The sequence below is a fragment of the Polypterus senegalus genome, chromosome 7 (assembly GCF_016835505.1).
Source record: "Polypterus senegalus isolate Bchr_013 chromosome 7, ASM1683550v1, whole genome shotgun sequence".
Classification (NCBI taxonomy): Eukaryota; Metazoa; Chordata; class Cladistia; order Polypteriformes; family Polypteridae; genus Polypterus; species Polypterus senegalus.
In genome coordinates, this window is record NC_053160.1 from 153,200,145 (window position 1) to 153,344,323 (window position 144,179).

Here is a 144,179-nt window from a genome sequence, read left to right on the forward strand (position 1 = left end):
CTCACCACTGTCACACTTCCCTTGTACGTATCCTGTACAACTCTTACATACTTCTCTACCACTCCCGACTTCCTCATATAATACCACAGCTCCTCTCGAGGCACCCTGTCATATGCTTTCTCCAGGTCCACAAAGACGCAATGCAACTCCTTCTGGCCTTCTCTAAACTTCTCCATCAACATCCTCAGAGCAAACATTGCATCTGTGGTGCTCTTTCTTGGCATGAAACCATACTGCTGCTCACTAATCATCACCTCACTTCTTAACCTAGCTTCCACTTCTCTTTCCCATAACTTCATGCTGGGGCTCATCAATTTTATCCCCCTGTAGTTACTGCAGTCCTGCACATACCCCTTATTCTTAAAAATCAGTACCAGTACACTTCTTCTCCACTCCTCAGGCATCCTCTCACTTTCCAAGATTCCATTAAACAATCTGTTTAAAAACTCCACTGCCATCTCTCCTAAACACCTCCATGCTTCCATAGGTATGTCATCTGGACCAACTGCCTTTCCATTTTTCATCCTCTTCATAGCTGTCTTTACTTCCTCCTTGCTAATCCATTGCACTTCCTGATTCACTATCTCCACATCATCCAACCTCTTCTCTCTCTCATTCTCTTCATTCATCAGCCTCTCAAAGTACTCTTTCCATCTGCTCAACACACTCTCCTCGCTTGTGAGTACGTTTCCATCTTTATCCTTTATCACCCCAACCTGCTGCACATCTTTCCCAGCTTGGTTCCTCTGTCTAGCCAATCGGTACAGGTCCTTTTCTCACTCCTTAGTGTCCAACCTCTCATATAACTTATCATACACCTTTTCTTTAGCCTTCGCCACCTCTCTCTTCACCTTGCGCTCTATCTCCTTGTACTCTTGTCTTCTTTCTGCATCTCTCTGACTGTCCCACTTCTTCCTTGTCATCCTCTGTATACTCTCCTGTATTTCCTCATTCCACCACCAGGTTTCATTTTCCTTCTTCCTCTTTCCAGATGTCACGCCAAGCACCCTTCTTGCTGTTACCCTTACTACATCTGCTGTAGTTTCAGCTGTCTGGTAACTCTTCACTGCCACCCAGTGCCTGTCTCACCTCCTACCTATACTCAACCTTGCAGTCTTCCTTTTTCAATTTCCACCATTTGATCCTTGGCTCTGCCCTCACTCTCTTCCTCTTCTTGATCTCCAACATCATCCTACAGACCACCATCCTATGCTGCTTAACTACACTTTCCCCTGCCACCACTTTGCAGTCTTCAATCTCTTTCAGATCAACTCTTCTGCATAGGATGTAATCTACCTGTGTGCATCTTCCTCCACTCTTGTACATAACCCTATGTTCCTCCCTCTTCTTAAAATATGTATTCACCACAGCCATGTCGATCCTTTTGCAAAATCTACTATCCTCTGACCTTCCTCATTCCTCTCCTTGACACCATACCTACCCATCACCTCCTTGTCTCCATTGTTCCCTTCACCAACATGCCCATTGAAATCCGCTCCAATCACCACTTTCTGTTCCTTGGGTACACTGTTCATCATTTCATCCAACTCACTCCAAAAGTCTTCTTTCTCACCCATTGCACACCCAAATTGCGGTGCATATGCACTAACAACATTCATCATTACACCTCCAATTTCCAGCTTCATAATCATTACTCTGTCTTTTCACCTCCGAAACACTCTTGACATACTGTTCCTTCAGAATAACTCCTACCCCATTTCTACTCCCATCCACACCATGATAGAACAAGGGGATGCACAAACCAGTGTGTTTCTTCATGCCAGTCCCAAGCCCAGATATATGGGGAGGGTTACGTCAGAAAGGGCACCTGGTGTAAAATTTTGCCAAATCAATATGTGGACAACTCATTCAGAGCTAATAAAAAAAAAATTAATAGCACATCACATTCAAAACAGTAATAAGTAGAAATGCAAACAAATTATTATATATATATTTATGCAAATAAACTGAAAAGCTAAATAAATGCAATGAAAAATATAAAAACATAGCTAAAGTAAAAAAGGTGGAAAAGCACACAAAACTTACATAAAAAGGTGAAAAAACATGCAAAACACCTGAAAAGATAACAAAACTTTAAGATCAAAATAAATGTGCTGAAAAGTAAACCTCAAAAAGGTAAAACAACAAAAAGTAAAAATGCTAAAACGATGACAAATAAGGAAATTAAGGATATCCTGTTTTTTTGTCTTTTATAATGTTTTTCTTTATTGTTGTAATATTTCCACATATACTGTGTCTTTGTTTTGTTCTTTATTCTCGATTTTTTCCTGCCCCCATACCATAGCCTTCTCTAATTTGAACTCTCAGGTGCTCCATTAATTGCCACTTTTCCCAGGATTCCTATATATTTATAAGCCTCCTGCAGTTCCCAACATTTCACTGTGGTGTTAGTTCACTAGTTGTGTTAGAATTAGAATTAGAACAATCTAGACGAGAACAGGCCATTCAGCCCAACAAAGCTCGCCAGTCCTATCCACTTGCTTCCTCCAAGAAAACATCAAGTCGAGTTTTGAAAGTCCCTAACGTCTTACTGTCTACCACACTACTTGGTAACTTATTCCAAGTGTCTATCGTTCTTTGTGTAAAGAAAAACTTCCTAATGTTTGTGCGAAATTTACCCTTAACAAGTTTCCAACTGTGTCCCCGTGTTCTTGATGAGCTCATTTTAAAATACAAGTCTATATCCACTGTACTAATTCCCTTCATAATTTTAAACACTTCAATCATGTCACCTCTTAATCTTCTTTTGCTTAAACTGTAAAGGCTCAGCTCTTTTAATCTTTCCTCATAATTCAACCCCTGTAGACCTGGAATCAGCCTAGTCGCTCTTCTCTGGACCTTTTCTAGTGCTGCTATGTCCTTTTTGTAGCCTGGAGACCAAAACTGCACACAGTACTCAAGATGAGGCCTCACCAGTGCATTATAAAGGTTGAGCATAACCTCCTTGGACTTGTACTCCACAGATCGTGCTATATAACCTAACATTCTGTTAGCCTTCTTAATGGCTTCTGAACACTGTTTGGAAGTTGATAGCTTGGAGTCCACTATGACTCCTAAATCCTTCTCATAAGGTGTACTCTCGATTTTTCGACCGCCCATTGTGTATTCAAACCTAATATTTTTACTTCCTATGTGTAATACTTTACATTTACTGACATTAAATTTCATCTGCCACAAATCTGCCCAAGCCTGTATGCTATCCAAGTCCTTCTGTAATGATATAACGGATTCCAAATTATCTGCTAATCCACCTATCTTGGTATCATCTGCAAACTTAACCAGCTTGTTACTTATATTCCTATCTAAATCATTTATATATATTAAAAATAGCAGCGGCCCTAGCACTGACCCCTGTGAAACACCACTCTTAACATCGGCCAGTTCTGATGAGGTTCCTCGCACCATCACCCTCTGCTTCCTGTGTCTGAGCCAATTCTGCACCCATCTAAAAACATCACCCTGAATTCCCACTTCTTTTAACTTGATGCCCAACCTCTCATGTGGCACCTTATCAAATGCTTTCTGAAAGTCCAGATAAATAATATCATAAGCTCCACTTTGATCATATCCTTTTGTTGCCTCCTCATAGAATTCCAACATGTTAGTAAAACACAACCTCCCTCTTCTGAACCCATGCTGACTGTTCAGAATAACTCCTGTCCTTGTCATGTGTTGCTCAATCTTATCCTTAATAATTCCTTCCATTAATTTTCCTGTGTTCTATAGCTTTTTTGTGCTTCTCTTTTTTGGAGTAAGGATTGTGTTCTTTGAACCTTTTGAACTGTTAGATTTCTTGCCTTACAGTTTTGGTTTTTAGGATTTTGAGTTTTGTTGTTGGGCATGGATTTTGTGCTTGTTTTGTTCTACTTGTTTCAGAAAAAAAAAATGAAAGCATATAAAATGTAAAGCAAAGATTAAAAAATAAAACTAATTTCCTGACAAAAAGTGAAAATTACATACAGTAATTTGAAATTCTGAAGACACAAGGCAGAAGAAAACTCTGGATAGGGGATAAAAACATAAATATGAGAAACAATTCTAAGAAAAAAAAGTGTAGATTTGAAAACTACAAAAGAAATGATGCGATGTTAAAAATAATGTAAACATGCAAAAAATAGAAAAATGCACACAAAAGTGAACATACAAATAAAATGACATGCACCAAAAATAATGAACCTGTTAGTGATAAAAAAGTACATGGTTAACAGTGAAAATGCATATATAAAATGTAAAAAGAAACTATTGAAAAAAGACTTGATTCTTGAAAAATAATGTCTGTGAAAATAAATACTGGAAATGTAATCAAATTTATGAAAAGGCAAACAAAGTAAAATGAAAGCACAATAAAAAAGCAAAAAGTAAAATCTTTCACTTTCTATATGAGTATTTACACGATGAATTTGTATAATATAATTTGCAAAAGTAAGAATGCAAAAACAAAATTTAAAAGACAGAGTGCATATTCAAACTGTACTATATTGCGAATTAAGTTGTTATAAAACAGATAGTCAAGGTGATTATACCAATAGTAGGGGGAGCAAAAGAAGAGACATATTGTTAGCAACTGAGAGTAATTGTGAATGTCTTTTAAATGTGTATTAATAAATCAAAAGCATTTTCTGAGTTATTCACCTGCATCTGAAGCTTCCAGAGTGAACAAAGAATACCACATGGTGTCAGAAGTGGAGAGAGTTCATCCTGTAAAAAACTGCACAATCTTCTCAAGCTAAACCACAACTAGAGCTGCCTATTGTGAGATAAAGTGACCCTCAGAACTAACGACGGCCAACAGCACCAGCAGTAAGTTATTTTAGTTGCTTTTAAGTTCGCTTCAGTGAAATAGACCAGGTTAAACCTCTGCCATCGTTATTCCTAACAGGCAATGTTAGTGAAAACTGGCATAGATGGGAACGGAAATATAGACTGTACATGACCGTGGTGGAGATAAGTAAGAAGGCTAGAGATGTGTAAATCCCATTTTGTTGCTTACCTTAGGACAGGAAGCTCTGGAAGTTTACAATGCACTTGGAATAGCCAAGGCAGATCGAGAAATGACTATAATAGAGGCAATTTTGGAATCTTCAAACTATTGCACACCCAAGAAAAAATTGGTATTTGAAAGAGACCAGTTTTGGACTTACAACTTGCAAGAACCACTGCAAATAGACAGGTTTGTTACTGAACTCAGGCAACGGAGCAAAAACTGTGAATTTGGCCCCACTGAGAGTGATATGACAAGGGACAAAATTGCCTTCACAATTAAGCTTTAAAAAAAACCTGTTGACAGTTACAGAGCTTCAGAGATAGCCAGAGAGCAAATTAACATACTGACAAAAGTGCAGAAAGAAAATGAAGTGTACATGCTGACTCGGGTTCATAAAGCATAGGCACAGAGCAAACAGAAAATGTCTAAGAATGTGCCAGGTGATGTGCATAAAGACAAAAATGATAAACTTGTTTCATACAAAAGAGACAAAGGTGACTCAAAATTATGCAGCAGGTGTGGCAAAGAGCATGGTCCCGAAACATGTCCAGCATATGGTCTGAAGTGCAGAAACTGAACCATTATGCTAAAATGTGCAGGTCTAAAGCCAAACAGTCCGCTCAGACTGTGGATCCACTGTTTGTTGGAATCTTACAATGTTTCCATTTGAATGTGCTACAGACAGCTGAGAAAGGTGCTTGGCACAAGATCTTGTCAGTTCAGGTGGTTCCGATAAAATTTAAACTGGACACAGGTGCAGATGCCAATGTGATGTCATTAATGAATTTTAATAGACTCCTGGGGGACATACTCCTTGAACCTACCAAAACACCAAAAGTTCCATCCTGCTGGGTGTACCTGCCTGAGATGCAGTACTACTGGCAAAGAAACAGAATTAAAGTTCTTCATCACTAAGTAGTCTTTTGCTTTAGTCCTATGGAGAGAAGCATGTGAACAACTGAACCCAGTCAAACAGGCTGACAACGTACAAATGTCACCAGCAACCATACAAGAGTTAGTGAGCATGTACTGTATCCTGATGTGTTTCAAGGTCTGGGTGAATTCACTGGTGAACATCATATTCATATTGATCCAGAGGTGACACCAGTTATACACAGCTGTCAGAAAATTACATTTAAAATTATGGACAAAAAGTGAAAGAGCAAGTGCTAAGTTGAGTGGAAGAAAATGGAAAATGGGAGAGTCTTTTAGTTTAAACTGACAAATTTCTGCAAAGTTTTACATCAGTTTAAAAAAAAAAAAACAGTTATGAAAAGGTACACACAGACACGAACAAGATTTTCTGTTTTCAGTGGCACACATTGGTTTCCAAAAATACAGAAGGACGCTCGCCTTGTCATCTAAACAAAGATGCAGATTCACCTGTTTACACTGCCACTTTCCACATCTGTTAAGACAGATGGAAAACTGCTGCAAACCATTTGTCATCTCCATGTGAGGAATGCGTTTTTTTTTTTAAGTTTTGAAAATATTAAATGAAAAAAGTAACCCTTTATTCTTACTACTGTTGTCAATAATATTTAAATGTAACATTTTTTCCAACAAAGCACTATCTTGCTAACTCGAGTGCCATACTGGGTTCATTCCTGCCTCACACCTAGTGCTGCCAGAGTAGTGTGGCTCATGACACTAACATTGGATAAAACTGACTAAAAAAATGAGTGGATTGGTGCAAATTCTTTGCTAGATATTATTTTCACCACATTCCATTTGTCTAGCAGTTTAACCCAGATTGAAATAGTTGGTACACCATTAACGTTGATTTTTGATATCGCGTTTCACTGTTACTTTCACTGTGTTATGGTTGCTTTGGAGGTTTGATTTATTCATATTATTGCTTTGTGCATTTTTGCAGCAGTGATTTTTTCTTAATTTTATTATTACCTAATGTACACTGCTATTTTGTATATTTTTTTCATGGTGTCACAAAAGCGACACAAAATCATAAAGAACGTATATTGTTCCTAGGCTGCAAAAATGGTTTAAATTGATCAGAGATGTTCACAGATACGAGTCCAAAACAGAACTGCCTTCATAGTATCAAAGCTGGTGGCTTTATTGGCCAAGCATGGAAGTAACCTCATCAGTGGTACCGGTACCGGACATGACGTCATCAGTGGCATTTCCCGTGGATGGTCTGCAAAAGATAGAGAGAGACAGTCAGTGCACCTCGCCACCCCCTGGTCTGGGGTATAATTACTATCATTCTGGCCCTTTAGCTGTTTCCCAAATGCATGTGTGTGACAATGGCTACTACCGTATTGTTTACATTTATTGGGTTGTAGATACCACGTGACTCAAATTAGTCATGGGTGTGATGCCATGGGTCATTTCCAATATATGATGGTCATTTATTCTCTCGTCTTATGGTCTTCAAGACATTACTTGCCTTCTGTGTGGCCATCCTAACTGTGTCAGAACTAAATGCCTCTTAGAGACTTTATTCAGGTATCCAAGTTTTTAAACGTCATTAAACTGTATTCTATTTTTATTTTGTAGCCATTTCTTCAATCTTCATTACCAAGCCACACACTGGTGTCTGGGTTTTGAAATTTTCATAATAGTTATAACCCATTACAGAATTATTAGATTTGTTTTATGTATTGTTTATGACAGAATTATTTTGGTGACACCTTTGTTTTTTGCTTTGGTGTTGTCACAACTGTTATGTATTTATCCTTTTCTGTTTCTATGCCTTGTCACGCCTTGTCAGGAGGATGTTGTATGGACCAAGTGAAGGTAATTCCAAGCCAGGCCAGGGGGTGGCAGGGTGCACTAAACCTTCTCCTGTTATCTCTGCAGACCAACCCTGGGAAAACCTGTCTAACTCATCGTTGAAGACGTCAGTTCCCGTCCCAGCGTCCAGGCTGACGTCAGAAGAAGGTCACTTCCTGTCCTGTCAGTTAAAACTGCCATCTTCTCAAACCTCAGGCAGTTCATGTCTGGACTCCATTAAAGACACTTTTGTCTTAAAACAAACCCATTGCACCCAGGGATAATATACAGGTGGCTGCCGCAAACCTTTTTAAGTGTGTTGAGTCTGATCCTTTCACTGCCTGTTGCCATTCATTTGACTTTTGTTTGTCACCATGTTCTTCCTGTTTAGGATGATGGCATGAAGATGTTAGCATTTTAGCTTTGAGGACAGAGGTTAGAAACACGTGCTTATACAGCGCATTGCTGCATCCACCACATGACAAACCAACTCAGGATCCCTGATTAAGACCCGAATGCAGCCACACAATGGGTGACACCTCAGCACCTCACAAGTTCAGATGGAATGGAACAGTGTGAAGTTTTTTATGGTGGCAGGAGTGCCAATTCTGCCACCTACCCCCATGTTTTTCCCTACAGGATGGAGGGCCTACATACAGGGCTGGATGCAAATTAATGCCATACCTTTAACTTTAGCTTTGGATCTCTTAAAAAGTTTACTTTAGAAGGTGGAGAAATTAAAGTAAATTGGTGGAAAGTCTGGTTTGCAAAGGTTTTTTTTTTGTGGACAATGACTGTGGATTTCTGTTTCTAGTCTAATGTGTCGTTTCAGTGATCTTTCTGGTTTTTCTATAATTTCCCAGTTCTCAGGCTACAGTGTAGCCTGCTGCTTTTCAGCTGCTTGTTTTTATTTATTATTTATTTATATTTAGATAGATATATATCCTTTGTTTAAACCAACCTCAAAAAAAAAAAAATTAAACCAAGGTGAAGAGGACAAAAGACCTCGGGGGTATTCGTATGTGGATTATTCGTTTAGCCGGATGTAATTGTTGATGATTTGGCATGATCCTGGATCTGTCGGTTGTTCGAAACTCTTGCTGGATGTGTTGTCATAGCAGCACATCCAAATCCTCAAACCTGCTCCGAGCAGGTTTGTTCTATGTAAACAGGGATTAGCTCACACACTTAATCACTGTCCGTGCATGGAATTCATTCAGTCATGGCTTCGCTGTTCATGAATGAGCAACCAATTGGTTTTGCACGATTGGTAAGATCCTTTATTGCTCCCGGAGGAAATTCTTTTCGAAAGATACCGCTTTAGCTGGGGGGGAATATTGTACCTCAAAGATTTATTAGCACCTTATATTTGAAGTCAAACTAGGCGAAGTCACATTGTCAGAACCACACAGACAGTATGTATTGCTTTGAATTTTTTTGCAAGCGGCATTTTTTTATATACTGTAGGAGATGCGGAAAATCTATCTAAAAGTGCAGTTTGCCAGGCAATTCGTAAAGTTTATTTGGCTCTGAATTATTTCCTTTGGGTTTTTATAGTGTTTCTTGGACACCTGCGTGTGCAGGCAATAAAAGAGGCGCTTCATGCCATTGCAGGTAGGTAATACACAGGCAAAAACACCCACAGTTCCATAAAGAATCTCACAATCAGCCTAACATTCTCATTACCCAGGATTTCCAAATGTGATTGGGGCACATGGGACTGATCAGAGTGGAGTTTGATCAAACATTATTTGGAAAATGTACCTCTCCTTCTGATGAATAATCAGACACAGTGTCTTCATCAAATATTTGACCTTCGTCAATATCTCATTGGTCAGACACAAGTTCTAGGGATATGACATTCCCTGCAACTGACCCAACAAAAAAGAGGGCTATATGGAACATACCTATGGCACACATTGAGGACAAATATATGTAATAACCATCCTTTACCTGAAATGAAATGACGACTACATCCTGCCACTGGTTCTGAGGAGGAGCTCCCCCTGGAATGCCCTCAGAAACAGGGCGATGGGCATTTTTCTGGAGAGCCAACTCTTCTGCAGGAATTAGGTCTAGACCGCGTGGACCTCCACCTATTTTTTGCTTGTCTGCCTTCTTATTAGCTTTAAAATTAATGTTCTTTATATTATATATGATTCTTTATGTCAACAATTCTTTAAATAGTTATATACCAATATTTACCAGTTTGAAGTATATTCTTGTACTTCACTTTAACCTTTTCCAATGTTCCCTTTGTGCTCACATTTGATCTGGAATTATGACATATGAAGTAATAATTAATCTGACACATAGGAAATGAAATGCTGCATTCAGTAAGTACAATGCACACTACTTAGCGTTTAATTTGTCAGCCACTTTTTGCCATCTGTCTTTTCCGGTTTGGGCTGCTTTTTCAGTGTTACCCCCTGTGCATATTAACTCTTGAATTTCTTCATATCCTTGTGTGAAAAAATGTGCCAGTTCTTTTGTCATTTTGTTGCCGCCTATCAAAGATTTGCTGATCATGTTTTCTAGACTCAATATATATGGGCTTTAAATCAATGCGGTCATGCGCAATCATCTCAATCTACTACACGGCTGTGTTTGAAAAACCGACTTATCCCGGATGAGTTTCACCGGCATTAACTCATCCAAGATGAGGCATCTGATCTCGGATGATTTAAGCCAGCGTTTCTCAACCTTTAAGTATTTGTGACCCGAGTTTTCATAACAGTTTTAATCGCGCCCCCCCTAGCATTTTTTTGAAATGTAGATGCATATTTTATTATACCTACTTAACTTTTATCGACATTTATCTAACTCTTTATTTATTGTTCTAATATCAGAATGTAGTTTAAGCTAATTTGTTTTGGTTTCAACAGATTTTTTTTCACATTTTTGATTCTTGTTTTCTTTTTTTCACATCTTCGGAACCCACTAGGGGGGCTCATCCCACAGGTTGAGAACCACTGATTTAAGCGACGTACGGAAAATACCTCCGGTTGATTTTGTAGTTTTATTGTTACTTTTGTTGTTTTTTCATATGTTTTGTTGATTTTTCATATGTTTGATTGTATGTATTTTTTGTTAGTGTTATATTTATATATTATTTAGTGTTTACGTATTTTGTATTCAAGTTGTTTGAAACCATTTCTTGAGTTTTGTGGGTGGAACTACAAGAGATGGGGTCAACATGATGTCACAACTCTGGGACCATTCTTGACCCTCATATTGAGATTGATAAGATGGTCAGTAGACTGTCATTAGAGTTGGTGGAAAAAAGATCACAATTGTGAGCATTCTGTTGATGTTTTTAGCAAATTTCTGCTTTTGGATTGGGTCTTGCTTACTTGCATTGTTGTTTTTTTAAGTACATTCTTTTTTTTGCCTTATTTTGCCATTTTATTGTTTCAGTGGTTTATGCTATGCCACCTAGACTTCAGAACAGGTAATCCACCTGAAACTAAGCATGTTCAGGCCTGGCAAGTACTTGGGTGGGAGACCATCTAGGACAAGCTTGGGTTGCTATTAAAAGACACCATCAAGAGACGTTTACCCTGTGATCAGTGTGTAGATCCCAGTGTCTGCATCAGTGACAGAGACACTGTGGTGTACAAATGGTGCTGTCCTTCAGATGAGACATAAAACCAAAGTGTCCTTACTCTCTGTGGCCACAAAAGATTATGGTGTTTCCTGATGTCCTGGTTAAATTACCCACTCATTTTCACCCTCTAACCATCCCTGTTCCTTACTGGCTAACTATCTTTCTCAACCACTCACCACCTATTAGCTAAAGTGTGGTTAACATATTGGTTCATGAATAGCTGCCGTTGCATCATCTATGTGGATGCTACACATTAGTGGTGGTTAAAATAGTTCCCCAATACCTATGTAAAAAGCTTTAGTAGGCTAAATTAATTGTTAATTATAAATCATTGTATAGTGGAGAAATTTACAGTCTCCCCTTGAAAACTCTACAAACTTGCCTGATTATGTCAAAGTATTTTAGAATAGGTTTACAAAAGTCTTTATAAACAGTAGGTTTAGTTTAGGTTTAGAATAGGTTAGAAAAGCGCCATATACTGTAAATGTAATTATTATTATTCTCTCCATTAAAGGACATTCTTGTGCTTTTGGAACATTTAAAAGTAGTAGTTTTGAACTTTTAAAGCCAGTATTAAACTTACGCCTGGCTCTTAAGTTTGAGGTCTGGCTGCCTGGGGTGAGGCGTGTTTCTGAGCCTTACCAGTAAAATCCTGGTAAGGTTTTCATTTATTTTGTACTCTGTTTGCACATTTTTTTCTCAATTTTTGTGTTGATGGGTTGATGGGTTACAACAGGTTGAATCAGGCTTAAGGTACGAGCCAACTCAATGATGGACACCAACCTGTTGCATGACATGCACTCGGCCATCTGATTTGTATTGAATAGTGTGAACTTGGCCCGGACACAGACAGGCGGACATGTTGTCTTAAAATCACCACACGTTTATTCAACACAATATTTACAATAATATGGTCACAAAGACCCCAGTCCAATGGTCACACAGACCTTAGTCACGTGCACACACCCCAAACAGTCACAATCCTAGCCACAATGCCTTGCCTTCGGGCCGCCTCCACAGCTCCTCTTGCCTCGTCCTTCTTCCAACCGACTCTAGCCTCGAATGAATGGAGACGGCCCCTTTTATAGAGGACCCGGATGAGCCCCAGGTGTTCCTGGCATTCCTCCGTTGGCCACGCCCCAGCGTGGCGGAAGTGCCGGCTGTCCTCCCGGCTGCTCTCCGGGCGCCGTCATAAATCTTCCCCCCAGCACTTCCTGGTGTGGCGGAAGTGCTGGGGCAACAAGTCTCCAAGACATCGGGGGCCTCCTGGCAGTGACCACGGGCCCCTACAGGGAAAGGCTTCCATGCCCTTGACCCGTGGCCCCCAAAGCAACCCGAAGGCAAACCCCACGTGATCCAGGCAGGGCTCTGACCCTCTTCCGGTCCCTCCTGGCGTCCCGGCCGGGTCATGGCCCCTGGCATCCCTGACAATAGGTAAGCAGATTAATTACAAGGCAGAAAGATGAAAAAATGAATTACATGTTAAGAATATACAGATGTCAGAAATAAGACTTTGATGTTAAAAAATCTAATTGAATTGAAAAATATATTTTTGATAAGGTGTTGAAGAAGATAATTTCTAATCAGGCTTTAAGGAATTAGAGAATATGAATAAGGAGGAAATAGTGAGATCCTGGGTGTAGTAAAGTACAAAATAAGCAGGAGGATGTCAGTATAGTGTCCAAAAATCATTCTACATGGACAAAATCACATGTATTTAGAAACCAGAGGAAGATCAGTAACATCTGTTAACATTAATGATACCACCAATAAATTGAATATGGATAATAATTAAATTGTAAGCAAATTTAAATTAGTTGAATTAATTTAGGAAAACATTTCATTTTCACTGGCATAAATTGGATATTTTTCAGTCATTTAAATAATTTCAGTTCAAATTCACTAGTATAGATGTTCTTGCAGTTCCCCACCTCTCCCTTGCGACGTGTGGCTAGGTAGAGCTTGATTGTAAAAGAAACTGGTGTTTCTTCTTTCATACTTTATGGTAATGCACACAGGAAAGTAAATAAATGGATTTTTGCAAAACCCTCTTTAAAAAAAAGTAACCCTTGTATGTCTTGTGATTTGTGGTGCTGCACATAAGTAAACTACTGTTAGAAGTTAGGCCTTTCTTTTAGTGCTTTAGGAAGACAAGATTCCATTAAAATGATCTGCTCTATGAAGCTGAGATGTCTTTTGTACTTTGTTGTGCTACACACAGAAAGACTGTGATAACAAGTGAAAGCACAAAGACAAACAAAATGTTGTGGGACATGGCAAGACTGCCGTGAAGATTTTTACGTGTATATCTTTTTTTACTTAAACAGTGGCCATTCCCCAGAGAAAGGGACTGAATTGTGAATTGTTGATTTATACTGCCGTGTTATTATTTTATTTGAATTTCTGTAACTAATGGTGCTGATCATTGGCAGTTGACAAGAAAATTTCTTGATCATAGAACAGATATGCAAGTCATTTTGAAGGCTTAGTTGGAACTCATTTAATGTAGATTACCATAAGGATTACAAGAATAGGATAAGACCCACTGCACTAGATTGTGTTGTAATTCTTCACCGAAACAATCACACGCAAAAACAATGTCCCTGTAGTAATCACTACTTAACTCAGTTTCAGACTAAGTTCCATTTCTTTTGGCTGCCAGTTATTTCCTCTCCCCAGTTTTTATAATGATAATCAAGTTTTAACAGGCTGAAATGCACTCATTATTTCAGCATGTTCTGGGAGTTTTTTGACAACTTACTTAAAATTACTCAACATCTGTTTGCTATTCTTATGAATAAAGTATTGATACATATAAATGTACCTATTTATATTCACTTTTTAAAATTATTTTGCACACTATAAAGCAAAACAATAAATCACTGAACTGTGCTGAACTATAGTTATATATTTTTTTTCAATAATAGGGCATTCATAAAGATCATGAATGTATTTGCTAAAAATAAAGACAGGCTATGAACATAGAAATTTCTTAGTATTCTAATTGTATGGTCCAAACTATAGTCTTCTCTAATATAAATATATCTGTGCATGCTCCTAATAATCAACATAGCATTATCTTTCTGGTACTAATACACTGTTTGCTCTTACATAATATAATAATGACAGAGTCCAAGAGCTACAGAGGGCCAAAACCTCTCCAGCACTGGGGGCATACTGCACCCTAAACAGTGAGCCAGTCCATTGGTGGGCTCACTCATACACACACCCACACTCAAATGGGGCCTGTTTACAATTACCAATCAACCTAACATTCATATTTTGCGAATGTGGGAGGCAACAAAGCAACAAATTAGAAAAAATACAGCATGTTTATTTTATTTAGATTTTTCTATAAAATGTGCTGTTGTGAAAAGTCACAAATATGGTAGAAGGGGGTATAAGGTCTCCAAAATGCTCAAAAAAGCAGTCCAGGAGCCCAGAGGCACCCAGCACCCAACTGCTACCTGCAGGTTGCTGCCTACACAGGCCTAAAATGGGTAGCTGGGTTTAAAAGTTCAAAATACCCAAAATGCCTGTGAGAGACAGGGACCATGAAAACCTATGGTTTCAATGAGACAGGTCCACAAAGAAATCTTTATAAACTACAATACTCACAATCTCCTTCAAAAATTCAGTGGTCCACTGCTAAATTCCTCTCTCTGACAGAATATAAAGGCAGGTGGAGGACCCAGCAACAGTGCAGTCAGGGTGGGCCCACTTCCTGATGCTGCAGCCAGAAAGGTGGAGTGGCATTTAAAGAACTAGCGTATAAAGATTAAATTAAAGAACATAAATTACATAGAAATATGAAAAATAATCATTTAAAAATAAAATCTACAGTAAATTAGAAAAAGCCCCAGACTGTAACACAACATGTGGCCTGATGGCATTGCAGAAGTGCCATAGATTGCTGAGATCAGGGCTGACATTTAGACTGGAATGCAAGACTGTTCTTCCTGATGTTCTCAGGTGTATTCCCAAATTCAAAATATGCGTGATCAAGTGTACTTGCCTTGCTCTTGTTGCTGTTAGAACAGATACAGGGCTACTCAACTTAAACTTATGTAAGCAGACTTAATGTAAATGTGAACATTTTTTTTCTGCAAACCAAATGTAATACTGCATTCTAGTTATATAGTAAATTTAACCTATATACTGTAGATAGTGACATTCAGGAAATGGACAAGAAATACCCATGTTGCTATTTTTGATATAAGATTTGTCATCTAATTAAAAAAATGAGCAAGTTAATATTGGGCTCAGAAACCAGTTCTGGGCGAGGAGTCTAAGTATCTGGGCTTATGAGTGCCCTGATAAAAAACAAGATCCAGGCCTTTAATGATCTCTTAGGCACAACTATCAGCAGTGTGTCTTGCCTGCAGAGAGAGTGTCCATGTCTCCGGTGACTCTTCCTATGAAGTTAGTAGATGGATTGGAAGAGCATGTTTTCATGAGGTCACTGGAAAGGGGTTTGTGGTGCTCCTGATATCTATACAAAAGGACAAAGGTCCAAGTCTTTACAGTCCTGGGGCCTCATGTATAACGCCGCACTATAACATGGCGTAAGCACAAAAGCCGAAATGTGCTTACGCACAGAAAAATCCAGATGCAGGAATCTGTGCGTATCTCCAACTTCCACGCTTCTTCCGCTACATAAATCCTGATCAGCGTGAAAACTAACACTCGTGCACGCGAATTATGTAACGCCCCAAATCCTCCCAGAATTACGCCTATATGAATATGCAAATCAATATAAATCGCCCTTAAGCGCAGCCTTCTGTGAAAAGACAATGGGAAAAGCACGGGGAAAATATAAGAATTTCAGCGAATACCAAGTGGAGACAAAGGAAAACATACTATTTGTTCAAATAAGCCGTGGTATAATCAACAAAAGGAAGTTGATCGAGTGGCATAGCGTGTTGGAGAAACATGAAAGCTCACATCCACAAAATCGCACAGTGCCGGAAATAAAAAAGAAGTCACATATCAAAGTCGCCGTGAAAAGCCGAGTTGTAAGCCCACTGTCTGAGTGTCATATGAAAGCTTATTAGGGTACAGAGAAAAAGCCACACGGTGGGGAAAAAGCACAAATGTCCACTTCAATCTCGACATTTCCACTTTAATCACGTAGTTTATTTTGTCATTAAAGTAGAACATCATAAAATTCATCTTAAAATTGTTTAATTAACCAGTTTCTAAAATCACATCGTAATTAAAGTAGCACGTTAAATGCTTTGTTTTGTATTTGATTTTCTATGTGCTCTATGTGTGTGAATCACTACTTGCTTCTTAAACCGCTCTCTTCCTCCAACTGGACACAGAATCCATTACATTCGTGATATTACAGCTCTCTGAATAACTAAAATACTGAGATGTATACGTGATGTCATTTTCATGATGATAGGAGTTAAAGCACGTTATTAAACATGTTTCACTTCGATGAAATAATTTATTGCAGCAGTACTCAGGGCGGCTCTAAGCTTGTGGTGGCACTGGGCAGAGGAAGAATCGGTGGCTCCTTAGCCGCCAATGTCATGCACGGTGGATGGCCACGTATGTTGCAGACACTAGCCGCCTCGTGCTCATGACACAAGCATTTAACTTTTGCGAAATTTGTCGCTGCGTTTTTAGCTGTGTTGTTATTTTATCTTTCTGTTTTATATTCAATATATATTGGCGTAGCCGTCACTGCAGTCAGTGCTTTTCTTTCCCCAAGTAACTGATCGCCATACAATCAGCTCTGTAATAGACGTTAAGCCATCTGTAAGCTTAGCGCCGATTCTTCAAAACGTTTAAAGAACATTGAAATATCTTCATAGTACATGTTTAATTATTCTATCCTTAAAGACACTCCCAGTGAAGAATATAGATTATTTAAATGAAGTTAAAGTTTTATCTGTATAATTTAACAAACATATTTTGCTGCATTTCACCTTAAAAATGATATCGTCATCATATGTAAATACGCGCTTTATAAAGTGGTTCAGGTTGTGAGATATTATAACTATAGTGCAAGTTTACAGTGGGGTGATTGTACTTATAAGTACAAAAAGTTCTACAAGGAGCACTTGATTGGCTGCATTTAAAGTTCTTGGGATTAAACTGTTTTGAACCGCGAGGTCCGTACAGGAAAGGCTTTGAAACGTTTTGCTGTGGCAGAGACAGCGTGTGCTTAATGCCGTATACCGATAATTCTCTTTCCGATCAGCTGCTGCTGTGATTCACACTTGGATACAGTGATATAAATACTCCGAGTGGTGCAGTGAGAGAAATGTGGAAAATGATGATTCGCTGTGGCAACTCCTAACGGGAGGAGCTGAAAGAAGAAGAAGTAGGAGAAGTGAGAGCAACAACGCTAAAGCAGTTATGGTATTTGGAATACTATGGCTGTTCCCTGGACCATTATATTGTTACCAGTTAATTACAATCAGATGCATTACACTAATAAACAATATGCGGTTAGTTTCTGTGTATTTATAAAGCCGCATCATGAAAATAATGAGTAATCACACAAGAACAGTACCATTGCTTTGACGCTGGGTGCCGCCAGTCTGCAAAACTGAGCGGAGAACTTGCGTACGACAAGGCATGAGGTACCGTGGAAAAGTGCGTGGCTTTACGCCAAGTGTAGGTTTTATACATCGCGATTTGAACGTGGAAAAGTTCTTACGCAACATTTCTGTGCGTACGCACCGTTTATACATGAGGCCCCTGGTGCTTCTTGTCTTGCTATATGGTTGGGAGACATGGATGCTATTCAGTGACCTGAGATGAAGACTGGACTCTTTTGGTACTGTGTCTGTTCGGACAATCCTTGGGTATTTCTGGTTTGACTTTGTGTCAAATGAGCGGTTGCTCATGGAGTCCCGAATGAGGAATATTACCTGCATTATGAGGGAGCATCAGTTATGGTACTATGTCATGTGGAACGATTCCCTGAGGGTGAATTGTTGTTGAGGTCCCGAGTGACTGGACCAGGCCAAGGGGACACCCTTTTAACACCTGGCTGCAGAAGATAGATGGTCATTTCCAGAGGGTAGGACTGGTTGCCAACCAGGATCCCGAGCTGTTTCATTATGAGGTGGGTGCGGCAACACGCTGCATGAGTTCATGCTCCCCAACTGGAGTGGTTTTAATGAGATTTAGGGTGATGGAAGTAATGGAATGAGGTGCTTCTGTCTTGTGCTCAGGTGGTTTGCTGAGTCATCTTCTGGCTGTCCTAAGTTCTTGGTCATGTTAAAGATTTTTTTGCATTCTTATTCACCAAGGGTGTGGGGGCTAAAAATTCCTGGAATTGTTAATAAACCTTCATTATAAATCTTGCAGCTATTCCTGGTAGTCACCTTCAAAATGCTCCCTTTGAGATGCAATACACTATCCCAGCAATTCTCCCATTCCTATACTCGCCTTTTATTACCATGTCTATAGCCTCCTGCATTTTTTGCTTGATTTCTTTCACTTCAGTGTCAATTTTAATTTTGAGAACAAAAAGAAGTCACAATGATGTAAATCGGTTGAATATGGTGTGGGGTTGTGTGGGGGTTTGGGGGGCATGAAGCAACAACCACTTTGTATTTTGTCAGAACTCTCTGACTAGAAATGTGCAGGTTTGTTGTCATGGTGCAAATATTTTCTGTGTGCCACTGCTCCATTTTTTTTTTACTGATCCTTTACTGACTCCTGAGCAGTTTAATGTAATGTAGCTAATTAACTGTCCACAGAGAACAATATGAACAAGTCTGTCACTGTTGAAAAATGTGATCATTGTTTTCTTTTGAAAATCTGCTATGGTGGCTAAGAGAAAAGAAAAATCTGTGAAGCCAGAAATACACAGTTGATCAACTCGGCACAATGCCACTTGGTCGACTGATTTTTTCTCATAAAAACATGTAAAAATCATTGCATTTTTTTGCCTTGAAAAATGACATTTTTATTAAATCTCAACTTTCTACTGTAAAAACAGTAACAGTACAAAGTCAGAAGTGTAGAAAGTGTAATAATAATAATAATAACAAGGTAGATGTGCAAGTGACGAGAGTGTCACTTTCGGATTCCCAGAATCTCTTTCGGTTTTTACTGACTGTTTCAATTTCACTGCATGAAGATAGATTCACTTTGTCATCAATGATGATGAGAGGCATTTCTAATGAGACGTATCTACATTGTTGCCCAGGTAACACTTGGTCCTAACACTTATGCAAGACATGCATATACAGTTCCCTGAGAAACGCTCAGCACTAATGCTGTTGGCACATTTACATCTGAGTAAACCTCGGGTCTTACATGAGACGCATCTATACCATTGTCCGAGTGATACTCGAGACTAACTCTTTTTACAGCCCGAGTGATGCTTGGGTCTCACGCTGAAGAGGTTAACCAGACTTGTAGGCCCATGATATCTAGTGGCATATTTGATAACTATAACCTACACTTGTGCTATTAACTGATTCTGGGAATTTTTGGGTTGCATCTTGTATATCAAAAATAACAATATCAAGCTGAAACAGTAGTGTCAAACAAGCATCAAAGTATAGCTTTTCCTAAGATTTTCAGTTGTAGCTTTAATTTACATACTCTTAAGACAACCACAGCATGCTGTGTCGGTAACCAACAGTGAATGGACACTCTTAGAAATTCACTCATAGTGCTCTTTGTCTTGCTACAACGTCATTTAAATTCGTTTGATTTTATTGTAGTGAGTCACAGGTTAAAGGGGTGGGCTCTTGTGTCTGAGATAGTTAGAAGCCAATGAGTGCTCAGCTGGAAGTGTAATGCATATACAGTACATGCCCACAAAGAGTGGTAGCTGCAATGAAAGAATGAAAGTAAATGTTCTGGACTGTGCAAACAGAGGAGCGGCTTGTCAAACTCTGGTGCCCGCATGTGTCTTTCTGTTTTTAATAAAAAAAGGACGAGCCCCGATTGCATCTGAACTCAACATATCCTTGAAGCACTTTTTTAGTTACTAGTGTATTTTTTAACTTTGAAGCCCACCTTTAATTTTTCTAGCCTTTTTTCAGATGTGTGGGCCTAGACATTGCAATGCTCTGGTTTCTAAGAATTATGGAATCGTCTGGAAAATTTTATCAGATATTATTATTACAGTGAGAAGATGAATTCGAGAAAATTTCACACCAATTCTAGCAAGTATTATTCATACAGATTACTAGTAGTCTGTGAAACCTTTGGGCTACAGATGAAATAGAAGGGGACATCTTGATCAACCTGGAGTCTCATCTTTCATTCATCAAATAGAAACTGGCAAGTTACTGTTATGCGGTATTCATTTCATTTGATTTCATTTTCTTATGTGTTTTTACTTCTATGTAAATAGAAGTTTGATGATGGGATCAAAAACTCACTATTGAGTTAAGTACAGATACTGATTCTGTGATGTTTAAAACACCAAGAAAATTGATTTTAACATGGTGTTGGTACGTGTGTCTGTGGAACCCTATGTACAAAGATATGTACTGAAAAAAAGGCAGATCTTTTTCACAAAGGTTGCATAATTGTTTATCTTGCTAGTATTTGATTAGGCCTATTTGCTAAATTTTTGCATGAGCAGTTTATGAGATGCATAGTTTATTCAAATATATATGTACCAGTAACGGCGCATTGCACGATAACGTTCAGTGAATACACTTGACTTGAGCATTCATAGTTTTCATACTCTTTCTCTGTATGTTTAGCATTTGTTTGCTTGTCTTTTCTTCACCACTAGTGGCCCGCTTCTTCTCTTCTTTCACCTGCATCTTTTCACGTTAAAACTGATTAAGTCAGTGCTTGTGTTGCAATTACTTAGTAGGTTTTCCTTAATTTTTCACTTAAGCTGGCACTTAAGTCTTCAATCTGCCTCAAGAATGATTTGATAAGAAGAGGTAAGGAAAGTGACGGCAAAGGTGGTAGGGAATGAGAACGGTGCCCGTACACAAGTACCGCATGGCCGCCATGCTGGCCGCTGCTGAGAGTTGATTCTCCAATAAAATATAAATCAAAAGTGGAATAACCTTGGGGGTCAGTTATCACCCCAGAAGCAGATAGTAGACGTCACGTAGTGTATGTGTACCAAATTTCAGGTCAAAAGGTCAAACTGTTTGTGAGCTACAGGCGATTTAAAATCCTGGACAGACAAACGGGCAGCCACGGTAGCGTATTATATAAGAAGATGCACATGTGGAGGCAAACATACACACTGTCAAACTATAAAGCTTCTTTACTTAATTTAACCAATGTGTTTAGATTTTAAAATCAATATTGTTGAAGGTGTTCACTTGATTGCATTTCCTGTTCATTTTACTCTACATTTATTTGGGTATAAGTATTATACATATAACTCAATGTACAGTACTTGATTGCATATCAATGTACAGTAAAGTTGCTTGTATGGTATTACAAAATTTTCTGTTGTGTGAGTACCTGCATGATCACTAAAGTGAAATTTATATGAACACACTGTGTCCACCATTTCATATTGATTTTTTTATTGTTATTTTGGTGATGTCATCATGTTGTCATTTTCCAGGGGGCCACCATTTTAGAATTTTCTGGTCATTATAATGCTGTGTGCTTGCTAGGCACATGACTCACATCATGGAGGTGATGATTTAAAAATAACGACACATATCTCACTGCATCTAATCTTCACAATAAGAAATTAGAAGGATTTCTTTGTGAAAGACATCTCCAGCAATAGAAAAACTTCTGGAATGATTCTGCTTTTGATTTTGATTCTGGTTTGGACTTCTGGTTTGCTTTGCCTTTTTGTATGTATAATCATTATTGCTGCTATTGTATTGTCCTCAGCTTTGTTTTCTTACCATTGCTTTTGAAAATCCCTTGAGATCTGACCACAGTACTGATTTCTGACACTCATTTATGAAAGATTCAACTTGCTAGTCTTGCCAAATATTTTATGTTCTTAATTTCTAGTATACAGCTATGATTTTATATCTGATAAAAATCCATAGTGGTGCAGAGCTTCATGCACATTCAGGTTTTACTTACAAAATACTGTATAATAATGGAAAATGTCACTCTCAAATTGTTTACAATGCTAAGACGTCTAGAGAGAAATATATTTATACCCATATTACTTTTACTCAGGTATTCATTGGGAAATAAATTGTTCAAATTAGTAACACATTATGCAAAAACTGAAGGAATATTGTATCCCTGACATGCATGTTTTGATCTCAGAAATTCATTACTTTATAATAATTTATAAAAAAAAAATGACTCGTGGAAACAGATTAATGCTGCTGTCAACTTAGAAAAGGTTTACAAGATGTTCTTTGGTTACTGCCAATCATAAGAAGTTCAAGCCTCCTGGAGATGAATTGCTTTTGAACTCTTGTGGCTTTCACAGCTGACAATTACTTCATTTAAACTTTTATAGTGTGCATGTTTTGTACACCAATTATTTTTAACTAGAAGGATTTCCCTTAATGATCACAAGCTGTTAGAAAAAAATACATCTGCAAAATATCTTTCTAAAGTAATCTACTGCAACTGTGAAGTGCTTTAATGATAAGAAAAGAATAACTCAAAATACAAAAAATGCAAGTAATGCAAATTGCTTAATATGGACAAATGGAGCTACTTCAAGGTGTTTGTTTTTTTTTTAAATAGGGAAAGCTCAAAGTAATAGTCAAATACAGAATAAAACAAAGCCCTGATGTACTAGTTTGATGTCTGATATAGATGTTTTATTGCAAACACTGCTAATTGAGTTTTTCTGACCTTAAATATTACCCACAGCAATGGTACAACCTCAGACACTTGCTAAGGGAACATCTGACCTAATTTCACAAGGCCCTGGACTACTTGCTATTGCTGCACTGTATTTTAAGTCTTGGATCAAAGTTGGAAACTGCATACTTTTCTAATATAACAAGTCCTAACCATTAGCGTCTCTAATAAGACAACTAGTTTGATGTCTTAGAAAAATTGGAGATAATAATGTGACGCATAATAAGACTGAAAGCAACCCAACGCACTAACCTGTACACTTTGCATTATATTGACAGCATTCGGAAACCCGAAAACCTATGGCATAGGTGCATTCCCAAGTGGAAACCAAGATGTGATAGCCTTGCTTGACACAACTTTACTCTGTTTCTTCCTAATATTTCACCTTCACTAAACACCTTATGTTTCTGTTATTTTCTCTCTCAATAATTCTTACATTTCCTCTCTGGTTAATTAATCTTTGGTTCCTGGCAATAGCTGATTGAGTCTAGATTGAGGAGGAAATCTGAAAATAATCTTTAAACCTGACCCTGAGCTAGCTAATAGACTACTCCTTGAACTTAAGGGAAAGGGATAATATATAAAAGGCCAGTAGTTAACAAGAACAACAAGTTTTCACCTGCAAACGCCCCTTTTCAAAAAGAGAAACAATTGACGAAAAGTTACAGGCTCCTCCTGATTTTTTGTCAGTACAACCCTATCTGTCTCATGTTGGGCTTTATGGTTACTACTGCCCTGTAGCATCCTGGTTTGTCACTTCATAATAATCTTTCTACTATATTAAAATACCAATGTTCCTCCTTGAAACAAATGCAGTTCTATCTATCTATCTATCTATCTATCTATCTGTCATATTGTGTATTCATTATCTATCTATCTATCTATGTCCCAGGTGAATTCTTTATTGGGTATTCAGGTCTGGCAGTCACATGGGCATGTTGTTTTCATTGTGTTATATTTCTTTATCTTACTTCTAAACATTTTGGGAGGCTATATAAGTGTTATGCTGAGTGTTTCATGATCAGCTCTTCAATTTCATTTTTTCTTGCTCTTTTCACTTTTTTGTATATTTTATTTCTGTTTAGGGTTTGCTATCTGAAGTATTTATTTCTATTATTGGTTTTCTGGAACTCTCTTATTTTAAGGGTCCTAAAAATTTTGTTTCTCAAGGATGCCACCATTTTGTACACTACTGTTATAGACGTTTGGGATCATGCTCTACATGTCATTGGTTTCAAGGGTATAAATAGTATCTCCTTGGTATCTGCAATTGGATAACAAGCCTATCCTTGTTGGTATGTGCTTTAGTGTTTGATTTTCTGGTTTAATAGTATTGCTTTGTTCTCTGACTTTGACTTTTGGTTATGACTCAGTTTTGGTTAAATATCATATGTACTTTTGGTTAAAGAATCTCGGCTTGGCTTTTGGTAACGTTTCATCTTCTGGTCGAAGTGTTGCACTGGCAAAAACAGGTATGAATGTGCCATCACAATTAGTAATTTTCTCTGCCATAGAAGAAGGCCTGAAGTATTCTAAGCTATTTAGTTCATCTCGTTATTTTAGAAAGGAGGCCTCCATAATTTTGATATTTACCAGGTATCATTTTTTTTTATTAATTTTATTACAATCCATACATAACAATCAAGTTTTTATAAAAAGAATTATGTTAAGAACAGATCGATCCCCACCCCTGAGAGAGAGAGAGCAAGCCAAACGGTGTAAAATTTAAGGCTTGTAAACATACCTAAATTAATAAATTCTCTGTGCTTTATGAACTTATTTTAAAATATTACTGATTAGATCCTGCCATGTTTTGAAAAAGGTCTGTACAGATCCTCTAACTGAGTATTTGATTTTTCCAATTTCAAATAATATAACACATCAGTTTCCCACTGACTTAAAAGAGGAGAGTTTGGGTTCTTCCAGTTTATCAGAATAAGTCTGCGTGCCAACAGTGTAGTGAATGCAATCACAATTTGTTTGTCTTTCTCCACTTTAAGCCCCTCTGGAAGAACCCCAAACACAGCTGTTAATGGGTTAGGAGGGATTGTGAGTCCAAGGCTGTCTGAGAGGTAAGTAAAATTTTTTGTCCAGAATAATGTTAATTATTCAGGCATTATTATTATTATTATTATTATGCAGGCCCAGAACATGTGACCTAGTGAGGCTGGGACTTGGTTGCAACGTTCGCAGGTTGGATCATATCCTGGAAACATTTTGGAGAGTTTTAGTCGAGACAGATGTGCTTTTGGTAACGTTTCATCTTCTGGTCGAAGTGTTTTCTTCCCTGCTCTTGCACTGGCAAAAACAGGTATGAATGTGCCATCACAATTAGTAATTTTCTCTGCCATAGAAGAAGGCCTGAAGTATTCTAAGCTATTTAGTTCATCTCGTTATTTTAAAAAGGAGGCCTCCATAATTTTGACATTTACCAGGTATCATTTTATTATTTGCTTTTCTATGTCTTGTTTTGGTACTGTTTAATATGCTTTTCATGTGGTTTCCCTGTCCATTGATGTGTTGTTTAACTGTGCTCATTAGGAAATAGTTTAGCATAATCAGATACTTACATGTGCATACTTAGTGAGTTTAGTCATAATGTCTTTCTAGTTAGGTTTCACATAATTTTCCCTTTGGATTTCCTGCCTCTGCCTAAAATAACAAGGTTTAGCAAAACATTTTGTGTCTCCAGAATTTTATTTTTTTAAAAAACATTTTATGCCACAGGAATCACCCTAAATATATAGAGACTGCTGCTTCTTGGTACATGGGAATTCTTTATGCTCCTTACAATCAAATTTATTGACAACCAGTCAATCTTATATAGTGGCTAACACTTTTTAAATATATAAAATTGAAATATATTTAAGTATTCAGCGTAAAATGCATTAGACACACTTACCACTTAGAAAACAGAATGGAAACACTAAAAAATGCATATAACAATTTTATGTTTCAAATGAATGACTTCAACACCCAGTCAGGCATACTGACCCCTCCAGTGGAAACTTTTTATTTATGTGAGACGCAATTTGAAACTGTGGTAAAGGTCAGTAGGCTGCAATTACTGAAAAGGGAACATTATATTATCTGAACAGATTATATTGTACTGTTCCTAACTGTGACATGCAAAAATGCCCTTTCCGTTGACCATTTAGAAAATCCCTCAATGTTGCATAGCAGCATATACGGTAATAAGGCATTTTAATTAACAAATGTAACTAAAAGCTTATGTCTTAGTTTCTTAGATAGAAACATTTATGGTTGCTGGATGTCCTGAGTAATGCAAAGCTGAGTTCAGAGAGTTAAAGGCCAACTAAGAGGGCTATAGTAAGGTCCTTAGGCAATCTACCCATTTTCAAAACCTAAAGTTGAGGTTTACAGGGAACTGCACCCATGTTCAATCAATTTACTTGAAACGCATGCCTTTCAACTGTGGGAAGAAAGCCATGGCATTGGGCTTGAGCACGTTCCTCCTGCTGGGAATTAAACTGAAGTCTGAAAACATTAAAGTAATGAAACCATTTGCTGCCCCCATGATACTCCATTGAAAACATCAACTCTAAAATACAGTATTTCTTTTCACAGATATTGCAATTCTGCAATGGATTTGCATCAGCTTTGTACCCAATGCTACCAATATAAAGCAGGTTCTTTGCCACTTGATCACGACCTGGATTAAATAATAGATAGCTAGTGTAACCACAAGGGGGGCACCAGAGAGACCCAAACCACAGACCTAGCAGTACACCACATGTTAATAGTATAAAATAAAGAATATCTATTCCAAAACTACACCTTTACAGACCTCCTTCCAGCAATGTGCTACAAATTTCTAATAAATCAATATAATAAACAGACAAATTCTCCTTCCATCCTCCAGTTGAGTGTTGCCTCCCTTTTATGTTTCCGGTGCCACAACATATCCTCTGGGAAACACTTCTGGGTCATAAGAAAAGTAGGGAGGTGCCCTCCCTCCCGTGCCCTCCCTCCCCCAAAAGTGCCCTCTATCGATACATAGGGACCCCTACAGGGATGCACTTCTGCATTCCAATTTCCAAGCATGTCCCAATCAGACTCCCATAAGAGGACCACTGCCATCTAGCATATGGGGGATGGAACAATCCCCGATACCAGGCCATTGCTGGTCCATTCATTATTTCCTGCTGGCTGGACACAAAGTTATTGTTCTTGTCTGCCGGCCAATATGCGTTCCTTGCCGCTCTGACCTCCCATCCAAGTACATTTCACTGTCTCACACGGGATGCCCATTCTCATCTTAGAATAGATGGATAGATACTGTAAGTAAAGCAGCAATGAATTTAATTTTGCAGCTTGTTACAAACTGAAATATGCACACATATATTCACATACAGTATATTCATTTTCTTGACTCTGTACCTCTTTGCTGCGTTGTGCAGAGGTGGAACCTTTCCCAGCCAGAAGATTTATTATCATTGCAAAACAAAGATGCATGCAGTTTTTCAAAAAACTTGAAAGAGGGGTCATTTCCATTAGCATTCCATTTCTGCATCTATTTTGTTTAATTCTGATGAACAATCATAGAACTTGGGTGGCACAGTAGTAGAGTGTATAGCACCAATGCTTCACAGAGACAGCATCTTGTGTTTGAATTCCTTATTGCTGTCTGTGTGTACTTTGTAAGTTTTTCCTGGGTTGTTTCTGTGTGCTTCTGTTTTATTACTAAATCTAACGTTAGGATAGCCTCATTAGTGTTATGTTTATATTTAGATAAAGAGCCTAAAAACGTACAAGAAGAAAAAATTTATTATTTGTAACAGAAACATAAATACAGTAGTATTTAGTGAATGTCCTTCATGTGACATATTTTTAAACAGACACCAACACAGCCCAATGCTGCAATCAGGACAGTAGAAGTGTTTTCTTTTGGCACACTTTTCTAATGGTTTTTCTGTTGCTTGTGCATGAGAAGGTATAATGTCAGTGCCAGTCTTGCATGATCAATACATCTATTATGTTATTGTAGGCTTAGTGATTTCCAAATTCCCCCTCACACAAACATTGACAGTTGCTGCAACATGAATAGTGCTTCGGGGGCTAACAACTTGTTTGTCCTTTCACTTTATAGCAGTCATTTTGCTCTCTAGATACTGTACCAGGCTGCAGCTTTATACCACTTAAGTCTTCAGGGATATCAGTTGTACTGTTCTGTATATATCAGTTTCACTATCTTTGTCAATGTGTAATGACAAATTCACACTGTTATCTGTATTGTTTGGCTCAACTAATGGTTTATTTTTATCTTGTTCTAAAACTGGCTTGACAGCATTTCATTTACACATCATTGTATGTTTTGGTTTAAGACTACATACTAATATTGATGAGTTACCACAGAATGACAAAACACTTAGCTATTTTCATGTTTTTTTTTTCAGTGTGATTTTATTTTATCCACTAGATAGCAACAGTATATTGTCCCGAGCATTATTCGTGCTTAACACTTCACATCGGATCAGAACAGCTTAACCAGAGAGGCACTCAGTCTTAACCATTATACTGTATATACTTGTGGATAAGTTCTTCCACAAAAAAGTTGGGAGTTGATTATAACGTATCATTTCTGGTATTTTATAATGTCAGTCGTATAAGTCAAATGCAGAAAACACACACTATTGGTACAAGGAATTATGATATGCTAATGCCCACCTGAGAGATTAACCATGGGGCACACTGCCTTTTTTTTCTATGTGGGTGCGGCAGTGCACTGTATCGGCGTGTGCTCCTAACCTCTCTCTCGCTCACTCTCTAATGTGCCTACGTGACCACACAGTAATATGAGAACTATCCCGAAGCGACGTTTGCACTGTTTTGGGTTTTTTGTATCTCACACCCTCATATACCTTTATCGTAAGAGCATCCCTTATCTACGATGGAGCGTTCGATCAGAAGTAAACATGAAGCTGGTTTTAAATTAAACGTCTTTGAAGTAGCAAAAGAAATTGGTAACTACGCTGCTGCAACAAAATTCGATGTGCCTGAGAAACTGATGCGAGATTGGAGGAAGCAAGAAGATGTAAAAACAAAAAAATAAGTGTCGCATTTTTGAACGGGCATATAAGTCGGGGTTTGATTTTATGATCGATTATTTAGGTTTCAAGACTCGACTTGTATGTGAGTAAATACGGTAGATAAAATTCTGAGCTGAGAGATTTTCTGAATCAATACCAAGGATATTATTTCGTGATTCCAGGTGGTCTTCTGTTTGAGTGTAAATGAAGGGGTGTGCGTAAGAACCATTCAAAGGTCTGGTGCTCTTTCCACGGTTGTTTCCTGCTTTGCAATCTGTTCTCTGTCCTTTCACTTACACAACTTGAGACCTTATGTTATGTTATGCTATTTGAATGTAGGTTAACATCCCATTAAGGGGTGAATTCTTTGACCTACTTTGAGCTGCTAAATAATCAATAGCTCTGGCCTGCCACCTTGCATAGAACTAAACAGGCTACAAAAACAGAAAGGCAGATTGCTTCTTGTCGTATATAAAAGGAATCACAGATGAACATATACTGTAAACGGTTGGAGTGCCAAAGGACATCCCATTTAATGTCCATATTAAAACAAAAAAGAAGGAAATCAAAATCTGTAGCTCTGGCACTCATTGCTAGTCTTCACTAAACTCCACGAGGTTGTACCAAACGCGATCATGCTTGAATGGTGGCATGTTACACACTGAAGTGAAGTCTGGACTCAGCCAAGCCAAACCATACTTACCCTTCTGTTCTTTAACCACCCTTCCACTCAAGCTCCCCAGTTGACAGACAAAAACAGATAAATTAATCATAGATAAAGGTTCAGTAGGTGTAAAATGAATAAATTAGAATGAAATTAGATGAAATATTTAACACACACACCCCCGAATTCCCTAAATCTGAGGTGGATGCAAATATTTATGGGAAAGATAAACACCAAACGCACCCAATGTCCCTTGTCTTATCTATGAAACTACTGTATATAGACTACAAAACAAAAAACAGACATCCATATACACACAAAGTCCAATGAGAAAACACGGTAGCTGTGGAGATTGAGAAATGGAAGGAAGCAGGCAAAGTCCCAAATGTTATGTCCCAATTATTATTTTTTTATTATTTTTTTTCTCCAGCTTTTGGAGTTTTTTTTTTTTTTTGTTTTTTCTGTCTACCCTGGCCATCGGACCTTACTTATTCTATGTTAATTAATGTTGACATATGTTTATTTTTTATTGTGCCTTCTATTTTTCTATTCATTTTGTAAAGCAGTTTGAGCTACATTTTTTTTGTAGGAATATGTGCTATATAAATAAATGTTGATTGATTAAATGTTGAAATGGTGAAATGACAGCAAAACATAGTTCAAACAGAGCTATTCTGAAATATGAACCAAAACCCTATCTTTTAATATATTCGACCTGGAACTAACAGGAAACCCTCACCTCCAAAAAAGTCAAGTGCTGTGATCAGTGATATCCTTGCAGATGCAGTAGGGAAACTCTTTTTTAGGTATAATATAAGAAAGCGGTCATATAAACACAACACTTACAAACACTGAACAAACACAATTGAGATTTTGTGTAGCCCTACTACAAGGTATTCAATGCTCCTGGTTGGGGGAGGTCCATCCTCCTGAGAAGTTGGACCCAAAATGAACTGTGACTTCTGCATTGGTGGCGAGGCTTATGGCTTCATCCAGGGTGTTCTTTTTAGTCTAAAAGTCTACTACTGTGTCAGTTCACATTAACATAAAAGTAAAGCTAGTTATTCTGAAAGGGAAAGTACAAATAGAAAGAGTGCCTGAAATATGCTATTTTAGCCTATAGTTGTTACTCTTTTATGCACATACCTAGGGACAACCCCACTAGAACATTAGAACAATCTAGACAAGAACAGGCCATTCAGCCCAACAAAGCTCGACAGTCCTATCCACTTATTTCTTTCAAAAAACATCCAGTCAAGTTTTGAAAGTCCCTAACGTCTTACTGTCTACCATACTACTTTGTAGCTTACGTATTCTAAGTGTCTATCATTCTTTGTGTAAAGAAAAACTTCCTAATGTTTGTGCGAAATTAGCACTTAAGTTTCCAACTGTTCCCACATGTTCTTGATGAATTCATTTTAAAGTAACAGTCTCGATCCACTGTACTAATTCCCTTCATAATTTTAAACACTTCAATCATGTCACCTCTTAATCTTCTTTTGCTTAAACTGTATATGCTCATCTCTTTTAATCTTTCCTCATAATTCAACCCCTGTAGCCCTGGAATCAGCCTAGTCTCTCTTTTCTGGACCTTTTCTAGTGCTGCTATGTCCTTTTTGTTGCCTGGAGACCAAAACTGCACACAGTACTCCAGATGAAACCTCACCAGTGCATCATAAAGCTTGAGCTTAACTTCCTTGGACTTGTATTCCACACATTGTGCTATATAACCTAACATTCTGTTTGCCTTCTTAATTGCTTCTGAACACTGTCAGGAAGTCGATAGCTTAAAGTCCACTATGACTCCTAAATCCTTCTCATAAGGTGTACGTTCAATTTTCCGACCGCCCATTGTGTATTCAAACCAAACATTTTTACTTCCAATGTGTAACACTTTACATTTACTGACATTAAATTTCTTCTGCCACAAATCTGCCCAAGCCTGTATGCTATCCAAGTCCTTCTGTAATGATATAACAGATTCAAAATTATCTGCTAATCCACCTATATTAGTATCACCTGCAAACTTAACCAGCTTGTTACTTATATTCCTATCTAAATCATTTTATATATATTAAAAATAGCAGCGGCCCTAGCACTGACCCCTGTGGAACATCAGCCAATTCTGACAAGGTTCCTCGCACCATCACCCTCTGCTTCCTGTGTCTGAGCCAATTCTTCACCCATCTAAAAATATCACCCTGAACTCCCACTTCTTTTAGTTTGGTGCCCATCCTCTCATGTGGCACCTTATCAAATGCTTTCTGAAAGTCCAGATAAATAATATCATAAGCTCCACTTTGATCGTATCCTTTTGTTGCCATGTTAGAATTCCAACATGTTAGTAAAACACGACCTCCCTCTTCTGAACCCATGCTGACTGTTCAGAATAACTCCTGTCCTTGCCATGTGTTGCTCAATCTTATCCTTACTAATTCCTTCTGTTAATTTTCCTGTGATGCATGTTAAGCTTACTGGCCTATAGTTGCTTGGATCTGCCCTGTCACTCTTTTTATATAATTGGATGATATTTGCCATTTTTCTGTCCTTCAGAATCTCTCCAGTGCACAGTGACTTCCTAAAAATATGTGTCAAGGGTTTATATATGTACCCGCTAGCCTCCTTAAGAACACGAGGATAAATATTATCTGGTCCTAGTGATTTGTTTCTTGTATCCATAATGTGAAAAGACAGGCAAAAAAAAGGAAGCACATGAACTTAAAAAGGCAACTATAAGTCAGCCCCTAAAGAATTAGGAACCAAGAATGACAAGCTGTGGCCTCTGGTTTTCTCCTCCATCCCAAAGCTGTCTGTTAGTATAATTGCCTCCTATACACTGGTTATAATGGAGTGTACCATATGGTGGACTGGCATCCTATTCAAGGATGGATGCTTGCTTTGCATCCAATGTTAGTGGGGTGGCCTCAGGTTTCCTTGAGATGAAAAACAGGTCCAGAAAAAGTATGTCTGGACAAGATGTAGCTTTCTGCGTATGTGTCATTAGTCTGCTAAATGAAGTTAGTCTTTAAGTAAAGAGAGTGCTCATTAGCACTGCTTATTACATGAACTATTAATATAGCATGTCATGCTCTGCAAGCACAACCACATTAATTGCAAACATCAGCCCACACAGTAGTCTGTTCAAACCATCCAGGCTTCAATCTGAATCAGATTCCTCAAAATAAATTTAAAAGGTTTGGAAAAGGTGAGATTTGACCTCCTGCTGTAATGCTAATAGCACAACATTACACTCAGAAGGAAAGCTGACTGATTGAAATCTGTTTTTATGGTGTGAAATATTTATGTAGCTACGAGAAGTAGGAGCTCATTATTTGTTGATTGTTAAAATTACTTTAAATGCGGTATTTTTCGTTTGCTTTGGTCTTATTACATCTACAAAGCTGGTTTTCATTGTTTAGATATTTCTGGGATACTTTTTCAAAAAGCTTTTCCTTCATTTGCAGTTTGTAGAACTTTCTTAGCGCTCTTAACAACAAGGTTTATCAATCCATCCATATGTTTTCTGAACCCACATTTTCCATTCCAAGTTCTTAGTGAGCTGAACAATGGCAGCAACAAGTGCTAGGCAGGAGCCTAGTCCATTAATGAAAACACTCTCTCATACATATACCAGGTCAATAACAGAGTTGCCCACCCCAATGTAGGACAATGTACAGGGGTGATATGTAATGACTGCAATTGCCGACAACTGGGGGCCTTTAAATAATGGTGGAAAGGCTCTATGTGACCCTTACAAGAATAAAAAATTAGGAAGTTAAAAGTTAAAAAGCAAAGATGATGATCCTGAGGGACTTCTAGTTTATTAAGAATAGAACACCAGTGTGACAGGACAAATGGCCTTTTGTAATGTATAATGGAGTTCATGTCTACCGCTTTCAAAATATTCTGGGCCCCAGGACTGCAGGGCACCTAGTACCAATATAAAGAGCTCTAGGAGAACTTATCCAGGTGTTACAAAGGGCACTCCTAACCAACTGAAGTAATTATGGAGGTAACACATTGGACCTTAATGTCTGGAGGGGAGTTTGGCAGGATCTGCTACTAAAGGTTATAATAACTGAAGGCTGAGGATCTCCTATAAAGAGGTCTTATTGGCAGTGCTCACATGGAAATTATTTCACTTCACTTACAAGGGTTTAAAACATAAGAAACATAAGAAATCTGACAAACGAGAGGAGACAATTAAGTCTGTCAGGCTTGTTTGTTTAGCTAATAGCTAAGCTATCCCAATATCTCATTCTGATATTTCTTAAAGGATATAAAGATCTCTGCTTCAGCTACTGTACTTGACTTGGTAATTTGTTACAGATTTGTACAAAGAATTGCTTCCTGGCTTCAGTCTTAAATGCATTTCCCCTTAATTTCCACTGGCGCCCTCAAGTATGTGATTCCCCGTTAAGATGAAAGAATTCTTCTGGATGTACTTTAACAATGCCTTTGAGAATATTGAAGACCTGGAATAGGTCCCACACAGTCTCCTCTGCGCCAGACTAATGAGGTTTAATTCTATGAGTCTGTCAGAGGGTGACATATTCTTAAATCCTGGGATGCACCTGATTGTTCTCCTCTGGATAGCTTCAACTGCTGCTATGTCTTTCTTATAGTGAGGTAACTAGAACTGCGCACAATACTTCAGGTGCGGTCTAACTAGAGCATTATATACAGTAGTCTGAGCATAAGGTCTCTTCATGGATATTCAACATGATATAACCTAACATTTTATTTGCTTTCTAGTAGCTTCTGCACAAATGCTTAGATGATGAAAATGTTGTGTCAACACAAACCCCTAAATCCTTTTTGGATGTTGCTTTCTGTTGGACATTATGAGATGATAATGTCATATACGATATGACTTATAGCATGATTGATGTTCTTTTTTCCTCCACAAGTAGCACTTTTCTACATTACACAGCATTTTCCAGTGTTTGCCCAGTTCTGAAGTTTGTCCTCAGTGTTTGCTATTCCTCCAATTTTATTATCACCTGCGAATCTTGTTGAGGTTGGCCCAGAGAGCCAGCAGGGTTTTGCTGTCTTTTCTTTATTTTGTATTTGAGAGCTGATTTGGTAATAGTAAACACATTTTTTTAAAAGAAAATAAATCATCTTGTGACTTACAGTAGTGGAGGAAGGGAAAGTCAAATAGACCTTCTAATGTGTAGAAGAACTCATTTGAAAGAGATAAAGAATTGTAAGGTCATAAATGTGGAAAGTATGACAGTGCAACATAAAGTGGTGGTGATGGATTGGAAGATCAGAATCAGCAGGAGAATAAAACTAGAGCAAGCAGCACCAAGGATCAAATGCTTAAGAACAGGTTTATGGAGAAGATTTTAAATGAAGTGCGGTCATTTGATAGTGTGGAGAAATGGTGGGAGAAGAACAGCAAAGTTATATTAAGAACAGGTGAAGAGGTTTTGGGTAGGACAACAGGAAGGAGCCCACCTGGAGACCAACAGAAATGGCATGGGACAGAGAAGTGCACAATGTGATAAAGGATAAGAAGGAGGCAAGGAGGACATGGTACCAATCAGAGAGGAAGGAAGATAAAGAAATTAATAGGCAGTCAATCAAGGAGGTAAGGAGGGCAGTGGCAAGAGCCAAGGCACAAGCTTTGGAGGACTTGTATGAAAAACTGGAGACAAAAGAGGGATGGAGAATGATTCTGAGAACAGCAAAGGACTGGAACAATGATGGAAATGATTTTAGTCAGATAAAGCAGATGAAAGATGAGTAAGGTGCCATCTTGAGAGAGCACGATAAGATCAAGAATAGTTAGAAGAGATACTTTGAAAAGCTGTTGAAAGAAGAAAATCCAAAGGTCGTTTTTGGGGATGGTGTCCCTAATGAAGGCTAGTACCAAGAATAAGGAGGGAGAAAGTAAAGGAGGCATTGAAAAGAATGAAACATAGAAAGGCAACAGGACCAAATGAAATTCCAGCAGGAGTATCAAAGAGTTTAGGAAAAGAGAGGGTAAATGTATTGTGGGATCTAATGCAGAAGATCTATGAACAGGAAAGAATGCCAGAGGAGTGTAGGAACAGTGTGATTGTATCAATTTATAAGGAGAAGTGGACACTATGGAAGTACACAGCTGATGTCACACACAATGAAAATGTGGGAAGGATTATAGAAAGAAGGTTTAGGGAAGACACCACCATAGGCAAGCAGGAGTTTGTTTTTAAGCCTGGGAAAGGAACAACTGAAGCCGTCTTTGCATTGAGACAGCTTATAAAGAAGCATTGAGAAGATTAGAAAGGATATTTATTGATTTGGACAAGGGTTATGATAGAGTGCCACGTCAAGTGGTCTGGAGGTGCATGAGAGAGAAAGGAGTACCAGAGAAGTATGTGAAGACTGCCAAAGACATGTATGAGGGAGTGATGACTCAGGTTAACAGCAGTGTTGGGGTAACAGACAAGACCCCAGTTATATTAAGTCTGCATCAGGGATCTTCTTTAAGTCTTTACCTCTTTGATCTGGTTGTGGATGTGTTTAGTTATGGGATAAAAGACCAGACCCAATGTTGCATGCTTTTTGCTGATAACATTGTGTTGTGCAGCACCAGAAAAGAGGAAGTGGAGAAAAAATGGATCAATGGAGAAGGGTTTTGGAGGACATTGGATTGCTGATAAATATGAAGAAAATTGAACATTTGAGATTTAATGATGATCAGGATTCAGAAGTTAGCCTGCAGGGAGAGCTATTGAAAAGTGTGGATACATTCAAATATTTAGGATCAGTGGTAATCTGGGATAGAAAATTAGATGCAGAGATAACCCATAGAGTGCATTTTGGATGGAGCAATTAGAAGAAGGTATCAGGAGTCTTTTGTGTTTGAAGAATTAAGACAAATGTTAAAAGTAAGGTTTTTAATATAATGGTAAGACCAGCAATATGAATATATGAATATACGGGCAAAAGAATGAGGGGAATGGAAGTACAGGGGCAGAGAAAGTGAGACAGAACAAAGTGGAGGTGGATGAATTATAAAATTAAATAAGATCTGAATGAAAAGGGATTGACTGAGGAGGTGGTGTAGGACCAAGCTGTATTTAGAAGACTGCTTAGGCACATCGATTCCACATAGACATGGAAAAAGATGAAAAGGAAAAAGAAGAGCTCCATTTGGACATTCTTTTCCTTAACTCCTTTGTTAATAAAGATGACACTTTAATAACTTGGGTCTATTTGTCATTTATTCACCTTCTCTTTCATAGCAGACATTTGGAGAACAGGAAGACTCCACTCATATAGTGACTGGACTGCAAATTGAACCCAAGGCTCTGTAGCTGTGAGGCAGTAGAACTAAAAGTGCGATACATTACGTTCTATCATACAACATAGTAAGTTTTAATATTAGGAAAATATCGAATAAAGCTAAAATAAACAAAGACCGGTGAAGCAAGACATATCATCATATTAAATTCCACGCCCCTCAACTATGACTTAGACTGAGCTACTTTTGAAAATGGGTGGCCAGATGGATCTTTTCTTTTCAATGTATAAACTTAAATGTTCCTAAGGATTCTTTTCATCTGTTCATTTCAGATTAACAGAACCTTTTTGCTGTATTTGTAATCTTCCAGCAGTAAAAGTGATCTCCCAGATTAGACCTTCTAATTTATTGCACTTTTATGCCAGCACTAGGTTTACAGTATCTATTCATTGCCCAACCCGCTATATCCTAACTACAGGGTCACGGGGGTCTGCTGGAGCCAATCCCAGCCAACACAGGGTGCAAAGCAGGAAATAAACCCTGGGCAGGGTGCCAGCCCACCGCAGATTTACAAATATAAAACATTTAATAATTGAATGCATAAGTATAAACCCACCTGCAAGTCAGTATTTATTAGATGCAGCCATGACAGCCTTGAGTCTTTGTGCATGGGTTTCTATCAGCCTTTTCCCACATTCTTCTTTGCAAAACTGCTCATGGTCCATCAGGTTGCATGAGGATCACAAGTAAACAAAAATGTTGCATATGCCCATTTCCATGCTCACTTCTTGATGTATAATGTTGGCGTAAAGCCACGCACATTTCTATGGCAGCCCCTTACCTTTCTTCCTCACTTTTTTGCTCGGTTCTACAAACTGACGGTACTCAGCGTCAAAGTGCAACTGTTTCTGTGTTATTTCCCTTCTTTTTCATATTCGCATCCATGATGTGGGTTGTATCAAATACACCAAATTAATTGCATTATTTTATACAAATTGAAGGCACTTGATTGGAATCAGTCTGTAATAATATAATGATGCACAGAATTGCCAAACTATTCCAACTACCATGGCCACTTTAGCATTGTTAGAAGACATCGCAAATGGAAGAATCAAAAGAGAGTGCGTATTTAGAGATCATAGTGATTTCTTGGAACCTATCCTCTTAGAGCTGTGTGCTGAACTGGCGCCGGCTTTATAAAGGAAGACTTTGAGGAATTGTGCTCTAACTGTTCCTTTGCAAGTTCTGTCCACTTTTGGGTTTTTAGCCACTGAAGGTTTTCAACGTGAACTTGCTGACCGATCGGATATTTCTCAGTCATCACTGAGTCGCACCATGCCAGTTGTATGAGATGGTATTATCTGCTTGGCATCCAGATATATAAGATTTATGTACACTGTGGTTGAACAGGCAGACATTAAAGCACAATTTGCAGCAAGATCCAGTTTTCTAAATGTAATCAGAGTGGTTGATTGCACACACATTGCTATGAAGGCACCGTCACTGCATGCATGTGCTTATGTAAATAAAAAGCATTTCCACTGTATTAATGTGCGAATTATCTGTGATGCAAAAATAAATCTCATTAATGTTGTCATAAGATGCCTTGGCTCAACTCATGATTCATGCATCTGGAGAAATAATAATATTGAGAACAAACTTGAAAATGGTGTTGTGTGTGATGTCTGGCTTCTTGGTAAGAAAAGACATTTAATATTATTCTTTTGGTCAATTTCGTAAATTATCTGTATGATGTATAACATGATTACTTAAGTGACAGCAGGTACCCTCTGAAGATGTTATTTCTCACCCTGCTCGCCAACCCACTGACTGAACTACAGCAATGTTATAATGACCTCCATTTTCGGGCTCAGGCTGTGGTAGAATGTACTATTGGGCAGCTTAACTCTTTCAGGGCTGATGTCAACTTTTGTCAAAAGGAGGAGTAGATGATGGTACACTGTGACAAAACCAACTGTTACGTTTAGTTGGACTCTCGTTGCTAAAAAAAAAGTTAGCTTTATTGGTTTGACCAGGATTTCCTGCGCTCGTGTGAATAGCAAGGCACAAACAACAGCAAAAATGGCACTGACATCTTGCGAGAGAACAAAGTGAATGCATAAGAGCAAAGTACTGCATGGATGACATTTTGTCTGTTATCTCTGAACTGGACTATGACTTGTCGGACTCTGATTTTGATATAAGTGATGAATGAAAATGAATGTGAGGTTCCAGCTTCAGTTGATTGGCTCCCTGCTAATCATGGTGCTCAACAGTTTCATGTAGCTAATACGCCTACGGGAATGTTCACGAGGGAGGAGTGCCACTTAACTAGATAAGAGGTAGAAACCAGACTGCAATGCACTGCGACCATGATTGCTGCTGCTGCAGCCTCAACCACGTGAAGCCAGCTTGGCAGCAAGCCTGCTGCACATTCTCTTCAAACTGGCTGCCACAGCATGCAGTAACAGATGTTTTATGTTGATTTCTGTGTGAAACCATTGCTTTTCAGAAACTGTTTTTTGGAAAAAATATTCAGCCCTCAAAGAGTTAAGGGCTGTTGGCACTGCATGGATAAGACTTCTGGAGTGGTGCTCTATAGTCCACAGAAAGTGTGTCACATTGTGTGAGAATGTAGCGTGCTGCATAATGTGGCACACAATTGTCGTTTTCCCATACCTGATGAGATGTGGTCTGAAAAACCTGATCCTGACCCACCAACTGTTCAGCCAAATCGGACAGCATTAAAACTTCAATTGAATGTAATTATCAGAATGTGAACACAGGTAAGCAGATGCAGCATTTATTTTGTAAACCATTCATTTGATTTCTGCTCAATATTTCATAGTACTGCCTTTATATTCTGTAGCTCATTGGCTACATCTGTTACAACATCCACTAATGCATTTTGTGATTCCAGAACAGCAGCTGTAGCCAGATGGTTGCCCAGCGATTCCAGAGCAAAGGGTGCATGAGCAGCCAACACCTAACGATGTGCTTGGCACAGCAGCAGCACCATTATCCTCGTCTGGAGTCACGTCCCCAGCATGGGGATCAGCTTTTGTAATATTATCTGGAACAAAATAAACATTGATTAATACTGCTTCTGCTGCCTCCTTGTTTGTCTAATTAAACATTCAAATTACTTACACGAGTATAGATAATAGTAAGCAAAAAAAAAATAACTCACCTTCACTAGGGTGATGTCAGAATGTCCCTCACCAGCTGGTAGAATGCCGATTATAAGTGTCTCGTCAATTATTGAAGCAACTTGCTGCTCTAACAGTATGAGTCCCGGAGTTTCTCTACCTGCTCCAGTGATGTTGACACTCAGACGATGGGCTGTGACTCATCTTTCCATGGTGACTTTGATGTCTGACCACTTCTTGTTTATTTCGGGCACTGTGTGACTTTCTGAACATGAACTTTTAAAACTTTGCCACTCCATTATTTTCCATTTATTGCTTGTACCACTACTTATGCCACCAAGTACTGTAGTATGTTTTTCCTTGCCTGCACTTCACTTAGCAGGACCTCCATTTCATATGTGCTGAAGTTTTTTGTTTTTTTTCCACGTGCTTTGGCCATTGTCTTTTGACAAAACACCGAATGAAAGTGGCTATTTATATTGATTTGCATATTCAAATATGAAAAAATCTGGGTGGAGTTGGTGTGTGGCTGTAGGCACATGTACATGTATTAGATCTCACATTCTTTGGGATTTATTTGGGGAAATGTGTGGAACTTGGTGTATGCACAGTTTAATTCATCAGGCTTTATTTGTGTGTATGCACATTTCTGTTTTTGTCCATACACCATGTTTTAGTGTGAATTCTATGCACAGCGTTATACATGACCCCTCTGGACTCTGACTCGGCCACCCCAGGATTCTAATATTGATGTTTTTAAGCCATTCCTATATAGCTTTGGCTTTATGCTTGGAGTTGTTGTCCTGCTGGAAAACAAATCCTCTCCCAAGGTGCAGGTTTCTTGCAGACTGCATCAGGTTTCCCCTAGAATCCCCCTGTATTTTGCTCTGTTTATTTTGTGTTCTGCTCTCATAAGCCTTCCAATTCTAGCTGTAGAGAAGCATCTCCACTGCATGATGCAGTCACCACCATGCTTCACGATGGGGACAGTGTGTTTTTTGTTAATGTGCACTGTTCAAAATGAAATTTGGAATTGAGTCTGATTGCCAAAAAGCTCCATTTTGGTCTCATCTGACCTTCTTCAAGCTGACTGCAAAGTCTCCCATGTACCCTCTGATGAATTTTAACAGAGATGCTGTGTGTGTGGATTTTTTTTTTTGCCACTCACTTTTAAAGCTGCAACTGGCAAAGCACCTGGGCAACTGTTGTTGTCTGCAGTTTGTCCATTTTCAGTCACTGTAGCTTGTAATTACTTCTGAGTTCTCAAAGGTCTCTTGATAGCCTCCCTCAATAGTCTTCTTACATGGTCAGTCAGGTTTTGTGGACTGGCTGCTCTAGGCAGATTTACAGTTGCTTTCCATGTCTTAATGATTGATTTAACTGTACAAAAAGAGAGTTTGAGTAACCTATTCATTGAGCTGCTTGCAGTGTTCTTTTGTCTTCATTGCTTAGGTTAGTCCACCATACTTACTCACCACAAGTTGAACCATCCACATATTGGTGCATTTATACTACAATTTATTGGAACCTCCCAACAGACCAGAATCTCCATTGAACTATTCAGGTGACTGACGAGACCAGTGATGATTTAGGTGTGTCATATTTATGCAAACAGCTATTTTGTATTTTATATTATTTCATTAATTTAGACCACTTTGCAGTGATATGTTTTCATTTTAGCATTAAACTCTCTTCTTCAGTGTCAAAAAAAAACCAAAAAACAAATCCACAATGAGGTCAATACTTTTTATTAACACTGTAATATGATAAATACAACATGTGTCTTGTTTAAAAATAATTATACTTGTATGCAGTCCGACTTTATGCCTGTATAGCTTAATTTTATTCTTCTTATACAAAAAGAATATAATGGCTGGTGTGGTAGTTATTACTGCAGGAAACCTGGGTCCATATCCCAGCCTGGACACTGTTTGTGTTGAGCTTGCATGTTTTTTCCTTCTTTTCTTCGTACACCCTAAAGACAAACCTGCTTCCCCTCCAAAGCATATTCTTGCTTTGCACCTGGTGCTGCTAATATAGACTCTGGTCCTTAATAAGCCTTAATTATATCAAACAGATTTGAAATAAATGGAGAGACTGCCACATACAAGAATATAGAAAATTTCCTGTGGTGGAACGCTATCCTTTTACTTGGTACGGTCTGGCCCCTGTGACCCTGACCCTTTGATTTAGTGGGTTTAGAAGCTGGATGGATATATAAAATAAAATCCCAGTTACATCCAATAGGTTAATGTAGTCTCTAAACTTACAGAACTATTCTATGTAGCTTTTGCTGACACTCCAGCTATAAGTTAGTAGAGCAGAATGAGCCACTACTCTTGTTAGCCATTGACTATCTGTCCAGTACCACGTTTACACCTTCTTTCAAATCTTGCACTTTTCTCCATCTGTAGTCAACACTAAATTTCGCACTACAAAAGAAAATCCTAATCACACTGTCACTGTCAGCAGACTTGAGTAGCCAATTACCTCCCAAAGGTGGATACGCACTCAGTCTGCGTCATGGATGGCTGCAGCTGTTTCGGCCTAATTTAAATCTAGTACTGTGTTTGGAATATCAAAGTAATCGGTCTTGAAATTCATACATTATATGTCAATACAGCCTTTCTCTTCAAAATAAAATGTCTGTAATTACTTTTCTGGTTTATATACAAAACAGTCAGTTTTGACATTTAAGAAACTATAGGTGTAATGTATATGATTTTTTCAAAACTGATTTGTAGCAAGATATAATAAAAGGATACCATGTCTGACTGTTCAGAGATGTTCTGTTACTAAGGAAGCACAAGTTATGCTGCAATGACAAGCTTTAGACAAATGTTTCACTTGACATTTCCAGATGCATGATTCATTCCACCCATAAGAATAATCTGAACATTTACCTTGGTCTTTAGTGCTAGTTTACACTAAATCCTTTTTTCCCCAAGTGTTAGACTGTTTTTTCTCATAGAATGGATTACATTTTTCAGAAAGAAGGTTCAGCAATTTCATGGAATCGCTGTGAGATAAACACATTCAAGATTCTGACTTGTAAGTCATTTGTTTCCTAGGGTTAAACAAAAATTGCTGTTGACCTAGTGGCAGGTCTTTCTGTGAAGGGAGAGATTGTCAAAATGCTAGTGAATAGTAGGGCTACATCAACACTTCTCCTTCCACATTAGTGTTTTCAAATTGTTTACAAAAGTATCTTCTTTCATACTACAATGACCAAAAACGCATATAACTTAACCGTTTGCCTACACTGAGCATATGTCCATTTGCAGAAAGAAAATGAGAGGTACTCTCCTTAAATGGATGGTTATGCTGTCAGACAAAATCTTGGATCGATTGACTTTGCATTGTGAAGATCCACATATTACCGTTGATGAGTGTTTTCAAAGGTTTCCAATTCCATAGGGTACTGTGGACGAAAGGTGAAAATGGAGACCAATGTTTGCATTTGTAAATGAAAATGTAGCAGTGTGGACATAGCCTAAGAATAGCCTATGCTTCCAGGCCTAGGAAGAGACCCCATCAATGTGCTTCCTTAAATACAGATATGGGTCAGAAAACAATCTAAGTAATGGAGCCTGGCACCTCCTTGCTACTGTAAAATGATTTCATATGAAGGGTTGTGATAATGGTCTTACTTGTTTTATAAAACTACATTTACTAGAGATTTGTAACAGAGAGGTGCTACTATTCTGGTCAACTTCTAGGTGAACCTAGATTTGTAGACAATTTATTCATTAAATAAGCATTAGGGAGGGATAAAAACCAGAAGGACACAAGGTAGCAATACAGACAATGGAAACCAACAAATTCTGTACCTAGTCTGGGCCTACCTATAAAAATGTTAAACTGCTTCCACTTAATGAGGTGGTATGCCTACCTATCCCATATTAAATACTCCAATCTCTGCTCCTGCTCATTCCCATCAATCAAGCTCATGTTCCCGACTTTAAGATTTAGCTGTCATGAAAAATGTAATTTGTGCTGCTTCTTCTTCTTCTTCTTCTTTTGTCTGTAGTGATAGAGAGAGTCATAAATCATGTGTTACCCTAGCAAACCTTGATTCTCCCCTCCGTAAGTAAACGTTGCTGTGTGGCCTATGTAGTGACCGGCAAGGATGTCCTTCAACCCACTAACTCTACAAAGCTGGAGATCGCCATGAGATGATGCTAACTTGCTCCAAAAAGCACAAATTATTTAACATGCCAAGAAAAACAGAATGTGAAGTAAACAAAAGACAAGCAAGATGAGAAACAAGAAAACATTAACCTCCAGGAAAAACCACTATAAATAATGTCACAAGGATGACATAAAGCAGTTCCAAGAAACAAAATCACCTGCAGCAGAGCGACCGTTTTAAACATCAGCTGCCACTATGTCACATGTCAACACAAGCAAGCACTGTGGCACACTTCTTTATGCAAGAGTACCAAGCTGGCATACAAACATTGCAAAACAAAAAAGAAAAATGAAATTCCATCAACCACTGTGGCATCACAAACAAATAGTGGAGGCAGCAAATACTGATCAGCGCAAATAAAAAAAAATCAATAAAAGTAAAAAAAAAAAAATTCAGATCTGAAACTACACACTGACTCGCCTCTAACACCAAGCTCAGTGACAATTTGGGTTTGAGTAGACTTCAAATCTCACCCAGGGGTAGCTCTGGTAACTTCAAGGAATTACACATCCTAAAGTTTGTAACCAAATGACAAACAAAGATGAATATAAATCCTGTCTGAATTCTTAAACCATTCCTTATTAAATATGGTTATTTCTAGATTTCTGTCTGTGTTATTAAGGAGATAGAGTAGTACTTACCAGTACGTTACTCAACTGAAGAATGCATACCAAACAGTCAAGTAATTGTTTTACTCTAAATTGTACTTTTTTTCCCCCTAAATTTTAACCATAATTTTACCTCAAAAGTGTCCCTATGGGTTTTCTCTGGGAGTTTTGGTTTCCTTTCACTTTCCAAAGACTCGTAAATTAGGTGGACTGCCGATGCTAAATTGGTCCCTGATACTTGCGCGTGCTCACACTTTGATTGGCTGGGACCCTGTCCAGGTAATGTTTTGCTTTCCATCTTTGCTGGAATATTCTCCAGCTTCCCTGCTCTAGATAAGCAAATTTGAAAGATGGAACAAACCCCAATAATTCTCAGCTAACTCAGCAAATGAAGGAAAATAGAAAACAATAAAGATAAACCAAAGTATCTTGAAGCTGAAAACTTAATCTATGTATAGTCACATGCAAGTGTCTGGTGTGTGTTTTTATAGAGTCTACTTTTTATGGATACATAGGGAAAAGATTTGAATGCCACATGGAGGCTTACTTCTTATTCCCTTCTACCCTCAGCCTGCCTTTAGCCCAGCTTCTTGTGGTCCAGTTCCCATAACCCATCACACCAATGAAGACATCTGCTCAATTTACAGCTAACATAGATGACAGATTAGTTGTGATCAACAAAGCCTAAGCATCTTTAATTTTTCTACAAAATGCTATTATTTAATGGGTTGCTTGTGATGCCCCCAACCTTTCCTGTCGTACCTTTGTCTCATTTTGTTACCATAAATTTATATACACAATATATATATTTGTGAATTTCCCCTTGAGATTAATAAAGTATCTAACTATCTATCTATCTATCTATACAAATTCTGGAACGCACAATAGTTTAAAAGGTCATCACCATGCACTCCCAGATCATCTGAGATCAGGAGTGGATCTACCATTAGGGCATTCTGGGTGCCCGTGACAGCAAGAGGCCTTTTCATCAATCCACCACCATACCACCGATTAAATGATGTACACTCCAATTGCCAAAATGACCAAGGGGGACCGACCCACTGCTTGATGAAATGACCAAATCTTACCACACCCAACGCAAGAGTGAGAAATACTGCATAGCTTTAAACTACAGGGTGTCCTCACACTGCGTTAGTATGATCGAACCCTCTGTTAAGGAGCTAAGTTACCAAGGGTCTTAATCCAGGCTTATCTGAGACTGAATTGATTTACTATTATCTGTAGTTTACTTTGCTTTATTTTTGAGCTCTGGTATAAAGTCGACTTTTGGTTTCTGTTTTAGACTTTAGCAGAAGAGTGGACCTGTTCTTTGTTATGAATTTTTGTGCAGTCTCTCCCACTTCCTATTTAAGTAAATCTTTGTGCCTTGTCACTTTACAGTGATGGATGTCCTCATATTAAATTAAAATCTAATTATTATTAGACTGACATGGGCAGCACGGTGGCGCAGTGGGTAGCGCTGCTGCCTTACAGTTAGGAGACTCGGGTTTGCTTCCCTGCGTGGAGTTTGCATGTTCTCCCTGTGTCTGTGTGGGTTTCCTCCGGGTGCTCCGGTTTCCTCCCACAGTCCAAAGACATGCATTGGTGATTCTAAATTGTCCCTAGTGTGTGCTTGGTGTCTGGGTGTGAGTGTGTGTGAGTGTGTGTGTGTGTGTGCGCCCTGCGGTGGGCGGGGTTTGTTTCCTGCATTACGCCCTGTGTTGGCTGGGATTGGCTCCAGCAAACCCCCGTGACCCTGTAGTTAAGATATAGCGGGTTGGATAATGGATGGATGGATTAGACTGACACCTTTATCTATGTATAATAATTTGAAAGTTTAGGGAACACTGCAACTGTTTACGTGTATACATTTTACAGTCTGAACACTGGCAAGCTAAGTGACTCACTAAGGGTCATAGAATAAGTCAGGAGAAAAAAATAAAACTGCAGACTTGGGCTTTAATGTTTATTCCTTAACCACTACACCGCACTGTCTGCCTAGGCTTTGTGTCAAGAATGAAATAATATATTTGACAAGATCTTGCTGCATTAAATCCTGCTCTCCTTCAGCCTGGGAAACATACAACTCATTTAATGAAACAATCACCCTAAAGTACTTTACACAGCCAACATGAAAATGGATATGTGCTCCTCCAGTGCAGGTTGCTTTTACATCATCTTCTGACCTGACATAATTTAAATGAATTTCAGCCATGTAGGAGGTAAAAGCTCTGTTATCAAAACCCTTTTCATTTATTTTGAGAAAGAGCGTATGTGAGTGATAGACAAAACCAAACCAACTTAGATTACAAAAGTATTACTTCATGCCTTCTTTATCTCAGTTCCAGTTGCATCCATTGATTTACTCTGAGTTACACTGCAGCAAAATTGATTTAAAAGTCATTTAGTTTGTACCCTCAATGCAGTTTTGTTAAGGAAGGTCTGAAGTTAGTGAAATGTTGGCATAGTGGTTTGCTTCAGATTTAAATCTTGGCCTTGTCAGAGTAGAGGCCCCACATTCTCTTCATCTCTGGCAGGTGTTCTCTGGGTGACCCAGTTTACCTTTTATACACACATTGAACAGATGTGCAGGTTAGACCAAATGACATCTGTAAATTGTCCAAATGAAGATGTGCAGGCGTGGATGTGCCCAGAAGGGGACTGGACTCTCATCTAGGGATAATTCCAGCCATAAAGTCAACAGGGTTCCTGAAACATTTTAATGGAATAATCAAGTTTAGAAAATGAAAGAATCAATTGTTTTGAAAGTGATATTTAGATTAGCACTTGTGCCTAACGGCGTCAGGGACAGTAGGCCTTACTAGTCATTTTCTGTTTGGAGTTTCTATGATCTCCCCATGTTTCCCTTTTATCTGAGAATTATGAAATTCTCCCACTAACACTTGCATGCTATAGTGGGCTGATTGGCAACAAGAAACTGACCAGGTCCTATATACATGAGTGTAGCCTGAAATAAACTGGCATTAAATCCGTAGTTTCTTCCAGATTTTAACTGACCTTTTTAGGCCTTTAACTTCCCTTAGCCCTACACTGGATAAAAATGCATTTAGAAATGGGTAAATGAATTGTTTTCAAGATAATTATGGCAGCATCTGAATTAGACTAAAGAGGTTCAGCATTAGATGGAAGAATGTTAAATGTTAGGATTCATTTTAGGATTAATGTCTGGGTTGATCCATTCAAATATGTCCTGTAAGTCAGATAAAAAACAAAGAGCCCTTCTGTTTCATCCATGGTAGTGAACAGTGCACTGGCCTATACTGACTTTCTCAAATAGTTCAAAACCAGACAAAAGGTGCAGAAGGTGCACTGGTGAACGTTTTTCGATGGTTTCAGTCCCCAGTAGGACCTCACGTTTGTTGTTCTTTGTTGCTAACTAGTTTTGAGTAATAGAATGGAGTTAGTACTGCTTCTTTCTCACTACTCTTACTACCCATTTCATTTAAACACAGTTTTACAGTTACCTAATATTGTTCTGTATTGACAATTCTCATATATAAAAGGTGCAAAAAGATATCAAAAAAACAAATCCTGAGACTTGTCCTCAGTGATATCGATGATATATCATAATATTGAAAATTATTTGTGTTGATTTTTCCATCCAGCTCTAGCAGTTATGTTACCCTTATTGTTAAAATATACGCTGATGAGCCAAAACATTATGACCGTATGAAGTGAATGACATTGACTACCTTGTAACAATGGCACATGACAAGATCAGGGATGTATTAAACAATAAGCAGACATTCGGTACTCATAGTCACAGTACTCAATGCAGAACAAACAGTAATTTAAGTGTAAAGACCTGAGTGACTTTGATAAGGACCAAATTGGTATGGTCAAAGAACTGGGTCAGAGTATTTCCAAAATGGCATGGATTGTGGAGTGTGTGTACCAGCTGTGGTAAATACCTGCTGACAGAGGGCCAAGGAGGGAATAACATTGAACTGTGAAGAGGGTGTTGGATGGCCCAGACTGTCCTGTCTGGGGTGAACCAACAAAAAGGCTACTAAGGTACACATTACAGATAAGTTTAGTGATGATTACGGGAGTAAGGTGTTAAGACACAATGCACTGATCCCAACTGTTTATGGAACCACGTAGCTGCAGGCTAGTCAGAGTACACCATGGTAACCTCTGTCCACTACTAAAAGCATCTACAATAGGTATATGGGCATTGGAAATGGACCTTGGATCAATGAAAGAAGGCTGTCTGGTCCATTGAATCTCATTTTCTGTTGTATCATATTGATGACTGGCCAAGTGAGCATCATTTACCTGGCACCAGGATACACTGTAGAAAAAACACAAGCCAGTGAAGGGACTATTATGCTTTAAACATAAATGTTTTACTGGAAACTGCTGGGTCTTGGCATTCATGTGTACGCTAATTGATGCATATCACCTACCCAAACTTTGTTGCAGACCAGGTACACCCTTTCATAGCAACAATATTCTCCACTGGAAGTGGCATCTTTCAGCCCACTGCACAAACTGTTTAGGAATAGTTTGAATAACATGATGGAGGGTTCAAGGTATTTCCCGGGCCTCCAAAATCTCCAGGTCGCAACTCAATTAAACATTGTGAAAGTTCTCCGGGTGTGTCAGTCTCCCAACCCGACACAGACAGACGTATGAGACACACTTATAAAGTACACGTGATTTTGTTTTCTTTTCTTCCCTTGTGTGAAACGTCTTCCCCATCTCCCACAAGCACAACAACACAGTCCAAAGCACAAACCACTGCACAATACTTTCCTTCTCTTCTTTTCTCCTCCACTCCTCCTTGGCAAGTTTTGTCTTTCTCCTCCTGACTCTGGCTCCCTGAGTAGTGACTGCTGGCTCCTTTTATAAGCCGGAAATGCTCCAGGGAATCATTGACCTAATTCTGGCAGCACTTCCAGATGTGGCGTAAGAGCTGCTCTCCAAGGTTCAGCAGCAGCTGTAGCATCCTCTGGAAGTGCTCCCGAATCCCAACAGGGCTGTATCCAACTCCATCTCCCATGAAGCCCTGAGGGAGTCCGAGGCACCACTGCCACCCAGGGGGGCTGCCAACTAGCGTTCAGGGGAGGTAATGCTCTGTCCACACTTGCTCTCCTGGTCCTTCCAAGGAAGAGGAGTTTCAGCGCGGCAACGATCCTGGCTGTCTATGACAATATCTATGGGATGTATTAGAACTACAAGCCTAATCTGCTGTGGTTATACCTTACAACTTACAAGAGTATGAATCTGCTTCTAAAGTTCTGCTACCACATACCAAAGGACACCTTCAGAGGTCTATGCCTCAGTGGGTTTTAGCAGTTTAGGTAGCATATGGAGGAGCAACAGCATTTTAGGCAGTTGTTCATAATGTTTTGGCTCAGCAGTGTATACTTCTATGATAAATATGGTCTGAGATTTTCCAGGTAGAAAGATGGATGTTTTCAAGTAAGGTTGTGATACTCACTAATCATAGAGCCAGAGTGTGACTGTATGTCGCATGTCGATTAACACATACAAGTAAGAAATTAATTGTACTCTGTGTACTTGAAATAACCCAACAAAGCCATACATCTACAAACCTATGGTCTACATCCAAAGCAGGTGAACATTTTCAGTAGGAGTCATCCGGGTGTAGCTTGATGTCAACCAGCCAGTGAGTCAAGCATGTTGGCACCCTCATCCTGGGGTATTCTTCATGCTCATGTTTTGATTTTCAGGGAGTCATTCACATATCATTCATGTTGCTCTGTTTCAATTTGTTTCTTTAAAAATCAATATTGATTCAATTAACATGGTGTCAGGTCATAATTAACATAGCCTACTATATTACCCAAGCAATGCATCTGAATAAAAGACATCAATCTAATATCTAAGGAAGAAACGTGGAATTGCTTAAACATTAAGAAACAAAATAAAAACCTTCAAAGGTTTACACACAAATGACTGCAAAGGGGTTTAGTTAGAACTGCAACATTATATGAAAACTACAGTATAAGAAAAAATATTGAAGTGAAGACTGCTGTTTTTTAAAGTTAGAGGAGATAAAGAATAAAAAATAAAGCAAAAGTAATGTTTTATGACAGTACAATTAAGCAAGCAGGCATCGGGTAGAAAACTCAGGTACTGAATGAAATGAAATACATTCATTTTTATAAACTGACCTGACATGACTGAGACTGCAGTCACTCCAGGGGAATAATTAAAAGTGCATGCCCCACAGCGCTTGACTGGTGTGCTGTCTGCCCTAACCAGTTACTTAAATGATATGCACCATTGCTAGCCACCTACTCTGTAAGTAAGCACTGCTAAGGTAATGTTATAACTGTGCCCTATTTAGTGTAATGACTCAAGCTGCCTTCGGAGGAATGAGCAACACTTCATGAAACTTGGGCTGTACTGACATAGCAACAAAAAGTAAAAGCAGAAACGATACAAAAATAAATCTACAACTAGTTCTGAGCACAGACTGGCCTTACATCTCTTCCTGTCTGGACTCCTAGTTGATTAAACCTTTGCAACTACTGACCTCATCCAAACACTGCTCCCAGTCTTGGACAATGATTGTTTTCACATCTAGACCTTGGCAGCGATGGGTCTACTTGCAGTATTCATTTTTGATAGCAAATGAAAATGTGGAGTTCTGGAAAATGACTGAGTAGCCGGCAGCAGTATGCAGAACTGTCTTACTAACACATATGAAGCTGTATACATACAAGTGTATTCTCTTATCTATCAACTCGTACGTGTGTAAGGTGCAGGGTTTATTTTATGTTATAGTTTTTCTGACTTCTTTGGAAGACGCTTTACAATGTTTGCCTTGAATATGCAATATAACAGTGGATTCAGACCCCTACACTTTCCACATATTTTATTGTGTTGCAGATTTAATTTCAAAGGAATAAATTTGCCATTTTTGCTGTCTGCAATCAATTTACATTTTCAGAAATGTTTGCAAATTAATTAAAGATTAAAACTGAAATCTCCTGTTCATATATGTAGTCAGACTGTTTGCTTTGGTGCTTTAAGTTGTGGTCAGGTGCTGAATGTCAGGACAAAACACAAGCCATGAAGTTCAAGAAACTCGCTACAGACCTCTGTGATCAAACTGTGGTGAGACATAAATCAAGGCTATGGTATAAAACCATTAAGGAAACTGGAATTAATAATTGTGAAATGGAAGAAGTCTTCCTAGGGTTGGCCATCCAACCAGTAATCGAGCAAAAGTGGCCTTGGTCAAGGTGGTCACTGAAAACCCAATGGTCACTCTAACAGAGCTTCAGAAGTCTGCTATTAAGATGGTAGTAACTGTTGGAAGGATGGCCATTTCAGCAGCACTTCATCAGTCAGGCGTTTGCAGTAAAAGGGCTAAATGGAAGCCACTCTTGTGTAAAAGGTGATCATATCACTGACAGCATGAAGGAAGAGGTTCTCTGGTCTGATAATAAAAAAAAAAATGTCATTCTTTATGAAGACTTCCAAGCACTATGTCAGGCAAAGACCAGGCAGTGCTCTTCACCTGCCTAATACCATACCTGTGGTGAAGCATGGTGGTTGCAGCATCACACCATGGGGGCACTTCTCAGTGGCACGGACATGGAGACTGGTCAGAATTGTGGGAAGGACAAAGGCAGCCAAATAGTGAGAGGTTCTTAAAGCAAACCTTCTGTACAGTGCACACCACCTCAGACTGGGGTGACAGTTCACCTTTCAACACAACAATGACCCGAAGCATACGGCCAAGTCAATGCTTGAGTGTCCCAGCTACAGCAAAGACATAAACCCAATTAAAACATCTGTGAAGAGATCTGAACATGACAGTTAACAGTTGCTTCCCATTCAGTCTTAATGGAACTTGAGAGGATCTGCCAGGAAGAATGGGATAAAATGCTCAAATCCAGGTGCGCAAAGCTTGTAGAGACTTTCCCAAGAAGACTGTAAGCTGTAAGTACTGCCAAACTGGTTTCTACAAAGTACTGAAATAATGGTCTGAATATTTAAACTTTGTCAATTGGGGCTATTGAGTATAGACTGATAAGCAGAAAAAGGTGTATTTTTTGCCTTTGTCCGTTTGTATAAAAAAGTGCATTAACTCATTCAAACCTTTTCTGAATGGACTTTTTCCTTTATAGAGATGCGGGAAGGCTGAAAATGCAGGAAGAAAATATAGGTTGGGTGCCAGCCATTATGAGGCAGACTTATACAAAACACACACTCACTCATACTTGGCCAATTTAAAGTCAGCAATTAAACTAACAAGAATGTTTTTGAGATTGAACTATTACAAAACCCACACAGATAAAAGGAAAACATGCGTGTTCCAAAGATGGCGATCAGAATGTACTGTAAATCGAAATAAGATCACTCGTGCTATACTAAATAACTGTACCATCCAGCTGCTATATCTGTGGTAATGTACCAGCAACAAACAGATGGTTAAATGTTCTCAAAAACAGCTTGTGATTATGTATTGTAAAACTTTGATAAAGAATGTTAAAAATGCCTGGGGGGACTGGGCATTATTTACGGAAAACTGTATCTCAGAATAAAATAACAATAGAATAATCATGCATGCCTGGAGCACATAATCAGCATACAATGACTAACGTATCAACAAAAACCCTTAGGAAACAGTTTATATAATACTGAACCTAGCGGTTTACATCTGCAAGTAAATTAAGAAATTTCAAGTTGAGCTACTGATTAGTTGTATATGACAGCACAGCGTATCCTACTTCTATCACTTGCACCCAAAATTAATTCCTGGATTGACTGCCACCTATAAAGAGTTTGCAGTGACAGTGTGGTTGCTCTGGATATTCAGATAATCAGAGAATCCAACTTGGCCCAAGTCTGGCTGTGCCCTGAAATGCCTTGACTTTCTTTTTACAGCGGGAACAGATTCGAGCGTCCTGCAACGCTGTGTTAGACAGGTGGATTCAGAAAAGCTGCTGGACACTAAAACCAGGAGTGTAGCCTTCAAGGAAAATGTTTCCTTTGTTAAATCCGAAATTATATAACATTTACACAACGCTTTCTTAATCACGGGCGCCCATGCACTATCTGATCGAACACTTCGAAGTGGCGCAGCACGGGGTCGGTCCAAAGCCGCGCTCCACTTCTTGATGAGCCGTTCAAATAGATCGCACGCTAAGGTCTTGTAAGAGAAGCTTACCCTGTTGCCAGGTTGTCATTTATGAAGTGATACATTTTGAAAGAAGATATGCAAATATATTAAATGTGACTTTTTACAACTGGCGATATCGAAATCGGCCCTTCAGGGCGATAAGAAAATTGTGCAGTTTTTACTTAAAGCTATCAGTGTTGGCTGTAATTAATCACAAGACGGTGAGAGCAACAGGAGAAGTATATTACTAGTGTAACATAAAAGCCTACTTGCATGTCAGTCGGTTTACGTGGTCAGTTTTGTTTATTTTCATGTACGAGTAAATTCATAAACTGCGTTGTATGGAAAGTTATTTATGTTGTGTAACCTAATTTATTATTAAACATCGCGTAATAAAACCGAGAAAATCAGAAACACGGGTCCACGCTGGGCAGCACTTTGTCACGTGCTTCCCTTGCAGGCGCACGCGGGCCTCACATTGTTTACTGTTGTCATGGCAACGCGGTTTGGGCCATTGTTGAGATAGAGCATTAGAGTGAAACGCGCGGCCAACGTAGGCAGGGATCAAGAAAACGTACATATTTAGGAAGTTTTATTTTTGCATATTGGCGGATTTTTACGTTTTGAGTTGACACGTGTTACCTCAGAATGGCAAAATCGGCGTATGGAGGAAAAAGCTTGTTACATAACTGGGTAGAAGAGGTAAGATGATTTTCACTTGATTTCTCGTAAGACATAATTAAGTATAATAAAAGTACTTTATCTCTTTTAATTTATGTCTCGCCAAAACTAATTTTATACATGACAGCAATTTTTATCAGGGTGATTAGTAATTGATACATACTCTTTATGTCGAGGATTTTTTTTCCAGGAGAAATTTCCAAAGTTGAAAGATTCCAAAAGCTGTTGGCATTAGTTTTAGACAGATTCCTAAGCGAGTCTGCTTGATTAACTGATGTGCTTTAAAGTTGTTTGAAAACTAAAATACACCTTTCCTTAATAAATGGACAACGACAATGCGTAAGACTTCGTCCATCATGCACAGCCACTTTCCTCAGCCACCAGCACCTAAACCCGTGAGATTCAGGGACAGTTTTGTCCATTGGTTTTACGATTAATCAACAGATAATCATTCTGATAATTTGTATAAGTTGTTTATTTAGTATTATATCTTGTAGTCATTGGTGGTTGTTACTTTTTAATGCAAATCAGAATCTAATTGTACCATATGTACCTGACAAAAACAGCTTAAAGTCGAATGGGCATAGACACAGACACACACAGTATTCACAAGTTCAGAAAGTCTTGTATAGTTTAATTACCTGCTACACACATACACATTAAGATTCATCCATCCATGAACAAACCATCTTCCCCTAGTTCAGAGTTAGAGGTAGGCAGAATTTATCTTGGCAAGTCTCCATATAGGATGGGCACCAACCCCAGATGGAGTGTCAGGTCTTGACAGGGCACTGCCACCTAGTATATTTACCAGTTAATTAAATAATTGAAGTGTAAAGGAAACCAAAGTGCCAGGATGAGAACCCCACAGAGAAGAATTTGAAGACTTAAGCCCAGACCTCTTGAGCTTTTAGTCAATAGCACTGATAACCGTCCCACAGTGTCATCTCTTAAAAACCATGCTTTGGTATGTGATGAGTCAAGTAAAGCAATGCAATCAAATTAAAGTAATATTCTTAAACTTACTAACTAACCATCTTAAAATAACATTTTGAGGATCTCTACTTCATTAAGTCTTTTATTAAGTTTTTAGTTAACAGTATTTTTTTTATTAATTATCAGTAGTCATTTCATTAAAGCATCATATCAAAGATTGGTGCCCTCCTGCATTGCAGTTCTACCACATAAGAAGCTTACTGTGATCCTGAATAGAAGAAGCCAGTTATATGGAAGGATGGAAAAGTCATAGTAAAATGAAATGGTCCTTTTTTGTCAGAATTTGTATTTGCTCAATTACCAATTACATTACTGCAATAGTGACGATTCAGCAAAATGTCTGAGTTATGACCTGTACATTCAAAGTTTAGTGTAAAGAACAGCTTAATTACAGAGCAATTTTTATACTCTTTAATTGTTTTATATATGAAACAAAGTTTGCCATAAATTTTTCTAAATGTAAAGTCTGTACAAATAAATTATTACTTACTTAAAACAGCATAACATTCATAACACTTTTTAATACATACAGGGTCACAGGGAGCTGGTGTCTATTCTGAAGGCATGCGGTGCAAAGCTGGAACAGACCCAGAATGGGAAATTAGTCCATCTCAGGGCCCATTCTTGGACAAACTTGCAAATGGCCAGTTTAGAATTGCCAAATATGTACCTGTTTGGGAAGTGAGTGGAAAGCCCATGCAGAACATGTACACTCCGCACTTGAAATGACCAGGCCTGGCTCCTGCCGCTGCACCAGTATTCCTCCCTGCATACACTCTTAAAAACACTGGATCTAAAACAGCATTTTGCTGGGCGTAGCCCCATCGCTTGACAAAGAAACATTTACAGCAATTCTGGGCAGGGTTTTGTGCATGTGAAGTTCTGGGGACTTTGAAAAGATTCCTAAAATGCAGAGAACACAAAAATGTTTAGTAGGTTTCCTAGCATAATATTAACAGATTATGAAAACATGTTATATGCAACAAGATTCCTTTTAAAATCACAACCCCAGTGGTATTCCCCAAATCTAGTATAATTTAGTCATCGTTATTTATGAAACCTCAACCGGATCTAAATAAATAAAAATTCTTTCTGAAACCTTCATGTGGACAATGCTTTTGGGAACTAAAAATGGTTCCTCAATTCATTGTGGCATTGCTCTGAAAAACCACTTTGCCACTTTTACTTTTAAGAGCCTATGTGATAGATTCACCACGGGAAAAGCTCACCAAATGAAAATAGAATAAACCAAGTTTTTTCAAAATTTTCTGCCCTTGCTGGGAGAATTTTAATTCATAGTTTCTGTTGATGCAGAACTATCACAATCTTCCATGTCTGAACTATCCTCACAGTTCCAGTGGGGTTGGATGTGGAAACTTTACAAGGACTACATGTAGGCTTTGGATTTAAGTCCATGACACTGAAGCTACGAGGCAGCAGCACTACTCACTGTGCCACTTAAATTTCACTCACACAGCATTTCAATTAGAATATATTTGTTGTTCCTAATGAAACACGTTATTTCTAACAAATGTCAGTGGTGTCATTATGCCAAAATATTTATAATTTCGTACAGTTTGTGTCTGTAGAACAGAAGAGATCAGTACTTCATGCTTTTTCTCGAATTCTTTTCACCAATTTTATTGATAGAGTTGCTTAATCATGAGTACACACAGGTGCAAAACAGATCAGCTTAGCTGATTGGTCCTTTGTTATTTACATCTCATTGTTAAATATCAGCTAAGCCAATTACAGGCAATTAAAGACCCTGAATGAAGCCTTTTAAATCTAAAAGAAGCTATTAAGGCTGCTGAGTCTTAACAACCAAGTCAATTAAAGTAAAGACAAAAAAATTTTGATCCATTAGTACTAATAGCTGACTTCTAACTAAGAAATTAGCTTGAATGAAATCTGTAGTTACTGCAGCCTTCCAAGAACTGAGTGTGACACCCATGCATTAGCTTAATAAAATCAATATGATTTTTAATTTTCTTTTTTTTGTATTTTTTCCTTTTATTGTTATGAGTGCTCCCTGGTTGTCCAATTTCCCAATGCATGTTGGGTTGATTGGTAGCACTAGATTGGCCTGTTATAAGAGGCTGGACATGTGTGTGTCCTGCAATGAACTGGTGTCCAGGACAATGCAGATGGTGTTATCCTCTAGCTCTCCAATACTCAAGAAAAATCACCATTAGTCTAGCTCTCCTCAAACTGAAATACCATTTACAGACTTGACATGTCCCAAGTCTGATATCACATCACTTTTATATGCTTATGCTGCCAACATGTAACAGTACTTAATACCTAATATATGAATTTGTATGGCGTTTCACACTGAGCTCACTTGCAGTGCTTCTGACAAGACGTTTGCAATGCTGATCTTCTCATAATCAAATTTTATGATCTTTAGCTGTTACAATAACAGCAATTTCTCTTCTTAGTAGACAAGTGCTAGAAGAACTCATTTTAGTATTCTTACTTGCATGTCTGACCAATATGCAACACATTGTTACTCTCCAGCACCTTGATTAGATTATTCCTATATTCCTTAAAAAAGATGTGTCTGCAGTAAATTCATCATCATTGTCAGTTTGACAGCCATGTTTACTCAGGTTAATCAGTTACCCCTGAATTTTTTTTTGCTTTAATCACCACCATCCTGGATATCCTTTGGAGTGAGACCTATTCTTATTATATGTTACAGCCATGTCTTCTTCAGTCTCCCTCTGAGCTTCATTATCTCCACCTCCAACTTGGTTTACCTCTTCACTCAATCATTCTATACCTTTTACTTCACATGTCCAAAATCTGATTACTGTTTCTGTTCCTACTGCCCCCATACCAAGTCTTGCTTTCAATTCAGCATTCATCTTCCTCTCACCCCATGACTGTTATATTGCATCCAGAATTTCTGTACATTTTATTATGTTTGCGCTGGGTTCCCTCCCCTGACTGGTGGGTCAGATTCCTTTTTTGTGTCCTTTTTTGATTAATTTGTTTATGTTTATTTTGTTATTTATATGAATTATTTGCATTCTATGTTTTATTAGTTTGGTGTATTATTTAATTTCGATGTGTTTAGGCTTGTTCTATTACTTTCTGTGTGTTTTGTGGGTGTTTTCTCAAGGGGCAGGGTCACCTGTCCATCTCGTGAAAGGGGCTGCCCTCAGCCCTAGAAAGGCTGAGGGAACACATAGTTCATTGCAGTATGTTATATACTCTGGGCACTGGTGAGTTCGCTCTGATTATTGCTTGCAATTGCTGTCGACTCTCTGCATTTTTTGACGTCTTTTGCTCTGTTTCTTGACCTCTCTTTGGATTGCCTGTTATACTAAGGCAACTCCTCCTGGGCCTTTTATGCTCCTTTGAATTTTTGTGCAACAGAGCATTTTTGATGATAAATCTTTTATTCTATAAATATTCTTCATTTGCTCTTTTGTCATTGAAGCCGAAAGTTGACAGACCCTTCCTCTTGTGGGTTTTTTTTTGCAATAGTTTTTTGGGCCGCTATTTGAAGTTCTCAATATACAGTATATTATGTTCTAGCATTGTTTATAATTTAGTTTTTATATTTATATATATTTTCTGTTATGTTTGTAATTATGTTCTATCTTGTTAAATGTACTTCTATTTAGTGTGTTTTGCAGGTGGTTTCCCAAGAGGCAGGGCCACCCTGATGTCACTGCTGCTGAGATCACCTCCGTGGCTATATATTTAGCGTGAAAAGAGGCCCTAGCAGCTTTTAATTGAAGTTATCTAAGAGTATTCGAGTTTTGCCATTTTGTTTTTCTTTTGATGGTTGTTGAATATTTTTTTCCATTGTTTTTGGATTCCGTGGGGGGAATTCCTGTGGCAATAGGCAACACAACTTTAGAAAATAGCCTTGCCTAAAACCAAAACAAGATTGGCTTTGAAAACTGATGAGAAAATAAATAAATATCAGAATCTAATTCGCTGGACAAGAATATGACATTTGACTGATTTTAGTGGTGAAAGAAAAATGAAATACCAATGTCAATCATTCTTATCACTGTTTTTTCCAGGTTTGTGTCATTTTCTGCTTTCATCAGCCAATTCTCAATCCCATAGAGCATATTACTTTTCACATAGCTTTCACATAACTTTTTCCTTCAATGTCCATTAGAATTTCTTTGATGTATGTCCTCCCCTGGCAGTCACTGCTGTGTCACACCTTCATCGGCACTCAACATATCTCATATCTAAATAACAGAACTTCCCTACTTTTGTGAAAACAACTCCATTGGTATTTTCTAGATTTGTACTTACTACAATAGTCTTCTGCACTCTTCTCACACACTTTATTCAAACAAAGGCCACACTTGTTGCCTGTAGATTAGCCTTCACACCACTACATCATCTATTCACCATCTTATGACAATGCCTGTAGTGGAGTGAATTTCTTCCGATTCCATTACCACATAAGCCCTATGGCCATTCACCCACATTTTCTATGCATTGTGTGCCTTTCTTCATGTTCAACTATCGTGCCTTGTTTCCAAACCAACTTTCCATTTCAAAATCTTTTCTTTCAATTCTGTATCACATTTTGCTTCAATACAATATCATTGGTATAAAGGAGCTTCTCTTAATTATCACGAAAAGCAACAGACTCCCAAGAGCAGCCCCACCTTAACCTCAAATCTTCCACTATTGACATTTCTTGTTTTCTTATTGAGTACATTGACATCACCACAGACATTAACAACATTAACCATACATCTGCACCTGATGTATTCAGTGCTCACCTTGCAACTTGTGTTAGACACCCAGTCACGCGCCTTCTGTAGATCAACATAATGTTTTCCATTTGTCTGATGCTTTACCTGTATTCACTTGACAACAGAAATAAAGGAGAATGGAAAGACCTTTGAAATTTAATGGAGAGCAATTAATGGAATCTGTTTCCAAATGTACTTAGTTAAGATCTTTCTTCTGCATTTATTATTTTATAATATTACTGATATTATTCTAGCTCTGGTTATATATTCGGATTGTTTTTTCTTTTTTCACTTTTTTCTAACAGCAGCATTGATGTTTTTATTGTTGCAGTTGTGGTTTTTTTTGTAAAAGCTTTTTTAAAGTTTAAATCTTACTGCTTTAGAATTTTGCCATTTGTAGATTTTTTCTCAGCATAGTTCTTCTTCTGTTTTTTATTTATTTTTTAAGTTTCTTTGCTGTCAGCTCTAAAACTATTAGTTTGTTGTTTCAGTTGCACTATATGCCAATTTATGTTTTTGGTTTGCATGTTCAACATGATTAGGTTAGTTTTGTTAATGCCTTGATTGCTTGGCTGTAAATGTTTTTTGCAGTGTATATTCATTCTTATGTATTTGTTCTCTGACATATTTTTGTATACAGAGGGCAACAGCTTCTTTAGATAGTGAGGCATCCTCAAAGTCTCCATTAGAAGCCAAGGCGCATAAACATGGGCACAAGGGCATCATATCTGTAGATGTGACATCAAAATTTTCAAATGCCACAACTGTGAAAGAAGAATACACCCCTCCTAAAGGACAGCAAGTACGAATGATGGGTATGTACACATCATTTATTTATTTTATATTTATCAGCTTTCATGGTGAAACATTTTCAAAAGGAGTCAAGAATATAGCAAAGAAGAAAAGAATTCAAATATTGAGTATAAGTTAAAAAAATGAAAAGTACAATCAACAGCATTGATCAAATCAAAAAAGAGAAAAGAAATTTGGCATGTGGTATTGGCAAATTGTCTGAAAATATTTTTATATATTATGTACAGTCATATGAAAAAGTTTGGGAACCCCTCTCAGCCTGCATAATGATTTACTTTCAACAAAAAAGATAACAGTGGTATGTCTTTCATTTCCTAGTAACATCTGAGTACTGGGGTGTTTTCTGAACAAAGATTTTTAGTGAAGCAGTATTTAGTTGTATGAAATTAAATCAAATGTTAAAAACTGGATGTGCAACAATTTGGGTACCCTTGTAATTTTGCTGATTTGAATGCATGTAATTGCTCAATACTGATTACTTGCAATACCAAATTGGTTGGATTACTGTGACGATGTGGGTTCTGGCTCCACACTCCCATTGCTGTTGGAAGCACTTGAACCCAACACCGTCGATAATGAAACCGAGTGAGCTAGTCAATGGAGGCAATAATTGAGCATCTGAGCAAGGGGATGGTTGAAAGTACAAAAGTGCTTTTATTAAAAACAGTCAAAAAAAACAGGTGTTCAAATAAATAGTGCAGTTCAAAAGTTCTTCATTAAATAAATAATCCATAAAAAGAACGTGGAGGTTAAAACACTAGAAAAAACAATCCTTTAAAAACCAGAGGTTAAAATCTCCTCTAGGAAGCAGTCTTAAAAACAACAAATCCGGTGCATCGTTTATTAGCGTCTCACCTGCTTATCCCGTTTGGGCCAAGCAGCAGGCAAGACGCTCTCTGCAGCTGCCCTCCTCTACACTTTCGCGAGACTGGACACCTCCTGATCCCTGGCTCCAGTATGGCACTCATCCCAGTCCCCGAGACTTGATGTCCACCAATGACCAGGACGCACACATTGGGGACTCCACCACCAAGCCTCCCGACTTCCGCTGCCTTTCCACGGCTTCTCTGCGGCCTGTCGCTTTCACCTGATCACTCCCGCTACATGGTCGCTCAGCGGGAGCAACCTCAACTCAAGCGCCTGGGTGTCGGCCTAACACCCAGCTTCCTTGCAGCTGCCCATGAGCGCTCGATCGCGCTGTCTTTCCTGCACCGCATGCTTCCTCGCTCCCTGTAACCTCCGTCCTCTTTCCTTTCCTTTCCTTTTTCTCTCCGATCGTTTCTTACACCTCTTCACCCATCAAACGTTTCTTTTACACCCCCCCACAACCGACTCGTGCTTCTTTTTAAAATGTGAGGGGCCATTACAGCTGTAGCATTAGCCACGGGAGCAATCACGAATGTGGGCAGTTCCTCACCTGTGCACACGGTGAGAAACGCCCACATCGACGCGGCTCACTACAACGTCGCCCCCCTCACGAAGCCGCCTCGGGTGCGGTGATTATTTATTTAAAATGAATGGCCTTTTCTCAACGAGCTGTGGACCCATAACACCACAATTACCTGTTAAGCCTTGAACTTCATAGACAGTTGTACCCAATCAGAAATAGACTGCAGAGCTTCCCATGTACATATACAAAGTACAGCGACGGCAAAAGTACGACTTGTATTCTTTCTCTGATGTAGAACCGTCGTCATCATCTGAGTTCACCTCTGTTATAGCGCATCTTTATGTGAAAACAGCAGTGTCAGATTGGGGGTGGGATCGTGAACGTGAATGAGAGAATAAAACTGAATAAAAAAAACAAAGCTAACCTTTACAAGTATCATAAATTTATGCCAGCTGTTACAGACTCAAATCAAATGTATGTTTTTATTCTAAAATAGTAAGAATAAGAGCAGCTCACTTCTCAAAATGGACTCTGCTGGGGTCGAACCCGTGAAGTTTTGATTACCAGTCAACAGTTGATACCGTTGCGCCACCAAAGCAGTTGTATCGAAGGTGTGTGAATGTTGCACCCTAATGCAGGTTCTTTTTCTGCAGTTATATTCTTGAATAGAAGCGCATTTGTTCTATTATATTTGTACCTTTTGTGAAAGTGTTTATTTGATATTTGGACTTCAAACTTCACACATTATACACTTCATGTCTACATTTTGTCAAATACTACTAAAACATGAAAAACGTTTCTGTTTTAACAATGTGTTTACATAGATTGTTGTAGACACAAACACACACGAAATACATGTGTTCCAAATAACCATATAGTATTTATAAAAGGTGTCATTTTACTTGACTTCTCACTCTATACAACTCTAAGCAACTGACATGCAGGTAAACAGACTTGAACTGAGAAAACTGTGCGGCGGTGGGGGATGTGATAGCAAGCTGCTTGTTGCTTATCAACACATTTACAGGACAAAAAACGATGGTGGAGAAGTGTGAAGGGATTTAAGGTTGGACGAATCTACGAGTTTTTTCGTAGGCTTTGGTGATTCTAGTGTTAAGCCCAGGTCTGGCAGGCCAAGAAAAATACAGGAGCAGCATATGCGCAGGATTGTGAGAATGGTTACAGACAACCCACAGATCACCTCCAAAGACCTGCAAGAACATCTTGCTGCAGATGGTGTATCTGTACATCGTTCTACAATTCAGCGCAATTTGCACAAAGAACATCTGTATGGCAGGGGATGAGAAAGAAGCCCTTTCTGCACTCACGCCACAAATAGAGTTGCTTGTTGTATGCAAATGCTCATTTAGACAAGCCAGATTCATTTTGGAAGAAATTGCTTTGGACTGATGAGACAAAAATTGAGTTATTTGGTCATAACAAAAAGCGCTTTGCATGGCAGAAGAAGAACACAGCATTCCAAGAAAAACACCTGCTACCTACTGTCAAATTTGGTGGAGGTTCCATCATGCTGTGGGGCTGTGTGGCTAGTTCAGGGACTGGGGCCCTTGTTAAAGTCGAGGGTCGGATGACTTTAACTCAATATCAACTTCTTCAGGATAATGTTCAAGCATCAGTCACAAAGTTGAAGTTATGCAGGGGTTGGACAATGACCCAAAACACAGTTCGAAACTTACAAAGGCATTCATGCAGAGGGAGAAATACAATGTTCTGGAATGGCCGTCACAGTCCCCTGACTTGAATATCATCGAAAGTCTATGGGATGATTTGAAGCAGGCTGTCCATGCTCGGCAGTCATCACATTTAACTGAACTAGAGAGATACTGTATGGAAGAATGGTCAAAAATACCTCCATCCAGAGTCCAGACACTCGTCAAATGCTATAGGAGGTGTCTAGAGGCTGTGATATTTGCAAAAGGAGGCTCAACTAAGTATTGATGTAATATCTCTGTTGGGATGCCCAAATTTATGCACCTGTCTAATTTTGTTATGATGCATATTGCATATTTTCTGTTAATCCAATAAACTTAATGTCACTGCTGAAATACTACTGTTTCCATAAGGCATGTCATATATTAAAAAGAAGTTGCTACTTTGAAACCTCAGCCAATGATAAACAAAAATCCAAAGAATTAAGAGGGGTTCCCAAACTTTTTCATATGACTGTATACACTTTATTCTTCAGTATGCAATTAAACGCTATCAAACACTGAACATAGTTGGTTAATTGTAGGGTTGGCTGTAAATAACCATAGTTACTTGAATATTTTACATTCGCTCAAAAAACCTAATTAAGGGACTTTCATTTAAAAAAATCAAATTGATTTTAAAAGGTAGTGAGAAAGCAGAAAAATAAGATTCAAAATTCTTTGATACTATCGTCTTGGCTAAAGATAACAGTAAATGTGATTGGCCAAATAATGTAACTGTCAGCTCTAGACTTATACTGATTTCATAATCATAATCTAACTGTAAAAATCAACTATATCCTGTTCAGGACAGGAAAATTATGTTTATCTAAAATAGTGCTTCTTAACCCATGGGTTGTAGAAATGTTTATGATGGATCCACACATGATGGTATAGTAAAATAAGAAACTTTTTTTTAAATGTAAATTCTGTGGCGAGTAATATACCATCCTCTAATTACTGCAATTTTTTTTGTAGTACAGTAGTATGCCATCAGAGACAGTCTATGAACAATGCTGTTGATGTCTCACAGAGGCATCAGTGGTACAAAAATATAATCAGTATTACCACAACACCAACCTGTGAAACAGTCAAACTAAGATGACTGACAAGCAAAGACTCCTATAAAAATGGAGAGAGGAGAACAGTGACTGGGATTGTGGCACTGGTTTGAAATGTCAAAGCAGAGAGAACTGGCAAACCACAAGAAGGTGATTGTTTTCAGGGTTTTGTCAGTGAGGTGGGGGTATATACAGTGCCACAGAGGAGTTTTATGCTAATTGCTTTTTCGGTGGTCATCTATAACTGATTGATGCCTCATTGCATGTTCGTTCTTACAGCATACATTGAATACAAACTTGTAACAGACATACAAGGAAGATTTTGTGTTAACTTTCTTTTTGTGATCAAATATTATTGAAGTTTAAATAACATTAATAAGCATTAGAAATAATAAAACCAACAGGTTGCCTATAAACAGTCAAAAGAAAACAATTATAAAGACACTAGACTAGTAAAAATACTAACCAAACCTCACCCACTTACAAGTTAAAAGAATGTAAAGGAAACAGCCTGAACAAAACCTAAGATGGAATCACAGCCCAAATGCTAGACTCCACTGAGCTAGGTTGTAAGAAGCAGAAAAAGTACAAAGAAATCAACCACTGGGACATCCGACTCCACAGAATCTCCACTAGAAAATGCCATTTTGTAATACATGAAATTGATGACTCGTTGGTTACTGATTCTAAGAGTTCTTAGAGCATAAGATTATAAAACGAGGCTAACCAAGATGAAAAGGAAATACAAACATCACATTTCCAGGGTGAAGCAAATGATGTATTTGCTATTGGGCCTTGGCAAAACAGCCTTTGCTGGCAAAACGCTTTTGAGGAGTAAAAAAAGTGCAATGAAGAATCCTAAATTTTTGAAAAAGTTTTGAAGATTGGAGTTCTTAGATGAAAATAAAATACTTTTGAAAATAGAATTTTGAGAAAGTGGGAGTGTTGAGGGAAGGTCCTCCTGCCAAACAGAGAGAATTGGTGAAGGTCAATATGAGGTCTTACACAGATGAGCATATGCAGCTGGGATGCCACAGGTCTTGAGGTAGAGGATAGAGAGTTATAGAAATTGTTGAGAGGAAAGGCGGGAAGAGTGGAAGATGGGAAACATTGGAATTTTTGAGAACAGACCTTTGTTGTAAGTGAAAAAAAGAGGAGAATGGGAGTCCGAATTCAGACTTCAGGGACTGGTATGTCTGGAGCCCAGAATCGTTAACAAAGTCGCCAAGAGCGGAAATGCCTAGGGAAGCCCATGAGGGAACTGAAAAGGAACAACCGCCTATACAAAAAGCAGATTGTTTTAAGATTTTATATTACCTTCAATGTGCCCTGGTGAGGAAAAATGCCTTCACTATTTGAAAGTAGTTTGATAAATTTTAATCTACTGATTAATGAATGTTAAATGAAAACTAATATAAACAATATCTAAACTCATTCAGAAGAATATATTTCTAATTGTGGAACTAATTTGAAAAAGCTATACAATAAAAAAATAATATTTAATACAAGATAAATAAGCATCGTCCACTGATTATTTTTAGAATACTTTATTCCTTTATTTTATCAATTTTAAAGTTTCAGTCCTCAGATTAAAAACTTTAACCATCCTTTGTGTAAAAGATTATTTGATTTCCTATTTCAATAATTAGTAAGATAGTCAAGCAGTGTTATTTTGGATTAAAGCGTTAACAACTATCTTTTAAAAGTCTATCTAGCCAATCCATCCATTTTCAGACCTAGATAACCTTCGTGAATCTGGACAGATTTGGATGCAAGGCAGAAACCATTCCTAAAGTACCAATCTTAGCTGATGTAAAGGAAAGAAAAGTATCATCAGAATAGAAATTTTGATTCGGGCCATAGAGCTTGAAAATGGTATAATTAAGGAGTGCCAACAAATTAACTGTAAAAATGATTTATATAAATACAAATTATTAACATAAATATGTATTTATGTTTTCACTTCCAAAGTTAAAATTTGTATTAAATAACAAATTCCAATTTTCCCACAATATTTTATTAAGAACTCTACCTTTTGTGTGCTCCTCAATACAGTGTTCGGTTTAAATAATATATTCATAAACTGTATGTGTATTGTAGAATTTAGGATAGGTCTATCGAGTAATAACCCTTAGGCTACATTTGAACCTTTCCAGTTGTTTCTAAAAATAATTATCATCAATGATTGAGTAAACCAATTGTCTTGTTCATTTAATACAATAAAAATAAATGATATTAAATGTGATAAGGCTGGCATCAAAATTACCCACTTCAAGATAGAGCCCTCTTTAGTGTTTCAGATTACACATCTAGGAATCACAGGGTATAACAGACTGCATGACTCACGACATTTTCAAAATATTGTGAGGTTGCATAATTTTTTTCAGCTAGTTAATTCTACTGTCTGACAACACTGATGATTGTATGAATGTTTTCCGGGTATTGTGAGTTTGATCTGCTTTTTTCCTTTTTCCATTCTATTGTGGCAGAACAAACACAAGATATTGGACAGACAAGGCTTCTTTTCTGTTTGTGTGTTTCAATATGCCTACTTGCTTTTTTCCTTGTGGACACATTCTATGCATTTTACACCCAGCTGCACTCATTGATTTTCAGCTCTTGCACCCATGGAAGACTGCCGATGTGGCTTTAAGATAAGATCTATCTGTTTAATTTTGTCATTGTGAGTTGTAGAGTTATTTGACTGTGTCACTAGGGTTATTGCGTTATATGACTGGCAATCATATGGCGAATGTCCTTGCTAAGATTATGTAAATGAAGGCTATGGGTGGAAATTTCGGAAAAAGTCATGAATGTGGCACTGGGCTTATTAAAGTGATATTACTGAGCTAAAGCTGTATCAAATAGCAACAATGCTAAGAAACAAAAGGGGAATAAAAACAAAAAAGTAGTTTTGAACTAGTCAGTTCTGCGGTAGGCTCTAAGTAAGTGCTTCTGTGGGCTGACATGGCTCCAATAATGAATGCCAACTTCCAGACGACTCTGTCCTTTTTTGTATTTGGGGCCGGAAGAGTCCTAAAGTAGACTGTATCACCTGCATTATGTGGGACTGAGAATATCGAGCTATTTATAATGTTGTGAGCTAGATAATAAAGTAGATAGATAGATAGATACTTTACCCAATATTTATAGCATTTTAATTTATATTTTCAATTTACAGGTGCGAGAACAGAATTCTTAGCTAATCAGCTGTATCAAACTATCAGGTAAGTAATTTCATGTTTTAGTTTCACTGGTTAAGGTAATTTGTCAAGAACAATAATATTTTTGCCCCAACTGTTTTGGATTTCTTGCCTGTTTTCCCTGGCATCTTGAATTAGGCCTTGGAAACACAGTTAAGGAGCTAGTGATTTCATCCAAAGTTTTCCCTAACTGAAGAGAACTTACCACTTAAATTTCAATGCCTTTATTACCTTGGTCACTTTTCATCTTGAAAATTTAACATATTGAACAATTTTCATCTTTGAGGTTTGTGTTAAACATGCCCTAAAATTAATTTTTGCTAAAGTTAATTTCGCTTCCAGCAACTGGGTCTCCCCAGGATTTTAAACATTAATTTGTAGATATTTCTTTTAGCACACTGATGAAGTGCCAACTGCTTTAAATCAAATTTGTATTTACTCAAACATTTCTTTAATTCTATTATTTACCTATGTATGTGAACATTTTGCCTAAATATATATATAGTAAAGAGGTGCTATATATGCGCTCGGCCCGACACAGATTGGACATGGAGGCACACGTATAATATAAATAAACTTTTATTTTCTTCAGCCTGAGGGCACATCTTCCCCATGTCCCCCAGCCAAAACAGAGTCCCAAAACACCAATACACCAAAATAAACCACTCTGTCTCTCTCTCTGCACCACCACTCCTCCCAGGCAACCTTGTCCTCCTCCACCCGACTCTGGCCACTGAATGGTGGTTGTTGGCCCCTTTTATTGGGCACCCGGAAGTGCTCCAGGTGTTTGATTCCCGACTTCCGGCTGCACTTCCAGGTGTGGCAAAACTAGTGCCCAGAAGGGTCCAGCAGCTCCTGGTGCAGCACCCCCGGCGGCACCTGCAGAACCCAACAGGGCTGCACAGAACTCCAACCCCCATGAAGCCCTAGGGGATTCTGAGGCACCACTGCAACCCAGGGAGGCTGCCATCTAGCATCCAGAGGGAGATACTGTGTTTCCCATCCTTGCTCCCCCGGAAAATATGTTGCAGGGGTGTCCTGGCCGGGCATGGCCCCTGGCCGCCTGCCACAATATATATAAAAGCAATATACAGCACATATATATATATATATATATATATATATATATATATATATATATATATATATATATGCTGTATATTGCTCATGTAGACATATCTGATAGTGATTAAATGTGAACTTCATTAACCACTGGTATTTTGTTGTTATACATGCTGTCAAAGGCTCCAGAATACACCCCATGTAATGTCCAAATCAAATGAAAAGGAAAGAAATCAAAAAGAATAGTTCTGGTGCTCATCGTTATTCTTCAAAGCTCTCCATAGGCTAATTAAGGCGTCAGGATGGGGGAGCTCCATTCTCCTGAGAATCTGGGCCCAAAACAAACAATGACATTCAGGTAGGCATCAATATATATACAGGACGGACTGGAAGACATCATTACAAGTAAATGCTGCATTCAAATAAATGGAAAAAAATATATTTTTTAAATCTTACCTTAAATCAACAAAACCCTTGGATTTTTGGTCACTGATATTAAGCATTTATGCTGATGCATGGTGTCATGTGAAAACCCGGGATTTACATGTGATGAATAAAGGCGCCAGTATGGCCCAGTATTCTAAAGTTGAAATTCTCAGTGCACATATGCACTCAAATCATTTTAAAGTGCACACAGTAATAGCTACTAGCCAACCCGCGGCGTAGCATAAGCTGCATTATTATCAACGTGAACAATCAATGAGGCTCACAGCTGCATGTGGACTGTAGCACAGACCAAAGCGAGTGAGGATGTGTTTGGTGACGTGTTGGGGGCGGGCACATGAGCAAGCAGTGTGCATGCCTCGAGAGCGAGGGTGGACACGGGAGGACGGTAAGAGTTGGCGGGCGGGGCTCTGTCGTGCGTACCCCATGGTCGGGCGACTTGGTCAATTATATATACAGTGGAACAGTGGATTTGGTCGTGAACCGAAGTAATTTCCCCATAGGATTGTATGTAAATACAATTAATCCATTCCAGACCGTACAAACTGTATGTAAATATATATTAAGCACAAATGTAGTTAATTATACAATAGAATGCACAGCGTAATAGTAAAGTAAAAACATTGAATAACACTGAGAAAACCTTGAACAACAGAGAAAACTAACAGCGCAAGAGTTTGCGCTATAGCACTACGAACCGCTCGCTAAAAACACTTGTTTTTAGCACAGGGAAAAAAATGAACATTTGAAAAATCCGTAATTTAATAAACAACCAAGAAAAGCAACATTGCAACAATGCACGCGCACGCCTGTGTGTGTGTGTGTCTCTCTCGCACGCCTGTGTGTGTGTGTGTCTCTCTCTTTTGCGCCACCTGTGTGTGTATCTGTCTCTGTCGTGCGCCTGTGTGTGTGTGTCTCTCTCTCGCGTGCCGGTGTGTGTGTCTCTCTCTCGCACCCCTGTGTGTGTGTCTCTCTCTCGTGTGCCTGTGTGTATGTCTCTCTCTCGCGGGCCTGTGTGTGTGTCTCTGTTTCGCGCACCTGTGTGTGTGTCTCTCTCATGTGGACTGTAGCACAGACAAAAGCGACTGAGGTTGTGTTTGGTGAGTTGTTGTGTGCGGGCACATGAGCAGGCAGGAGGAGGGTTACAGTTGGCAGTCCACAAGCAGTGTGCATGCCTCGAGAGCAAGGGTGGACGCGGGAGGAGGGTGAGAGTTGGCGGGCGGGGCTCTGTTGTGCGTATCCTATGATGCGGAAGGAGGGTTAGAGTTGGCAGGCAGGGCTCTGTCAAGCGTGTCCCATGGTCTTAGAGTTGGCGGGCGTGAGAGTGGACACGGCTCTGTCGTGCGTTCCCCATGACGCGGGAGGAGGGTTAGAGTTGGCGGTCGGGGCTCTGTCGTGCGTACCCGTATATATAGAAAAGCAGCCGGAACCAAAAAGAACAATGAAAAGTCAACGTGGCTCAGAGGTGCATGTGGACTGTAGCACAGACGAAAGCTAATGAGGCTGTGTTTGGTGAGTTGTTGCGTGCGGGTACATGAGCAGGCAATGCACATGCCTCAAAAGCGACGGTGGACGTGGGAGGAGGGCTACAGTTGGCGGGCAGGGCTCTGTCGTGCGTATCCCATAACGCGGGAGGAGGGTTAGAGTTGGCAGGCGGGGCTCTGTCGAGCGTATCCCATGGTCTTAGAGTTGGTGGGCAGGGCTCTGTGAGTTGGCGGGCCTGGCCCTATCGTGCGTATCCCATAGTATCCCATGGTCTTACAGTTGGTGGGCAGGGATCTGTTAGAGTTGGCGGGCATGGCTCTCTGTCTTGCGTGCGCTCTCTGTCTTGCATGCCCTTAGTGAATTATATACTGTATATAGATTATTTTCTCTTTTTTTTTTTTTTTATTTTTGTTAATTTTATTGCACTCCATACAAAGCAATCAAGTTTTACAAAAGAAAAATAGAGTTAAGAACAGATCGATCCCCACCCTTGAGAGAGAGAGCAAGCCAAACGGTAAAATTTAAGGCTTTAAACATACCTAAATTAATAAATTCTCTGTGCTTTATGAACTTATTTTAAAATATTACTGATTAGATCCTGCCATGTTTTGAAAAAGTCTGTACAGATCCTCTAACTGAGTATTTGATTTTTCCAATTTCAAATAATATAACACATCAGTTTCCCACTGACTTAAAAGAGGAGAGTTTGGATTCTTCCAGTTTATCAGAATAAGTCTGCGTGCCAAAGTGTAGTGAATGCAATCACAATTTGTTTGTCTTTCTCCACTTTAAGCCGCTCTGGAAGAACCCCAAACACAGCTGTTAATGGGTTAGGAGGAATTGTGAGTCCAAGGCTGTCTGAAGGTAATTAAAAATTTTTGTCCAGAATAATGTTAATTTGGTGCAGGCCCAGAACATGTGACCTAGTGAGGCTGGGACTTGGTTTGCAGCGTTCACAGGTTGGATCATGCCCTGGAAACATTTTGAGAGTTTTAGTCGAGACAGATGTGCTCGATAAATAATTTTAAGTTGTATAATTGTATGCTTTGCGCATATGGAGCTCGAGTGAATTCTCTGCATTGCTACTTTCCACTCCTTTTCTGATATATTAATTGAGAGATCTTTTCCCAGTGTCCTCTTGGATCTTTGAAAGGGAGGGATTGTAAAATGATTTTATATATTGTAGAGATGGAGTCTAAATCCTTGAGATTGAGCAATATTTTTCCAGCATGGATGAGGGTGCAAGATGAGGAAAATCTGGAAGGTTCTGTTTAACAAAGTTCCTGATTTGAAGATAGTGAAAGAAATGTGTAGCTGGAATGTTAAATTTGGAATGTAATTGTTCATAGGATGCAAAGACGTTGTCTATATAAAGATCTCTAAGCAAGTTAATTCCAAATTTTTCCAGATATTAAAAACTGCATATGTTTGTGAAGGTTGAAAGAGGTGGTTCTCTTGCAGAGGTGCCACAGATAGAAGCTTCTCCGTCTTAAAATGCTTTCTACATTGGTTCCAGATTCTAAGTGAGTGGAGCACAATTGGGTTATTAGTGTATTGCCGATAGCCTGTGTTTATTGGAGCACAGAGCAAGGAATACAAAGAAGTACTGCAGGATTTTACTTCTATTGTGGTCCAAGCCTGTGTATGTTCTTCTATTTGTGTCCAGGTTCTTATCGCCTGTATATTTGCTGCCCAGTAATAAAACTGGAAGTTAGGTAGAGCCATGCCACCTTCTGCCTTTTGTCTTTGTAGGGTCGCTCTTTTGATGCGTGGATGTTTTGAATTCCAAATAAATGAGGTTATTGTTGAATCTAATTGCTTAAAGAATGATTTATTAATGTATATTGGGATGTTTTGAAATAAAAAAAGGAGCTTAGGAAGAATATTCATCTTAACAGTGTTAATTCTTCCAGCTAGTGTGAGATGAAGGGTTGACCATCTATGCAAGTCTTGTTTAATTTTTTCCATGCAGACGCGAAATTTTGTTGATAAAGAGCTTTATGTTTACTTGTGATGTTTACCCGAGGTATTTAAACTGTTCTGCAATGATAAAAGGTAGGGTGTCTAATCTAATATTATATGCTTGAGAATTCACTGGAAAGAGTACACTTTTATTCAGATTAATTCTGAGACCAGAGATCTTTTGAAATTCTGTGAGTGCTGCTAAGACTGCAGGCACAGAATTTTCTGGGTCCGATATATACAGTACCATGTCATCTGCATATAATGAGATTTTCTGTTCCAGTCCTTCTCTGCTAATCCCCTTTATCTGATCAGTATTTCGACAATGTATTGCCAGTGGTTCAATGGCAATGCAAACAGCAGCGGTGACAAGGGCATCCTTGTCTAGTGCCACGCTCTAGTTTAAAGTAGTCTGAGCAAATGTTATTGATGCAAACTGAAGCTTCTGGGTTAGTATACAGTAATTTAATCCATGCACAAATGTTGGGCCAAACCCAAACTTCTCCAATGTAGTAAAAGGTATTTCCATTCAATCATGTCGAATGCTTTTTCTGCATCCAATGATAATAATATTTCTGGGGTGTTTGATTTAGTTGGTGAGTATATTACATTAAACAGGCGTCGAAGATTTGAAGATAAGTGCTGGCCCCTAATAAATCCAGTTTGGTCTTGTGATATTACGAGGGAGCACTTTCTCCATCCTTCTAGCTATGATTTTAGAGAGTATTTTAACGTCGTTATTCAGAAGTGAAATTGGTCTGTATGATGCACATTGTAATAAGTCCTTATTTTGTTTTGGAAAGACAGTGATTAGTGCTTGGCGAAAGGTTTGTGGAAGAGATTGGTTATCTCTGGCTTCTGTAAATGTTGCTAATAGGAGGGAGCTAGCTGAGCGGAGAATTTCTTGTAAAACTCTGCAGGGTAGCCATCAGGGCCTGCTGCTTTTCCACCTTGGAGTGACTTTATAGCATCTAGTAATTCTGATAATGCCAGAGGTTTATCAAGTTCCTCCACACTAAAAGCGTCTATTTGTGGTATCTGTAATGTATCCAGAAATGCATTAGATTGTGTATTGTCTTCTTTAAACTCAGTAGTATATAGGGATTTATAGTAGTCTCTGAAAGTGTGCATTATATTTTTGTGTTCGATGATTTTATCTCCGTTCGTGTTAGTGATTACGATTGCGCACTTCTTGCTTGTGAATTTGTTGAGCTAAAAGCTTATTAGCTTCTCTCCATGTTCATAATAATGATGTCTGGATTTGTAAATTAGTTGTTCAGTTTCTTTAGTTGTCAAGAGGTTTAATTCTGAATGTAGAGCCTGCCTCCTCTATGTAGAGTCTCGCTTGGTAGTCTGGCATGTTCTTCATCTATTTTAGTAATTTCGCTTTTATCTCTGCTACTTTCTTGGCTTCGGATTTATTTCTGTGGGAAAGATATGAGATAATCTGTCCTCTTAAGAAGGCCTTAAGAGTTTCCCAGAGTATTCCTGCAGAGATCTCAGGGATGTATTTGTCTCTAGAAAGAATTTGATTTGTTTGGATATAAATTCAGTACAATTCTCGTCAGCTAATAGAAGCGGTTGAGGCCATCTGCGGGTGAGTGTATGGGGCTTAGTAATTTTAGCTCCAAGATCATAGGTGCATGGTCAGAAACAACAATAGCATCGTATTCACAAGATTTAATCATAGGCAAGAAGTTATTGTCTATAAAGAAGTAATCAATCCTTGAGTAGCAATGATGTACTGGTGAGTAGAAAGAATATGTTCTTGAATTTGGGTTTAAAAACCTCCAGGGATCTGATAAGTTGTGATCAGTTATAAACTTTGTAATTATCTTTGCGGTGTTAGATGCCGTTCCCCCTGTGGAGGAAGTCCTATCTAAAAGTGGATTTAGAACACAATTAAAGTCCCCAGCCATTATAACTTTATGAGTGTTCAGATTGGGAATGGATGCAAATAAATTTTGTATAAATTCCTTATCATCAACATTAGGTGCATAAACATTTATCAAAATCATTTTACAGTTAGATAAGTCTCCCATGACCATTACATATCTCCCTTCAGGATCCAAAATTACATCAGATTATTTTCTTAATATTTATTTTATAACACAAGTAAACACAAAATGCAGTTTTTAAATGATGGTTTTTATTATTTACGGAGAAAAAAAAATCCAAACCTACATGGTCTTGTGTGAAAAAGTAATTGCCCCCTTGTTAAAAAATAACCTAACTGTGGTGTATCACACCTGAGTTCAATTTCCATAGCCACCCCAGGCCTGATTACTGCCACACCTGTTTCAATCAAGAAATCACTTAAATATGAGCTGCCTGACACAGAGACGTAGACCAAAAGCACCTCAAAAGCTAGACATCATGCCAAGATCCAAAGAAATTCAGGAACAAATGAGAACAGAAGAAATTGAGATCTATCAGTCTGGTAAAGGTTATAAAGCCATTTCTAAAGCTTTGGGACTCCAGCGAACCACAGTGAGAGCCATTATCCACAAATGGCAAAAACATGGAACAGTGGTGAACCTTCCCAGGAGTGGCGGCCACCAAAATTACCCCAAGAGCAGAGAGACGACTCGTCCGAGAGGTCACAAAACACCCCAGGACAACGTTTGAAGAACTGCAGGCCTCACTTGCCCCCAGTTAAGATCAGTGTTCACGACTCCACCATAAGAAAGAGACTGGGCAAAAACGGCCTGCATGGCAGATTTCAAGACGCAAACCACTGTTAGCAAAAAGAACATTAGGGCTCGTCTCAATTCTGCTAAGAAACATCTCAATGATTGCCAAGACTTTTGGGAAAATACCTTGTGGACTGATGAGACAGAAGTTGAACTTTTGGAAGGCAAATGACCCGTTACATCTGGCGAAAAGGAACACAGCATTTCAGAAAAGAACATCATACCAACAGTAAAATATGGTGTTGGTAGTGTGATGGTCTGGGGTTGTTTTGCTGCTTCAATACCTGGAAGGCTTGCTGTGATAGATGGAACCATGAATTCTACTGTCTACCAAAAATCCTGAAGGAGAATATCCGCCATCTGTTCACAACTCAAGCTGAAGCAATCTTGGGTGCTGCAACAGGACAATGACCTAAAAACATATCTATTGATTTTATAATTTGTTAAAGTTGTTTCTGAGACACATAATGAGGGGCATGTGCAGTATGCGCTTGTTTTCTGTTTTTATTGATGACGTCCTAATGTTCACATCTCTGATTATAAGCTCCTATTCCAACCACTAGGACATTTCGTTAACTCTGTGTGCAACCATGCTATTAGATAATGGAATTATCGCCAAACATAACTCCAACAGCATCTTTTATTGGTGGAAGTTTTAATGTTTCACCAATAGTGTGAGGCATACCAGATTGTCCCAACCGCAAAACTAATTAGATATGAAGCGTGTTCAGCATTTTCATTTATCTTAGTGAAATGAAACAGCTTATTTCTCAATGTACAGTATTTAGTTCATGTAGTTTAAATTGGAAATATTGAAGCAGCTTGTTTTTCAACTGAATGCTTTGTGTCAATATGCCGAAGTAATTTATTTGGTTGCATACTCTTGTTTGCAAGAATTTCATAGCAAATAACGCATTATGGACGTAAACACGAATTACAAATAATCAGAATTTTAGTTTCTCACTATTTTTTGACATTTTGATAATTAAAAACTTGATGTAAGTTTTTCATTATTTTCATTGGTGACAGATTCTTCCTCCTCTAATTCAGCAGCCTACAGTTTCGGGGTATTTTTCATTAACCACTTATTCTTTATTGCGGTAACCTTGAAAAAATAATTATGAAGAAAACAGTAATTATTTAAATAAGACACTAATTATTAAATTAATAATTAACACTTATATTTTATTTTCAACAAATAGTAAAATTACTCTTTTTAACGTTTAATAACGTGCGATACACCAAGCCAATTAACTAAATACTCAGAATTACCTAATTGTAGGAGGGGCCTGACAGCACACATTCTCTCCCAGTGCCCGGACTGCTCAAAAGCCCCAAGACATCATTAGGAATTGACAAGTGATGTCTTGGGGCTTGTCGATTCTTAGCTAGATGTCTCTCAAATTTTCTCGTGACCCACCAAAACTCAGTCTGCAACTCACCAGTGGGCCGTGACCCACACTTTGAGAACCTCTGACTTAAAGCATTAAAATCACAAATTTGCCACTTTTATCAAGTCAGGGGCCATGCAGCTTTATGAAACAGGTAATGGAATAGTTAAAAAATATTTGCTATCTCTTGACCTTAAGCATCTTTCATCTGTTTTCATGTGTGTGAATGTCTCTTCACCGGTTCTCCCTCTCTTGAACATGTTCTCTCAAAGCCTGCTTCTCAGACTCTGTCTCCTTTCAGGTTTTATAATTTCCATCTTTGAAGTTGACTCTCTCGGCATGCTTCTTACGTCTTACTAAAGTGTCTTTATTTTCACTCCTTCTAACGTAGGTGTTCTTGTTAAGCATGCTTCTTAGATTATTTTGTAAGTTTTATGCTTTCTGTCTTTGAAGGCGACACTTCATTGGCAATCAAGTATGATCCTGTAAAGCCTGCTTCTCAGACTCTGTCATTATTTTTAAAGTGCTTTTCTCACCTCCTGTCCAGTTTTATACCTGCCAACCTTTGAAGCCAACTCTCTCAGCATACCTGCTACATCTTTACTGCTCCTCATGCATCTCACACTCATACTTCATCTTTCGTAGCATCACAAATGCCATACTGCCCAATCAGATTGCTCTGTGGAACTGGACATACAGACCTTAGTGTTTTATTACAGAGTAGACGAACACTTGATTAGCATTATAGTACAGCAGTTAAGGCTGCAAATATGTGCAATTCAAAAGAATACAAATGTGTATTATTTTTAGCCTTGCAATGGAACGTTGGTTTGAAATTTTGGTGTCATTCAATTGTATTGTGCTTGGGGTTGTTTCAGATGCTCAGTGTAACGGTTTGGTGGAAGGTCTGCCCTAATGTGAGTGGACAGTTGAATAAATATCTTACAAAACATATTCTTAAACATACATTTTAAAGACATCTCTGACTGGGTTGGAAGTTTAATATAATGTAATGTCTTACTTAAATATACTTTTAGAATATCATTTACTGAATGTCTGAATTCATGAATTAACATCTTGTTATTATTAACAAAAAAACAGTATTTTGAAAGTAATATAAAAAGTTTGTTATACCTTTGCTATAATTATTAATACAGTTTTATACTTTTGTAGTCTAAAGTTCTTGGCATCACAATAACAGTTGTTAGTCAAACCACAAGCTATCAACAAAAAGAGTAAGAGATTTGGAAGTCTTAAAATTCTGTTTATGAGATTGGTTCCTAAATTACACACACAGATAAGATTTATTCAGCTATTGCAGTAGGACAAATTTAGAGAAAAGCTTTTGTGTAACCAGCTGTATCAAATTGGCAGCACCATTCAGTTTACAGTTGTTTGAGTCTCTTATGCTTCCCTTACATTTTTATGTACCTTTTTGAATCATAATTTCACTTCATCATTTTGGTGACCATTTTAACATTTACTTATTACCTTACAGCAAGCTTTAGGCAATTATGTGAAAATGTGTTTTCAATTATGTCAGAATGTGTTGCCTAAGCTGATTTTTCATTTACCCTGTAAGTGCATTTCAGAGCAGATTTCTGGTAATTGGATGGGAATGGAAATTAGAATGGCAGAGTAACTCTTTACAATCCAGAACATATTGTGTCTATATGGAAAAACGTTACATTGAATAAACACAGATTTCCAATCCTATGCAAATATGAAATGTAATGAAATCTTTCTTTAAAAACAAGAAACATTAATGTAACGAATATGTTGGTTCCTAAATACTTTTTACCTTTTTTTAACTGTTACAGTGGATTCAGTAAGTATTCAGATCCCTTTACTTTCTGCATACTTTATTGTGTTGTAGATCTAATTTTAAATGGATAGCATTTGCTTTTTTTGACCATTAGTCTATACTCAATAACCCTTAATGACAAAATGAAAACATGTTTTCAGAAAGCTTTGCAATTTTATTAAAAATCAAAAACTGAAATCTCTCATTCATATAAGTATTCAGACTCTTAATGCAGTACTTTCTGGAAGCCCGTTTGTCACCAATTCAGCTTTTGAGTCTTCTTAGGTAAGTCTCTATAAGCTTTACACCTCTGGATTTGGGCAGTTTATCCCATTCTACCTGGCAGACCCTCTGAACCTTTTTATATTGGATGGGAAGTGTCAGTAAATTCTCATCATCAGGTCTCTCCAAAGATGTTCTATGGGGTTCAAGTCTGGGCTTTGGCTGGGCCACTCAAGGACAGTGAGAGATTTGTCCCAAAGTCACTTCAGTATTGTCTGGTTAGTTAAATTTTGATCATGCTGAAAAGTTAACCATCACTACATTATGAGAGCATGTGTACTCTGAAGCAGATGTTCTTCTTTCTTAATTCTGACAAGTCTCCCTGTGCCTTTTGCTGAGAAGCACCTCCATAACATGATACTGCTATCGCCATGCCTCACGTTAGGGATGGTATAAGGTAGGTGACGACTTGTGCCTAGTCTTTGCCAGAAACAGTACTTGGAGTTCTACGCAAAGTGTTAATTCCTTAAGCTGTCAACAGTCCTTTGAGTGCTGTTTGGCAGACTCCAAGTGTGAGTTAGCCACTCTATCATAAACACTTGATTGATGGAGTGCTGCCTAGTTGGTCATCCAACCAACAGATTCTCCCATCTCAGCAGAGGACATCTGAAGTTCTGTTAGAGTGACCATGGTGTTCTTGGTCATTTGCCTGGCCAAGGCCCTTTTTGCTTAGTTACACAGTTTGGCTGGATGTCGAACTATAGGAAGAGTCCTGGTGACTTCTTCCATTTCACAATTGATGTGGCCACTGTGCTTGTGGAAACACTGAAATCTTTAGAAATGGTTTTAAACCAATGTCCTGATCACTGCCTCACCATTCACTTACAATTTGATCGTGGAGGTCAACGGACTTCATGGTTTGATTTTTTCCTGACATTCAGTGTGAATTTTGGGACTTGATAAACACAGAGCTGTGCCTTGAGAAACAATGTCCAATCAGTTCAGTTTGCCACAGTTGGACTCCAGTCAAGTTCTAGACAAATCTCAAGGATAATTAAAGCAAACAGGATGCACCTGACCACAATGTGGAATGTGATAGCAAAGAGTCTTAATGCTTGTATAAATGAGGGACTTTAGCTTTTCATTTTGAATTAATTTGCAAGGGGCCTGAATACTTTCTGAATCCACTATAGAAGTGGGAAGGCCATTATGTTTCCGATTCCATTGAATGGTTAAAATTACTGCTGAAAAGTTATTTTTTTTCCAGACATGTAAGACCATGAGAATATATTGGATTATTAGTAGCTTTTTTACTATACCAAAACACACCATTTTCTAATCCTGCTGAACCCAGAGCAGGGTTGCTGAAGCCTGTCCCAGTAAGCAGAGGGCGTAAGGCAGAAACAATCTCCTAGACTGGGTGTCAGCATTTTAACTGCTTGAGTTAATTTATTTAAACGATTTAATTAACACTGTAGTGGTGGTTAGAGAAGAAGAGTCAGCATACAAATGCTGCATGAATGAAAGGTGAGGCAGACCAGCACAGTGAGAGAGACTAAGCTGGCTACTTATCAAATGAAAACGTTGCAATGATTTTTTTTTATTGGTGACCACCGCATTGCCACAGTATGGACAGTACTAAGTACTAAGGACATCATCTTTGCTTGTTTTCTCATTTTACAATGTCAATATTTCAGTCCTTTACCTAGGAATGACGTTAAGAATGAAAAGTGCCATATTTGTGTTTTTGGCCAGTCAGTCAGCACCAGCTATTGGTAGTGGACATACTTAACTGTATGTCGGGCAATAAGACAGAACATGAGAAGAAATTAGAAAACCTGGAACAACACTAATCAAAATTGTCAACCAGCAAACATTAAGTTCAGAAACTGAAACAAAACAACATCAAAAATTAATTTTTTGTATAGCCCAAAATCACAGGCCCTGTTCTTTTGAAAGCCCTCAAGCCTTGACTCCCAAAGAAAGCAAGACAAAACTCCCAAAAAGAAACCCTTGTAGGGTAAAAAATGGAAGAAGTCTAGGGAAAGAAATTCAGAAAAACCCCCTTCCAGGTAGGTTGGGCATGGAATAGGTGTCATAACATGGGGTAAATACAACACACAAAACAGAACACAAGTAATCCTCTTCACAGAGCTAGATAGCCAATCTTATCATTGCCTCATATGAAATACAATAGTACAAAGTACAAGGCAAAATCCAAAAATAAATTATACCACATAATAAATACAGAACTACCACATATGAGAATAAAGATTTGTTCAAATGCTTAAAAAACAAACTAGAAACTAATTAACAGAAATGAAAAACAACAATATTTGCTAATCATCAGCTAATGGTAGAACCACTGCCAGATTGTAGAAAAAGAGTGAGACAAGCCAGACGCAGTCACTTTCCTGGAATCCTTTGCCATCAAGTTGCCTTTCCCCCATTGGCCTACAGATGAGTCAGTGCAGGGCCAGCCAATCTGATGAAAGGACCCTTCTACCCCATGATTCCAGTTCTTCTTCATCTGAGATAACTTTTCCATAGGCAGGCAAACAACTTGGCAGTAGAGCAGTGGCACCAAGTGCCACAAGAGAATACAGAGGAGAAACAGATTCGTTTATAGTTTATAAATATCATATTACTTACTTTTTAGTACTAATGACTAACAACAGAGATGCAATATGCACAGCTAATCAGCAGATCCACTCGGGGTAAAAACCTTTTCTAAAGAAATTTCTATCTACAGATTTTTACTTTTTTTTAAAATAATGATTGCATGGTTACATCACAGTCCCTGGCTCTGATAGCCGTGTGGGAGTTGCCAGTGTCATTGGCATTCATAACAATGCGCCAGACAAAAATTTTAAAAAGTACAAAACATCAGCACATTGCTGTCACCGTTATAACAATAAAAATAGATTAAGTGTTAGAAAAACAAGATGTTTATATTAAAAAAATGGAAAAATAGAGAATTATGACACCTCAGGCCATGACTCAACTGTGACATCAAGCTCATCCATTAAAATATCTACTAGTGTAATAAGAGGTGCTTAATAATAAAGTGCCTTGACCTGACCTCAATGCTAGTGTTTATTCATAACGTTACTTCTTTGTGATTTTTTTCCCTTTTTTTCACTAATTTTGTCTGCTTAGATTACATTGATTTCCTTGATTTGCATTGTTTCTTTTCCCTCGAATATTACTGAACAATTCTTGATAGGCGTGTCAAGGTTATAATTATGACTCATTACAGTACAAGCATCGCAAGTGGATTCCATTGAGGATGAGAAAACTAATGGTTCATTTCCTTATTTTCATTTTCTCAAGTCTCTCATTTATTACATCTGCAGGTGTAACATGGGGTGTTACTAAACTGACATTTATTTTTTTTCTAATATGAAAGGGTTAGTTTTTTGTAGTTAAAATATCTGGCCTACCTTGTAGAACCTGAAAATGCCAGTAATGGATTGGCAGCCTTCGTATTCTTGCCAGGATAGGCACCAGCTGGCTTTAATAAATGGATGTACAATTTCAGATTTGGTCAACTGTTTAACATCTTGTACGTTATCTGCAAGATTTAAAGGCAGCCTACTTTACGTGTTTATTTTGATTATCAAAAAACCCCATTGGCATTAGATGATTTAATTAGTGATTTAGGGGCAGTTTGTGTACAGCCAGCTATGTAATCCATAATTTGACATTTCCAGCCAATTCCATCTTCCTTCATTCAGCTCTATTCACTCTGCCTTGGGTTAATGCAACACTGAGTTAATGGTCCCTGCCCATGAGGTTTAATAATTTTTCATTTCTGGCTCTTCTTCAGTCGTTTTAAAAATTGCAGATTCACTCATTTTCTGCTGCAAGATATAAAATTACATATACTGTATAATTTTGGGAACGTTCATGTCTGGGTTTCTGCCATCTGGAGTAATATATGTACAGTACATGCCATGAAGAGCCTACTTCTTTTTTAAGACATTTTTGAGCACTGTAGTAAAAGACAGATAATTCAAACAAGTAATTGTTGTGGTTCAGCCAAGGCTCTGTAGCTGGTCTGTTCTCTTCCATTAGGTTTGTTTCTTTTTTATTTTTTTATTTGATTATTTTTGGTTATTTTTCATTGTTAACTCTTTTGTTTAGTAATATTTGTTATTTTTGTGTAATGCTTTTTGGGTATTAAATTATAGTGCTTTTGGAATGTATGTTATTTTATTAATTGCCTTCCCTGTCTTTTATATGTTAAGCCAAGGTTCTCCTGGCACTGCAGCTGTGGGGACAGCTGTCAGCCTATATAAAGGCCTGGAAGGCCTCCAGCCTATTGCTAAGGCATTAGCTCATACTTGTGTTGTTCAGCTTACCTTTCTTTGATTTCACTTTTTAAAGTTTACTGTAAATTATTGTTTAAATGATCTGGTTTATTGAGCCTTTTAAAGGCTGAGAAAAACCCACAGTCCCTTGCGGTACATTGTTAATGCACTGGCATTAGTAAATTTTATTGGATTCTAATTGTTTGAAAACTTTATGGTTTTTTGGTTTTTGTGATTTTCTGGATATTTTGAACCCTTGCTTTTTTTTGGAATTGTTTGCTCTTGATTGCTGTTTCAGGCAACTCCTTTTGCCTTTTGTGTTCTTCGGAGCTTCACTGTTTTTCAGAGCCCTTTGGTGAAAATAAATGTTTTTTACTTCTAAAGATTCAACATTTGCCCTTGTTACTTGCTAGGGTTGCCAGTTTCCTTCACTAGTGGTCATTTTGAGTACTTTTCAGGACCTTATGCTTAGGAACTCTTTATTTCATAGCAAAAACTTTACCTGCTTTCTCCTTTAGGCTGGAAGGTTTTAGGTTCCTCACTCTCTTTCAGGAATTAGCAGGTCATCAACTCAAAAACTCAATCCCATGAGTGACTAGTTTATATATAATGATTACACTGCGCAACAATTTTTTGAAAAGGTTTTGCTGATTGTGACAGGTACCTACTGGGTATGCACAAATATAGTTTTGGTTTTACTGCATCACGTAGGAACTCTGAGAAATAGACATTTATATGTTTACTGACAATAATGTATTTAGTCACGTTTATGTTTCGCATAATCTATTAAATTCAACAGAATTAAAAGTGTTTTGCTCCTGATTTTCTTTTGTATTCAATGTCTGGTGCATCACGTTGCAGTGTCCAACAGTAGTCAGCAAGCATTGACGGATTCCAGTTGCCCTGGTATCGTTTCTCCATCGTAGCAATGTCCTGTTGAAACCTTTCACCGTGTTCATCATTGACAGCACCAAGATTTGCATGGAAGAAGTCCAAGTGTGAGTGGAGGAAATGAATCTTGAGTGACATGTTGCACTTCATTGTCTTCTATGCTCTGAGAAGTTTGTCTACCAGCCGAATGTAGTTTGGGGCTCTGTAATTGCTCAGAAAATTGTCAACAACATCTTTGAACTCTTTCCAGGCTATTTTTTCCAGCACAACTAACAGATCTTCAAACCGGTTGTCAATCATCACATGTCTGATCTGGGGGCCAACAAAAATGCCCTCTATAATCTTGGCGTTTGTTATTCTTGGGAATATCTGTCTTAAATAATGAAAACCTTTGCCTTTCTTCTTCAGTGCTTTCACAAAATTCTTCATGAGCCCCAGTTTTATGTGAAGAGGAGGCAAAAATATCTTTGCCGGGTCGACAAGCGATTCATGTGCCACATTTTTCTGCCCTGGAACTAACTTTTTATGGAGTGGCCAGTTCTGTCAAGAATAGTGCGAATCTTTGGCATGGCTGTCACATTCACAGATGAAACAACAGTACTTTGTATAGCCGAGCTGCAGTCCTAGTAACAGAGCAACGACTTTTATACTGGGTGTTTCAGCAACAGTTCCATATTCTCATACGTTTCTTTCATGTGTGCTGCATTGCCAACAGGTACTGAAGGATAAACATTGCCATTGTGTAGCAGAACATCTTTCAGGCTTAACATTGACGAATCAATGAAGAGACGCCACTCTTCCGGGTTGTAATCACAACCCAAGGCCGAGAACAGTCCGTCAATGTCACAACAGAAACAGAGACTGTCAACTTGTGCAAAAAATTTGGTTATATCATGATGTCGGCCTCAAAACACAGAAATTTTCATACCTGGTGACAGCAAATACCGTTCCTGCAGTCTCGAACCCAGCAGCTCGGCTTTTTCCTTTGACAGACCCAAATCTCTGACCAAATTATTCAATTCGGACTGTTTTATCAGATGTGGATCGCCTGATGAACACGATTCAAAATCCGGGTCAATGTCACTGTCAGTACCCTGCATTGCAGTTTCTTCATCTGGTTCGTCTAAGGTCCAGTCCTCTTGTGATTTTAGAATTGGAAGACTGTCGTCATGTGGCATGGGTTTCATTGCTGAAGGCAGATTAGGATATCCAATTGACTTCTTGTTTTTGGCAGAGAAACCAGACACATTAGTCAAACAGAAGTAACAGTCCGTCACATGGTCTTTCTGTTCTCGCCATATCATCAGAACAGCAAACAGCATTGTCTTTCGAGTGCCTCTGAGCCAGGCTCTCAGACTGACAGCACATGTCGCACAGCAAATGTGAGGTGCCAATTCCTTGTCTTGATCACCAATTTTGCAGCCGAAATACAGATGATAAGCTTTCTTCACAAGAGCAGTCATCTAACGTCTCTGAGGTGCAAGTGTATATTCGCCACAGATATAGCAGAATGTATTGCTACAGATACTATACTTTACTATATTGATACTATACATAGACACTGACTATCTATATTAACCAAATGAGCAGGATCGGTGTATGCAAGCCACCTTTATAGCATGCTGAGATAGCGTCAAGCTCGTTCAGACCTGCCCAGGATGTCAACTTCCACAGAACAGATTCCAACCTGGCCTGATTCCATTCCTGGACATGCCCAGGCTGCACAAACTGTTGTTGATAAGTCACTTACGGAAGTGAAAATGTTTGGATACAAATATCAGAAATGGTATGTGATGGGTAAATCCATCCATCCATTGTCCAACCTGCTGAATCCAAACACAGGGTCACAGGGGTCTGCTGGAGCCAATCCCAGCCAACACTGGACACACACAAACCCACCCACACACCAAGGCCAATTTAGAATCACCAATCCACCTAACCTGCATGTTTTTGGACTGTGGGAGGAAACCGGAGCGCCCGGAGAAAACCCACGCAGACACGGTGAGAACATGCAAAGTCCACGCAGGGAGGACCCGGGAAGTGAACCCAGGTCTCCTAACAGCACTACCACTGCGCCACCGTGCCGCCCGTGATGGGTAAATTTTGATGTTATATTCGTGATCAGCACCCAAAAATCTATAAGAAACACCCAACAGTGTTCAAGAAGCAAAAACTTTGTTGTGCAGTGAATTATTCCAGAAGTAATTATTTAACAATATTTTAGAAAAAGAGCATGCACTGTGCATGCTTTGTGAGTACAAATGGATAAGTGATGTGCAGATCATGCAAAACCAGTAACTTGAGATTTGTTTCTCTTTTTTCCATTGATGATTTTTACTTTTGTTGCTATTGAACAGCATGTGTCACTATTGGTTTCTGTTATATCATAAAGCTTTCAGCGTCACTCTGCATTAAAACCAGCCATCACTAAAAACTACATGGGTTAAGTAACATATAAAAAAATATAATTTTTGGGTGAAGTAGTCCTCTAACTGGTAATCATTTCATGATGTCACTTTGTGTTAACTGTGAGTGTGACCTGGGCTCAGAATTTTCTAAAATTACGGTTAACCACAAGTCATGCCCAGGGTAATGTACTGTATAATGATCCGCTTTACATTTGTAAGTTCAAATAATGCTCAGGAGAGGATTCTGCTGCCATCTATTGGATGAAATAACATCATGCTAGAAAGAATCATGAATATTTTTAGGCATTTTGCCACTCCAAGATAAGTCATCAATATTCATGAGTGGGTTGGTGCCTCCAGCTGAAAACACTAAAGCAAAGGAAAAGCTATAAAGGCAATTTTAGAATAAACTGAAACTGAACCAATGCTTGAATTGAGCGATAGCAATGACAATGTGAAATGGTCATCAAACATTGACATGGAAAGTGAAACTGATGCATGATTCGGCACTGTACGACTGAGCCATTGTGATATGCCCAGTGAATTTGGTTGGGTGAAGCTTCAGCATGGTGTGACAGTAGCTATGTGACAAAAAGGCAAAATAATAGTGCTAAAGTACAAGGACAAGCAAGACATTTGCCCCCTAAGCACTGTTCTCAATGTGGCAACTGTCAATGTTCATGTCATGGGAAATGTGCAAGTCATTTAGCCTTGTGCTATGGTAGCCTGCAGTAACACAAGGGGCACGTCAATCGTTCAGATCAGGCACTGACATTCTACCCTCTCTTGTACAAGCAGCAGAAAAAAGTGTGCAAAGAAACAAACTTCAACAACCCAGATTGCAACATCAAGCTGTGAAGTGGTGCCTCAAAATGTATCACACAACGGATGTGTACTAAATTTGCATCAGTATACCAGTTGACACCAGACATACCTTTTCTTCTGTATTTATATTGACTTTTTGGCTTGATCTTCCATGGGTAAAAATGACACTATGAAGGTTACTGATAAATATTACCAATGATCTACTGAGCAGTTCTTCGTAATGTTTCATGCCTTTTCAACTTTGCTTTTTTCCCCATAGTTTCCTTGACTGATCTGTATCCTCCCTTCAAAGTGTCAAAACATGCCATTTACACTGTTTACTAAATCCTGTGAAGTTATTTGTGGTTGAGAGATCTGCCTCACATTCAGAATAATGCCTTATAGTTGAGGTCGTGTGGAATGCTTTGTTAGTTAACGGCACAACATAAAGAAAATTTTAGCTAGGAGGATATTTTTATAATCATTAACTCTTAAATGTGTTATTAAACAAGAATATGCAACTATCAGACACTTTACAATTTTCCTGATTCCTACTGTAATTCTGCATTACAATTCCCTAATCAGACCGTATCAAGTTTCGTTTTTTGCCATTAACTTTCTTCAACATCTGCTTCTCTTGATTTTACTTTGATATATTGCTTTCTCCAGTAACACAAATAGAGTCTGCTATTCTGCCCAAAGGAATTTATGGTACGCTTTCTTGACATGTCAGGTGACTTTTTATGAGGCGTTCTTAAAGTAGAATTGAATTCAGTAGCAGTTTGTAGTGGCCACGTGTGAACCATCTGCTGCGTCTAATGGGAATCTCAGGGGTGTCTGTCTGGCTTCCGTGCTCGGGATCTGTGTATTTGCTTTCTATGATGGGTATAGCAGCTGCTGAGCCTTTTTAAACATTCAGCTACCTGGATCACCTGCTAGTCATTTTTTAAAAATATTTTGTATACTGTAGACTAGATACAAAGAGTCTTGTTATACATACTGAACTTTATACTCTCTGATGATATTAATACATTTACATTTCCTTTGTTGCCATGGATTTGTTGAAATTTAATTAAGTAATGAATGAGTAATATTCTTTTAACATGGTATTCTTTTAGTGAATAATTCATTTAATCCTTGCTACTATATTTTATTTAGCTCTAAATTGGCTTAAGGCAGTTTGGAAAATGAATGAATTAATGAATACACATTTTATTTAGCTAAACATTTTAATTAAAAAAAAGTAATTAAAACAGAAAATGGTGAAAAATTATTCATGTTGTCCATTTACATGTCCCATAAAAACTGTTCACCACTTGGAAGGTTTCTCATTTTATTTTTATACAACATGGAAAAACGAGGATTTAATTTTGCTTTTTTGACATTGATCAACAGAAATTGTAATCTGAATGATCCAATAAGTATTCACCCCCTTTCAGATCGGTATTTATTAGGTGCAGCCTGTGTGCACAGGTCTCTGTAACCTTTGTCACTGTAGTTTTCCCTCACTCATTTGTGTAAAAGTTGGGCCAGTGAGTAAAAGCATTTTTCACCTCCAGCCACAAACTCTCTGACTCCACTGCAGAGCATTAATCTGTTGCTTTTAGCCATTCTTGTGTAGCTTTGGCTTTATGCTTGGTTTTGTTGTCTTGCTCAAAAACAAATCTTCTTCCAAGGCACAGGTTTCCTGTAGACTGCATCAGGTTCTCCTCCAGGATCTCCGATTATTTTGCAGCATTCATTTTGTCCTTTACTTCGACAAGCCTTCCAGGACCTCCTGCAGAGAAGCATCCCACAGAATGATGCTGCCACCAGCATGCTTCATGGGGGTGATAGTGTTGTTTTTGATAATGTGCAGTGTTCAACTGTGGTGTTTAGTCTGTTGGTTTCATCAGACCATATAACATACTTCTAGCTGACTACAGAATCACCCACGTACCTTCTGGCAAACTCTAGCTAGAGGTCATGTGCACTTTTTTAACAGTAGCTTTCTTTTTCCTACTCTTACATAAACCTGTGTTTATGTTACCTGGGCAGTACCTGGGCATCATTGATTTCTGCACAGTCTGTCCAGTCTTAGCTACTGTAGCTTGTAACTCCTTTGGAGTTATCAGAGGTCTCTAGATGGCCTCACTCCAGGGCTGTGGAATCAGTACACAAAATCTTTGACTCCAACTATGACTCAATTTCTCAATTCCTCCATTTCTGTAACCACTGATTCCGACTCCTCAGTTTCTGGTACCACCAATTCCTACTCCAACTCTGACTCCCCTATTTGTAAACAGACCGATATATTTTCTCTGTTGTTTGAAAATAAACAACATACAAGATACAAGGCATTTCATCACTGACAGTGTGAATCATTGACGACTTTTTAGCGCTCTAACCTGTTAAAGTTTGGGTTTAAAGGCTGTAAAGTTTGGGTTTAAAGGCTCTAGAAATTCTGTTGTAGCTTACAAACACAGAATAACATTAAACGTATGATTAAACTTGCAAAATTAAAAAAAGAAGCTATATTTTTACCAAAAGTCTAGAAGAAAAATAGTTTAATTGAATCAGTTTAATATGTAAAATTGGAAATCTTTATACATTATATTACAATTTACATTTACATTTTTACCGATTCTGACTTCACGTCCAGTAACCCAGTAAATGCTTCCAACACCGACTCAGACCTCATGACTCTGCCTTCACACCCCTGCCTCTCTCACTAGTCTCCTTCTTCCACGATCATTCATTTTTTGTGGATAGCTTGCTCTCGGCAGATTTCCAACTTTACCATACTCTTTCCATGATTGACTTGAGAGATGTTCAGTGACTTAGATCATTTCTTTTTGCATCTCCTGATTTGTGCTTTTCAATCCCTTTTTCACACAGCGGCTTGGAGTGTTCTTTTATATTTATTGTATAGGTTAGGTCACTGTACTGACTCAGCACAATTTGGACCTTCCACATACATGGACACTTACACTACAATCAATTGGAACCCCTTGACTACAGGCAGGTGATATTCACAGATTTACATGACTTCTAAAACCAATTGACTGCACCAGTGACAGCACTTATGCCATCAGTTATAGTATTTTGTATTTTAGACTTGTAATTAATTTAGACAGCAGGGGGCGCACAGCTTCCCAAACCCGACACAGACCGATACAGAGCATAAGTTCAGCAGAATTTTCTATTTTGGCTGTGGGAAACACTTCCGTCGTTTCCCACCTTCTCAGCACAGTTACAAGTACAATAAACAGCACAATGCATTGTCTTTTCTTCTTCCTTCTTCATCTCTCTCTCTCTTCATTCCGCCTCCATTCTTCATGGCAAGCTTTGTCTCCCTTCCTCCCGACTCTGGCTCTTGGAGCAGTATCAGTGGGCTTCTTTTATCCTGCACCCACAGTACTTCCGGTGGCTCATTAGTATGATCCAGAAAAACCTTCGGGTAAGGCAAAAGCCCCACATAGTAGGGTTCTGCAGCCGTTGCAGCACCCCCTTGTGGCACCCATGGAACCCAACAGGACAGTGGCAAACTCCAACTCCCATGGAGCTCTGTGGGAATACAAGGCACCACAGCAACCCAGGGGGGCTGCCATCTATCGCTCCAGGGGAAATAATGCCCTGAGCCCACTCTCTCCCCCGGTCCTTCCAATATAGATGTGTCACGGCCAGGTAAGGGTCCCAGCTGTCTACCATAACCACTTTGCCAAGATCTGTTTTTACTTTTGACATTAAAGAGTCTTTTCCTGTTGATCAATGTTAAAAATGTCAAATTAGATCCTCCATGATTCAAATTTTGTAACAATAAAATGTGAAAATATCCATTGGGGTGAATACAACAACAACAACATTTATTTATATAGCACATTTTCATACAAATAATGTAGCTCAAAGTGCTTTACATGATGAAGAAAAGAGAAAAAAAAAGACAAAGTCAGAATTGAAATAAGACAACACTAATTAACATAGAATAAAAGTAAGGTCCGATGGCCATGGAGGACAGAAAAAACAAAAAAAAACTCCAGACGGCTGAAGAGAAAAAAAATAAAATTTGCAGGGGTTCCAGACCATGAGACCGCCCTGGGCATTCTACCTAACATAAATGAAACAGTCCTCTTTGTATTTAGGGTTCTCATGGAAGGACTAGATGATGATGATCATGTAGACTTCTGGCTTTTAATCCATCAATGTAGGAACATCATAGTGCTTTGATTAGGTGGTGTTGGCGCAGGTCAACAAAAGAAAGAGTAGTGGTTAGTACGGATTTTAGAGTCACCATGAATAGTTATGATAATAAATTGAATATACAGAGTATAGGGATTAAATTAAAATGAAGTCATGAAAAAGCCATGTTAAAGTAATGAGTTTTTAGCAGTTTTTTTAAAGTGCTCCACTGTATTAGCCTGGCGAATTCCTATTGGCAGGATATTCCAGATTTTAGGTGCATAACAGCAGAAGGCCGCCTCACCACTTCTTTTAAGTTTTGCTCTTGGAATTCTAAGCAGACACTCATTTGAGGATCTAAGGTTACGACTTGGAATATAAGGTGTCAGACATTCCGATATATAAGATGGAGCAAGATTATTTAAGGCTTTGTAAACCATAAGCAGTATTTTAAAGTCAATTCTGAATGAAACAGGTAACCAGTGTAGTGACATCAAAACTGGGGAAATTTGCTCGGATTTTCTTTTCCTAGTTAGGATTCTAGCAGTTGCATTCTGCACTAGTTGCAAACCATTTATGTCTTTTTTGGGTAGTCCTGAGAGGGAGTGCATTACAGTAATCTAGTCGACTGAAAACAAAAGCGTGAACTAATTTTTCAACATCTTTCAATGATTAAAAGGTCTAATTTTTGCTATGTTTCTTAAGTGAAAAAATGCTGTCCTAGTGATCTGATTAATATGTGATTTAAAATTCAGGTTACAGTCAACATTTACCCCTAAGTTGTTTACCTCCGTCTTGACTTTTAATCCTAATGCATCAAGTTTATTTCTAATAACCTCATTATATCCATTATTGACAATCACTAAAATTTCTGTTTTCTCTTTATTTAGCTTGAGAAAATTACTATTCATCCAATTAGAAACACAAGTAAGACATTGTGTTAGTGAAACAACAGAGTCTGGTTCATCAGGTGTTATTGATAAATACAGCTGCGTGTCATCAGCATAGCTGTGGTAACTCACGTTATGCCCCGAGATAATCTGACTTGACAGAAGCATGTAGATTGAAAAGAGCAGCGGACCCAGGATGGAGCCTTGTAGAACACCATATAGGATATCATGTCTTTGAGTTGTAATTACCACAACTAACAAAGAATTTTCTACCTGCCAGGTAGTATTCAAACCAATTTAAGACACTGCCAGAGAGACCCAGCCATTGACTAAGGCGATTTACTTGGTGATCAGTGGTATCAAATGCGGCACTAAGATCTAAGAGGATGAGAACAGGTAAATGGCCTCTGTCTGCAGTTACCCACAAGTCTTTTACTACTCTTAACAAGTGCAGTTTCTGTACTGTGATTTGTTCTAAAACCTGACTGAAATTTATCAAGAATAGCATGTTTATTGAGGTGGTCATTTAGCTGCATAATGACTGCCTTCTCTAGAATTTTACTTAAGAAAGGCAGGTTAGAGATGGGTCTAAAATTTTCAAAAGCAGAGAGGTCAAGATTATTTTTCTTGAGTAGGGGTTTAACTACAGCAGTCTTAAGACAGTCTGAGAAGACCCCCAGTACTTTTTATAGGCACTGTATAATTTTGTCCTTTTTATTGAGCTTTACTGGGTTATTACAATTTGTGTTAAATTTAACACAATGTGTTAAATAGGAAAGCATTCGTCTTTCTCACATCTTAGCTTTATCCTTTCTAGTCTCCTGCTGTTTTCATAACAGTGGGTGATCACTGGATGTCTGCTGTCCAGTTCTTGCCAGCAGGAATCTGTCACAAGTTACACAAATATTTATTCATGCAATAGCTGCATATCCAGTAGTTATAGAGAAAGCAGTGACAACAACCATTTATCATCTCATATTCCAGATGAAGTACATTGTTTCGTACCACACTGTTTTCCCTCATTTAATGAGCTGCTCTTAAGATGAATACCTCATGTCAGTACACTCAAGTAATTACTTAGCAGAAATGTCATATGTTGGTCATTTTACAGCTACTTATATTGGTGGGCCATTTCATTAGAATTCTTATTGATCTGTTATGTACAAAAGACATCTCCTGCCAGTGTGCACTAACTCAGCTATGAAAAATGACTTTTCAAATAAACATATCATCTTTTCAGGAGCAGTAAGGTTGTGTTAACGTGAATTTTTTAGAGTTACCATTTGTGACTTGTAGCTTTCCACCTCACATCAGTTCACAAGAATTTTTGATTGAGGTTTTATAGGAAAATTGAGGCTGCTGTTATTTTGTTGCATAATCAACACAAAAGTTTAGGAATATTTTTTTTCATGAAAAAAAAGAAAAGGAACAATGAGATAAAGTATCATTTCAAAACAATGCAACTGCCAAATATCATTTCTGGTGAAGCTGATTATATTTTTTATTTTATATATTGAAATAAGGCGAGAATTTAGCTTTTCATCATAACTCTGCAAACTAGAGAGCCAAATTGGATACAAATTACTAGGAGCTACCGCTTTGGAAGAGTGTTCACATGAAATGTCCAACTGGTGAGCTCAACATTCCCATTTTTTATTTTTTTATATATATAAAGGTTGACACCTTTATCCATAATGTTTTGTCTATGGATTTTGTAGGTTTATGTATCCATTGATTTTGTAAGCTTATGTATGATATGTTACAACTGGTTTTAAATTAACAACCTTATGTTGATGCCCTTAGTATGTTCCAGAAATGGGCTCCATATTTTGGTTGGGTCCCGTCTTTGTACCTGCTATGTCATGTTGCTGGAATTTTAATCCATTCAGTTAAACAGTAGTTTTTTGTTCAGTTTTAGTTTCTTTCTTCTGTGCTTGATTCATGTGTTGATATTGAATTATCAACGTTAATGAATATATTGGACAACCCTGCACATTATCAGCAGCATTATCATTAGATTTTATCTAGGGGCAAATTGCACCATATAATTTAGTGAGCACTGATGTTAAATCCTTGGGTACCGTTAATATTTTTTGATCTACTGAATTGTTGCTTTAATCCAAATCTCCTTCTTGATCAGGTGCCAGTTTAGTCTTATAGAGTGAGACATATAATGTATACTTTTGGAGATAACAATTAGTGAATTATAAGTGGATGAGATGTCTCACTGAGTGTCATATTTCTAAACCAAGACAATGCTTCATGAAGATGGTGCTCAAAGTAGGGACGGTGTTTTTGAACTGCAAGTAGCAATGGTGCCCATGTTAACCTGACATGACAGACAGCAAAGTTCTGATTACAATAAACTGTCTATAGACAAAAGATCTCCTTAAAAGAACCCTATCGAACATATAAATGTGTGTCACATGTACCGCACATGTGACACACATTTATATGTTCAATAGGGCTCTTTTAAGGAGATCTTTTGTCTATAGCTTTTGTCTATAACACATTATATGTGTTAAAAGTAAATGTAACCAGTTGTAAGGGAAACGTTTTTGTGCAAAATCCGATTATGCATTGCCATTCAAAGACATCAGTGGGTGGTGAAAGTAAATGTTACATTGTCACAGGTGCTGTGTATGCTGTCAGTTTTTCTCATTTGTGATGGTGTTGGAGTCGATGTAAGGGTGAAAGGATTGCCAGCCATGTTTGTGAAAGTATGAATTATAAACTATTCATTCAAACTAAACGTTGCATCACACGCCATCAAAAGGACATGAAAAGGACTGCTGTTCAATTAGTTGATAACAAAGAGCCACAGGAGATAAACATTCTGGTACTTAAAAAAACACCTGAATTAGTAGACGTGCCTAATGACACAGATATCGATCTAGCAGAACCTTGAATGAGACTGCACATCTCCTAAGGTCTCATTGTGTGTTTAAATGATTAACTAAAGTAAGTTAACGTCATTGTCTAATTGGAAATGCAAACATGCCATACCAGAATATGGTCACAGTGTTTTAACAAATAGTATATACATAGACCGCAATGCTTCTTTAAACTCTGTTTGCTGTTGTTATCCCATATAGCAATAGTCAAAATGACAGAAAGAAGTCAAAACACTTCTCAGTTGTGTGGGGGCCAAGTAGCAGCAGCTGTCTATGTGTGTGTGCGTGTATGTGTGTGCCTGTCCGACTTCTGTACTCATTATAATATACAAGGTAATCATGAAGCTTCAGTCACCTTGTGTTACTGAACTCTGAACTGATTACAGCAATTTTACCTTTCTATTTTAAATTCACTCAGTGTCAAATCTATTGTTCAATTTCTTTTTCTCTCTTTGTCTTTCCATAATCATTTTACATATTTGTCTAATACATAAGTAGAAATGAGATGTTGTAACCCCAACCGTTTTAAACTACTTAAACTGGAGGAAACTTGGGATGGGTTTTTAGGAGGAAACCCTGTGGGTGAAGCCTTTTAAGCAGCAGATTTCAGTGCTGTTCACTACAGACATTTTAGTGAGTTGTCCCCAGATGTGCATTCTCAGAAAATCACATCTGCCTGATGAGACTACAGTCAGATTATTTACCACATTATTTTTTGTAATAGAATTTGTAAAGTAATAAAAAAATAAGCTGATATAATTACATAAAACACCTTAAGGTACTTTCTTAGTTATTTGAAGAGAAATCCATTATATTATATTTAATTCCAGCAAAGAAGTCCAGGAGGAGAGCAACCGACCCCCTTCACCAGTGGAACTTGTATCAACGGCAAGATGTGATTATAAGATTGAGGGCTTTCAGTCTGTCCCACCACCCTCAAAAAAAGTAAGTGCTTGAGTTCTTGCATTTCAGACCTTGCATTTCTATTTTAAAACTACTGAATAATGTAGATTTAGCTGTTCCTTTGACGCCATGCCAAAAAAATGATTGTTTCCCCAAATCATTTTTTTAAGCCAGTGTTGACACATTTACAATTTAGGAACAAACAGGTGAAAACAGGCCTTTAGGTAGGAGGAGTAACATTCCTGAACAGAGTGAGTGTTGTGAAAAGGAAGGGTCTGGTCTGAGTAATAAAGTGTCACCAAGGTTAGAGGCGATTCTAGGGACTCTGGGTGCCCTAGGCAAAAAACTCCAAGGGACCCTCAAATTTATTACCATTATTTTAGTGTAAAGTCAAAATGAATAAGATCAACAGAGAGAATTTAATAAACACAAATCCTTTATTTTAATTTAGTGAAAAGCACTTTATATAAATAAAACACTACAATAAATTAAAGAATTGTATAGAAAATAGAAAAACAATGATAATAGAATAGACTACATTTTAAAAATCTAAGTAAGTGAAAAAGTAAAAAAAATGCATAGAAATATAATGTGCACATGATAATAAAAGTAAATACAAATTGCACATTGTAATATTTAAAAAATAAAATCAATCTGTACATAATACAAATTTAAAAACAAAAATTGCTTGTAAAGGTATTACTGCATCTTTCACAATCACTTTGACTACAGCACATGCAGCCACTATGTCCTCCAGGTCCAAACACCTTTACACTTTGCCCTCTACTGAAGGTAGAGGCAGGCCTGAAAGCTTCTCCTGGCACATGGTGGATCTCAAGGAAGTTTTAATCAGCTTTAAAGATGAAAAACTTCTCTCACCAGAGGCAAAAGTGATGGACTAAATTGTGACTTCTTAGACCCTTGTCTCACTGTTACCCACTCACCCTATGGATGAATTGGTGCTATTGATTTTGGCTATGTAGTGACTATGGTGGGCCCTGGAGAGAATGACTGAAGTAAAATCAGAAATAGCTGAGTTATCCAAACAAACCAAGGCAGTCCAATTTTGGCCTCCAGAAATGTAAATCCTCTTCATGTTTTATGAAAATGACGCTGACTACATTAAACATTACTAAAAAATTAATATTCATTACGTATACTCTCGCAATGGAGATTGGTTCCCCTTTTGGAGGGATTTCCAATTGTATCATTCAAGGGGGTTCCCTGCAGATTTGTTACTGCAGGCCAGAAAACACCTAGCATGCCTGACTACATGGCCTTTAGTTGGTAGTAGATTAACTGAACTGGGGAGCAATGCAAAATGGAGGTGGCTTGAAGGCCACTAAAGATATGTGTGATTGCAAGGAAAGTAAGTGCTGAGCCTCTGCTCTCTTTAGGAAAGACACACCAGAGATGGCAGGAAAACAGTGGTGGTACCGGTGAAGGCCATTTTCTGTTTGTTCTTGCTGAGTATACTATGGGACACAGAGGTAAAATTTGTCTGATAGAACAGCCAAGGTACCATGACAGTAAAGGACCCCACCAGCAAAGGTTTGAAGTGCCTATAGGGGTGCTTGGGATGTTTACTGTGTTTGCTTACAGATTTGTTTTTATTTTCTTTAAATTACAGCCTTCATCTTACTAGTTCAGCCCAATATACTGTATGATATTTTCATGGAATTAAATTATAAAAAACACTTTTATTGTGAAATATGTGATAACCTTCAATAACTTATTTCTTTAAAATCACTTCACCAAATTCTATTTTTTTACCACATATTCTCCTGTTTCTGGCTTTGTTATAGTTTGTTCTTCACAGCAATAAGTTAAAAATATGAAAATGTATCTTAGAATCCTTTAGGGTTATAAATAGTCTGGCATTAAAAAATAAAGAACCGAATTACGGTATAATTAATTAATTAATTAATTAATTAATTAATTAATTAATAAGCTACCGTTTGAAATATAATCGTGAAGTTTAGTGAACGTTTGTTTTTTGCTTTCAATCCAGGACCACAATTTAAGGTTAAAGTAAGAATTACAAGTATCTTTACTTATTAATAAAAATTCACTCTGCCTGTGTAATGAGTCAAAGGTTTTTGCTTTTAAACAAGTTGTGAAAGGCATAGCCTACAGAATAAAACATTTAAATTGTTTCTTTGTGCTTCATTATGTTTACATAAAGAATAAAGTTAGGTTTGTTCTGTTTATTTTGTTTGGGCAATGTGACAAAACATATTTTATGTGCTTTCTTATTCCAGAGACATGATTATAAATCTGAACAGGCGATCACTTACTGGTCTGAAAATTATAAAAATGTGCAGGTATGTATTGGTATTATGGAAATCTAATAGCAAGCTTTGTTAGCGTGCTGTATATACATTTTTACATTATCAGCCTATTTTATCTACTATAGTAATGAGTATGGGAAGCATGAAATTGTCTCTGCTGATGTGGGTGCAAATTTTAAATGCAACGCAAGTGTGACATGGGACCTATCACTCATTCAGTGAAATATTGGTAATTATTTTAAGAGCATGCCTTTTCTCTACTGAGTGGACAACAAAATAAGGAGAACAAAGAAACTCCACACAACTGGGAATCAAACAAGTATGCTGTAGGATTTTAATCCTCTTTATCTTCTTGTTGTTGTTCTTCTTCCTCCCCCTTTCCTGCTTTTCACACCTCTGTGTTTGTTACTAAGTGCAGGTCTATCTCTCCACTACCCTCCTTGATACAATCTATTCATTTCTTCCTTGGTTTTCCTCTTGTTGTTTGTCCTTCCCCTTTCTGCTGTGCTTTTTATTTTACTAAATTCCCACCTTTCATTCTTTGCCCATTATTATTGCCTTTTATAGTGCTTACTTTCACCGTCTGTCTGATTTGCGCTCTGTCTGCAAGGTTTACTTCCAGTTTAGGCACTTCATCTCTATAACCTTCAGTTTTGTTATCTCCTTAAAGATAGTAATGTGAATGGCAGCTTACAACAGTACATCAGGCCTAAGAGTTAAGCGTTAGGTGAAGAGAGTTTGACTCTGTCTTGGGCTAAATGGCCTGTTCTCATCATAATTGATGTTGTAATGTGGCAAGCCACTGTACTACACACTATTTTTTTTATTTTAGCTATAAATTATTTTCTTGCATTCCATCTATTTTAAACCCACTTGACCCAAATTCATCTTCAAGGGTAGTCAAAGTGCACAACAAGAACCAACCTTGAGATTGCAGAAATGCCCATATTTACTCATACTAGTCACATTTATAGTTGCCAACAAACTTTAGGACATGTCTGTAGACTGGGGAGGATGTTGCAGGTCAGTGAAAAAGCCAATTCATGGAGAATAAAACATCTCCACTTCAAAGAAATTGTAGCTAAGTATCAAGACAGGGTACAAGTATAGTGCTTACTCTTATACCACTGTCAATTACTTTTATAATGACAATAAAATATTCCTCACATTCCACTGTAAAAAATATGCTAATCTAAATACTCAACTTATATTTGAATATTTTTAATGAGAATACAATGCCAAATTACAACTTGTCAACTAGCAACTTACAATAGTAAATCAGTACTTAAAAGCTATGTAAAGAGAGGTTGATGAGCTGTGCTTGGCTGAATTGCCTGTTCTCACCATAATTATTGTAATGTTTTAATGTAAAGTATTACAGGTAGAAAGTACACATGTGAGATTTGACTAGACAATGGGTGTTCTGAAGCTTGAGAGTTCACCTTATGAGAAAGACCTAGGGATTATATTAGATTAGTCACTGTCTTCACCTAGGCAGCTGTCGTGAATAAGACAAATAGGATTGTTAGGTTATTTAACTCTGTTTGTGGAGTATAAATCAAAGAAGGTTAAACCTATGTTTTGGTTTCAGTATTGCAAATAACACATTGTAGCACTAGGAAAGGTCCAGAGAAGAACAGCTAGGCCGTAAGGTATGACCTAGGAAGAAAGACTAAAGGAGCTGAAACTTTTGAATTTAAGCAAATAGAGTTAAGAGGTGATATAGTGTTTAACATTATGAAAGGAATTAGTTAGCTGTTTCTTTGAAATTATTCATCAAGAAGCTAGATAAGACAAATGTTTAGAATTTTTTCTTCACACAGAGAAACATAGTTTTTTGGAGAAAGTTACCAAGCAGCATGGTAGACAATAGTGTTTTGGTGACCCTCAAACTCATCCTGGTGTTATTTTGCAAGTACGGTCATGATCTTACCTACTACACTTATAATTTATTAACAATTGTGTCTGCTAACATTTCAAAAAGAGGTTAAAACTTGTCAGTTTGATTTAGAAATACAGTGAATCCATTCTATGGATTAACCTAAAGGATTTAGACATCATTATGATATGAAGAATTGCTTATTATGGCTGTTTATTTACAGTAAGTTTATTTTATCTTCCCTCTTTTCTTAACAACAGTGATTACATTACTTATGTTGTACTTAATTATTTCATAAAAATGTACTTGCGAGAGTTCATTATATTTAGGTTGACTTAAATGTGTAACAACATGCTCTAATGGTTTTGATAATTTCAGAAATATGTAATTACACTTTAAATGATTAGATTTTTTACCAAAGCATCACAATAGGGGAGTCATATTAAAAGGTTGTCCCAAATGAATGTATATAATGTGATATTTTAATGTCATTTCATTGAGTTTCTCAGATATGGATATCTTTTAGTTTTCACAAGCTTATCTTTTCCCTGGAAAAATGATTACAATTTTCCATCAAGGTCTCATTTTATTGCAAACCATTGCTTTACCTGATTTTGAGGAATTAGGGTTAGGGTTAGGGACTTTTACTCCCTCACATTTGTGAAGTGGAATTTTAAAAGTAAGGATACTGAAAAGCAATGTTGCCAAAATATCTTCTTAAAAAAATCAACTTCGATATTGTAGTTGTTATAAATAAAGATCAGTGAGGTCCTGGCCAAACCTTATTAATGTTGATATTCATTCAAGCTGCTGCAACAAATGGTGCTGTTTTTTCTTTGCCATAAAACTGCTATAGTTTGAAGGTCAGCGACACATGTATTATATATTTTTTATATTTATAGAACACTTGCATCTTCAGGTAAAAGCATTAACCAAACTGTGATTAATATATATTCAGTGAAGACTTCAGCGATCTCTTTGTATTACAATTAAAAACTCAAAAATATGCTTTATTGACCAGAAAAGGAATATGAGTTTGCTGCCATCCTTAATGTAATTCTGTAATAAAATAACTTTAAAAAATCCTGAATTCCAGCCCCAATTATAAATGATTAATTTAATTTAGTTTTTTTAGTGAAAATGCCAAATTTAGCACAGTAAGGTAAAACAAAATTGCTAAAAAGCTGTTAACTGTGTTCTCTGTGGAACTGTAGAGTCAGCAAGCAGTTTTAAGAGGAATGTCCTTCAAAATGGCATGCACCACATTCCTTAGTTGTTCTAAATTGCTTGCAGATGGTCTCATGTTTTTCCTCTTACATTATGTGTTATATTTGTTCAACAATCAACTCAGAGCTCATTTTTGTTGGCTGTTTCTTGTTTAAATTTCTATCATGCTCATTTTTTTTTCATACTATCACAGTGCAGTCATTGTTTTATTGCTAACTCATTCACTTCATATGTCAGTGTGGAACACATTGACATTTTAGGACTTCCAAGTGTTTAGTGAGACAGAAAGCATCAGACATGATCCTATATGTTTAGACTTGTACTGTCTCAATGTCATTTTGTATTAACACCCTGCAGTAACTCACAGAAATAGAAAACAGAGTATTGTCCCTTTACTTTCTTCAAAAAGTATAATTGAGTCATCATTCATCCATTTTCATAACCTAATAATTCTTGTTCAGAGTCACAATCATCTAACGCCCATTCCAGCAATAATGAGTACAATGTTGGAATCAACCAAGGATAGACACTCACAAAAAATCTATACTAAAGCTGTCATAACGTTACACAACTTTTAGGAATAACAAGGTATAATAAAGTAGATGACTCTCCAGTAACTTTACAGCACAGTTTTACTTTTCAAAAGAATTACGAGCTCATCTCTTTTTCTAACAGCCAATGATGTACGAATGCTTTCCAGGTACAGTGAGTGCAGCCGAAATTTCCTTATTTTTCATTCTGTCATAGCACATAGAACACAAGACATCACAGATGAGCCTCTGATCTGTTTGTGATGTCCAAAACACTTATAGCTGCATTATATGCATTGCACTTCCTTCATTAGTTGATTAGTTGTCGGCTCTCACACATAAAGAGCCCTCACCATGACTTCAGACTGTTGATTTTTCAGTGCAAGTCACAGAATGGTTGGACTAAGTCACTGGGTATGTCAGATTACACAAAGAAATTTCATGGGAATGCATCTTGACTACCCCCAACTCGTTAAGATTATGTAAATGAAGTCTTACTGAAAGTCACTGGAAAATCATTTAATGTGACATGGCCTTAAGCCAATTTAGACAACTGATGAACCTAACCTTCAAATGTATATGTCGTGGGAAGAAACTGTAGTCATCAAATAGTAACCCCCATGAGCCCAGAAAGAATATATATGCACATTTCACTCTGACAGTGGCTGGACTACAAATCAAATCGTGACCTTTGGGGATATGAGGCAACAATGCTCAGCAGTGCCCCACTTTGCTAGTTTACTGTATACTTTATTTTAGAAAGTAAAGGTTTGTTTATTTTTCCTCCCCAAAAATAGGAAAAAATGTTACATACTGTGAACGCAGCCCGGACACAGACAGGCAGACATGTTGTAATCCACCACCACATGTTTATTTTACAACTAATATTTACAATTCAAAGTCAAGTGCACACAAACCCCAAACACAGTCCTGGCCACACAATGCCTTCTTCTTCGGGCCGCCTCCACACTCTCTCCTGCTTTGTCCTGCTTCCACCCGACTCCAGCCTCGAATAAAGGGAGGCTGGCCCGTTTTATAGCCCACCCGGAAGTGTTCCAGGTGCTTGACCAGCTGGTCCCGATTGCACCTCCGGGTGGGACTGATAATTCATCCATCCGGGTTGCTGGCTCTCGGCAGCACCCCTAGCGGCCACCCCATCTCCCAACCAGGCTGTGGAGGACTCCATGTCCCATGGAGCCATGTGGGAGACTGGGAAATAAACAACGACCAGGGAGGCTGCCCCCAAGCGTCCCGGGGGAGGTATTGAGCTGTCCATGAACATATGCAGCAGGGGAGTCCCGGCCGGGCATGGGACCCGGCAGTCCGTCACAATACATATTAACATTATATCAGATCTGCACATTTATGGAATTACCATTTCCTCAGCTGACACCTATTTCTGTCAGGCTAGGTTCTGGCTCCTTGTGACATTTTAACTGAAGAAGCAGATTCAGAAAATTTTTGAATGAGACTCTTACCCAGGCTTTCCTGATGTGGTAAACTGTGACCTCTGGATTTACACATCCTGTCACCTTCTCCACATTTCACTCTGCAAAAGAGGTACAAAACTAGATACACCTCCTTGCAGCTCTAGGGTCTTGAATTTGAAGCTGTAGTGGTGCTAGTATTCCCTAAAAGGGTGGGCCTAAATTTGTCTCAACTGAGCCTAATTTTATTTTGGGCACTGTTAAATAAGCTCTCAGTATATATATATATATATATATATATATATATATATATATATATATATATATATATATATATATATATAGCTTTTCATGTCTAGTTTGAATAAGTTTTAACACTAATGTATACCATTAGAACATTAGAACTATCTAGATGAGAACAGGCCATTAAGCCCAAAACAGCTTTCCAGTCCTAGCCACTTGATTCTCCTAAAATAATATCAAGTGTAGTTTTGAAAGACTTCCAAAATCGTACTGTCTAGCTTACTACTTTGTAGCTTATTCAGCAAATCTAGAATGTTTTGTAAACATTTCTGTAACGTTTTCTCTAATAAAACCTAAAGTTGTTTGTTGAGACCTTGTCGATTATCTTGCTTTTTTCACATTTTCCTCTAACATGTCCTACCTACATAATTAGTAAATTTAGTACATTCCTAACTGATAGGCTCCTGGTATTGTCAAATGCTTTGAGTGGTTGTGATTGGTAAAACTTTAAATCTTATTTTCTAAACATTGATAGATAGACACAGTGGCATCACTAGGTTAGTTTCACCCAGTGCAGTAACCAAGGCCGGATTAATTCCCCCATATGCCCCTGGGTGACTTGATGAATAGGACTTCTTAACTGAGAGTTGATCATACTTTAAACAATGCATCTCACGGACACCTGGCCATTTAATGCTTTGTGGTAAATCCCACTGTTAATGACATGCAGTCACTTGATCGTTTTATCATGCATGATGTCCCCCTTGGTAATTTCAGCTCACGGACAATCAATTGTTATAAATTTTGGTCCCCCTTGGTGATTTCAGCCTAAAACAGTGAACAAAAATTTTATAGACAGTCATTTGGGTGTCACATTCTTGGATGGTGTCACCTGTTGCAGTCCGCACCTCTGCGTTTTCAAATACTGTAAAATTGGTATCCATTTCCAAATAATTTCGAAAAGTTAGTTAACTCTTACAGTGATAAAGTAACATTGGCAATTTTGCTGTGCAGGCATATAATTAATTGATATTTTAATCAAGAAAGATGTACAGGGTGGTCCAGATCTAATTATGCAATTTTCATTATGCTATAACTTAGATAGATAGATAGATAGATAGATAGATAGATAGATAGATAGATAGATAGATAGATAGATAGATAGATAGATAGATAGATAGATACTTTATTAATCCTAAGGGGAAATTCACATAATCCTGCAGCAGGATACTAATACAAAAAGCAATATTAAATTAAAGAGTAATAAAAATGCAGGTAAAAACAGACAATAACTTTGAATAATGTTAGCATTTGACCATCTACCACCCCTTGTGGAATTGAAGAGTTGCATAGTGTGGGGGAGGACCGATCTCCTCAGTCTGTCACTGAAGCTGCTCCTCTGCCTGGAGATGACACTGTTCAGTGGATGCAGTGGATTCTCCATGATTGACAGGAGCCTGCACAGCGCCCGACGCTCTGCTACAGATGTTAAACTGTCCAGCTTCATTCCTACAATAGAGCCTGCCTTCCTTACAAGTTTGTCCAGGTGTGAGGCGTGCTTCTTCTTTATGCTGGAACTAATCAAAGCCTCGGGACTCTCCCCTGTTCCAGGCTCAGGTTGAAGATGCGCTGTAGAGGACTCCCCAGTTCCAGCACACAGGCCTTCAGCAGTCATGGTGATACTCCATCTGGACCCGCTGCTTTGCTTTTTAAGTTTATTACATAGAAAATCACCCGAAAAATCCCGGACCATCGAGAAGTGTGCGAACTGACAACATGAAGAATCGTCTTTGCACCAAGCTGGAATCGTCCCCACATAAATCAGTCATGCAGACGATCTGGATCTGCATAATTAGATCTGACCACCCTGTATATTAAAATGCATGTATGTAGTATTTTAATTTGAAAAGAGTAAAACATTTTAAAAACTATAGTATAAAAAATAGAATGGGTCAATAAGCAAAATGGTTGGGCAGAGGCCCTGTAATGGCACCACATCTGCTTTAAATCCTGGCCTGACAGCTCACTCTATGCCCCTTTGTCTCTATGGATTTTTCTCCAAATACTTTCATTCTTATATCTAAAAGAAGTGCATATTAAATTAATTGGTGGAACTTTGTGAGTTAGAGTGTGTTATACACAAGTGTACCTTCTGATTAAATGGTGTCCAGTTGAGTGGTCATTCTTGTTTTACTGCCAGAATACTCTAAAAATCTAGTTCGGATATTGATGGATAACAAAGTTAAATAGTTTGTTAAGTAACGTTGCTTCATTTTTATAGTAAATGTATACTGTATTACAGGGTTTGTGGGGAATCCTAAGACATTTTTATAAATCATGTTGCCAGTTTTGAGGTGAAGAAATTAATTAGCAAAAGTAGTTTTCCATACTGTTAAGTCACACTTGTATTAATTTTAAAATAAATGACTTTATTTTCTGACTAGTAAAACATTACATGGAAAACAAATGTTTTATACGGTGTTAAAACTGTGTGGTTTGTTTTCTTTACGCTCGTCACACATTTGGTTATATTCATAGCCATTAAAGTAACTAGCAGTAATAAAAACTAACAAAATGTTTTCTTCTGAACAGACGGTATATTTCTAAAACAGTCTGTTGTGGACTGTAATATTTTTAACTTTTGATTTATTAAAAACATGTGTTGAGCTTGCCTTTATCTTAAAGCTCTGTTATGCTTTTTTAAGTATTTTTAGTGGATGGAGAATTATGAACTTTTGTAAAAGAAACAGTAGAAAGTTAACTAAACATTTCCATTGTCTGTCTTTTAGGGAGTAACAGCTGCTCGCTCAAAGGATAATCCATTTAAGAAGAACACATCTTTCAGCAAACCCATCAGTGAAAGTCTAGATAATCCTGTGCCCTATGAGCTGGAAAAGTATCCTAATTTATAGGCTCTTTGACACATTTTTGCAGATATTTTTATATTATTGCTTTGGTCAAATGATGTATTTTTTTTTCCTTTTTTTTGATTATTATATAGGTCATGAGATATTATTTAAAAAAAAGTATCTTACAAATGTTAGTTGTGGAGTACAGTGGTAGCTGCCTCTCAAATGAAGCACCTTGGTTTGAGTCATTGTCTCTTTGGAGTCTGCCTTTTTCCCTCTTATCTGGGGTTTTCTCCCACATTTCCAAATCTGTCAGTTAAATTAGCATTTCTGAGCATGCCCAGTGTGCAAATGTGAGTACACTTGTATGTATCAGGCTTATGATGGTCTGGCAATCTCTCCAAGACTCACTGCGACCCTGTGCCCAATACTGCTGCTGTATCAGCACCAGCTTTTGGAGTCTAAAGACATTACAGTTTCTAAAAGAAGCAGGTTGATAGTCAAACCTCCCCTCATTAATAAACTTTTTTTTTCTTTTCAATCTTACTTGAATGTATTTTAGTTTTTTTAATCTCCTGACTTTCAGTTAGGCATGAAAATTGAACAATTACAGATTTTAGTTAATAAAAATAACTTTCTTCAGTTATGGTTTTCATTATTGACCTTTCTCTTGTTTTTTTCTTTGCAAAAAACATTCGCCATCTGCATGGAAAAAATCAAGCAAGACTTGCATAGATGGTCAACCCTTCATCTCACACTAGCTGGAAGAATTAACACTGTTAAGATGAATATTCTCCTTTTTTATTTCAAAACATCCCAATATACATTAATAAATCATTCTTTAAGCAATTAGATTCAACAATAACCTCATTTATTTGGAATTCAAAACATCCACGCATCAAAAGAGCGACCCTACAAAGACAAAAGGCAGAAGGCGGCATGGCTCTACCTAACTTCCAGTTTTATTACTGGGCGGCAAATATACAGGCGATAAGAACCTGGACACAAATAGAAGAACATACACAGGCATGGACCGCAATAGAAGTAAAATCCTGCAGTACTTCTTTGTATTCCTTGCTCTGTGCTCCAATAAACACACGTTATCGGCAATATACTAATAATCCAATTGTACTCCACTCAGTCAGAATCTGGAACCAATGTAGAAAGCATTTTAAGACGGAGAAGCTTCTATCTGTGGCACCCCTGCAAGAGAACCATCTCTTTCAACCTTCAACATATGCAGTTTTTAATATCTGGAAAAAATTTGGAATTAACTTGCTTAGAGATCTTTATATAGACGTCTTTGCATCCTATGAACAATTATATTCCAAATTTAACATTCCAACTACACATTTCTTTCACTATCTTCAAATCAGGAACTTTGTTAAACAGAACCTTCCAGATTTTCCTCATCTTGCACCCACATCCATGCTGGAAAAAATATTGCTCAATCTCAAGGACTTAGACGCCATCTCTACAATATATGAAATCATTTTACAATCCCTCCCTTTCAAAGATCCAAGAGGACACTGGGAAAAAGATCTCTCAATTAATATATCAGAAAAGGAGTGGAAAGTAGCAATGCAGAGAGTTCACTCGAGCTCCATATGCGCAAAGCATACAATTATACAACGTAAAATTATTTATCGAGCACATCTGTGTCGACTAAAACTCTCCAAAATGTTTCCAGGGCATGATCCAACCTGCGAACGCTGCAAACTAGTTCCGGCCGCACTGGGTCACATGTTCTGGGCCTGCACCAAATTAACATCATTCTGGACGAAAAATTTTAATTACCTTTCAGAAAGCCATGGACTCACAATCCCTCCTAACCCATTAACAGCTGTGTTTGGGGTTCTTCCAGAGGGGCTTAAAGTGGAGAAAGACAAACAAATTGTGATTGCATTCACTACACTCTTGGCACGCAGACTTATTCTGATAAACTGGAAGAATCCAAACTCTCCTCTTTTAAGTCAGTGGGAAACCGATGTGTTATATTATTTGAAATTGGAAAAAATCAAATACTCAGTTCGAGGATCCGTACAGACTTTTTTCAAAACATGGCAGGATCTAATCAGTAATATTTTAAAATTAGCTCATAAAACACAGAGAATTTATTAATTTAGGTATGTTTACAGGTCTTAAATTTCACGCCGTTTGGCTTGCTCTCTCTCTCAGAGGTGGGGATCGATTTGTTCTTAACTTAAGTTTTCTTTTTGTAAAAACTTGATTGATTTGTATGGATTGTAATAAAATTAATAAAAAGGAAAAAAAAAAAACATCAAATATATGCATACTACATGTACAAGTAGTAGCTAACAAAGTGAGAAGCACTTCAATTAATGAAAACCCAATTTTTATTGTACATGGGTGCTTCAATGTAGCCATACCCTTGAATTAATTAACCAATTAACATTCCATAATACCCAAGTTGCCATATAAAAATGCTAGTCATGCTTTGCAGCTGCTATTTAAGGCTAGCGAATGACAAAGCTTGATTTCTTGATGTTTCATGAGACATATTTGGCAAGTGTTTTTGCTTGTGTATAATACTTGCTAGAGATGTCCATGCACCCATGTAAGACTAAATCAAACTCAGAAAGTGGCTAATGGTCAGGCAATCAGTGTAGAAATTGTATTTGTGCAGAAAAGGAGCAAGGCAGAAAAAATGTTTATTCTAAAACTGATTCTGCTCCATTTTTGTAATAAATAAAACATCTTTCCTTATTGACTGCATATTAAAAATTCAGACAAGTTGTAACGGCCGACTCCTTTACCCAGCTGGCAGCTACACCTCCAAGACCTGTGGCCTGGATAATTTACTGAGAAATCCTACTATCAAGCCGTACCTCTACACAATTAAACTTTTCCCCACAATCGACGGTATAAATGTACGTATACAAAAGCAGAATGTAAAATTAAATGGAGTAAATGTATTAAATGAAACAAGACATACCACAAAACAAATGCACATATAAATATTCCTCCACCCCAGCAACCTCAAGATAGCACCAAAATATACATACAAAAACCCCTCCCTTGTCCCTGTAACATATAACACACACCACACAAGCAACAAAATGACTAATAAACAGAATGGTTGTGAATTTGAGTCCGAAAGTAAAAATGTCCTGATTACGGATGACTGAACTAGCGGCAATTGTGGTGTTTGATTTTCCCGGCGTTTGGAGCAACCTCACCGTGATTCCTCGGCGTATGGTGGATGATGAATCGACCCCGGGGTCTCAGCAGATGCAGGTTGAAAGACAGTCCGGATTAATGAAAAACAAACTGGAACAAAGCGCAATATGATTAAAAACAGCAAGCAAGTTGAAGTAGTTGACAAAACACGGGTCTTTTTTTTCTTTCTTCTCTCTCCTTCCTCTTAAATAGTCGGTGACGGCAGTAATTGGTTGATTTAGCACAGGTGTTTTCCAGATTTGCGGCTGTGGTCTCCTCCCATCATCCGTCCTCCTTTACGGGGACGGCATTAACTGATACACATACACACAGCCAATGGGACAATGAAACGAGACACACACAGAACTGACATTTGAACACTAACTATGTGGCCCCGCTACATTCCCCCCCCCCAACCTTGGGCAAGGGAGGGCCGAAGTACGGCTTGAGATTGGCCACATGGATGGTGTCTAACTTGGAGTCAGTGCCGATACCCCTTTGAATCTGGAAATTGACAGGACCTGTTTGAGAAATGATTTTGGCTGGACCTAACCATTTAGGCGCTAGCTTGGCGGAGAACCTTTTGCTGGCATCTGAGAGATGGTGAGCTCTAATCCAGACCAAATCACCCGGCTAAAAGTGCGCTTCCTTACGCCGGGCGTTATATAACTTGGCGTGTCTGGATGTCAAACTCACCAACCTCTGTTGGATTCTCCGCCGTAATCCCTCCATTTTAAACAAATTATTGTAGCTGGTGGTTTCTGGACTAGGGGCTCTGGGAAGGAGTCGGTCTCTCTGAGGAATCTTAATTAATTCGATCACTGTCTGCCTTTAAACGTTCCCCAAATTATCATGTCTTTAGGGCGTGCCGAGCAGAACGACACCATTGCTTCGCCACGGTGTGATGATGGAGTAGCCGGGGCGTGGCACGTCACGGTCAGAGCGTGTTCAGCGGTGCGAGAGGTGGTGGATTCATTGCAGTCGCTGTACCTTGAAGATCACCATGGACCTGAGGAGGAAGGCCTGGAGGATGTCTCGCCTCTGTGGGAAGATCTGGCGCAACAAATAACCCGGCTGGAGGAGAAAGTCCGCGAGGTTGCCGAAAGTGCGCTCGGGTGCGAAGATGCCTTGCGGGCTCGCATCAGCAGCTCCCAGGAGGAGATAAAAGAATACCTCAACGAGCAAGTTCAACTCCTGGGGCGGGAAATCGTGTTGTGCCTCCAGAGGCGGGATCAACGCTGGCAAGAATCTCTTCGGGGGAGGTCCGAAGGAGTCTCCAGAAGATACGTCCATCACCCTACCAATCAACGCCGTACGTGTCTCGGGGAGTGCATACATCAATCGGCCCTCTGTTCCTGGGGTGCGCCTTTCCTTTCCCAAGTTAGGGGCTCCATATAACGTCGATGATGTCCTGAACTTTGTGGAGGACGGGGAGGCGTACATGGCCGTTAACCCTTTAACCCCAGAAGAGCTGATGGGGGTGATAGGGACATCCCTCTCGGGACCGGTGCGGAGCTGGTGGCTGACGGCCAAGAAGAACATTGTCGACTGGGGATCCTTTCGTCGATCTTTCCTCGCGGCTTTTCTTCCGGATGACTATGAAACCGAACTGGAGGAAAAGCTGCGATCCATGGTGCAACTGCCTTCACAAACCATCCGGGACTTCGCCTATGAATTTCGGGCTTTGTGTTTGAAGTGGCGGCCGACTATGACTGAAGAAGAGGTGGTCCGCCGCATCCTTAATGCCTGTAACCCGCGGTTAGCTGGGAGTCTCAGGGGGGTGGTGGGGTCGGTGGAAGACCTGGTGAGGGTAGGCTCGCAAGTAGAACGGGACTGGGGAAACTCAAAAACGTACTGGCACAAGGTACAGGCCAGTACACGAGAAACCCAGCCCCTAAAACCCCAGCGAGCCAAACCTTGCCGGTCGGAAGCCGATCTCGCCATCATGCAAGCGAGTACGTCCCTCCTGATCGTCCCAGTGAAGCTGCGGGGGTGGCAGATGGATGCGGTGGTGGATACAGGGAGCCATCACACCTTAATTCGCTCAAGCATGTGGAAGAAGATTAGCCGACCAACAGACAACTTAACATCTGCCCCGTCCGTCCGATTTGTATTGGCGGATGGGAGTGAACACAGGGCCCTGGGCAAAGTCCCCTTGAGGTACAGTGTACTCTCCACCACCTGGGATATGGATACATATGTCCTGGAGGACCAGCACCTGTCAGTCCCGTTACTCCTTGGGCTGGACTCTTTAACCACCATGAGGATGACCATCCATCTCAATCCCAGGGGGTATACGGTGCCGGGGGAAGGGGTATGCGAATTCACTTATAAATCCAAAGAAGATCTGGGCTCTGAATTCATTGGATTCTACGCGGCAGTGAGGAGTGACGCAAGCACCTCGGCGGCAGCCCCTGTGGAGGAACAACCTGAAGAGGTGAGGCCGGTGCTAAAGAAGTGGGCCGAGGTGTGGACGGAGAAATTAGGAGTCGTCCGTGGAATTACCCACATGGTCCACACCTTGGACGAAGTTCCAATAAGGCACCGAGCCTACCGGGTTTCTCCACTGAAAAAGGGCATAATTAAAGAACACCTTGATCGAATGCTCGCCGAGGGAATAATCGAACCATCTTCCTCCTCCTGGGCGTCCCCTGTGGTCCTCGTGAAGAAGTCGGATGACACTTATCGTTTCTGCGTGGACTACAGGGGGGTTAACGAGAAGACGAGCCTGGACGCATATCCCATGCCCCTGGTTCACGAAATTCTGGAGTCACTGCATGGAGCTGCAGTTTTTAGCACACTAGACCTCCGCAGTGGCTATTGGCAGGTGCCGATGGATGAGGGGAGTAAGAGGAAGATGGCAGTCATCACCCCTGAAGGCTTGTTCCAGTTCAACGTCATGCCTTTTGGGCTTAAAAATGCTGGGGCCACTTTCCAGCGGCTCATGGAACAGGTTCTGAGGGGGTTGATAGGCAAGATCTGCTTCGTGTACATCGACGACGTCATTGTTTACTCCCCTTCTATTAATCAACATCTCCAGGATTTGAACACCATCTTCCAGCGATTACATCAAGCGCACCTTACGCTGAACACGAAGAAGTGTACCTTCATTCAACTCCACATACGCTTCCTCGGGCACATTCTTTCATCTGAGGGGGTCGCTGTAGACCCCGAGAAGACCTTAGCCATCCGGGAGTACCCCACGCCCACAGATTTGAAGTCGTTACAACGTTTCCTTGGGTTAGTGGGGTGGTATCATAAGTTCATTCCCAGGATGGCTGATATAGCGGCTCCCTTGAACCACCTTAGGAAAAAAGATGTCCCGTGGGAGTGGACGACAGAGTGCCAGGACGCGGTCGAGCGACTAAAGAGCCACCTTCAAGAGCCGCCCGTTCTGGCCCAGCCAGATCTGCAGCTCACCTTCCAGGTACAAACAGATGCCAGCAACCTGGGGCTTGGCGCCGTGCTCACTCAGAGAATTCACCAGGCTGAACATGTCATCGCTTACGCCTCACAAGCTTTGCACGGCGCTGAGCTGAATTATTCGACAGATGAAAAAGAGTGTTTGGCTGTCGTGTGGGCTGTGGAAAAATGGAGACACTATCTGGAGGGGGTTGAATTTGAAGTGTACACCGACCACCATGCTCTGACCTGGGTGTTTAATCACCCGAAGACCTCCTCCCGTCTAACCAGCTGGGTCCTCCGCCTCCAGAATTTTACGTTCAAGGTGACCTATCGGAAGGGCTGTGGCAATATCGTGCCGGATGCTCTATCCAGGGTATCGGAGCCATCGGGGATGGTGTGTTTGGCAGAGGCAAAAAAGATGATCCTCCCTCTGCCAAGGAGCCTTGAAGACCTGGCCCAAACACAAGCCACCAGTCCATTCTGCCAGAACATCAGGGAAAGACTGGAGCAACAGCGTACTGACCGGGTACACTTCGTGGACCTCCAGGGGGTTTTGTACAGGACCACTCCATCCTCCCTTGGGGGTCTGCAACACCAGCTAGTGGTCCCGGAAGAGCTCATCCCCGATTTTCTAAACCATTATCATGACAGCCCTTTAGGTGGTCACCTTGGAAGGACAAAAACTTTATTAAAGATCCTGGGGGTCGCGTGGTGGCCGTCTGTCCGGAAAGACGTTTGCCATCACGTGAAGAAGTGTGTAACCTGCCAGCAACTCAAAAACCCACCTGGTAAACCGGCGGGATTCTTACAAACGACAATCGCGGATGGACCGGGAGAGACTTTGGGAGTCGATCTGATGGGGCCATTTCCTGTTACCAGCTCGAGGAAGACCATCCTGATGGTGGTAATAGACTATTTTTCGAAGTTGGTGGAGCTGTTTGCATTAACAGATGCGAAAGCTAACAAGATATGCTCCACCCTGAAGAGCGAAATCTTCACCCGCTGGGGGGTGCCAAGGAACATTATCTCGGACCGGGGTCCGCAGTTCACAAGCTCTATATTAGATGAACTTTATGCAGCCTGGGGAGTGAAGAAAAACCTCACAACCGCTTACCATCCCCAGGCCAACATGACGGAGCGAGTGAACCGGACCCTGAAGAACATGATCGCCTCCTATGTGGGTGAACGCCATCAGGATTGGGATAAATGGCTCCCCGAGCTCCAGTTTGCCCTGAACACTGCTGTGCATGAAGCCACAGGTGAGACGCCTGCTTTGGTTGCGCTGGGCAGACAGCTCAAGGGCCCGCTTGACCGACTCCTTCCCAGAGCCCCTAGTCCAGAAACCACCAGCTACAATAATTTGTTTAAAATGGAGGGATTACGGCGGAGAATCCAACAGAGGTTGGTGAGTTCGACATCCAGACACGCCAAGTTATATAACGCCCGGCGTAAGGAAGCGCACTTTCAGCCGGGTGATTTGGTCTGGATTAGAGCTCACCATCTCTCAGATGCCAGCAGAAGGTTCTCCGCCAAGCTAGCGCCTAAATGGTTAGGTCCAGCCAAAGATATGCCCCTGTCCTTTTATTGATTGTATCAATTGATTAATAAGTTGTAGAACAGATAATGGTGGTAGCCTTCCTAGTTTTAAAATGTGGATGTGTTTTAACTATGTTCACCATTATGAGTATTGAAATACCATTCTAATTTTGAAGTTAGTTTTGTGTCAAAAAATGCTTTCAAAGTTGTTTAATTATCTTTACATTTTTTCCAACACCATTTTGTCTTCTCCTGGGCGCTGCCATTTTACAGATTTGTTGTTGTGATGGGGTGACCTGTTACTAGGGGCCATGGTTTCAGAGGTCATGAGCTGCGACTCAGTGGTGTGAAAGGCCGGCACAATTAACTTTCTTGTTATTGCAGATTACAGATAAACTCCTTCAAAACTTTGAGAACAATTATTATTGGTTACAAACTCCTGGTGCAAAAACTTTGTGTTTTGACTTCTTATTTTAACTGGTGCCTCTTTATATTGACTATGTTTTATTTTCTGGATCTTTGCCATTTAAAAACCTGCCATCTCTATCATCAGTGGAGTTTCATGTTTAGGCTGAGAGGCCAAAGGAACTACAACAAATATGTGTGTTTTTTAGAGTCACTATCATACTGCTACATATTAACATCATATCCCCAGCTGAATATCATACATTGTTCGTAATATGAAGTTACAATATGAAGTCTCACTTACACATTTAAAACTTTGAAATTATAAAAAGTACACAAGTTCTGTTAATTATATGTAAGTGACAAGCCAAATGACACCTTTAATTGGCTAACTAAAAAGACTACTGTATGCTGGCTTTCGAGGCAACTTAGGCCCCTTTTTCGGTCAACATGTAATTACACATCCAGAATCTTACATCTTGCCTAAAGAAGGGGCCTGAGTTGCCTTTGAAAGCCAGCATATTGTAGTCTTTTAGTTAGCCAATAAAAGGTGTCATTTAGCTTAACTTCTCATTACATCCAGAATGGCTAACACAGTGCAACACCCTAGTACTATGTAAAAAACAGAAAGGTTTGTTTTTTCTTTTTAGTTTGTTTTCCTACTTATTGTATTTGTGGCACAATAAGCACTTTGTTCATTTTTTAACAAGTTAGTAAATGTATGAATGGTGTAACATTCAGGTGAGTTTCAGGATTGGGTTAAGTGTTTTGGGGTGTTTTTTTATTCCATGTAAGAGATGGAGATGTGGTCAAAAATGTGTTCGCGAGTTAAGTTCACATTGTGATTCTATGATGTTCAAAATACTGAGAAAAGGTGATTTTAGCTTGGTGTCTGTATGTGTGTCTTTATGTGTGTCTATAGAAACCTATACACAACAATAACTTCCGAAAAAGCATTTGTCTTGTTGCAGGCTTCAGGCCTCGTATCCTTCAAGAACAGTTTAAAATATGTCCAACGATAACTGCCATAGAAACTGTTTAATTTAGCTGGAGTTTTTACAGTCTGCTCCATTTAGCCATTGGAATAGGACCTTTAATTTGTAAAGTGTTTGCAAGGGTAGTTTTTGAGATACAGTAATCCCTCCTCGATCGCAGGGGTTGCGTTCCAGAACCTCCCCTGATAAGTGAAAATCCACAAAGTAGAAACCATGTTTGTATGGTTATTTTTATATATTTTAAGCCGTTATAAACTCTCCCACACTGTTAATATTATTAGAGCCCTCTAGACATGAAATAACACCCTTTAGTCAAAAGTTTAAACTGTGCTCCATGACAAGACAGAGATGACAGTTCTTTCTCACAATTAAAAGAATGCAAACATATCATCCTCTTCAAGGTGCGCGTCAGGAGCGGAGAATGTCAGAGAGAGAGAGAAAAGTACACAATCAAAAATTAATACGTGCTTTTGGGCTTATAAGTATGCAAACATAAAGCAACATTTTTTAGAGTAGCATCTGTATCCTCTAGGCAAACAGCCTCTCTGCTCACACCCCCTCCGTCAGGCAGAGAGAGTGAGAGAGACCGAGAAAAGCAAACAATCAAGGACCACGCGGGAAGCACATCGTATATCATTGAGTTTTAGTTAATACGTAATACATGCTCTGATTGGGTAGCTTCTAAGCCATCCGGCAATAGCGTCCCTTGTATGAAATCAACTGGGCAAACAAACTGAGGAAGCATGTACTTTAAATTAAAAGACCCATTGTCCGGAAATCCATGAACCAGCAAAAATCCATGATATATATTTAGATATGCTTACATTTAAAATCCGCGATAGAGTGAAGCCGCGAAAGTCGAAGCGCGATATAGCGAGGGATCACTGTATATAATTTACTAAAAACTACTTTAATGTTACTCATTTACTGTTATATAACAAGACCTTAACAAATACTTATTTTGGTGTTAATGACAAGTACAAAGCATCAGTAAAGTGGTCATTGTGTGTGACATTTTAGGCGCTGGTAAAATTACTTCTACATATGAAGGATTCACAGGCTGCATATAGAAGTATGCAACATCAACAGAAATATGTCTCAAGTAAAACACTTCTGACCTTTCCAAAGTGAAATTATTTTAGTTGGCAATGTTGCACAAGGGAATAACCACTTTACTGATGCTTTGTAAGTGTCATTAAAACCAAAAGAAGCCTTTTTTAAGGTCTTGTTATATAAGAGTTAATGAGTAATACAGTAGTGTTATCAAATATGCATGTACACACACGGAGGCACATTCAAGTGTGCGTGTGCACATGCACACTCTTCTTCTTCTTTCGGCTGCTTCTGTTAGGGGTTGCCACAGCGGATGATCTTCTTCCATATCTTTCTGTCTTCTGCATCTTGTTCTGTTGCACCCATCACCTGCATGTCCTTTCTCACCACATCCATAAACCTTCGCTTAGCCCTTCCTCATTTCTTCTTCCCTGGCAGCTCTATACTTAGCATTCTTCTCCCAAGATACCCAGCATCTCTCCTCTGCACATGTCCAAACCAATGCAATCTCACCTCTCTGACTTTGTCTCCAAACTGTCCAACTTGAGCTGACCGTCTAATGTACTCATTTCTAATCCTATCCATCCTCGTCACACCCAGTGCAAATCTTAGCATCTCTAACTCTGCCACCTCCAGCTCTGTCTCCTGCTTTCTGGTCAGTGCCACCGTCTCCAGCCCATATAACATAGCTGGTCTCACCACCTTCATGTAGACCTTCCCTTTCACTCTTACTGATACTCGTCTGTCACAAATTACTTCTGACACTCTTCTCCACCCATGCCACCCTGCCTGTACTCTCTTTTTCACCTCTCTTCCACAATCACCATTACTCTGTACTGTTGATCCCAAGTATTTAAACTCATCCACCTTCGCCAACTCTACTCCCTGCATCCTCACCATTCCACTGACCTCCCTCTCATTCACACACATGTATTCTGTCCTGTTCCTACTGACCTTCATTCCTCTCCTCTCTAGAGCATATCTCCACTTCTCCAGGGTCTCCTCGACCTGCTCCCTACTATCGCTACAGATCACAATGTCAACAGCAAACATCATAGTCCACGGGGACTCCTGTCTAATCTCGTCTGTCAACCTGTCCATCACCATTGCAAATAAGAAAGGGCTCAGAGCTGATCCCTCATGTAATTCCACCTTCAACTTGAATGCATCCGTCACTCCTACCTCAGATCTCACCACTGTCACACTTCCCTCATACATATCCTGTACAACTCTTATGTACTTCTCTGCCATTCCCGACTTACTAATGCAGTCAAAGAAATTTATAAGTGAAGATAGTTGACAGCTTGTTTGCCCTACCAGAGTACATGCTGGATAATGAAGAAAGAAATGAACAACACACAAAACACACACCACAACAGACCTGTTCAGGTTGACGTGGACAGACGCATTAAGCCTTAATGTACCAACCTGTCTTCTTGTGCAGCTTCTTTACTTCATTTGACCCAATGTGTTTAGTTTAAAATTAAATGTTACTGAAGTTGTCGTCATTCAATTTCCTTTTCATTTTACTCTACATTATTTGTGTGCTTAATAAATATTACATAAGTGAATGTAATTGATTGTTTATTATTGTACAATACAATCAAATGTAATATATTGTAAAATCTTCAGTTGAGTGGTTTCCTGTTGTATCACTAAAGTGTAAACTGCTGTACAGAAACTACTGAAGCAAGCTGTACACAGCCAAATTTGAAACAGTGTACTAATCTTTAATACAGAATGTTTCTCTGTTCTTTTAAGGAAAAAAGACTTGCTAATGAGAGCCATTTAGGGCAAGATGGATCTATTTATTTTATTTGTTGATTATTAACATATTTACATGAGATATGTACTTAAAAATACCTTTTAACTTACATTTATTTTAGTAACGTACTGCATTCGTTAGCCCCTGGCCACCCCACTAACTCTTCCCATGATCTCCATCTACGGCAGTACACGTAGAAAACCAGTGAGAGAATTCAGAAGAATTTGCTTTAAGTACGTATATACAATAGTAAAATGTAAAACATATACTGTATAAAACCAAACAAAATGTAATTTCTTATGAACAATATTCACAACAAAAATAAAAATGTTGCCAAAAGAGTACATCAAAAACTGACAACTGACGAATAGTTTAGTCTCACAGTAATTGTTCAGATGTTTTTATCTGACAATTATTCAGTTTCAACAAGAAATTATTTATTTATTTATTTATTTTTACATGTTATTGATCTTTATTAGATTGTGTGGTTCCTCATAGAATGATGACTCTTCATTCTAGGAAGAGTTGTTTGGATGTGAAGTTGGTTCTTTGTGCTTTGGAAATCTTTCTAATATGTAGAAAAAACCTGAAATTGTTAATTTTTGGTAGGCTACCTAGCAGGACACTAACTTTAGAAAACCTGCTTGTGTTATTGCATGTAGTGTCACAAACTTGACAAAAAGACACAAAAAAAAATTTGGGCCAGCCACCCATGTATTGTTTTCCTGGCTGCAAAATTGGTTGAACAGTGGTAGTACAGTACAGGTTAGAGTCCACAACAGAATGGACTTTCTGGCACAAAGATGGCAGCTGTAAAGGAGAGCAGAGGAAGTGATGTCATCATTGGGGCCAGAACTGGAAGTGGTGTTATTGGGCCCCGTGACCAGAAATGACATGATCGGTAGGCCCAGAACCAGAAGTGACATCATTGGGGCCAGGCGGAATTTCCCATAACTGGTCTACAGAGAAGTGAGAGAAAGAGTTAGTGCACTCCGCCACTCCCTCGTCTGGCATGAAATTACTCTCATTCAGGCCCTTTAGCTGCCTCCTATGCGCAAGTGTGTGACTGTAGCAAGAGTCTTCTTAAAAACATGAGCCATTGGTATTTCACAAATTTGTTTCCATCGATTCATGGTTATTTACTGTATTGAGCTTGTTTTGATCTCAATAAATAAAGGGTTCTTTCAGGAACCTACATGTGGATGGATCTTTTGGAAACAAAAAACAGTTCCCCTATGGCATCGCTATGAAGAACCACCACTCTGGCATCTTTATGTTTAAGAGTGTTCTTATAGAAACATTTTGTTTCTGTGGATTTTTTGCATACAAACTACCTATTACAGGATGATGTGTTGCCTGTTGATTAGCATATGCAAGTATGAATTTCATTGTACTATGTACAGGTGACCTATTAAACCTATAAACCTATACAATTAATTTCATGTTGATGTTTTCACCTTTTTGCCACAGCTGGTAGTTTAGATTTGGAACACTAAGACAGTTTTGTGAGCTGTGGGTTTACTCATTATGGAGAAGAGACTGTAAGAATTTCTTAACAAGGTAAACCATCTCATCACACCACCTGCCAACTTAGTCTACTGGGTGACAGGCCCTGTCTAGTCTAGGACAGCTACACCATATGCATAATGTGCTTCTCAAATATGGAATGGTCCGTCACTTGATTTGCCCTCAGGCATAAACAAACAATGCTCGACCCAGATGTCCCCAGAGGTTATCTTTTCTTACATCTCCAGGCCTTTTGACCTTCCCGTTGACTCCCCAGGGTGTGATTTTAAAGTTTAAAGGTTAACAGGTCGCCATTAATCTTTTTCCATGAATACTAGAACATGCTAGTCCAGTAAACACAAAGTACAAGGGATGGCTTGGTATGCAATATGTTTCTGAGGTAGGGCCCTTTACTGGATTGGTGTCATATCCAGGACTTCTTCCTGCTCTGCACCCAGGGATTGGCTCTGAACTCTTACATCTCTGAGCTGGATAAAGCAGATTTTAGAATGTTGTGTCATGCTTTCAAAATGAACATGTATTTTTTGAGTGTATTCAGTCTCACTGCCATGCCCTGTAACTCTGTCATTCCAACTCTATTTAGTCAAGCCAAGTGACCTGATCGGACCTCAACAATACATGGGACAGCTGCACTAAGCCAAAAATGTTGTAGTTATTTATGACTATGGTTCTGGCTTTAAAAATATAAACATATGGTATTAATGAAGCACCTTCTAAAAAAGAACTTGTATGAAAGCTCGGTGACCTGAGAACATCCTATTATGTTTATTTTTCTTCCCTTTGACAAAACAGCTGCTTGAAGATTTGCATTTGTACTTAAAGTATTTTTTAATTTTGTTATTTGACAACATATGCATCGACAAGTACAATGAGTGAATGAATAAAAACCTACCAGCCTCCATTTCAGCTGCACCCTGGTGTTTCAATATAGAACCAAAGCAAAAAGGACATCTGAAAAGGCGCACAGAAAGGAGCTGCCCCTCATGTATCTCTTTTTACCGAGCTTAATTACAAAAAAATGCAACATCTCTTTATTATAATAAAAAAATCTGGGGACAAGACGTGACTTTTTCAGAGAGATACTTTAATGTCCCGTGAGACGAGACTTTGTGCCAAGAGATTTAAGACAGAGTAGATGACAAAAATAGAACGTCATAAAGGATTGAAAAATATTGGCACGATACTCATGGAGAGAAGGTTAGAGATAATGAAAGTACTAAAATTTGAAAGTCTCAAAAAAATAATAGTAAAGATCGTATTATTGCAAACAAATGGAAATTATTACTCGGTGAAATAACGGAACAGCGAAAAGAGATTGAATATATTGTTCAGATTTAAACTTTAAGTTGAAGACTTGTAGATCATCCAGTTCATGTTGCTATCAGGAAAAAGTAGTGTTTCTTCCCAATGAAGAGGCATATCCACGAAAATTAAAAGATTTGTTGTTTGGTGAAAGTGAAATCCACATACGCGAGCGGCACTGTTTTACTTTGTCACTTTGATTCTGTGCATTAAAAAAACTTGAGCTACACTTTTGAAAAAAAAGTCTTTTCTGTCTCCTGTCTTGCTCTGGTCCATCTTGGTCCATTATTACTGATGTCCTGGTAGAAGTCAGTCATCAGGGGCCTTGTGCATAACGCTGTGCGTAGAATTCACAGTATAACATGGCGTAAGCACAAAAGCAGAAATGTGCTTACGCACAAAAAAATCCAGATGCATAAATCTGTGCGAACGCCAGCTTCCACGTTCTTATGCTACATAAATCCCGGTCAGTGTGAAAAGTAACGCACATGCATGCACCTGCTGCCCGCCCTGTCTCCTCCCAGAATTACACTTCTTTGAATATGCAAATCAATATAAATAGCCCTTAATCTCAGCATTCTGTGAAAAGGCAATGGTAAAAGCATAGGGGGAAATAGAAGAAATTCAGTGAATACCAAGTGGAGGCAAGGAAAAACGTACTATTTGTTGGTTTAAACAGTGGTATAAACAACAAAAGGAAGTTGATCAAGTTCACAAAGTCGCACAGTGCCCGAAATAAAAAAGAAATTGACAGATATCAAAGTCGCCGTGAAAAGGCGAGTTGTAGCCCACCGTCTGAGTTTCATATGAAAGCTTATTAGGGTACAGAGAAAAAAAATAGGCACACAGTGGGAAAAAAGCACGAAATGTCAACTTTAATCTCGAAATTTCCACTTTAATCATGTAGTTTATTTTGTCATTAAGTAGAACATCATAAACTTCATCTTAAAATTGTTTAATTTACTAGTTTCTCAAATCCCATCATAACTAAAGTAGCACGTTAAATGCTTTGTTTTGTATTTGATCTTCTATGTGCTCTATGTGTTTGAATCACTACGTGCTTCTTAAACGGGCTTTCACTTCCTCCAACAGGACACAGAATCCATTACATTCATGATATTACAGCTCTCTGAATAATTAAAATATTGAGATGTATACTTGATATCATTTTCATGATGATAGGAGTTAAAGCATATTATTAAACATGGGGACACGGTGGCGCAGTGATTGTTCCTGCCTCACTCAAGATGCTTGCTGCACCATGCGCGATCTTCGATGAAATAATTTATTGCACCAGTACTGTCTCCTTCAAACGTACTAACTACCAATTCCTGTCCTTACTTTTCTTTCTCCAAAATACCCAATCGCCACACAATCAGCTCTGTAATAGACGTTAAGCCATCTGTAAGCTTAGAACGCCAATTCTTCAAAACTTTTAAGGAACATTGAAATATTTTTGTAGTGCATGTTTAATTATTCTATCCATCTATCCTTCCAGTGTCACGCCAGCACAATCAAGAATACAGCACGAGGCAGGAACAATCCATATCCTCACATGTTTAATTATTAACAATATGGATTATTTAAATGAAGTTAAAGTTTAATCTGTATAATATAATAAACATTCAGTATTTTGCTGCATTTCATCTTAAAAATGATATCATCATCATATGTAAATACGTGCTTTATTAAGTGGCTCAGGTTGTGCAATATTACAATTGTAATGCAAGTTTACAGTGAGGTGATTGTACTAATAAGTACAAACAGTTCTACAAGGAGCACTTGATGAGTGTTCTTGGGATGAAACTGTTTCTGAACCGCGAGGTCCGTACAGAAAAGGCTCTGAAGTGTTTGCTGTGTGAGAGCAGTTCAAATAGGCAGCATGGAGGAGGCAGCGTGTGCTTGATGCTGTATACTGATAATTCTCTTTCCGATCAGCTGCTCCGAGTGGTGATGTGAGAGAGTAATATGGAAAAAGATGATCCGCTGTGGCAACCCCTAACAGGAACAGCTGGGAAAAGAAGAAGAAGGTGCAGTGAGAGTAACAACGCTAAAGCAGTTATAGTATTTGGAATAGTTTGGCCATTCCGTGGACCATCATATTGTTACAGGTTAATTGCAATCAGATGTTAGGTGGATTGGCGATTCTAAATTGGCCCTAGTGTGTGCTTGGTGTGTGTGTGTGTTTGTGTGTGTCCCGCGGTGGGTTGGCACCCTGCCCGGGATTGGTTCCTGCCTCGTGCCCTTTGTTGGCTGGGATTGGCTCCAGCAGACCCCCGTGACCCTGTGTTCAGATTCAGTGGGTTGGAAAATGGATGAATGGATGGATGGATTAAACTAATAAACAATATGCGGTTAATTTCAGTGTATTTATAAAGCCACGTCAGGGATGTGGATCTAAAAAAGAAAGGGAAACCACACTGGAACAGTAGCACTGCTGTGACGCTGGGTGCCGCCAGTCTGCAAAACCGAGCGCAGAACTTGCGTACAACCAGGGTATGAGCTACCGTCGAAATGTGTGTGGCTTTACACCAGGTTTAGGTTTTATACATCACGATTTGAACATGGAAACAGGCTTACACAACATTTTTGTGCGTATGCACCATTTATACACGAGACCACCATTTTAGGACTTTAGTGTTGACAGTTGCTATGTGGTTGTTAGGGATGATATCGGGGGTCATGAACTGTGTGACATCATAGGTGAAGGTATATAAAAGTCAGCTCCTTGGACTTATTGGCTTGTGCAAGTTTGTGGATTCTTCAAAAAACTGTAGCATTATTACCATTTGTCTCCGGTTACAAATTTTTTAGTTTTGACTACAATTTTTGTCTTAAGTCTTGTCTCTGGTTTTAGATGAAATTCTGGTGACTGATCATTTTGATCTGTTTCTTGACCACATTTATTATTTCATGTCCTGGACCTTGTTTATTAGACTCCAGGTCAAGACCTTGGCTTGTTTTTTCCAACCTCGCTCTCTCTACAGTTTCTAATTCCTTACTTCGTTCAGATGGGGTTGATGGTGGTAATCAACTATAAATGGTGACAAAATCTGCTTTTATGTTTCAGTTAGACTCTCTTTGGTAGAAGAAAACCTAGCTTCATTGATTTGATCAAGATTCCCTGCGCTTACGTGAGTAGATAGGAGCAAACAAGAGGAAACGTGGCATCAACATCTGGCAAGAGATTGAAGCAAACGCATAAAGTAAAATACTCCATGGACGACGTTTTGCATATTATTGCTGACTCTGACTTGTCAGACTTCAATTTTGATACAAGTGCTCTAAAGCAAATGTGTGGTGCCAGTATCAGCTGATCAGGGTCCACGGCTCAAGTCAAAAAGGCCACTTTTTAAATAAATAATCGCTGCCCTCGCAGCTTAGAGAGGGGGCATGGTAGTGTGGTGGGAGCGGTTCCCAGGGGAATTTGTGATGCGGACGGTCTTCGCTTAAGTGCACAGGTGAGGAGTCGTCCGCATCCGTAATTGTTGCCGGGAGCTGCTAATTGCCACACCTGTTCCACGTCCCTGTAATATATAGAAGCGCGAGGCGGCTAAGGGGAGGAAAAGAAAAGGGTGGGGAGCCGGTGCAAGCAACAGCAGGCTTGCTTCAACACAGGCAAGCAGCTGGAAGGAGAGCCCTGAGGGAATGTTTGGGCGATACTCCTGGTGGATGGTTTGGGTCACTCCTGCTGAGCTTTTCAGAGGAGCAGGGGTGGCCAGGATTATGGACAGCTCGCCGCGTAAGGCCAAGAAGGCAGCGGCAGTCGTGGAGGCTTTGGGTGTGTAGAGCCCCAGTGTGAGCGCCCTGGCCGCTGGGAAAAGGAACCCAAGTCTCGGTCCAGCTAGAGCCCGATGTAGCCAGGGATCGGAAGGGCTACCAGACCAGTAATGAAGGGATCGCCATTTTACTGGTTGGGTGACTCCCCTGTTGCGGGGCCCGGAAGGGAGAAGCAGGGAATTTGCTGGGATAAAGAAGGATGCACCGGATTTTTAAAGAGGCTGCTTCCAGCCATTATTTTAACTTCATTTTTTTAAAGGGATTTTTTTTTTATTGGATTTTAACCTCCACCTATCACTCATTTTTATGGATTATTTATTGACTTGTTTGAGAAGCACTGCACTTATTTTGGACATTTTGATTTTGTTGATTTTAAATAAAAGCACTTGGCACTTTTTGCACCATCCCCTTGCTTCATTGTTTATGCCTCACTGTCAAGCTCATCGGTAACATTACTGATGGTGTCGGGTTCAAGAGCTCCCAAAAGGCAGATGGGAGCATGGAGCAAACCCGCATCGTCACATGAACAGGTTCTTTCAGTATTTTAGTAGCAAAAGAGCAGTCAAGGAGGAGGTGAAGTGCATCAGGAATAGTAAAGGGGAATTAAAAGATACAGACAGTGAAATAGCGGATGCCCTAAACTTTACAAGTGAGCAAGTGGATAACCTCCCAGAGGTAAACGCGACTACTAAGGAGGTACTGAGGGATTTGAATATTGTAGAGGGAGAAGTGCTGCTCAGATTAAACATCTCAGCAACCGCTCATCTAGATTGTTCTAACGTTCTAATGTAGCTGACGAGCTCCGGCAAGATTCACCTGGGAGGACTGCCACTAACAATGACAAGAGGTACAAACCAGATTGTGATGTGCTGCGACTGCGACTGCTGCTGCCACCTTCAGGGTGGAGGTACCACATGAAGACCGCCTGGCAGCCATCTTCAGGGCATTCCTGACAAACTGGTGGCCACAGCACGCAGCATCAGATGTTTTATGTTGATTTCTGGGTGAAATCATTGCTTTGTATTTTTGGAAAAAATATTCAGCCCTCAAAGAATTAAATCAGCTGCCATCCTGTTCAGTTCAATTCACCTTGCTTCTTTGTTCTTTTTGGAATTTTCTAATAAATTCTTTATATATAAAGAAACTTTTCTTTTTGTTAGGTCTTTGGGGGGCGGCACGGTGGCGCAGTGGTAGCGCTGCTGCCTCGCAGTTAGGAGACCCGGGTTCGCTTCCCGGGTCCTCCCTGCGTGGAGCTTGCATGTTCTCCCCATGTCTGCGTGAGTTTCCTCCGGGTGCTCCGGTTTCCTCCCACAATCCAAAGGCATGCAGGTTAGGTGGATTGGCGATTCTAAATTGGCCCTAGTGTGTGCTTGGTGTGTGGGTGTGTTTGTTTGTGTCCCGCGGTGGGTTGGCACCCTGCCCAGGATTGGTTCCTGCCTTGTTGGCTGGGATTGGCTCAAGCAGACCCCCGTGACCCTGTGTTCGGATTCAGCGGGTTAGAAAATGGATGGATGGATGGATAGTTGTTTGGAATGGTTTTTCCCCCTCCTCTTTATTTGGTGTTTTTTGAAATTTAGTGAATTTTAAAAGCTTGCCTTTTGATTACGGGAAGACACTAATCCAGTGGGTCCATCACTAAAATGTGGATGTCTGTGTATTTTTTGGAAATCTGCTCCCCTTTTTGTCCTTCATAAGGTAGTGGGTTGCCAAAGACATATTCAGGGCAGATTCACCGACTCAATGGACGCACTTACTTATTTTCGGTGGATTTTCTTTGCATGCCTCCTCCATCCCAAACACACAGGCGGCTGTTAAGCTGAATGCAGACTTCAACTTGGCCAATTGTGTGTGTGTGTGTCCTACGGTAGACCAGCGCCCCATTAAGGGGTCTTCCCTGTCTAGCATATGATGTCAGTTTCCCGTGATCCTAATACAGTATGGATTAAGGTGTCACAAAATCCACATTCTGTGAACTTTTAGTGAGTAATTTGGCTTTCATAATTTTGTAAATAAGTAACGTTGTGCTCTTGCTTTGTCCCCTGTTTTTTTAAATGGGATTAGAGAAGAGCTCTTTGGAGATGAACACAATATCCATCCATTTTCCAACCCACTGAATCTGAACACAGGGGTCTGCTGGAGCCAATCCCAGCCAACAGAGGGCACAAGGCAGGACACACACACACCAAGCCCAATTTAGAATTGCCAATGCACCTAACCTGCATGTCTTTGGGAGGAAACCCACACAGACACGGGGAGAACATGCAAACTCCACGCAGGGAGGACCCGGGAAGCGAACCCATGTGTAAAGAAAAGTAGTGTACAGAGTTGATTTTGTGAAAGCTAAGATTCTGACACTATGTAAAAATATAATAGAAAACTACAAACAACTTGTAGTGGAGGCCATGCATTTGCCTGTAGGAAATAAATATGAGATGTTAAATTCATAAATATGAGAACAAATGGTTGGAGAAGGCTGAAAGGGCTTACTGCACCAGGAGAAATGACTTTTCTGTATTTTTCTAGTGCCAACATACCATGCAACCCAAGTCCCAGGATTATTGTGTACGCAAAAAAATAAATAAATCAGGAAATGATACAGTAGCCAAAGAGCACGTTGGGATTAGGAACAGGTCAACAGCAGGAGGCCAATCAAAACCAAACACCCAGCAACAGAATGCAGAAGTCAAACTCCAAAACCAGACATCACCAAAATACACCAAATCTCCTAATGCTAGGGCCTACTTGGGTAATAAAGCTAACTATAGCGAGAGGTTTGTGGTGTTAGTAGCTGGTAAAAAAAAAGGGAAGGACCCAAAGAAGAGATGTAATTGTAACAAAACCAAACATCATAAACATGTTTTAAGAATTGCAGCCCAAAGAACAGAGACAAAACTAGAAAACTTAAGTAGAAAAATGTTTCGAAAAGAGGTTTCACTAACAGTTCAGCTCGAGTTATCTGCAACCTTAGATCGAAACAGTCATCTTTCATCTGACGTCATATAGTATGACATCGGAGCCCATGGCCCTTTAACGACAGTGACATCCACATATGAAACAAAATGACATCAGAAAGGGCACAAAATACATTCAACTACTTTAAATAGTTCAGATTAAAAAACTGTTAGCAAATGTGGATTTGTCGTGTTCTAAAACCAATAACAGCCTGAAAAAATCACAGGAAAAGTCAGCAAAACATAGCAAGTATAATAGAAAAACAAAAACAAGTCATAATAGGCTTTTGAGAGTAGTTGTGTTCATTGAGAGAGCAGTGTGAGATTGTTGCCATTTTTATACTGTCACATCCAATGGCATCATCATTGGTGACAACTGCAGTCCTGTAAATAAAAAAAATATAAAGGCAATGAAAAATAACTTTATTTCAAAAACAAATATAAAACTGACATTAGAAATGAAATCTTCAAATCTCCAAATTAGTCAATAATAAATGTACAGGATAGCAGTTGCTAATAATAAAAAGATAATAGATGACATACCAACCTAATGACTTTTGCATAGGCAGTCCCTGCGATGTGAGACGTAAACGACTCATACAGCAAATTTCCCTTAAAAGTTGATTTTTAAAATGCTGTTGAATACCTCACTTCATAGCACTGTTATAAAGATTGGAGTGTTAGTTGCGTCAGCATCTGAGTTTGCAGATAACTAAATTAAAATCCATAGTGCATTTATATGGTGGTACTAATTAAATTTCCTAATTCCTGAATTTTGGCTTCTGTTTCTTACCTCGCAACCAAAATGCAAATCAAAAGTCAAAATTGAAAAAGCTTGGCAAGAAGTCAAAAAACAAAAAGGCTTAAGTAGATTTGGACAGTGAGTCTTTTCGAATTTGTCCATAATCTTGTATAAAGTGTTGACCACTATACCAGCCTTTATATGATTGCGCTGATGTGGTCGCCACGCACAGCCACATCACCAATGGCTAACAAAATGTCGATAAGAAAAAAAAAGGCTTTGCAATTTTTTTCCTATACATGAATTTAAATTCAAAAGGAACATGGAAAATAAAAAAAATAAAATCGAATGCCTGCAGCTTTGTAACATTATACAGAAGTTCAGAAGTAATTCACCTATCCCAAAGAGGGACACAACTGCTCACAAGAAGTCAAAATGGTGCCGCCGGTCAGCTTAATGACATGTATTTGAATTGTAACAAAATAGCTGGAGTCGTTCAAGAAAACTTTACATAGGAGGCACTACAATCTCAAGTGAGGGGGTCATCACTAATTGCTGATTTGCTGTAGCACACTACCATAATAATAATAATAATAATTGTAACAATGAAAATATGGCTGCTTAATGACTACCACTGAGACTTGGGCACACATCTCGGCCTTACCTCCTTGGTCTCTTACTCCTGTTTCATGCGCAATTTCTCCTGGTGTTCTGCTTACATTCAGCAACATAAAGACATGCAGGTGGACCATCGACTGCAATTTGGCTCAGCAATGACGATGTAATGTGATGAAATAGAGGACTGCACTACAGTGGAAACTGTGTGTTCTCTCACTCCCTAAAGACATATAGATTAGGTGGAGTGGCAACTCCAGATTAGCCTAACATAATAATGAATGTGGTGGCTTTGAAGTTAGCAGTGCTGTTTCGCACATCTAAGGAACTGGATAATATTGTTTGGCCAGGTCAGAGCATGTCTGGAGTTTGTATTTGTGGGCCGTCTCCATATAGTACTGTACATATTCCTCCCACACTCTAAAGATGTACAAGTTAGGTGGATTGGCCACTCCATAACGGCTCAGTGTGAGTTTGTGTGTGACAGGAACAGACATCTCTCTTGCAGTATGGCTGATTCATACACTCACTATGATGTAATTCAGCCAGGGTTTATTCCCTTGCATGTGTTTGTTTTCCTTTTTACTGTTATGTTTGAAGTATTTTTCATGTATTTTGTTGATTTTTTAAAATTTCTTATGTATTTGTTAATATTGTTATGTTTATTTATATTTTATTATTTATGTCCTCTATCTCTAGATGCTCCTCCATTCGTTATGTTTTATGGTTGGAACCCCAGGAGGTGGGGCCACCCTGACATCACTGCTGCTGGGTCCTCCCTCTTCCTTTATATTGAGGATAGTGAGGGGGGGTTAAGTAATGGATCATTAATAGCTGTAGGAGATTTTGTGAGAATTGCTTGACTTTTTACTGCTTCCTGGCGTGTTATTTTCTGATTTGGAGTTTTATTTTTTGATTGTGTACTGGGACTTGCTTGTTCAGGACTGTCTCTTTAGACAAAACCTTTTTGCCTGTGTCATTTTTAAAAAAGAATTAGAAAGAATTTTTGCTTGAACTTACCTCATCAAACCAGAGGGTTTATGGTTCCTCTCCCTAGGAAGGCATTCTTGTATACACGTATTTTGGGACTTTGATAGTATTTTGAACTTTTATAGCCATATCCCCATTTTTGGGCCTGCCAGAGGGTGAAGCCTTTGCTGGACAGGTTGGTGAAAGTCCTGTGAATCTTTCAGAAGGCTTCACGTTCCTTTCACCTTATTTTTTACTGCCTTTTACAACACACTGTGTCAGAGGCTGGTCATTTTATAAGCTTGATTATTATAGTAACATTGATGGTAAATACTGCACCAGCCGTAGATACTTAAAAATGTGAAGTTTTTGGGCTTTTCACATATTAGACAGTGATGAAAACATATTTTAAATGCTGGGAAACCATCTCTTAATGGTCTTTGACACTGTCACCATCATTTGCAGTCGGTTTATTTGACTTTGTAGCTCAGATCATTTTATTTGGCTCTGTGAGAACAGATGATTACGCATCAGAGGCTTTGAATTTGAATGTGTCTGACTCATAAATGAAGCAGCAACCTCATCTGCAGCGCCTTTAGCCTGGCCGCATTTTCGTTTCTGCATGTAACACAAGCATGTTATTTTTGTACAAGTCTTCAAGGCAATTGTTTTATCTCATCACAATGAAGAGAGTGGCTGCCGTAGCCGATGTTTCCAATCACAGGTCTTTCGTTCGAGATTCTCTGGGATTACTGGCTAGTCGCTATGGCAACACAGTATTGAATTAAAATTGTATTCATCAGTAAAATTGCTTGTCTATTATATAACTTGCTTGTAATTTTAACCCTATGTGTCCATGAAACATCTAGAGGAGATTTGAAGATGAGGGGAAAAAAAGTCAGAGTGATCTTCTGTATTCCACCCTTCTTCTCTGATTCCCTCAAGGTGACATAGACGTTTTACATGTAAACCTTTAGTTCTATTAAAAGCAAAAAAGCAGGTCCTGTATATTCTATAAAAACATTTTTCTTTAGGTTTTTCATGTATGCCTATTTTCTTCTATGTTTTCTTGAACTTCTTTTGTTACCTGAATAGTGAGTGTGCCCAGAGAATTACGTCAAATCTGAAAGAACGGTGGTATCAAAGGTTTCAAGTGTACATCTACAAAGAAGACGCTACTGCTGCTTGAGCTGAAGCGCACGATGACAGAATGAATTCAGACACGGCCAGCTTGGGGTTGACATGTTTAGCCAAGCGCTGCATGATAGCACTCATGAGGGCACAGGCCATGGAGAGCCAGGTTTGATTGACTGGGGAATGTGGCAGCTTAAACAATAAAGGAGCCACCACATAATTCATATATGGGACACCAACATGACAACTGAGCATCAAAATGGATCTACAAGGTCACCACAGTCAGTGCTATGGTTCAACTTTATTAGCTCTACCTTAATTTGCAGAAATTTGAAATGCCTCTACCTTGGAGTAAATGATGAGAACAAAAGGCCTAGATAAATAAAAGTGCCACATATTCTTCATCTGCAGAGTAATCAGGGTTCAGAATGCTCTGCTTGTTAGTGTGAGAGATGTCCGCCAAGTTACAGCATTTAGGTCCATTATGGTGGGCTGGGTTCAGATGCTGTCCTCGTTGCATGTTTATGTGGCTTTTTCCTCTTAATACTTGCATTATACTTCCAGATCTAAAAGGCTAAAAGGTGTGCAGGTTAGGCTAACTGGTAATTGTTAACATTTCCCATCTCAGTGTACCCTGCGATAGACTGGTGTCCTATTCAGTTTGTCAAATTAGTGTAAGATATTTTTCTCTTCTCCATGTCGTGTTTTGACACTTAGTCTTATTGCTGCATTGACCAGAACCTCTTCCTGAGTTTGGAAGGTAACTATGGAACAGGTTGGAAAAAAATGGCATCCCTCAAGTCTCACACAATCATATTATTCATGTCACGAATGCTGCCCTGTACAGCAGTGTGATGGAGATGGAGAAATGCCAGACTGGGGTAAACAACCACTGGCTCTAAGTCCCCCAGACTTTGACATATCCTCAAGACAGATGGTTTATTTTATCAATGAGTTGCCTGTTTTTAATTTTTGGTTTCCTCGTCTTCTCTACCAGTTGATCTTAAAGGTAATTACAAACTTAAAAATGTTTCTAAATTTAGATTAAATGAAGTTTTCTGGTGGGAAACTGGTTACCAGGAAAAAAGTGAGACCAGAGAAGCACCAGACAGAAAATGGTTCTGTGTAAGCAATAAGATGGATGTTAAAACACAAGAGAGTTAAAACATTCATTCAGGTCGAAGTGCAACAGAACTACTGGGTGCTGTGTAAGTGTAAGAAAGAAAGAGAGACACAGAGGCTATGGAGGTTTGCTAAAAGGTCACAAGACCCCTTCATTGACAAAATGGCCTAACACTGTACCTAACTTGGCAAGGTTGGACCCGTTTTTATTTTAAGAATAAGACTATCATGTCTTTTAAGATTAAACACCTTTCTTATGTTCTTGCTGTATGGGCAGCATGGAGCGTAGACCCAGCACTTTAAACCCTTCAAAAGGGGTGCAGGTACTTAGCACTATAATGGCAGTTCTTGTTGCTGTAGTCAAAGCAGGCTGTCCTTGAACTTGATAATAACTTTCTTCTTTTTACTTTCTCGTATATGAAGTATCGGGAAAGTATTGTAATCGTCCAAAAATTTGATGTCAAGATTTTGATGAATCTCGACATTTTAGACCTCCCTGAATCCGAAAATATAATTTTTGTAATTATGTCTGTGTGTCTATCTGTGTGTTTGTGTAGTTGAATATGATAACTTAAGTACGGTTTCACTTAGGTCAACCAAATTTTGCATACAAGTATTAGGTACAAAACATAGATTTCTGTCAACTTTTGGGCTATTTCTGCTAACCGGTAGTGGTAGTTCACCTTTTATTCATGCAGCTTTACTTTTATAATAATTGTTCAATATATTATTACTTTTGATTTGTTGTTGATGGTTCTTTAATGTACATAATATAAAAATATAACCATTGTCTTGTGGTTTACTCCTCAAATATCCATTCCCATATCTGAGTATACGAAAAAGTTTAGGGCAAACCATTCCCGATTTTTGGATGTTAAAGCCAATCAAGACCTGATTGGGTCTAGAAGACATGATATCTGTTTTAAATGAAAGTCCATGTTATGATTTTAGATTTTTATGTTGTAAAGAACAATTCTGATGTATTATTGTTGAGTTTTTGTTAAGAATTAATAATTAGTATTTCTTATCAACCTTTTGGTGACCTCTTTATGGATTCATGGAGTTCTCATATCACTTCATTCCCAAGGAAACTTGACAAACAAAACCAGAACAAAAAAATTAGGTAACAGGAAACTAACCACACAGACTGAGCAGACTAGAAGAATGAAAAGAACAAACTAATGGGTCCCAGACAACCAGGTTCTAACCGACTGAGCCGAGGCAGACCAGTTCTCAATAAGCACAATTGTTTTGTCATTAGAACAAGGAAATGAAACTCAAAAATGAGGAATGCCCAGCTGCTAAAAATCACAAGCACTCTGGTTTTCTATTGAGAAACAAGAAGTAATTTGGCTGCTAAAGTGGCAAGACAGAACAATTCATGCTGGTGAGAAGTGACAGTGAGAGTAGAGAGGTCCAATAAAGGAAGGTGCGGGGGTATCAGAGTAACAGTCACAGAAGGCGATGAAGAGAAAAGTGTCAGACTTGTGTCCAAAGAGAAAAGACAGGGGAGCAGCTTCAGAGCATGTATAAAAAGTGCCAGGCAAACCAAGTGAACTGAGCTGGCAAAGTGGATCAGAGGAGATACCCATTAAAAAACGATTCTGAGGGGTGGGGTAAAGTCTATGAAGTATTTTTAGGTGTGTTAATTGATAATTGGGATTCTTCAAGCAGAATCAAACATTCCTAAATATATTGTGCCAGGAGAGCGGGAAGCCAGTGGACAGAGATCATAAGACCACAGTGAAACCAGAGGGGGGCATTTGTAGGGTGAGTTACAGAGTAATACGTGGAGACAGGTTTGCTCAAAAGTGAGTAAAAGTGAGGGTGGGAAGGAAGAGGGTCAAATAGTGAGATGCCACATTATAATAACAACTCAGTGATATGAATTTCGCATGTGAATTGTCATTTAGCTGGTTTGTCTGCATTTCCCTGCTCAATAAAGGGTCTCGTCATTTCCCAGTTTCTTTGAAATGTTGTGCACGCATGAGTCAAAGTTCCCATAAATATATGGATGTTCCCCTGAACAACTTTTCTTTTATAAATCGTGATGTTTCCTTTGGAAGTGGCAAACAGACATTTCAAGCCTGTTTCTGTGTGTGTGCAAGCTTCACAAGTGAGGTCCTAGGAAAGGAGTCATTAAAACAGGTGAAGTATTAAAACCAAAAGACTAAAAGAAAGCATCAGAATGTAAAGTACCTATTAATCGAAAAATTAAAGCAGTTAAGTCAGGAGCTGAGATGTCAATAAAGGATATAATGAAATGCAATTTTTTTTTTATTAGAATCAGCCAAACTTGGATAATTATGGCTCTGTTGTGCCAGTCTTTATAGCAGCGCGTTGATGATGTAATATGTGTATCTTCTGGGCCCACTTTCTGTCAAATGACTACAAAATGGCATGACTAGAAGTTAACAAAACTAATGATGAAACATTTGAAAATGCTGTAATTAATAAAGTTATGAAGACTGATAAAAAAAAATCACAAGGAAAAAGTAAGAGACAAAGACCAGAATCACGACAGTATGACCATCAGAAGACTCCCCAGTACTTACGCTTGTAAAAACACGCTGGATCCCTGAGGGTTTGGTGGGCCAGTCTGCTTCACAGAAGTCAAGTCTGTGCAAAGCAGCCTGAACTACTCCTCCACTTGACAAATTATTTATTACTCCTGGACTCAGGCATGTGATCTTTTGACCGCGGGAGTGACAATCACAGCCGTTCAATAGTCCTTCTCATTCCTGGAATGTAAGACAGCATAGTGGAGTATGAAGAGGTTTACGAACACAAGTAAACCCTCTTCATCTTGTACATATTGCTTTTGAATAATGACCACCCTCCTAAGGTGCTTTATAAGTACAGTTATTTATAATTGATTGGATTAAAATTTTTTTTTTACATTTTGAATATAGAAATACAAAGCCTCCCACTCAAAATCACACAAAGCCGGGGACAGCCTTATGATTTCAAATCCAATAAACTAGCCATCAGACCTAAAGGCCATTGTGCTAAGAGAGTACGTGATTACACCAATATTTTTCAGATTCTTAAATGCAGAGGCTCAATTGCTTTTGGTAACCTTTAAGTTAACCTGACATTTGTGTGCAAGTGCAGACCTTCTTGTAAATGAAGGAAAAAATCTATCCATTATCTGTGGTCCATTTGTCCTCTACAGAGATGTGCAATAAAGGTAAAAAGTAAAAAAAGTGTTTGCTCAGATTATGGTGTTGAACATTTCTGCCTTCAAATGTGAACACAAGGAGGCAATGTAACCTGGAGAACTCTGCCCACATGTTTAATTAAAAATGCAGACCATCTATCAATCCATTGTCTAAACTAACCTACCCCAGTTTTAGAATTGCATGGAGCCAGAGGCTATCCCTGTAGAAGGGGGTGCAAAACAAGAAGCAGCCCAGCACAGCATTCTGAAACCCCAGCTAGCACAAATGCTGTAGAACAAGTTGTCTAATCAATTAAAGAGTTTAATTCACCATTGAAATCAGCTTCTGTGTCTGAAAGATGTGCTGTAATACAATCCTATACCCCTAACCTTACCCCTAACCCTAACCCACAGAAGTGAGGCTCAGTACACCTGTAAGTGTGGAGACTAGTAAAGAAAATGATACCAGTGCATTACTCGAGGACTGGAATGAGCTCTCCTTATGTAGACTGTGTTCTGTACTTAAAATACTCATCCATTTATCTGTCATCACCCCAGCTTAAGATGTTCACAATTACAGGAGTGGGAGAGAAAGGCTAAAGACTAATTTGAGCAGCATTGGGCACAAAGCTAGAACCGAACCTGGACTAGATGTTAGTACATCACAAGGCTCAATCATTCAGCCAAGGCCACTTTAGAGTCACTAGTCTCTTCTTTTTGAGCCCATAATTGATAAGAAGGAGAATGATTAAAAAATGGACAAATGAATATAGAAATAAACCATAAGAGAATCTAATACTTCTGTATACTTCAGCTCAATATACACAGCAATAGATTTCATAGTGGAAAAGGGGCTGAAAGGCCAAAAAGGAGGTTACAGGACATGGAAACTGCCAAGCAAATCCCCACACTGGCAGATGGCAGTAGTGATGGATATTGTCACAATGCCATATTTGCGTGACAAACAAATGGGAATGTCCAGAGAAAAGTACACACTGTATGTGGACAGGATATTGCAGAAAGGACAATAGGCATCAACTGTGCAGAACATGAAACGAAGGAGGGTCAGCAGGAACGCAAAGCAACTCGTTGAGTAGCCAGGGTTTTATCGCTGGCTTAAGTGTCTTTTCTTTTTAAGTATTCTTTTTTTGTTTTTGAAATATTATTTTGTTCTATTTGTGTATTCCTTATCTTTATATCTGATTACCACTCAATAAATATTGTATAGTGTATTAATTACTTTTTATTAATGTATTTTTAACGTAGGATATATTTCTTAGTTCCTTAGTTATATTTATGTTTCTTGGTTTTAAATATTGAGCCTAAGGGGGTAGGCCTCCCTGAAACTCTAGTGGTAAGACTACCCCCAGGTGTATATAAACCTGCATAAGACTCACGGCTAACTCTTAAAACACTGACTCTCTCTTATTTTATTGGTGTTCGGCTCCTCCATCCTTGGATTCCCTTTCTCCCCCCCTTTAAATTTCCCTGTAGGCACCAATAAAGTTCTATCTATCTGTCTGCTTTTTCTTTTTTCAATCTTTTGCTTTCATTTCTGAAAATGTGATTGTTGGGTTGTGAAAATGGTTTTGTTAGCCTTTGGTTTGCCTTTTGTAGGCAAACATTTTTGATATAATTTGTTTTGGTTTTGTTTTAAATTTAAAAAATCTCATTAATTAAAAAACACAGCTTTGATTATTATGTGCAAGGTGTTTCAATAAAAAAAAAATATTTACATATCTTTATAAATAAAATCATAAGCCATTTTTCATTTGTTTGTGTGTCTGTTCGACAAATCATAAAAAAAATGACTGAACAGGTTTTCATGAAATTTTGCTTATAACTTGCTGTTGATCCAACTGAAAATATGGGTTATATGTCATAGGAGTTGTAATGGGAGGAAGGGCAACTCATAAAATAGCATTGACGTTAGGACTACAATTCCCATCAGGCTGCGCGAGTGCACTGGAGCTGAGAGGAAAATATCGTCATTAGTATGCACAGTGTTTTGTATGCAGCCAAAGTAGAAGGTATGTACAGCATTTTCTTCTCAGTTAATTTGGCATTATCTCACAGGCTTACAGCTTTTGTTTAAGAGTACATCCTCTTTTCTTATCATGGCTTGTGTTTAGCCAAATTATATTTCCAAAAGGCTGTTTTTTTTTTCAACCATATATTTATATCCAGATGGTTTTGAATGAATGTGTTGCTCAAGTATTTATATTAGTTAGGTGATTATAAAGCTGGTCTGAGACCCAAGGAAAAGCAAGGATTAAGAAATGAAGAAATATAAAAACAAATGTAAGTAAAGAGTAATCATGGGATGGACTGGCATTTAAGTACTCTGACAAAACAAACAAAACAAGAGCCAAAAAATCAAAGTAAAAGCAAATATTGCCAAGGAGGTCTTGACCACAAATTAAAAATACCTTTTTTTGGTAACCCAAAAGCTTGGCAGTTAAACAAAGGACAGCACCATCCTAAATAGTTTTGAGTATCTACGTAACGTGGCACTCTGGTCGCATGCCTGTCAACAGCCATTATGAATTCAAACATTATAGCTGTAGTCATGGATAGATCATCGCAAAATGAAATTGACCATAAAATGTATTGCACTAAATGGTGTAGTTTGAGATAAAAAAAGTACAGACATTTAAATAATAATAATGTGGAAACACCACACAGGAGTGATGGCAAACTGCAATTCATAAAAACATTGTTGACATGACATATCGTAAACTTTTATCATCCGGTAAAAATTAAGTTTCAGGTAAAGCCTCCCTCCCCATTGAAATACTCCAGAAACAACTTGAACATTATGTAACTTTATGTAAAGTCAACAACTAAAAAGCATTTTATTTCTTTTATTTGAACAAAATATTTAGCAATCTTAGGTAAACATATATACAGCTTGTACAAGGAAAAAATATTATATCTATTCATTATTCATTTCCCAACACATCATATAAATCTTAATATAGAAAGCACAAAAAATAAGGGTTTGTCCTTGAAAAGTACTCACTTTCATGAGAAATAAATGACTTCATAAAAATTATTTTATACATTTTTGCAGCTTTAACAAGGTATAATATACCCCAAATACCTTTGTTGGCAAAAGGTTAATTTATTTTTATGTATTTTTTTTTTTTTTTACAAAAAGTGTAATCACAATTTCAGTTAACAAATACGGTCAGGATTTATTTTAAAACAAATAAACATTAGCCTGCACCAATACTCTACTGTTGTTTTCTGCAAAAAAAAAAAAAAAATCTTCCGACAATGACAAACTCTTCTCACATTACAGCACCATCTTGTCTTTCACCCAGAAGCCAATACGTTCTCATCTTTCCTTTACCCTTTGAAAAAAAAAATACAGATTGGAATTAATATTTTGATGTATACAGTGAAAAATAACTACGTTCAGTCTAGCCGTCTATCATTGTGCAGTTCTTGGTTGCAGGATTGGAACCCCATCCTGGTGGCACAGGACGCAGTGTGCAAGGCAGGAAGTAACTGTAAAAGGTGCCAAGTACGGGACCCAGTAGTGAAGCAATCGGTTTTAATCTCATTAGTGAGTAGCATTACACAGTAAGTAACTGTCTTGTTTCTGAGTTTTGACTAGAACTGTGTTGATCACATTAGGTATTTAAAAACATTTGAATTAAAAACATGGTACATGGTGAGAGTGGTTGTTTCCAAGGCTTGTACCCCAAAGCAAATGCCAGCATATGAACAGTACACACTACAAACACGTTAGCATTTGGTTTGCGGGCAACTCTAGATGTAATGTAATCAGCCAGCTTTTGATTTCTAACTACAACAAGAGAAAAAATGATTACTCTATTTGAGGATTACAACTGACAACTAACCAGTACAGGTCTTCAATATAAATTTACATGATTGTTTTGTACAATGTCGCCTGAGTGGGCCCAGTTTCATTATCCCAAGATGCTCTGTTATAACACTTTGTGTCCAATATAACGATTACAAAATATGTGTAGAAGACTCATGAGGAAATGGTGCGACCATGTCGACTTTACATAGATGGTGACCAAACCATGACTTGATCCCAATTCCCTCATGTTAAGATGCCACAGAATAACAACCTTTGTGCAGCTTTATTTCACCAAAGTCTTTAACATATTTGGCTTACTGAGGTAATTTTGATATTTCCATACTAATTCCACACTGTGTGACTTATGAAATTCTCGCCTGGTATTCAACCTGTTAAGGTGTGCACGTGCACATGTCACTACTCTTTTCAGATCATTACATTGGTTTCCTGTAGTGACACATATGAAGTTCAAATCCTTGACGCTTGCTTACAGAGTAGTCAATAGATCAACACCTACTGTGTATGTACTGAAACATTTGTGAGGTCTTCTGCTCCTTCTCGACCACATAGGTCTGGTTTTGATGCGTCTGGTGATACCATCTCTATGTGGTGCCAAATCTCAGTCCAAATTCTTTTCATGTGTAGCTCCTAGCTGATGAAATGAATTCTCTTCCTCCATTCAAAACTCTGACTGCCTCAATTTGTTTAAAAAGCATTTGAAGACTCTAGTTTGGTGAATTTCTGTCTAATATTAGCTGTTAGGTTTTGTAACCTAGGAATTTGTAACTCCCTTGTATTTTGTTCAGAGCTTGTCGCTTGTGATGATCAATTTCGTTAACTTTTCCTATCACACTTTTTCGAAACCAACCCCTGACTGATGTTTACTCGATTATATTGAACTCTTTCATAAGCCACTTTGGGTAAGTGTTTAATAAGCAAATAAATATAAATGTAAATAATTAACTTTCCCAGGATCAGACAATGACCAGGGGCCTCATGTATAACGCCGTGCGTAGAATTCGCACTATAACATGGCGTAAGCACAAAAGCCGAAATGTGCTTACGCACAGAAAAATCCAGATGCAGGAATCTGTGCATACTCCAACTTACACGTTCTTCTGCTACATAAATCTCGGTCAGCGTGAAAACTAACGCTCGTGCACGCGCATTATGTCCCGCCCCAACTCCTCCCAGAATTACGCCTCTTTGAATATGCAAATCAATATAAATCGCCCTTAAGCTCAGCCTTCTGTGAAAAGACAATGGGAAAAGCAGGGGGGAAAATATAAGAATTTCAGCAAATACCAATTGGAGGCAAAGGAAAAACATACTATTTGTTCAATTAAACTGTGGTATAATCAACAAAAGGAAGTTGATCGAGTGACATAGCGTGTTGGAGAAACTTGAAAGCTCAGGTTCACAAAGTCGTACAGTGACGGAAATAAAAAAGAAGTCACATATCAAAGTCGCCATGAAAAGCCGAGTTGTAGCCCACTGTCTGAGTGTCATATGAAAGCTTATTAGGGTACAGAAAAAAAAAGTCACACAGTGGTGAAAAAGCACGAAATGTCAACTTCAATCTCGAAATTTCCACTTTAATCATGTAGTTTATTTTGTCATTAAAGTAGAACATCATAAACTTCATCTTAAAATCATGTAATTAACAAGTTTCTTAAATCATGTCGTAATTAAAGTAGCACGTTAAATGCTTTGTTTTGTATTTGATTTTCTATGTGCCTATGTGTGGGAATCACTACTTGCTTCTTAAACCGGCTCTCTTCCTCAAACTGGACACAGAATCCATTACGTTCGTGATATTACAGCTCTCTGAATAACTAAAATACTGAGATGTATACGTGATATCATTTTCATGATGATAGGAGTTAAAGCACGTTATTAAACATGAGTTTCACGGCGCAGTGATTGTGTGCGACCTTCGATGAAATAATTTATTGCAGCAGTACTCGGGGCAGCTTGCGGCCCTGGGCAGAGGAAGAATCGGTGGCTTCTTCGCCCGCCAATGTCAATATGGTATCTTATGCACAGTGGATGGCCACGTACGTTGCGGACACTGCATAGCCGCCTCATGCTCATGACACAAGCATTTAACTTTTGCCGAAATTTGTCGTTGCGTTTTTAAATGTGTTGTTATTTTCTTTTTCTGTTTTATATTCAATATACTGTATATTGGCGTAGCCGCCACTGCAGTCCTTGCTTTTCTTTCTCCAAGTAACCGATCGCCACACAATCAGCGCTGTAATAGACGTTAAGCTATCTGTAAGCTTAGAGCCCCGATTCATTAAACCATTTAAGGAACATTGAAATACCTTCGTAGTACGTTTAATTATTCTATCCTTCACGACAGTCCCAGTAAAGAATACAGATTATTTAAATGAAGTTAAAGTTTTATCTGTTTAATATAATCAACATATTTTGCTGCATTTCTTCTTACAAATGATACCGTCATCATATGTAAATACGCACTTTATAAAGTGGCACAGGTTGTGCAATATTATAACTGTAGTGCAAGTTTACAGTGAGGTAATTGTACTTATAAGTACCAACAGTTCTACAAGGTGCATTTGATTGAGTAAGTTTATAGTTCTTGGGATGAAACTGTTTCTAAACCGTGTGGTCCGTACAGGAAAGGCTTTGAAACGTTTTACCGTGGCTGAGGTAGCATGTGCTTGAAGCTGTATACCGACAATTCTCTTTCTGTTCAGCTGCTGCTGTGATTCACACTCAGATACAGTGATATAAATACTCTGAGTGGTGCAGTGAGAGTAATATGGAAAAAGATGATCCGCTGTGGCAATTCCTAACGGGAGCAGCTGAAAGAAGAAGAAGAAGAAGGTGCTGTGAGAGTAACAACGCTAAAGCAGTTATGGTATTTGGAATACTATGGCTATTCCCTGGACCATTATATTGTTACAAGTTAATTACAATCAGATGCATTACACTAATAAACAATATGAGGTTAGTTTCAGTGTATTTATAAAGCCACGTCAGGAAAATAAAAGAGTAACCACACAGGAACAGTATTTTGCTTTGACGCTGGGTGCCGCCAGTCTGCAAAACCGAGTGAAGAACTTGCGTACGACAAGGTTTGAGGTACCGTGGAAAAGTGCGTGGCTTTACGCCAAGTGTAGGTTTTATACATCGCGATTTGAACGTGGAAAAGTTCTTACGCAACATTTCTATGCGTACACACC

The 144,179-nt window shown here is 38.7% G+C and overlaps 2 protein-coding genes across 2 annotated transcripts in view; one reads left to right on the forward strand and one right to left on the reverse strand.

Moving 5' to 3' along the window:
- Positions 1-54,646: 54,646 nt before the first annotated feature.
- spag8 (sperm associated antigen 8) lies at positions 54,647-108,081 on the forward strand. Its single transcript, XM_039758060.1, has 6 exons — positions 54,647-54,831; positions 61,186-61,360; positions 68,700-68,745; positions 96,973-97,087; positions 99,307-99,369; positions 107,432-108,081. Exons 1-6 carry the CDS (start codon positions 54,778-54,780, stop codon positions 107,552-107,554), a joined length of 576 nt encoding a protein of 191 aa, XP_039613994.1. The 5' UTR covers positions 54,647-54,777; the 3' UTR covers positions 107,555-108,081.
- Positions 108,082-140,009: 31,928 nt separating this feature from the next.
- The window catches only part of LOC120532921 (atrial natriuretic peptide receptor 2), a 186,264-nt gene continuing 182,094 nt past the window's right edge, over positions 140,010-144,179 (reverse strand). The window contains exon 19 of the mRNA XM_039759411.1: positions 140,010-140,488. Coding sequence (XP_039615345.1) covers positions 140,426-140,488 — 63 coding nt within the window. The 3' untranslated portion in view covers positions 140,010-140,425. The remainder of the gene's footprint in view (positions 140,489-144,179) is intronic.

What these genes read in the sequence shown, in the direction of transcription:
- spag8 (XM_039758060.1), top strand. Translation starts at nt 54,778, where the DNA reads ATGGCAAAATCGGCGTATGGAGGAAAAAGCTTGTTACATAACTGGGTA. An exon ending in ACAGCAAGTACGAATGATGG is followed by an intron (nt 61,361 to 68,699) that starts GTATGTACACAT and finishes TTCAATTTACAG; the next exon opens with GTGCGAGAACAGAATTCTTA. An exon ending in TCCCACCACCCTCAAAAAAA is followed by an intron (nt 97,088 to 99,306) that starts GTAAGTGCTTGA and finishes TTCTTATTCCAG; the next exon opens with AGACATGATTATAAATCTGA.